This window comes from Gopherus evgoodei, chromosome 6 (genome assembly GCF_007399415.2).
Source record: "Gopherus evgoodei ecotype Sinaloan lineage chromosome 6, rGopEvg1_v1.p, whole genome shotgun sequence".
NCBI classification, from domain to species: domain Eukaryota; kingdom Metazoa; phylum Chordata; order Testudines; family Testudinidae; genus Gopherus; species Gopherus evgoodei.
This window is the reverse complement of record NC_044327.1, coordinates 57366760-57510938: the sequence shown is the minus strand read 5'-3', so window position 1 is coordinate 57510938 and position 144179 is coordinate 57366760.

The following is a 144179-nucleotide window of genomic DNA, read 5'->3' as shown; positions in this document are numbered from 1 at the left end:
AGGCCAAGGACCTGGCAAGTGGGTTGTAAAATTCATTTTGTTGCACTGTGATAGGCGCACAGCATAGTGTAGGTAACCATTTAGTAGGAAGTCCAGTTCTCTGATAAACCAGAACTGGAAGCAGATTAGGAGAGGGCATCTCCCAAAGAAGCTGGAGGCACCTAAGGGGCCTTGGGGGCACCTAAGGTCTGGTACAGTGAAGAGAAACTTCTCTTCACTGCCCCATTAGTCCTTGTATTGTAGGAAGTTTTTTTCAGGGACACTGTCTCACTGTTCAATACATAACAATATATGAAAGGAAGAACAATTTTTGAATTTTACATTTTGAAGACTATTTTGCATGTCTAGGGTGAAATATTAGCCCAATTGAAGTAAATGGGAGTTTCACTAGTGTCTTCAGAGAAGTCAGGTTTCCCCCACATTTGGTGTTTATGCTTGAAGCTTGTAGTTTCAGGCCATGATCCTACAAAAAAATTATATTGTGCTTAACTTTACGCATGTGAAAATATGCCATTTGACTTCAGTGCTTACATCTCAGCAAAAGTATATGTAGGACTGGGGTCTAAGCATGGTAAAGGTAGCTGAAAAAATATAACCTCATCATTTGTTTTTAACTATAGACATACTTAGATGACCTTTTAGGACTACCTACTAGTTCACACAAAGTGCAATCTAGTTGAAACTGAATGATTGATTCTCAGTTGAATCAGTTTACTTTAAAGCCATTTGTTCAGTTCTGGCTGACACAAGGTAACAGTCTCTCTTACTCATGTAACGTTGGAGCATCTAAGGAGAAAAAAAAAAAGAAAAAAAAGTCACAACCTCGGGAGTATTTTCAAAGTATGAACACACAGAACTATTTTCTTCAAACAGCTTGCATTTAAAATATTGGTTTGCAATCACAAAGAAAAAAAGGATCTTTGTAATCTCTGTGCTGTTTTCATGAAGATTGACTGTGACTTAAAACAGCCTGAGGTTAATACTGTAAATCTTTCTGAAAGAGATTTCAATACATGTTCTTCGTGCACTCAGAAAATCAGCATATCATAATCTCACATAAGTGACACAATTTCAAGCTCTATTGGGAAAAAAATTAAATCATTTATTTTTAACCTTGGATATAATAAAAGGCAGTTTTAAGAAAAATTGAAATGATTTTTTAATTAAAACAAATGTTATCAATTCAAGTTGGTCAGCATCAAGTCCAGCTCTCATAAACATGATAGCCTGATTTACCCATTGTAGTCAAGAAGATTGGGACATTTTTATTAATACACCAAAAAGTTGATCATTCTTGTCTGTAGAATTTTATGGATCGAGACTGATTTACACCATTTGTACAATTTAACTGAATAATTACTCTTAATCTGCTTTTCAATTTTAACTAAACCCTTGAAATTGCAAACACTTAGCCTTGATTAACTTTCCACATGTGAGTGGACCCGTTGTCAGTGTGATCATTCATGATTCTAAAATTAAGTGCATGGGTAAGTGTTGACAGGGTCAGGGCCTAACACAGTATTTCATGACTACCCTATGCCAGTATGCCAGTCAAATTAGACTAATAAAGTTCTGCATTTTTTTTATTGGCATTTAGCCTGCATTGTTCATAATGGGCTTGATGCAGATGTTATCAGGTGAGGTTCTATGGCCTCTGTTATGTAGGAGGTCAGACTAGATGACCATGATCCCTTTTGGCATTAGAATCTATGACTCTGTTAATTATGTATTATATATTTTATGTTACATTTCTGGTTCTTTGTCCACAATATTGGAGTTCCTTTGAAGAATGAAATGGCATATTCCCATTCAGTTCTTAAAAGCCAGACAACAATAGGGAAATATAAAAAAAGAAACAGGAACAATGGGCCTGATTAGCCTCTGCTTTACTTCAGTTGGTCTGATATAAAATCAGAATAAGGCAGTGATGAATTAGTTCCAATATATCAAATACAATGATTTTTAAAAAACATTTTCATGTGCTTTTGCTACAGCATAGAAGTTGTGTAACCCATATGCAAAAGGATTTGTAGTTTACAGCTCATAAATTCTTACAAACGTGTAAAAAGACTGTAACCTTTCTGAAACATTAGCTGGACCAATAAAACATTCCATTTTATTTTCTGGTTAATAATACTCAACATCTGTTTGGGGTTTATCCTTAGAGCAGACTCTGAAGGATAGCAAGCTTTCATGGTAAAATTATGTCAGTAAAAAGTTAAAATGTATACTATTTGCTACTCAAAATAGAATGGAATTTGTACCATAGAATATTTCACAATAAGGATTTAAGAATCTTTTTAAAAGAGAGTTAGCATATAAATATACATGTTTATGTATTAAAGCAAGCCACATTTCAGTAGGTTCTAGTCTAATTTTTGATACACATGGTATCTATTTTTGTGTGTATAAATGTTTCACTACATGCTTAGAATCAGAATTTCTAAAGAAAATTGATGCTGTGTGAATGTATAAGCGGGAATATGTTAATGTAAAAAAGGGGGTTGTAAAATCCCAACTGGATGAAGAGGCAATGCTTTACTACTTAGGACATAGAGCAAGGTTAGAGATAAGGACATATTTTATACACCTCCACACTTTATAATCATGGTATTTTGAAAGGTGTTACATGACTTCATGAACTGCATACTAAGGAGTCATCAGTTTTGCAAATACTACCTTATCCTTCTTCTCCATCCCCTGTAACTGTTATGGTTTCATGTCTATTAATGAATAGGCTATTCCTATATACTTATTTTCCAAACAGGAAAGCAAAAAGATTTCAGAAACAGGGCTAAGCATGTCTGAATAGCAAGTTTCATATTATACAAATAATGCTAAGATTTCAGGACCATGAAAGCCTCCTTAGTTTACTTAATTGCTTATGAATCAAATTTTGTTAGTTTCTGCATTGCTATGCTTCACTATGAAATTTAGCACCCACAAAAAACAATGAAAACAATACAAGGCAGGGGCAGGGGAAACCCATCTTGTCTCTCATTGGTTAATAGCCATAATCACTGTGAATCATCAGAGTCAATAACACTACAAAAATCAATAAGACAAAAATGTTACTCTAGGAGTCATATTACAATCACATGCGGAAAACTCTTGTCTGCATCCAATTTAAAAAGGCATCTGCTCATGTTTGCTTAAAACAAAAGGGTGGTTGACTTAATGAATTATTTACAGGCATGCAATATGGCAACAGTATCATTATGAACTCCCTTCTAAGATCTCCTCTGGCTAGTCCTGGCAGGGTGTCAATTTGCTTGTTTTTATGGTAGGTGCATGAAATTATGGAGCTATTCTCTGAAATGAGAGTCTGCTGTTCTAACTCTCTAAATGTTAGTAAATTCAGTGAACAAAACTATAGCATCACTTGATCAGTGGAAAAGGCATATTTCCTAATAGCAGCATTGTTTTCAAACACAGTTTTAATCCAAAATTACCAAATAGATTTATGCAGTCTCTATTGTAAATTGCTTCAAGTTTTGTGAAACATACTTGACAAGAACTAGGCCTGTCAGAAACATTTTAAACAATTTTTTTTAAAGGTAAGGTTATTTCTTATTTTCCATAAAACCATCTCTCTCTGAAGTAGCATATCATGCGCCAAAGCCGCAGTCAGATCCAGGTAGGCAACCCCCTAGGATCAATGGGGCTCCATTGGATCTGCCTGCACGGATCTAACTTCAGGGTAGAGGCCTTACTTAGTAGCCATGGGCACACTTTTGAACAGCATTTAAATGGTTGAAAGACTGAGACCACTAAGTCATTATGGCACTGATCCTGCAAACAAATGTATGGCAGTGCGTACCAAGGCATGGCACACTGAACTAGAACTCTGGTGACCCAGATTCTATTCCCAGCTCTGCCATTAGCTTGCTGGATGACCTTGGACAAATCACTTCTCTGTATGCCTTACTTTCCCTGTCTGTAAAATTGTGGGCTAGAAAACTACTGATGATAGAGTGTATTATCATCTGTCTTATCATGACTAGTCTCATTGAAATTAATAGAAGTACTCGCAGTCAGAGTTAAGAACAAGTGTTTGCACAATGGAGGCTGTAGGTGCTTCTGAAAATTAAACCCAATATTTCCATATGACGTAGCTATGCATGAACACAAAAAGATCATACTACAGGTATAGTTCTTAACTGCATTCCAAAACAATTCCGTTATTCTCATTCCATAGTTCTATTGTACTGAAATTGTATTATTTCAACAGTTGCCAAATCAGCAGCCATTTTTTACCATTTTGACGACAACCCATTCTAAAAACCTATGCATATTTATAACTTCCTCAAGATGTCAAAATAAACAATCTATCATGATCACACAGGGTAATGTAAACAACTTCTCTGTAGTGTATTCACCATGCATATATATGATATAAAGCAAAGAAAAAAATAACAGCCCTGACAATACCCAAAGAAACATTTGTAAAGCAAAATAAGGCTACAGCCAAACAGGGAAAGAAAACTTGCTAATCTCCTTTCATAATAAAGAAAGGAAAAAAAAGAAATTGCTTCAAGCAGTATAGATCCTGTCACATATCAACAGATAGCAAGTTGAATAAGCTCATTCCTGTTCTACTCCAGATTTTTGTGGCTTTAGTAATAGCAGAAAGATATTCAAATCAGGAAGCCATTTTAGCAATACATTCATGAATTCCAAAGCCCTGTTCACCTTTTTCCCATTCAGTGCAAAAAGGGGCAAAGTATCACCTTGCAGGTATATAGTGAGGTAAGCATTAAAATATTCATCTGAACCAGAACAGACTATGACATTTATGTGCAAAAGTGTGTCCTCAAAATGTAGGGCCCAAACCTTTAAGTTGTTTCTTTTAGCAGTTCTTATTTGCATGAATAATCCCATTAGAGGTAATATGGGACTCAGTCATTCTTTTGCAGGGGTATCATTTCTATGACTTCAGTGGAGTTGCTCCTGATTTATTCTGCTATGAAACAAGAATTAAGCTCAGTGTGTTAACTTCCACAGCTAACAGTTGCTGGACTGAGCTATTAGGTACTAAACTGAAAAGAAAGCAGAATAGAGACTTTAACATTTAGTGTTTTTGTTATTCCCTCTCTATTTCACATAACTTGATAATTAGAATTGAAGGCTTTGATTTTCACAATAGAGCATTCCTGATTATATGCTAGAGCTAGTATTTATCAGAAACAATGCATTAGTTGTCAATAAGGTACCTTGCTATGCTGATGTTGAAGCTGCTTGTGTGGAAACATCTTATACTATACTGTGGCTAGTAGATACATGGGCAACATTGCCCACACTTAGTATCTACCACAGAAAACACAAGGCAGAAACTCTTCCAAGAAGGTGTTTTAAAGCTGGGAAGCGGCTTCAACCTTGACCATAAGCCACTGGTGTTATGGGAAATGTAGTTTAGGAGACAGGTAGCCATATTGCTTTTAGATTTGTGTTTGTAATTGGTGTAATTCAGCACAGTGATTTTTAAAATTGCTTTTGCCCATTCATCTGGGTTGATGAATTACTCCGATGATCCACACTTATTTGTATCAACTGCTCTGACCCAAACAACATGCTAACATCTAAGTGGTTTAAATTCCTGCCTGTAAGATGCCCAAAGCAGGGTCAAAGGTTTTGTAGAGGAAGTTACAGTGCAGTCAACAAGTCATTTGGTGACTGTTTAACCTAGGCCAAGATTTAGTTAGACTCTGTGGGCTTGTCTACATCAGAAAGTTGCAGCGCTGGTGAGGGAGTTACAGCGCTGCAACTTTGAGAGTGTCCACATCTGCAGGGCATCACCAGCGCTGCAACTCCCTGTTTGCAGCGCTGGCCGTACTCCCGTTTTGTCTCGGGTGTAGAGGATCCAGCGCTGGTGATCCAGCGCTGGTAATGCAATGTAGACACTCACCAGCGCTTTTCTTGACCTCCGTGGAAGGAGGAAGCCTCTGGTAATCAAGCTGGTTTCCTTTCCCGGTTTGCTCTCTCGGTCCCGGAGCCAGCCAGCAAACCGCGGGGAAGGAGACCTGCTTGCTCAGGGTTCCGGGACCGAGAGAGCAAACCGGGAACGCCGCGGTTTGCTCTCTCGGTCCCGGAGCCAGCCAGCAAACCGCGGGGAAGGAGACCTGCTTGCTCGGGGTTCCGGGACCGAGAGAGCAAACCGGGAAAGGAAACCAGCTTCGCCGCGGTTTGCTCTCTCGGTCCCGGAACCCCGAGCAAGCAGGTCTCCTTCCCCGCGGTTTGCTGGCTGGCTCCGGGACCGAGAGAGCAAACCGCGGCGTTCCCGGTTTGCTCTCTCGGTCCCGGAACCCCGAGCAAGCAGGTCTCCTTCCCCGCGGTTTGCTGGCTGGCTCCGGGACCGAGAGAGCAAACCGCGGCGTTCCCGGTTTGCTCTCTCGGTCCCGGAACCCCGAGCAAGCAGGTCTCCTTCCCCGCGGTTTGCTGGCTGGCTCCGGGACCGAGAGAGCAAACCGCGGCGTTCCCGGTTTGCTCTCTCGGTCCCGGAACCCCGAGCAAGCAGGTCTCCTTCCCCGCGGTTTGCTGGCTGGCTCCGGGACCGAGAGAGCAAACCGCGGCGTTCCCGGTTTGCTCTCTCGGTCCCGGAACCCCGAGCAAGCAGGTCTCCTTCCCTGCGGTTTGCTGGCTGGCTCCGGGACCGAGAGAGCAAACCGCGGCGAAGCTGGTTTCCTTTCCCGGTTTGCTCTCTCGGTCCCGGAACCCCCCTTGAAGCCGCCCAACAGCGCTGCAGTGTGGCCACATCTAACACCACTTGCAGCGCTGGTTGCTGTAAGTGTGGCCACTCTGCAGCGCTGGCCCTATACAGCTGTACTAATACAGCTGTAACAACCAGCGCTGCAAAATTTTAGATGTAGACATGGCCTGTGTTTTATCACTGTGCAGCACAAGCTGTGTTCTAGCTTAGCTTATCCCTAGACAGATAGGGAGAGCAAGTGTTTGTGTGACTACCATCTGAATAAACAATTCCTTCTGTCTTTACTACATCTGAGTTGTGCCTCTCCTCTTATGAGGGGAATTGCAAATGTTCTTTTCCCTTGGGAAAAACCAGTAGACTTGGCAAGTTAGTTGCTCAGTTTATATCCTGTGTGAGTAAATGGGTATTTTTCCAAGTTAAGAAGAAGCTTTATCTCTTCCAGGTGGGGTCAGAGTTTAGCAGCAAGGTAGTATAAGAGCCCAGGCACCAGGAGCAAGGATGTAGAGGAGTAGGTGAGAACTTCTCTCCCAGTGAGTTCTGGGAGATAAGCTTTAACGCTCACTTGTGTTAGGAATACCCTTAAGTTGTGCTGTGAGTTTGTTGTTTGGGTTTCCCCCCCCTAAATTTCTCATTTGAGTCTTTTAAATAAGGAAAAAAATGAACATACAATTTTTGATTCACAATTAGCTATCTCTCCCCTAACCATGATGATTTTAAAGCTGTTTAATGTGCCTTTTTATGAGTCACAACTAGAGCTGGTAATGGTTTTTTCTATATTTTGTGTTTTCAATCATTTATTTAAAAAATGTGGTTTTCAGTAAACAACTACCCAAAATCTTCATTAAATGTTTGCTTTTTTCACCATATCCGGTCACAACTATAACTATGAATGTCAGGCAGAGGGTGGGTGGTGGTGGCTTAGAATATTCATGTGGATTCCTACAGGCATGATTTTGCTCTCATAGTGGCATAAATCCACTGGATCAAATTTTGCTCATATATAAACCATTTTAAATCTATAGGAACTCCAATGGCTTCAGTGGAATTTTTCTTGATTTACAACAGTGTGAATGAGAATGTGGCCCTTAAAGAAAAGATTACAGTAGCAATCAAAGTATCTGACTAGGATTCAGATACCTGTAATCCTGGGGTGCCTACCACTCTGTGTGAGATAGGATGGTTGTTAGACTTTGGCAAGGCACACCCAGTGGCATAATGATGTTTTTCCTACAAATTAAGTCCTGGAAAGTGATGCTTCAAGAATATTTTAATGTCAGAAATACTGATTGGCTAAAGGTATGATTCCCAGAAGACAGTTCTAAGAAGTGGCAGAATAAAATAATGCTGTTCCTGCAGATATTTGGTAGCACTCTCAGAAGCCACTAGTAATAGACTATGGGTATTGCAGAGCTACTCATTTCAAGTCCTAAAATGAATACAAAAAGTCTCATGGGCACTTTCTGAAAGTCTTTTATTTACCAAGGGTCAGGGTGGATTCTACATCACTGACAAAGGTATGCTCTGGGAATAATACAGGAGGTGATCAGACACGGTGATCACAGTGGTCCCTTCTGGCCTTTGAATCTTGGTATGTTTGGATCCATTTTATAGACAATGAAGTCAAATACCTAGAAACCCAATGCTTTTTGTTTGTAAAAAATATATTACCTATGTGAACACAGTATTTTAAATGTTCTTTTAGACAACACTTGGTGCGTATATTCCTCTGGAGGCTTATTTGAATGATGAACAACCAATTCAGAAGTCTGTGAATAACTAACCAGGTATTATGTGAAAAGTAGGTAAATTTTTATATCCTGTTCCTGCAGGCACATATACAGGTGAGTAACTTTACATGCAAGTATTCCTGTTATGTCCAATGGAACTCCTTACATGCATGTTTGCACTATGAGGATACAGAAGCTTTAACTGGTAGTGGACAAAGAATATGTGAGTGTTTACATATCGCAACACGTGGAAGGAAACATTTCAAAACTCTTTAAAATGTGTTTGATGGTTTCATCAGATTTGCCTAAATGACAAAACCATTGAACAATTTAGCACTGTTGGCAGAGTCATTTCAGGAGAAAGCCAGGACTGTGATAGCTGGGATATTGCAGGTCAGGTTTGAAGTTAATTAACCAGTAGAGTTGCGTATGGAACCTTAAACAGTTCCTGATGCGCTCTGCCTAGCTCCAGGCAGTGTGATCGGTTCCTCACTTTCATGAGCATTAATATTCAAATTAAAAAATAATCACTGTATTTATGAAAATCAGGAGAGAGAAAGAGACTATATAAAGAGCATTAATTAAGGTTACCAAATTAATTTTCTTTTTATACTTGTTAGTGTACAATCTTTCACTTATATCACTCCAATATCCCAATCTTAAAGACAGTCCTTGATCTATCTTCAGTGAGGAATTGTACTTCTCTAATAACTTGCTTCTCATCATCAGAAGGGTCCCAGAATGACCATCAAAATAGGCAATTTGAACATCTGGGAGTATCTGATAGTAGTAAACACAGATGTGTGTGACAAGACATTAACTGCTTAGCAGGCTGATATAACTGACTTCCCAGTGTTCAGCAAAGTTTTGTAGTCCCAGAGATGCCACTGCCTAGTTATAACGACTACTGTACTCCCCGTGCACACTTTGGCAGCCATGCTTAAGAAGTGTTTTTAGTCGATGCCACTGCTCAAAGCTAATTAGGTGGGCTTTGCTAAAATGCTTTCAGTGTGCTTGTTCATTCAAGACTATGTTGCTGGTTGATTAATATTCTTACATAGTTAATTTTGAAAAAAAGCCCCACACTGAAGAACCCATTTCTTATGCTAGATTGACTCTAATACTGATAATGGAGATCACAATCTTTGCATGTACATTTCCAATGCAACAAAGCAAGTCTGTCTTTGAGCTGACTGTTCAGCTTGGCAATCCACACTTCAAAACAAATGTTTGACCTCCTAATAAAACTAAAGAGTTGGCCTGAAGATATTATTGGGAGCAAAGATCAAAATCAGCATTTTCCAAAGTGGTGACTAATTTTGGTTGCCTCCTTTTTTGGCTGCCTATTTTCAGATGTGCACAATGGGTCTATACTGCAAGGGGATGATTAAGCCAGAGTTGGTACCATCCACATGGGGGGTTCTTTTTATGTCCTCACTCTAAATAGGCCATTGTGTTTTGAAGTTTTGGGAAATAGGCATGGGAAAGAGACATGGAATCCACAGCCATATAGAGTCCAGAAGAAGAACCAGAAGCTAAGGTGCTAACTGGGAGACCTGGGTTCAATTTCCTGCTTTGCCATATTCTTCCTGTGTGACCTTAAGCAAGTTGTTTAGTTTCTCTCTGACTCAGTTCCCTACCTCACAGGAGGGCTGTGATAATAATCCATTAAAGATTGCCAGACACTCAGATTCTATATGATAGATAGTCTATGTAAGGAGCATGGCTTAATAATGGCCTGAAACAGGGCTCATGGAGTGGCTGAACTGCAACCCTGCTTCTGACTTGCTTTGCTCCCTATAACCCAGCTCTGACCCTCAGCTCCAATTTCTGACTCTGGTTCTGACTCCAACTCGGACAGTGGGCATCTATTTCTGGCCTACTCATTCCTGCTCTAACCACTACTTATTCCAGAGTTTCTGACAGCGTGACTCTGGAATAAAACCTATAGAGAGCACTTTTGGATCTGGTATTGGCTTGAGATGCTCTGGGCTGTAAGTTAAGAACCTGTTTTTGTTTCCTCCTGCATTTGGAGAAACAGGACTTTATACATTGGTTGTAATAAAGAAGAATCCATCAAAGAAAATACTAAACTATCAGTTTCTACTTCCAAATGACACACACCCATGGCCTAAGCTTTGACCAGCCATTTGGGTCAAAAAAGGGGCAACAGTATTTATTCCCCAAATTAAAAATCTATTTCTGATTTAACCATGGAAAGCTTGTGAGTATTTGACATCAATATTTAAACACTTGAGTTGCATTGCTTTAATTATGATTCTTCAGAGAAGTCATATGGTATTGTTTCTGTTTTCTGAGTGAATGAATATGCAACCGTCTTTGGAGCAAGTTTTCAGATATGTAAACTGAATGTTCTTTTCCCATAAATATTTCCAAATTCAGATCTGAAATTTGGTTTCTACAAATATTTGTTCCAGTAAAATCTTTATTATATGAATATCTATGGAAAGTGAACACAGTTTTCTTTCATGCAGACATACTATTTACAAATAAGATCAGGACTATGTTGTGCTGATTGAAAAGCCAGATGATGTGATACTGAAAGAATAAATCAGTGTCTCAGACTTCAGAGATTTGAAATGGATCTGCAAATAATAAATCATTGGAACATCAAAGACACATAGATGCCATTAGAATGCTTTCTTTTCCATTGTTTTAATAAGAACTATTATTTTCTGTGAATTCAGGCAGTAAAAAAAGCAAAAAGGAAATGAAAGATGAGGAAAATGGATAAGGCTGTAGATTCCTTACACAATGGTAAAAAAGTTTCAGTTCAAGACTAAGGTATATGATGTCAGAGATGCTACAGTTTCTTAATTATCTTAAAATAATTTTATTTCTAAAATATCCTGTCATTACCTTCATCAAGGTGCTTCGTTCACTGATAATTGTACAAAATTAAATAGGATTAATCTCAATACAACTATTCCAATTTTCATTGTAGAAGGGGGAAAAAATCAAATAAAGAGGTTGTTTGTAATAACAACAGGTCATGTGTAATAGGTCATACACAGTAAATGCACTGCATTACAGTAATCAATTTTGTGGTTGCATGCCCTGCATGGCTGTTACAAGTTAATCAAATATCTCCTCAGTCAACTCCTTGAGTATTCTAGGATGTATTTCATCAGGCCCTCATGACTTGTCTAAGTAATTTTTAACGTGTTGTTTAGCCTTTGATCTTACCTCATTTTCACTGACATTCATTAAGTTAGATGTCCAATTGTTACTAAGCTTTTTGGTGAAAAACAAACAAAGAAACAAGTATGGCTTGATGTAAAATGAGGCCTTGCCTCTACTTCCAGGGTGAAAGGGGCATGATCAATAAACTCCATGTCAATGACGGATAGGAAACTTGAAATAAACCAGAAAATAGGATACAGGAAGTGATGTGGTGAGTCCTTTACCAGTATGAACTTCTCCTGTATTTGTGAAGAAACACTTCACTGGAAAGCAAATCCTGCCATCTCCTATATATCTGTGGGAACCCAGGCCACTGTGGAACTAACACAATTCCCCTGTGCTTGCATAGGAGTGGTCAGGATATGAGGAGCCCATTCACACTCTGTTTACAGGTAAACTCAGCTTTGGGGTGTGGGTGTGGGGTGTTCCTGTGAGTGATGATTTGCCAGTGAGGCTGGCTGATCCACAAATGTACTCTACTTTTTTAAAGAAGGGGAATGCAAATTCCAAGGACATTACTGTGGCTGTACCAAGTTGAAGGTAGCAACTGTAAGGAACTCAGCTGCTGCTCCACAACTTGGGGAAGGATTTTTATCCCAACAGCCCCATAATAAATTAAGCTGTTTAGGCCTCGCATGTAGGGGTGGTGTAAGGGTCCAGTGCTGGGGCTTGTCCCTCTCAGGCACGGCAAGGAGCCAGGGCGCCTCCCTACAGGCAGCAGTCCATGCAGGGCCCAGACCCTTCAGCAGGGCTGAGCAAACGAATAGTCTCTAAGCAATTCTGAGTCCTGGCCCTTCAGCAGGGGCTAAACTGACACAGGGTCCATAACCCCGGCCCTGGAGCAGGGGCAGGGCATGGGTTCAGGGTCCCCTGGAGCCAGACTGGGGTCAGCTTCCCCGGGCCACTTCCAGTCTCCCCCTCTCTAGGTACCTGTTCTTCACTGGTGTCATCCGGCGGGTCCCAGACCATGGGTTCCTCAGGATACCAGGCGTAGGGAAGCTCAGGCAGCTCCTCTGGATACCGGGCGTAGGGAAGCTCAGGCCGCTCCTCGGGATACTGGGCACGGGGAAGCTCAGGACAGCGTTCCTCTGGGTACCGGGCACGAGGCAGGTCAGGCCAGCTCCTCCGGGTAGTGAGCATGGGGCAGCCTGGGCCCAGTAGGAGCTCAGGCACCAGCATCTGTCCTCTCCAGCAGCCTGCGGCCAACTGAGCGCTGAGGCCGGGCTTTTATACTTCCTGTCCTGCTCCTTGACTTCCGGGGGGTGGGGACAGGCGGCGGTGGCTCCATCGGCTGAGGCACCTGTTCTGGCTCGTCCCTCTCAGGCACGGCGGGGAGCCAGGGCGCCTCCCTACGGGTGGGAAAAGCAGAAAAAATGCCCCTTAATTCCATTGGGCCAGAAATATAAATGACTGTTCCTCTGAGACCTCCAGGCCCATTTTGCAGATCTGAGAGGTTCAAATAGTTCGGATAATGCATGGCTAAGCATCTCAACTTTTGTGTGTTTTCAATGGAGAATCTGGACAGAGGTCAGTCTCATCTCACGTCTTCTCTGAATCATACTGCTGAAGGTCTTTCTTTTACCAGAGGAGTAACATTATCAGATAGTTTATAATGTGCTAAAAAATTCTACTGCAAAAATGGAAACAAAACAGCTCACTTGGGTGTTCCGTTATCACATAGCTCTAGGCCAAATACTGCTATGCCATATGGAGGGGTGTACGTGACAATTAAGAGAAGAAAATAATGCAGTAAGTGCATAAAACAGTGCACATGCAGAGAAGACGTGTTATGGAAATGCTGTCACCTCCAACAGAGCATGCAGATTGGCAAGTACAGGCCATCTATGTAATGCTACAGGAAACCAACTGTGGGCGGAACACTACTGGACAAGAAATGTGGTCTGTGTCAGCCAGACTTCTACATACCTTGTATCCATTACAACTTGTATAGCCTGTGCTACAGGGCTAATCCATCATTCCAAGCCATAAACTGATGTTAAGAACTGCAGGAATACCAGAGAGTCTGCAAAAGGGTTTGAGTGAGGTGAGAGTGGAATTTGTTAGGGAGAATGAACCATATTTCAGCACTGCCCACTACAGCTTTCATCTCCTTTTATCAGCTTTAGGATTTGATCCAAATACATTTTGTTCTTTTTCTTATTTGTGATTTTATTTTACTATTCATTTTGTGTTGAATTTGTCAAGGTACTGTGATGCTTATGAATTACTGTTAAAGAAATAAACAAATATTGCCTGCTTCAGTTTAATTTAGTTTTGTTTTAAATTTGAATTAACCTTTTTCAATTCCAAGGTGTTCATAATGCACATTGTATTTAGGGGGAAAAAAAAAACAATCATTTTATGTTTTCTGAAAGCCCTACTTACAATGAGTATTTGAAACTAAAGATATATGTTCTCTTTTTTCTTCTGGAAACTAAAAGAGATGGTTATTGTATTAATAAATGTATTTGTGCTTCAAGTTCCCTTCATGGAATATAAGAATTTCTAACAAAAAAATGCGTTGTTCCTTCAGATTAGGTCTCTGTCTTTGAAACACACAGTGTTAGAATGTTAATTGAGTTTGACATAAGCATGGATATAAAATGCATCATGCCACTCAACTTACCAGCAGTGAAACTGATTACCAATTATAATTGTTCTCTGCATGCTGACAGCATACCAAGATGGAGATGTGGAATATTTCAGTTTGCAATATTATCTGGGTTGTTTAAAGTACTGACTACGTGTCCTGAAACCAATAGAGGTAATTGGTATGCATATAAGAGCTGGCAGGCAGAGCACATCACTTATTTATAGACTCTTTTGATGTAACTCTGTGGAAAAAAAAAACGTTAATAAAATATGGTTCAAAGGAAAATTTACACTCACCATTATAATATGACATAAAGTACAAATTATTGTACCTAAATAACTGTTTTCTAGTGAACAGTGTTCCTTTATCCTTTTATTGAACTAGTCCACTGAAACCTAATGGAATGGGAGAAGGAAAATACAAAGAAAATGAATATTATTAACTTTTTTATTTTGCAATGAAACTAACTGAAAATTAAGACACGTGTGACACAGTGGAAAAACACAATTTATGACATGGCTTTCATAACCTTTTTATTTGCTCAACTAATTGGTTTATGGTCCTCTCAGGGTATGTTCATCAACAAACTTCTTGTCAACAATTGATAGGAAGCTTGAATGGGACTAGAAAACAGGATACAGGAAGTGGCACAATGACCTTAACCGAAAGCTTAGCAAGCTAGTTAAATTAGCCTTTGTGCAAATCCTTCTGCTGCAAGGAAGGACTCTGGCATTCCTGGCTTCTCTTCAAACAGGAAGACAAATGTAAAATCTGAAGATAATATTTGCAGAATTCTTTGTTTTGGTCAGAGCTGGCATTAAACCTGATGTGATCCGAGTAGAAACAAAGATTATATCAGAGAAAAGAAAAACACTGGACTGTTGTCAGCCTGATAAGATGTCTAAGCAGATATAACAGTAGCTACAGGTAGTAAAAATAACTCTCAATGGACACAGAATTTATTTCCCGTAGACTGGAAGAATATGTTTAAACAGGAGATAAAAGGAAGGGGAAGTGATGAGGCAGGTTAGGACATATACTAGGCCTAAATTTTATATCATATTGTATTTTGTGAGAAATAGCATATGATCTTGAAATTAAAGATAGTATTGTAAAGTATGTGCAGAAGGGGACAAAATTAAGTTTGAGTGAGCAACCTTAACTTTGGTATTGTCTGCCTTTTAAATACGTCACTATGCAACCTAAATGTTCTCTGAATGATTTTTTTTTTGTGTGTGGCAGAGGAGCAGGGGGGGGGGTCATAATTAAGGAATAGTTAGTCTTCTGGTAAGCTCAGTAATAAATTAGTGATGCTTTACTTTCTTTGATCTTGCTTGAGCGGACCTGTTCTACCTGGCAGTTAGAGCCTCCTCAGTGTCAATGGGGAGCACCTCAAAGGAGCCAATGAGCGCCTCACAGCTTTGGGCCTACAGAGAGATGGTAGCTTGTAAAATAATTGAGGGCTAAATTGTGAACAATTTATTCACATTGATGAGTTCACAATGAGATTCTAGTGTGAAGAACTGTTCACCTGTTTGAGTAAGGGATTCACAATCTGTCCCTCAGTTTTCATGTTGAATGGGAAGCAACCACTGGACTCTGCAAGCTGGTATATGTGGGTCACCCCCCAGCACCTGTGTGGAGTCCCATGATTTCATTTAGGCTCCATGCCATGCGGGGTTATTTACCTGAATCTGTTCGTAAGATTGATGTCTTTGTGACAAAACGGCAGAAATTTACCATTGTTTATTAAATCCCTGGAGATAATTTAACTGAAGTAACATTTAATTTATTATAAAATATTTGCATGTTCAGAATATGAAATAAGGTACCAAAATATGAGTAATGCCAAATTGTCTTGAGTTTTGCAACTAAATGCTGCTGAGACTCAGCACCTGTAAATTCAAAGAAACTGTCACTGGCATAAGAGATAATAAGGTATGAGAGAATAAGTCTACAAAACGACAACATATATGGATTTAAAGTACTTTTTCTGTCAAAGTTTTTTTTTTAATGTAAACAGAGGGAAAAGGAACAAAAATAATTGCCCCTGTGTACCCAATAATTGCCCCTGTGTACCCTAAGAGGCTTTTCAGAATTGTATTGCAGAATATGGTGGAAGTGCCTTACAACGAACATCATGTAAATGAAATGGTAGGGGTCTTTTGCTGACTGACCTGTAAACAGGTGCTGGAACTCTGCAAGGAAATGTTGATTGTAGTTTAACCTCGCCCTGCATTTAAAGGAGATGGGAGTGACTCTTTGGGCATAGGGAAGTGGAGGGTGCAGCACAGAAAGGTCTTATAGACCCATCCCTGGAAGAGAATTAGGGCCCTAACCCAAACTGTGTGTGGGCGGTATAAGGGTAAGGACTCTGTCCATTCACACACAGCTCTGAAGGGTCTTCAGCTCTAAAATAAACTATCTGCCCTAGTCTCAAAAACCCTTGTCTAGTATCCTTCTGGGCATGGTGTACCAATTTGTATGTGCTGTTGCAAAGGGTGCTGGGGGGGTGAGGGGTGGATCTGTGTGCAGGGCTGGAAGTTCTGTATTTTCTAGGGGGTTTCATTCTGTTGGCTATTGGTGGTAAAGTGCTGTTTAATTTTGGAGAAGAGACCCTTTTTATTATAGAAATCCAAATAACTAAGATAAGATAAATATATAGGTCCCTTCTCATTGAAGTCAATGGCTACCATGGGAACTGAATCAGGTGCATAGTGAAACTCTGCTTTAAGTGAAGTAAAATGAAAATCCCAGATAGTTTTAGTGCACCACAATGTAAAAAATGCAGTTGTAGTTATAGGGCAGTATCCAATTCTCATTATAATCAATGAAAAGACTGGAATGGAAAATAGGAAAAAGATGCAAAGAGTTTGTTGCTTAATGTTTAAGCCCTGATGATTATGACTATTAAAAATTCATATGCAAATTCATATTACTCGCAAAACTGTAGGTTCTAAGAGAAAAGGCCTTGATATTATCTGACTATCTTAGTCCCAATTTCTGTTTGACACTTCTTTTTAAGTGGAGATATTATGGATAAAACAGGAAATTCAGTCCATACAACCTCAAAATCAAACAAAGCCAGGCCCAGACTTTCTGCAACATCCATGTGCAGAGGGGGACCTTCTGCCACTTGAAATGGCAGCCCTTCATGGGACCTTGTAGAAGGCTTTCTCCAGGGTCCATATGTTGGGCAGGTGCATGGCAAATTCAATACTGTACAGAATTCATGCAAAATTTAGTGCAGCCCCAGGCTATGTTACCTTTTGTGTGATGCACCTCCATATAGGAGACTCCTTCCTTATAAGGTGTTCCAAAGGAAGCTGCCTGTATGGGATTACTGGGCAGCTGCCTCTGAATTCTTACATCAGAGGAAACTTCACAAGAGAAATGCTGTGATGTTTTTCCCCCAGTAGACTATCCTCAGACCCATATTTCTGTGGTAGGGGGCAATCCCCCCACTAAGATTAAATATACATTCACCATCAACACTATTAGGTTGGATACCCTTTTAGGTTTATTGTGTTTCTGGGTTGCTTCGTGTCTGTTGGCTACACATATGTACATTTGCTTGCACTGGGCAGCTTCAACATGGGGGTGTTATAACATATCAGGTCAGACCATCTGTGCCAATGAGTAAGCAACTTAACCACATATAAGAGCAGAGAAGAATGAATTCTAGTCTATCTCATTCCATAAAATGATAAAAATAATAACGAAGTGGTCACCAATAAAAAAGAAACAAATTAGAAATATTACACTATTGATTTCAAAGGGCTATCATTTAAGAGAGGTGCTTTCAATTCTGTGGTGTTATAAATCCTGAAAACCAATGGAGAACATTTCAGGATTTTAAAAACCGCACAGCCTTACTAGAACACTACCTCTCATTATCTGTAGTGTTTTGAATAAAATCTAAGGTAGCACAAATGTTTAAACAGATGGCTCAATGATATGCCTTTTTTTTTAGTAATCATAGTTATTAAAACAACCACTTTATTTTTATTGTGTTTTAAATGGGCATAGAAAATCTAGTCTGATAATGACCTTTGTACCTAATGCTGCAAATTGATTTTGATGACCTTTCACTCTCAGATAATTAGACTGGCTTCATGCACATTCATCTAGCTCCCACTTCACTGAGACTGTCTGTCCAATGTGCCCCATGTGCTACCCTCCTTCCCCTCCCCCCATCCCCATCTTGTCTCTGATTCTCTATTGCTGATTTCATGTTGTAGGGCTTGGGTTTCTACTAGAGCTGACTGAAAATAAGACATTTCTGCTCTGTGGAAAATTCTGGTACTTCAAAATTTGCTTTAGTCCTGAAATGTGATGAAAAGTCAAAATATTGAAATATTTTGCAGAAGGGAGAGTTTGGAAAAACGTCAATTTGGAAATGTCACAGCTGGTTCTTTTTATATTACAACTTATGCTTCCAAGATGTGCATGTCCAGGCACTGAGAACACAGGACATTTTCAGAGGAGGTCTCTTGACTCTGGCATTTGCTTTCCTCTTGGTCTGATGATGCCCAAGTCTGTTGACGTTAAGGACATGCTGTAATACCCATTTGGATTATGTTTGTTTGATTTTGGGGAGAGGCAGAACTTAGCGAGAGGAATATTGATTAAAATTGCTATTTTAAATTTGCTGGTTTTAAAAAATCACATAATAGACTCACGAGATGGAAAAGCCTCATTGGAATCATGCAGTCCACTTCTGCTGATTGTGAGTTCAAGCAGAGACTGTTATAATAGATGCATTTATATACACTGAAAAATAAAAAATGTACTGCGTCAGTATTATTAGATTTTTTTTTAACAGTGCAGTTTGCTGGTAGATAGATATATTGTAATAAGGTTGTTCCTTAGTTTGTGGCTGTATTAGCAGATATTGGAAACTGATAGGAAATTAATTGATCATGCCTTCCCCCCTCTTAACTTGGGACATAAGGAAGAGATAGAGATGCCACATCACACCCTTTGAAAAACACATTGTACCAGAATTTCAGCCAGTGCAAACTGGTTTAGTTCCAATGGCATCAATTTACACCTGATGAGGATCTGGCTTTCTATCCTCCTGCAGTATAACATCTGCCATAAAGCTACAAAAAGTGTGGATAAGGAAAATAATAATAATGAAAAAAAATCAACCATATTTCCCTCTCCCCCATCCCATGTTGTATTTTAATAGCTCTTAGATGTTGTGTTAATTTTGTAAGCCTTTGGGACAGGTGCTCTGCTTGTATTTGTTTTCAAGAAGGCCCTTACCACATTTTTACTAGTTTGAAAACAAATAAAATAACAGGCCAGATTCTGAGCTAGCGTATATTGGCATATCTCCGGGGAGATATGCTGATTTGTAGCAGCTGAAGATTTAGCCAATGACGTGAGTGGTATTACTTCTGGTTTATACCAGTGTAAATGAGATCAGAATAATCTCCTAATGGATTCCGGGGGAATGAAGAAGGGTGTTACTCTTACACAGGTTTATTTTTTAATCAAAACTCAAAATCAAGCTAGCTTTGCCTATTTCAGGCTTGGTTCTTAAAATTTCAGCCATCTCTAGACAAGTCTCTGCTATGCACAATCTTTAGCATTTCCCCAGCAAACACTATGATGTCCCAAGGGAGTATGACTTCTGGTAGGGAAAAAAGCATTGAAGGCAGATAAATCCTTAATAAACTAAGAATACCATTCTTATGGAAATATAATGAATGAATGAAGAAAAATACAGCAGTTGTATGAGACATAAACAGAGCTGCCTCTAATGGAATGTTTTTCCTGGAGGCATTAGCTACTCCATAAGTAAAGATCTTTTAGGGAAATATACCTATTAAATACATCAAATGAATGATTCCTCTGGAGGGAAGGAGGAAGGTAAGAGCAGTGGAAACTTATCAGAATTAGAACAAAAGAGACCAGGAGGCATGTAAGTACACATGGATAGGGGCCAGAAATGAAAAGGAAGCACGGAGGTAGGAGAAAGCAAGTTAATGAAGGGAAGGGAAAGAGCACACATAGCGCTGCTCCACTGACCTGGGCCTCATAATAAAAATAAACCAAGAGACCTAATTATGAAATTTCATGATTATCAGCAGAAAAATGGAATTATGAAGAAAGCCAGAGAGCATTCAGATCTCATGCTCAAAGGTCACAAGCTGCACATTTTCCATGACCTCTCTGGCCCAACTTTAAAAAACGAGAAGAGAGCTGGGGGAATTACAGCAGCACTCAAGAAGGCAGATATCCACTATAGATGGGGATTCCCATTTAAGCTCTCATTCAGTTTCCAAAATCAGTATTACACAATGAGACTGTAAGCAGGGAGAAAATACACTCCAGTCAGTTGGGATAAAAATCCAAATCTCAGGCATACAAGAAGACTTTTCAGAGGTAATGACTACTGATAAACTGCAGAAAAACTCTTGGCAAATGGTGAAACCCAGGAAAAACAGGAAAAGAAAAGACAAAAGACTTTAGAGACCATACTGGCAATGGCAGAAGTGAAGCTGAACAAGAGAATTCAGATGCCTGAGTAGTAGTCCAAAAACTAATCAGAAAGGACTTTTTGGAGGTCACTTGGAATGAAAAGCTGAACAGTAACTATGTTAATGTTATAAAGAAAATAGAATGAAGTTTAATTGGGTGATCAGTAATAGCTGTGTTCTGTATTTTAAAGTGCAGAGGAAATAAAGAACAATAAGAAGGGAGGGAGGGACAGGGGAATTTCAAGGTTGGAGGAGACTGGAGAAAATAGAGAGAGGACGGGAAGAACCTTTAGGCGTTCTGTGTAAATTCTCCCCATAACTCAAATGATCAGATGGCAATCTGTCCTTTAGGGTGAGGGTCAAGATCCCAGAGGTGGAGAATGTACCTCCTTTGGACTGCAAGAGAAGCAGCCCAAGTGCTTGTGAGGAGAGTACAGGGGTTAAGGTTCAATGAAGCAGAGTAGTTTGGGGACTGTTTTACAGTTGTATTGGTATTTCATTTGTGGATTTAGAGCAGTGGTTGGCATCCTTTGACACTTGGTGCATCAGAGTAATCCGCTGGTGGGCTGCGAAACATTTTGTTTACATTGACCATCCGTAGGCATGGCCTCCCAGAGCTCCCAGTGGCCACGGTTTGCCATTCCTGGCCAATGGGAGCTTTCCTGCTGCAGCCAGGACATCCCTATGGCCAGGGCTGCCCAGAGGATTCCAGGGACCTGGGGCCATCGGCAGCAGGCGGCTTTGGTGGAGCTCCCACAGGCGTGCCAGCGGAGGGTCCGCTGGTCCTGCGGCTCCGGTGGAGCATCCGCAGGCATGCCTGCGGGAGGTCCACCAGAGCCGTGGGGCCAGCAGGACCCTCTGCAGCCATGCCTGTGGGAGGGTCCACTGGAGCCGTGGGACTGGCAAGCGGCAGGGGGCCCCCCGCACAGCGATATGTCTAGAGCCGGCCCTGTTCGGCGGCAGGGGGCCCTTCCGTTCTGGGACCCGCCGCTGAAGTGCCCCGAAAACCCATGGCAGGGGCCCCCTGCCGGCGAATTACCATAGAAGCGGGACCCGCTGCCGAAGTGCAGCCCACTCTTCGGTGGTAATTCGGTGGCGGGGGGACCCCGCCGCGGGTCTTCGGGGCACTTCGGCGGCGGGTCCCTGAACGGAAGGGCCCCCCGCCGCCGAATTACCGCCGATGACCGGGTTGCACTTCGGCGGCAGGTCCCGCTTCGGCAGTAATGCGATGGTGGGGGGTCCTTCCGCCCCGGAGCGGAAGAACTCCCCCGCCAGCGAAGACCGGGAGCGGAAGAAGCTCCGGGGCCTGGCCCCGCAAGAGTTTTCTGGGGCCCCCGAGAGAGTGAAGGACCCCGCTCCAGGGGCCCCGAAAAACTCTGGTGGGGGCCCCTGCGGAGCCCGTGGCCTGGGGCAAATTGCCCCTCTTGCCCCCCCGGGCGGCCCTGCCTACGGCCCACTGTTTCCCATAGCTACCATTGGCTGGGAATGGTGAACTGTGGCCACTGGGAGCTGCGGGGGGTCATGCCTCTGGACAGTCAACGTAAACAAAATGTCTCATGGTGGATTACTGTGGGGGGCCACGTGCCAAAGGTTGCCAACACCTGATTTAGAGTAAGGGAAATGCAGAAGAAGGAGGGAAATAAAGAGGCAGGGAGAATTAATACAAGAAATAGATATGGAAGTTCACAAACAGAAACCAAGCCATTTTTAGGCACACAATAGTGAATGCAAAATAATTAGAAACAAGAGACAGTGGCAACACAATCAACACAACAAATCACACAATAAAGATTCACAACAATTTCAGGTTTTCAATAAGATGAATAGTTACTCTTAATCTCTCTTCCTTTTACAATATTTTTGAATGTCAAAGGGCTAAATACTATCAGAGTATTCTACTTCAAAATACTCATTTTCCGGAGGGGCAAATTATTGTCATGAAAAGTAACTGGTTTCAACAGACATATTTTGCTTCAGATAAAGAAAAGAAAAGAGGAGTGAGCATCACATTTGCTAAACATGTACTTTTTTAGATTAAAGATCAATGCTAGGATAAGAGGGACAATTTATATTGTTGAAGGGCACAATTGCTGGATTATTAATAACAGGGGGTTCGGCTTATGCTCCAAACCAAAAGCAAAAAAACCCTTTTTAAAGGACTTCATTAAAAAATGCCACACTTTAGGGAAGAGAAAATTATACTTGGAGGGACTTCAGTTGCACATCAAGTTCTTACTGGGACAGATCTGATAGAAAAAAGACATGGGTGATAGGGAAGCAGGTACAGCATTGACTTCTCTGTGTCAAAGATTCAATCTTTCAGATTGCTGGAGAGAATTGCACCCAGGGGAAAGAGATTACATATTTTATTCACATCCTCAGCTGTTATATACCAGGATTGATTTAATGTTAATCTCTAATAAATCCTTAATGAAGCAGACAAGATCTGCAGAAATTGGCAACATTACATGGTCAGATCATGCATCAGTGGAAGTAATATTTGATAACTGGGTTTGGTCCCAAAGATCACTTTATTGGCAAATAGCTGCTTGCTTCTCCAAGACAAAGATTGGGTTGCAGCAATTAAAGAGGACATTGTTCAATACTTGCAATTAAATGACTCAGATAATATAAATAAGGGCTTCTTTGAGAGGCAAGAAAAGCAGTATTTAGCAGGGCCGCCCGGGGGGGGGGCAAGAGGGGCAATTTGCCCCAGGCCACGGGCTCCGCAGGGGCCCCCACCAGAGTTTTTCGGGGCCTCTGGAGCGGGGTCCTTCACTCGCTCGGGGGCCCCAGAAAACTCTTGCGGGGCCAGGCCCCCCGAGCTTCTTCCGCTCCCGGTCTTCGCTGGTGGGGGAGTCATTCCGCTCCGGGGTGGAAGGACCCCCCACCATCGCATTACCGCCGAAGTGGGACCTGCCGCTGAAGTGCAACCCGGTCTTCGGCGGTAATGCGGTGGCAGGGGGCCCTTCTGTTCAGGGATCCATCGCCAAAGTGCCCCAAAGACCCACGGCGGGGGCCCCCCGCCACCGCATTACCGCCGAAGAGCGGGCTGCACTTCGGCGGTGGGTCCCGCTTCGGCAGTAATTCGCTGGCGGGGGGCCCCCGCCGCGGGTCTTCAGGGCACTTCAGCGGCTGGTCCCAGAACGGAAGGGCCCCCCGCCGCCGAACAGGGCTGGCTCTAGATATTTCGCCGCGCGGGGGGCCCTCTGCCGCTTGCTGGTCCCATGGCTCCGGTGGACCTTCCGCAGGTGTGCCCTGGTATTTAGATGTCAGTTGATTAGCAGAGTCTCTCAACTAAAAAAAAGAAAGATCTCAAGAAAAAACAGAATTAGAACTGGAGCTAAAAAGGTTACAAGACATTCATAAAAACACAGCTTCAGAAAAAACACATAAAAATTAACTAAATTAGAGGGAAGTTGAATATGTTGACAGACGACACTGAAAAAGCCCTTAGGTATACAAAGCAGATATTTTATTTAAAAAGAAATAAAAGTGATAGACTATTGGCTCAAAAGCTTAAAGAAGTTCAAGAGCAACATATTATTCCACCAATTAAGAACAATCGGCAAAAGATAGTAGCACACTCTAATGAAATATGTGCTACTTTAGATCCTCGTTATAAAAAGCTCTATGCCTAAAATACTCCAAGCTCTGAAGTTATTCAAAAATATCTGGAAGTAGCAGGCTTGCCAAAGATATATAAACTTTGTAAAAACTTTACATTAAGAAATCCTAGAGGCAATAGCAAGTATGAAAAGTATAAACTGCAGGATCTAATGCAGAAGTGGGCAAACTATGGCCTGCAGGCCACATCCTGAGCTCTTGGCCCGAGAGGCTAGCCCCGGTCCCCTTCCCCTGCAGCCTCAGCTCACTGTGCCACCGGCACAATGCTCTGGGCGGCAGGGCTGCAAAGTCTTGCCGGTTAGCACAGCTGCAGAGCCGTGGCCTGACCCAGTGCTCTGTGCTGCACGGTAACGTGGCTGGCTCCAGCTGGGCAGCACAGCTACCTGTCCTGGTGCTCTGGGCAGCGCAGCTGTAGCGCCGTCAGCCTCCAGTACTCCAGGCAGCGCGGTAAGGGGGCAGGGAGTAGGGTGGGTTGGATAGAGGGCAGGGGAGTTCAGGTGGTCAGGAGGTAGGGGTGTGGATAGAGGATGGGGCGGGTGGTCAGAGGGTGGGGAACGGGGATTGAATGGGGGCAGTCAGGAAGGGGCAGTTGGATGGGGTGGCAGGGGGCAGTCGTGGGCAGGAGTTTGGGGGCAATCAGGGAGAAGGAGTAGGTGAATAGGGCCGGGGTCCTGGGGAGGCAGTCAGAAATGAGAGGAGGGGTTGGATGGAGTGGCAGGGGCTGGGCCACACCTGGCTGTTGGGGAGGCCCTCCATAAAATTTCAGAAACCCTATGTGGCCCTTACGCCAAAAAGTTTGCCCGCCCAGATCTAATGGCTTCCATGAATTTTACAAGATAATTAAGGAAGCATTAGCCTTTCAGAGGTATCATCAATGCCATTCTGTTAGGGGAGGAACTTCCACAACCTATGAAAAACGCTACTGTGATTATTCTCCCTGAAGATGGAAGAGAATTTACCTTATGCAGTTCCTCTAGGCCCATATCTCTGTTAAGTAATGACAAAGATTTTAGCAAAAGCATTAGCTAGCCACTTGCAATCTATGCTCTCAGCTTATATAAATCCATATAATTAAGGATAGACATACCTAGTCTGTTAATTATGCACATATAGAGATTTCACACCATGAAATAAAATCAATAGAAACGACATTGGTGTTATAATGTTACTCACCTTGTTAACTGGAAAGCTCTGAGGACTATATTCCTGTATAATGTCTCTTTAAAAAAAAAAAAAAAAAGCTAACTATTGTAATGATTGTTTTGTTTCTGATATTTCCATGACAAGGATTTGTGAACTTGTTAAAACTTCCTACATAAATAGTATTAAAAAAAGAAAAGAAGAGAGTTTAAACTGTAAACCAGAAGCTTCACACCTTTGGGGTGGAGTTCTGGAAGAGGCGGTTGTTTAAGTAGTGGGGTATCTGAAGGTTCAGCACTGTGCCCAGGGAATTAGGTGGCTGGACAGCAGGTTACAACAGTCAGAGGCGGGGATGCCAGACAGAAGGTCCACACCTGAGAGTGTGCCTAGGGACCCCAAGATTGGGCCAGTGGGTGGACTCCATTCAGGCTCCAGAAACTTAATACAGGGCAGGAGATCCAGAACACAGAGGCTTAGATACCCCTCACAGACTCCTAGTGGGAGGCAGGAAGGCAAATTCACTCAGGTCTGTGACAATGTGAGTACAAGATGGGTTCTGTTAACTCCATTCTAGTGGCACAAAAGGATTGTGTATTTATCTGAGGCAGAAGGAACTAGAGCAGGGATGGAAAGTTCTGGCAGGTAAAAAAACCAGACTTAAGTGAGAACCTAGGCTTCAATATTATTATTGATGTTCTCAGTAAAGGCAAACTCAGGAGTGGAGAAAGTTTGGAACCCATCCATTGTGCATGTACTGTGAGCTGAGCAGGATGGGAATGGCACGTACTTTCAGTTTTGTATGTATCTTGCATTGTAGGGTCCCGACGGCAAGGACTGTATCCTCCTTTATGCTTTGTATAGCACTGAGCATAATGTCAGTTCTTAAGAAATAATAAATACAGTAATACATGGGGGGAAATATGAAGAGTTGGTGGCAGGGAGAAAGAATAAAATATTCATAAATGTTCCCAACAATGTCATTTTCCAAATAAGTGTCATCCTATCCTCTGTGTGGGTGACAAATGTGACAGCATTATTAGCAAAAGGGATTTTATCATATAGTAGTACATGATATAAAATTTAATGCAACTTTCCAGGGGCAGAAGTTTTCCAGAATCAACCTGCTTTTAGATACACCATTGAAATGCCAATGAACTCAGCCCACACAGAAAGGCTTTCTCTCTCCAAGCTATGTGAAACTTGTAGGAGTATGGGATAGTCCCTGGATGCTGCAGCGGGCTCTCTTTGGAGTGGTCCAAGATCTATGCCTAGGAAGGGGAGGGCTAAGGAAAGGGTGGAAGTGACATACATCTTTCCTCCCAACACCATGAGGAATCTATTCGGGAGTTAACTACAGTCTTGGTCTCCCAGACCTCCAGTGTATTGCTAATGCTCATGATTTTATTGCAAGTCTCACAATATTTGGTATTTTTCTTAAGCACAAGCTCTGGGAGGCATGTGATTATGTGAATCTCAGTTTTCCTTAAAATAAAATGTAAGTTTCTAGCCCTTGTGTTCCTGGAGAAAAGTTTGAAATCATCAGCCTTAAAAAGCTCAAAACCCAGAAATAAAATTCTTAAACTAATCTCAATTTTTGTGGGCCAGACAGCCAGCTATGCTGAAAGGGGTCCAGCAGAGAGTATGGGGGCACAGGGTCTCTGTGCAGAGCATCCTAGCAGATTTGAAGGGATCTGCTGGTTCTAGAGGCTAGGGCTTAATCTCGGTAAAAGAATATATGAAGCAATTGCTGCAAGGAGAAACTCTTGCAGTTTTCCTACCTTTGGCCCTCTCTCTCACTTTTTTCCTTGGGAGGAGAGATCTTAACTATGATATTAAACCTTCCTGACTGTAATGCTGTTCTGATCATACTGCATTTCCTCAACATTATCACTAATGCTTTGAGTCTATTCAATCAGTTAATTATATTTGATAAACAAATACATATAGCTCCAGAGTAAAGTATCAGTTTGAGAATGACTATCTTCGATAATAGTTAACAACAGATTTCTGTGTCTATGTAAAATTTCAAAGAACCGGCTTTTTTATTTTACAATTGATGCTGAAAGTGAGATTTCAGCTAACTGCAAATTAATATAAAGCAATAGGGCAGATGCAGCTAGAGAAAATATTCCACAGATCTTCTTTATTATTTACGGCTAGAGCTCTGTTCCACTAAACCTCTGAGCTCACTTTTTAGAGTACGCTGCACAACGTCATTCACTTTCATGTCAATAAGCTTCAGCTTGATAAATTAAAACAGAAAAATGCTGGGTAAAGCACCTCAGACCTGCATGATTCATTTTGCAGCAATTTTCTGGCGGCTGCCCAAGAATGACCTGCTATCTTCCTGGTCTCCTTATCATTTTCCCATCTGAAAAAGGCTGAGCCATGCTGTACACTGGGGAGTAAGTGGCCTACGCTGGCTGCATTCAAAGGCCATTAACAATCATAACTCTTCAAATCACCACCCTCCTGCAGACAAGGTTACTAGAAGTCTATAGAACAGGTAGGGAGGTCAGTAGTTACTTTTACTAAAATAAATATCAAGTGAATTGCTTGATTTCCTTTGTTACCTCTGACTGTAAAACAAGAATTGCAATTTTTAAAGACTGTTACTGTTAAAAAATAGAATTTTAAATTTCTTGGATTCAATTCCTTAAAAATCGAATGTGAGCCTCTCTTCATGTATATGTCTTCTGGACTAATTTATTCATTTTTCCACTAAAACTAAAGTACAACTATATTTTTATGGAGCCTTGGCAAGTATGATTAATTTAGCAATTATCGTGGTAATCTAACACAAGGTTTTGACGTCCAAAAAAATAGGAGACTGTTTAATTTTCAGTACAGAGAGACAGATAAATCTGAGAAAGCACTAATTGCTAACGTCAATTCTTTATCAATCAATGTAATGTTGAAAATGAAAAAAAAATCAATGCTGGAATTAAAAATAACATCAAATTTTAGAGTCGAAAATCTCTACACTTTTAGCACTAAGTAAAATTCTGAAAAGTCCTGTTGGGGCATTGTACTGTAGACATGAAGGAACAAAAGACACTGCTGTCAATGCAGAAATGTTGAAGACAACCTAGAAAAAACAATGCTAAACAGAAAACATAAAAAGAGAAATGTCAATACATGTCTAAGAGTGTATGAGAATCATCATACATAATAACATTGATGAAAATTGAGTTAATATTATTGATATAGGCACAAACGATTATCAATAATAATTATTTGCAATATTAATAAAACTGCATATTTCCACCAGCGTACCCCTTCTCCCGCCACTCACTCATGGTATTTCTATTTGAAATCAAAAGGTAACATTTTAGTTGTCTAATATTCCAGATCTGTAATGACATATATGTAGACCAAAAATATGCTTTTATTTAAAAATAAATTATTAAAAAGCTGCCTCCTATACTGAGAGTTGACGCCTAGATTGTGGGTGTTCAAAATGTTTTAAATCATTGGAATTCTTTGCTCAGGCCTGGATAGTAAATGAAGGAAAGACTCATTTTAAAAGTGATTTGCTTTAAAACACATATGTTTGTAATATCTACATTTTGAAAGGGTCAATTGTCTTATCTTCACCTATGAATCCTTCCCCCACCCTTGAAGTCAGTGGAGCTGAAAGTAGAATGTGAGCTTTGCATGAATATCTTGGAATAATATTTGGTCTAGATTCTGTAAATTATTTGGATTTGTTATCTCTTTTAAATGCTTTTTCTTTTTTTCTGAAGCCTAAATGGCTCAGTGAATTTCTAAGGGTTTATGGAGCTTTTGGCTCTGGGTCACTGGTTTGAATCAAGTGTAAGTCAGCAGTGAGCTGAGAGTCATTACCATCTGGTGGTATTTCAGTGCTTTTTGTTAAATGAGGTGGTGGTCTGAGTCAAGTTCCTATTGGGCAGGTGACGGTTACCACATTCACATGTGCAACCCCTGTGTGGCAGTCTCAGCAGAAAAGACTGAGGGCATATCTACGTAAGCATTTACTGCATGGTAGGCAGAGGAATAAATCTACAGCACTCCACCATGCCACACCCTAACTGGCCGTGTGGACCATGCTGATGTGCACTAAAAGTCTCTAGCATGCTCTGACCTACTGCTATTTCAAATTTGAATGAGCGACCTATGTTCTGACCGTGGAGGTGGCGCCTTCCGGTTAGGGTTGAGAAACATTAGAAAGGGTCAGGTTGGTAACTTTCATTGCTGCTGCCTATGCTGCTATAATTTTGATGTGGAAAAAGGGAGGAAATTGTTTTGTATGGCTGGCATCTGTCCCATCTACTACTTTCATTAAAAAGCAAACATTAAAAGAAGAATAAAAGCATTTCTGTTCACTTTTAAGACACCTATATTGAAATTTTCATTCAGAAAAATAATACATCAACTGGCCTGCTCTTTTCATGACTTTGTGGGATTAAATAAATTCTGATTAAGAAAGACGCCAAATTTGTAATAAATTTAAAAGGGGTGGACAAGATAGCAAGGAGGCTTTGGCTTTTCCATATCCTTTAAGCTGCCCACACTTAGGTGAAGAATCTTTGAGGGAGTAGCTACAGGCAGGTCCAACCAACCAGAGCCCCAATCCTTGTCCCATTGAAATCAGTGGCAAAACTCCCATTGACTTTAATAGTGCAGATCAAGGAGACTAAGCTGCTGATCCTGCAGTCACGTATACACACAAGTAACTTTACACACGTGAGTAGTCCCTTTGTGTTCAAAATAACTTCCCATCAGCAAGACTAAGCTCTGCATTGAAATGATTGTTTAGCTCCAATTTTTTAAGCTCCAATTGCTTAGCTTTGAATTTAAATAACTGTTTGGATATGATGGAGAATGCACACAGTGCTTGCTACAGAACTGAAAGCTATAAAAAACAGTACATGTTAAACACTTGCACTTCATGGTAAACAAGATATTTGACGAAACTCACTATATTTTTCTCCTTGTAAGATTTACACAATGTGTGCTTTAATTGGAGAACAGAAGGGACTGCAATAAATATATTATATATCAAATGTATTTTTAAATGATCCTTCCAGTGCATCAATCTTAGTGTACAGCTAAAGGGCTGGGGGGTCACATGTGCAGAATGAGTTCTGCCCTCTGGAGAAATCCCCTTGACTGCACACGGTTCAAAACCCATTATGGTTTCTCCACAACCAAACATTTGATGCACTGATCAATGTCGAGAGTAGAGGGAGGGGAAAGCCACAAAATTAGACTGAAAAGCCTTGATGCTGCCCGCTGCTCTTTAACCTTGACTCAGCTGCGTGAGTATTAAAAAAAAGGATGGGTGGCAGGAGAAAAGAAAGAAAAGAAACAAGAGGGACAGACCTGAAAATTTGCTCTTTCCACATAGCAGCTTTTCTCTTTCTGCTGCTGAAGTCTCATTTATTCCTTCTTAATAAATCAAAATATCAGCTCCCTAGAGAAAATTGACAGTCTTTTAATTCTTTTAGGTGATACAAACATTGCCTTATAATTATCATTGTCTGTGTGATTTTTCTATAAAGGAATATTGAAATACACAAGAAAACTCATCTCTTAATATAAACTCTCTTGGAAGATTAAATCATTCATTCATAGGAGACTTGTCACAAGAAGAGAAAGAATCATAGTTTGAAGACTTCAAATAAAATAGAAGTATTGTCGTTTATTGCTTGTGCATCAGTGAGATTCATTGTTCTTGAAGTACATAAGCAAAAATATTTGTGAAGCAGATATAGACAACTGAAAAAACCTGATGAAATGGCTAATGTTAACAGGAAAGAGAAATTTTCCACAAACACATGTTGTGGCTAATGATTTAATATACTACTTATCATTTAAGTGCAATATTTTCTAAAACCAGAGACAATTAATGGTGGCTGGTTTTTCTTCCAGAGCCTCTTGTTAAACACTTGATGTCAAAGATTATAGAAACACTACAGTGAGCTGGATAAGATATCTTACCAAAGTAGTCCTCTTGAAATTATTAATCAATGTCCATGTTGATAATGGCTAGAATTTTGATTCATACTTTAGGGAAAGATATCACTGACCACAGGAAAACCAAATGTGGGTTAATGGAAGATAAAAGTTTTTAAATATCCTTAAAAAGAGAGATAAACACACACAAAATATGACCAGATTCAAATTTGAACTGTCTTTGCAAATGCTGCACGCTAGCTTATCCTTGATTTATAAGTAGCATCCTTTGTTACGTATTTGCCTTGATATGGTGAAGTGTTGGTGTTTTACTATTTAATGAAATAAAATCCAAAGTACTTATAAATGAAAGGAATATGTCTATATATTTATGATGGATGGAGAAAACGATACAAATAAAATAAACTATTTGAACCTTTATTTAAAACTAAACCTGAACCAAAACAGAATCTTTTTAAACAATCCACAATGGTCCAGTTCATTTTCTTTTGATTTTGTTTTCATTTTTATGCACCTCTGAACTTCCTGAGTTTGGCTGGAGTGGAAATACCACAGAGGTGAGCTGTTCTCACAGTTCTCCCAGCATGATTTCTTGGCCATCGAAAGCTTAAACATTTTTGGAGGCTTATTCTGAACCAACCTTTTTGCAGTTTAACCATCTCTGATAATGACTCAAGACCAATGCAGTAGTACTTGATGTAACATTTCTGATTCAAAGTTGCCATAGGCAGATGCCAGCTTGCTAACTTGTAGAGGAAAATTATCAGACTTGTAACAATGAAGAACACAATTAAAATGTCCCTTTTACCAACATTGGACTTTGCTTCTGTTGTGCTGCCTGAGCATTACAAAAGGAGCAGAGACTGGCCACATTTCCTTAGCTGATATTCCTCCCATATGCCATATTCCCCACAGGGCATAGAACCAGCAAAGCCAACTCCTATGCCATGCCACTCCCCTCCCTCTCCAGCTGCCCCATCATAGAGAATGGGGAGATGTATGGCTGCCCAAAGGATACTGCACTCCAGCTATTCTCAGATCTCTTGGGGCCATTGCCAGCTACTGGAGTTTAGAACAGTCCTTATAACTTCTGGGGTAAACCCTAGTAACAAATCTTTTGTTTAAGTGTTACTCCCAGTTTGACAATTTATTTGATTCCATGTCTGGCCTTTAAGTCAGTCATCTTCCAGATAGGAGTATCTGGGCTGCTAGGTGCTGCCATGGCACCATGGAATTCATGTTCTGTGGATTGCTTTTCACAATGTTGTAGCCTCTCATCTTAAACTGACATTACATACCACTCATCACTATCTGTCAGAAGTTACATTGGCTTCTGTAGCAGCTGCTGCATATTCTGGATGAAAAGTTTCAATGTTTACCTTTAAAATGTCAATCCTTAAGCATGCTCAATATTCACAGACTTACTCATTAGTTCTCAGCTGCCCTGAAAATGTGTTCAGATTACATGATATAAGGAGGACAGCTTGAATACAGGACAGTAGCTGCAGTCAAAATAGTCTATAGTTTTCACTTCACAAATCAGTTCTCAGTGGAATTGTTCCCACACTAGTAGTGCTTCATTGTGATTTACCATTTATGCTTGTGTAGAAGAGACTGGTGGTATTATGATAATGGACTTTTTCAGCTGCAGTTTCAAGATGACAGCATGTTTCCACTGCTAGACTTAGGTGAAAGAAGAGATTTAGGAGCTGGAGACCGATGGGTTTGTTTATCATAATCAACAGCTGAACTTTATTCATGCATCAAAATGCAGGAACATTGGCACAACCAGGAGATTACCCTTACTTTCAAGGCAGCCCATTACCACCTCTGGCAGCAGAACTCTTTTGGGGGAATGTATGGTTAGCCCATTGGCTGCAAATGCTTGGGTGATCATTGGACAACACATTCCCTTTGTGCTATGTCCTGCTATGTTTTTCTTTCAAATTAATTTTCTGGTATATCTGCCTCAGAGTACATTGCATGCTCCTGAAATTTGCAGGTTCCAGAAGCACACAGAGATCTTTGTGGCCCAGATTTTAGGGCACCACTGGATGGCTTTAAACCAAAAGCCACAAAATGTAGTCTGTTAAAGTCATCAGTAATAGAAAACTCAGGAGCTTTCTGATATATCACTAGATGAGCTGCAACATTCACATACTCAAGTGTTTTGCCATTTGACACTATATTGGTTAGAGTGAATATAACTAATACTCTGAGCTGGATGCTTGACCCTCCATAAGTTCCCAGTGACTGAAAGGTGGTGGGCGGGCCAGGGGCATGAGAGTGTAGAATCAAAGCCTGAGGCATATTGGTGATACATACCCCTCTTCTCTAAGTGAGCCATTGTTTTAGTGCAGCTAATAAACTGGCTATCAATCTTGATGCAGTATTGTATGGATGTAGTGTTACAGGGACTAGAATATATGATTGAGCTGGTCTGTTAAACCCAGTGTCACAATGGCTGTGATTTGATCACCCAAGGATCTGTCAGGTAATCACAACAATAATTAGTTTTAGTGCCTCAAGTACTAATAATTTAGGGAACCAGCATCATTGTTCTAGTAAGACACAAGCCAAGCATTTTGGAATGAGAACTCTCTGTAACAACTCAGAGCACTGGCCTAACCCATCTCCAGTTGTGGCCAGTCCCAGAGGCTTCAGAGGAAGAGAATCCCTTCTTCCCAAACAAACAAAACAGAATACATCTGACTAATTGTGACTCAGGGGAAAAAATCCTTCCTGGACGCTGCTGGCGACTGACTGAAGCCCTGAAACATGAGATCTGATTATAGTAATTGTCCTAAAAAGAGATGCTCATGTTATCAACATATTGAGGGCAATTCAGAGCTTCCTGTTCTCCCTGTGGGTCATTAAAGAAGAGAATGAACAGCAGCACACATAGACTCACAGATGCCAGAAGGCATCATGATGACCATCCAGCCTAACCTCCACTGCACACAAGCTGTAGAATTTCTCCCAGAAGTTGGATTAAAGCATATATATATTCTCATTTTAGAGACTCAAAGCAATGATGAGTCCACCACCTCCCCTGGCAATCACACCTCCCCTGGCAATCACAGCTAGGATATGTGACCACACAGGTCAGGACTGAGGCATACTGGCAAAGGAAACGTGCACTTCTACTTTCTCTTTTGTACCCTTCCTGTAGATAGAGGAATTCAGTCTCTAGGACTGTCAATCTAGCACCTATCACAAGCACTACATACACTTAAAAATGAAAAAGAAAGTACTTCTTTGATGTGCAATCCTTGCTCTGCCCTTCCTCCTCTCTGTCCCTGATGAGCAAGCCTCTGTTCATACATATGCACCACATAAAAGAACCACATCTAGAACAAGATCCCTTCTGTTGTGCACATGTGTGAGCACAAACTTGATCATCAGAGAAAGTGAGGGGGTGGGACACAGCAAGGATCTCATTCATTAAAATCATACAGTTTTAGCAGCTCCATTGATCCACACACTTGGAACATTTTTGAAATCCCCAGTGATTTTGTAGCACCCTTACTGGAAGATTTTAAGGCTGTCTCTTCATTAAGAGCCTAACAGGTAAAGAGACTGATCTGACCCCAAGCCTGATCATGAAATGATGACAAACTTGCAAGTTTTCTGGGCTCTTCCAGCAGAGATTGAATCATTAGGGGAACATTGCTCATTGTAAATATTTTCATCGGTTATACCTGTGGCTGTATCATTCATCCTGAACCATGGATTTAGGATAAAGTATTATAATACAAATGGCAACTGAAATTCGATTGTATTGTTGCAAAAAGAGGGGGAAATAGAGTTTCTAGGGCAGGCTGTTAATTAAACTCAGGAGCACTGACAGGACAGCAGAATGCAATGAATAAGTAGTTGCAATCCTGCAATTATATATATCCAGATATTAGAGATTTCAGAAATGGTTCAATATTCTACCAGTGAAGCTATCTAGATCACTACATTAAAAAAAAATCTAATTTCATTACGCATCTTGGGGGCTATTGCGCGATGTCTGCTCTTTGGCTCAGTGTTAACAGACTACCTCATTTTACTCACTCTCCCCCTCTAAAATGAGGTGTGGTGTCAAAGAAGCTGCTTTTTAACGTTGTCCATATGCACACATCACTTCACAAGATATGCTTCAAAGCCTGTGATGTGCATGTTAGCTTGGGTGGTGCCCTGTATACAATGTCACTTATAAATTACTTTAAAAAAAACAAACAATACATTATTTAAAATTAGAACAGTTCTAGTGTTCTAGATTAATAGGTGAACTATATTCATTTATTTATATTTCAATGATGGAAAGATATTAGTAAGTGAGCGTGTTGACTTAATTAACAATGCCAGCCTCCAAGAATAAGAGAAATATCTTCACAAGACGCTGAGATATTCTTTTAAAAACCACTCATACACGCATGTATGTCTCTTTCTATATGGAGAGAGAGAGAGCTGTAGCTATGTAGGTGTAGATGTGTATGTATTTTGTACATCAGTCTCTCACACACACACACACACACACACACACACACACACACACACACACACACACACACACACACACACACACACCATCTGATTTTGTTTCATACTAGTTAATGTCTGTGAACCGGTAACCTGATAACTGATGAAAAATCTCAGTGTAGCCATGCAAAAAGCAAAGGTTTTTTTGTTTTTAAACAATTCAGGGATAGAGAGAAAAAACAGTCTTATTTTTATAATTCTTGACACTTTAGCAGGCAAGAACTGAGAGTCTTTTGTAGTAAATTCCTAATTTGTTCGGTTTACACAGTCTGAGTAACTAGATCAAAAAACAGTGTCAAATGCCCAAAGCAGTGTTTGTCAGCAGTTCTTTTTTATTTCAAAGCATCTGAATAGAGAAAGGCTAGTACTGTATTTCCAAACAGGCATAGGCAGGCTCTTGTTGGCAGACCCTTGCTGCAGAATGAATACATGCTATGAGTACAGACCATTTGTCTGCTGATTAGGGCAGACCCCAGGGAGCTGATGCTGGCTTTCATTTTCACCTCTTTCTCTCACAGCATCTCCTTGCTGTGACAGTCCCTCCCCCATCCCTCACAGCTTTGAGTAGATCTGACTTGCCTGTGGTATATTTGTCTGTTTTCCAAATTAAAATAAGACTAGAATGTTTGAAATGTGTTGACTTGTCTTGAAGGTTAACATGTGGGGGGGGGCAAAGGGGGAAGCTATTCTCATTTGGAATTCAGCACTGATCATAATGAATGTATTTGGTATTCATGTGAATCTCGCCTGTATTTCCATAAGAGTGCTACTGTAATTTAACATTGGTACTAAAAACACTGAGGGGAGAGGGATACTTAAAATAAAATGTCACTATATTAAAAAGGATAGACAGTGTGTCTTGGCAGCAATGATAGTTTGCCTGTTGTTTTAGTACTTGATTTATAAGATTTTTCTCCCTCCCCCCACCCATTTCTGAAGATTTTCTCCAGTGAGAAGATGAGGAATATTCTTTTACTGTGCTAAATATATAGCTTTATGATTCAATACTCCCAGGGCAGCAGTGATGTATGTGCTATCAAATTACATGGGTTTTACACACCTATTTTCTCTGATACCAATAAGAGATGTGTACTTACCGCTGTAACCTTGCATTACTCATACTACACTTTGGAGACACAGAACACTTTGCACCATGCACAATCACCAGTAATGGTGTCTCATTTTTTTGTTACATTACACAGTGTTTTACAGGGGTAAGTGCATTCTGCCTAGCAAATCACTTCATAATGTTTCTTATCCTGTTTTTTAAAAAGAATTTGAGTCAGATTCTTAGCTGGTATAAATCAGACTAGCTTGCAACTGGCTTCAAAGCCATGAAGCTTTACACTAGCTGTGGATCTGGTCCTTCTTCCGTAAATCTATTCATTCCTTCATCCCTTTTTTCTTTTTCACAGATCATGATTGCATTTGGCAGTTTTCTTCTTTCTCATTATGATGTTGTTGCTGGAGCAACGCAACAAAACAAAGGGTTCTAAAGTTTAATTGAATGAGGATCTATGTAAATTCCTGCTGTTGAGCTTATGATCAGCCTTTCTAGCAGTAAAAGGGTGTTTCTCCATATCCTCTTGTGTTTTATATTTATTACTTTGTTCACCTAAACCCTGTCCATATGTTAGCACCATATTTCCCATAATATGAGATGCTCTTGTATTTCAGGGTGTACAGAACAAGCCACAGAAATGAGGGGAACATAGACAGGTCTCTCAATTGTTATACAGAGGTTCAGCTTTCATTTAAAAAGAATTTTTCTAGCTGTTATGATTGCAAAGAAAAATATTGAGTATGTGGCTCTAATGAAGTAGCAATGTCTGTGGAAAGCCTGAAACAACAGCTCTGAGTTGTGAACCACCCCATTCAGTTCAAAGGGTGCACACTTAGCAACCAATGATAATACTTTAATGCCAGCATTATTAATTATTTCACTGATCACCAAAGCATGTAAAACAGCAGAGCACATACCATATTATAAGAACTTCACAGTCTACTCTCAGGCCCTGTCTACACTGGCCAGTTTCTGTGCAATAAAGCAGATTTCTACGCTGTAACTCCCAAGGTGTACACACTGCCAAGCCACTTAGTGCACAGAAACTGCACAGTTGTAGTGCTTTAAAAAAACCACCCCAACAAGAGGCATACAGCTTTCTATGCTGGGGCTACAGCCAGGGCCAGTGCAAGGATGTTTCCACCTTGCGCCTTACCCCCCACACCCCCTCCCTGAGGCGCCCCCCTTGCGGCAGCTCCCCAGCTTATTCCAGCTCATCCCAGCTCCGTGCATGAGCACAAGCACTCTGAGCACGCCGTCACTGCTTCACTTCTCCCGCCCCCCAGGCTTGCTGCGCCAATCAACTTAGGTGCCACAAGCCTGGGAGGCGGGAGAAGTGAAGCAGCCATGGCGTGCTCGGGGAGGAGGTGGGGCAGGAGTGAGCTGGGGCGGGAGTTCCCTGCGTGCCGCGTCCCTCAACTTGCTGCAGGTAGCCCTCCCCACGCTCCCCTGCCCCAGCTCCCTCTGCCTAAATGCCGGCAGTGACTGGGGCGGCCGAAGATCCGGCTTCCGCGGTCGCTGCCAAAGAAAATGGCACCCCCCCAAATCCTAGTGCCCTAGGCAACCGTCTAGGTCGCCTAAATGGTTGCACCGGCTCTAGCTACAGCACTGTGGTGTCAGTGTAGACACCGGGGTCGATTACAGTGCTGCGATTGACCTCCGGGAGGTGTCCCATAATGCCTGTTCTCACCTCTCTTGTCACTGGTTTGAACTCTGCTGTCCTGCCCTCAGGTGACCAATTGTCACCCCCACCCTGTAAATTCCTTTGGAATTTTGAAAGTCCTCTTCCTGTTTGCTCGGTGATGCATGCAGTGGTCTCAGCACATCTTTCCAGGTGGCCTTGCCTGTTTCACACACCAGGCAATCTCGTTTGGAGTAATGCTTAAGCTGCCTCATCAGCATTTGGGAAGAGGAAGCTGTCCAGTCCCATATGCATTACAGCCATAGGAATTATGATACCTACAGACAGATCTCATGATGCATGACAGAAAGGTGCCATGAACGGGACAGATTGCAGTGCAGGGTCAAAGTGAAGGAGCTGTGGAACGCCTACCACAAGGTGTGGGAGGCAAACCGCCACTCCAGTGCTGCGCCCACAAGCTTCCGGTTCTACAAAGAGCTGGACTGAGCCAGGAGGAGGAAATCTTGGACAAGGATGTGGAGGGGGAGGGGGACCCAGAGGCAGAGGATGACTTGGAGGTCAGAGATGCATGCAGCCAGGAGCTCTTCTCTACCACAGAGGAGGCTAGCCAGTCACAGCTGTTGGATGTTGACAAAGTGCAAACAGGAGAAGAGGCCTCTGGTAAGTGGATTTGATTTTGGGAATCGCTGAAGTGAATTGTTGGAGGTAGGAGGGCAGGAGGGTTGCAGAAAGCAGACTTGTCTCCCACCACATGCCTAGTCTGAGCAGCGGAACAGGCTGTTGATTGACTCCCTCACTTCACAGGAATCTCCCTCAGAGATCCCCAGGAAACGCTCATGGAGATACGGGGCAATCTGCTGCTGCAGGTTCCTTGGCAGAGCTGCTTTGTTTCTTGCCCCATTAACGGTAACTTTCCCGTGCCACTATGCCGTCATGGGGGGTGGGATGGGGATCATTGCTGCACACCAGCATGCTGCATAGGGGCCAAGGCAGAAGCCACAGGCTTGGAGAAGACCATCCCTTGATTCCCTGCTCATCCTCAGCAGCGAGATATCTTCCATAAGGATCGCATCCTGTGGAAAGTATGGGGACAGGAATGATTATCAGGTCCCCCCTACAGTGCTGGCTCCCCCAAAGAGCCACATGCCCAGTGCATAGCAGGGTCCGGGAAGACTGATTTCCCTTGCCCCTGCATCTCCTCACCATTTTCGGGGTCTTGTGGCTCATGTGCTTGCCTGAGTTTAGCCAGTTAGTGACAGGTGTGTGAGTACTGGCTGTGTTTTAAATCACTGAATCAGTGTTCTCTGTGTTGCAAACAATACTGCTTCTGTAAAACATTGCATTTAAACTTCACAGAGATGACTTTGGGAGCCCAGCCTCCCTCTTTGTTATCGGTGGCTGAACAGCTGCGCAGAATTAGAAAGCGGCCAAGAAGAACTAAGGAGAACTTTCTGCGTGATGTTATGAGGCACTCTGCTGCCAAGAAACAGGAATTGAAGGAGTGGCGGAACTGCAAGAAGAGGGACCAAAAGGAGAATGCAGCATGCCAAAATGAAACCACGGAATGTCTCTTAAAGGTTATGGAGCACCAAGCTGGCATGCTCCACGCGATACTAGCACTGCAAAGCAAGCAGCTCTGCACCTGCCCTCCCTGCAGCCATTGTCGCAAAATTCTTTCCCATGCTCCCCCCCAGACACCGCCAACACAGTTATCAACCTCCTGGCTCCAGTCTATACCCGCGGCATTCCACTCCTCTCCCCACACAGTCCAGCACTGCAGACTCCCACTACCCACTGCACTCAACACCCATCCCTCTGCAGTTTGGCCCTGCCAAAATACAGTACCCACTGCACTGTACTCCAAAGGAGAAGGTTGAGCATGATTCCTGGACATACACAAATCTTTAGCTGTCCCAGGACTTCTCCCGAGACCTTCTCTTCTCCCATCCTCCTCACTGCTGATGTGGTTTTTTTGTTTGACTCTCTCCTCCAGTTGTTGTCTTTTAATAAAAGAATTGTGTTGATTTGAAAGCAATCTTTATTATATTAATTGAAAGCAAAATGAGCCCTGCAAAGCAACATACAATTATATTAAACCCACATATAGCATCATGTGCACCAATCACCTCCTAGCATTACAAGCACTGCAATCCCAAGCATAGCAACAAATATTACTGGCTTTCAGCTTCAAACTGCTGGCTCAAGGCATCCCTGATCCTTATGACCCTGTGCTGTGCTCCTCTAACTCAGCCTCCAGGAACTGAACCCTCTGCAGTCCAGCCCTGAGTGAAGCTTTCACCCTTCCCTTCACAAACATTATGGAGCATACAGCATGCAGCTATAAGCATAGGAATATTGTCATCGGACAGGTCCAGCTTCCCATATAGGCAGCATCAGCGTGATATTAAATGGCCAAAAGCACACTCAACAGTCATTCTGCACTTGCTCAGCCTGTTATTGAACCGCTCCTTGCTGCTGTCAAGTTGTCCCATATATGACTTCATAAACCATGGCATTAAGGGGTAGGCGGGGTCTCCCAGGATCACAATGGGCATTTCAACTTCCCCTATGGTGATATGGTCTGGGAAAAAAGTCCCTGCTTGCAGCTTCCTGAACAGGCCAGTGTTCTGAAAGATGCATGCATCATGCTCCTTTCCAGACCAGCCTGCATTAATGTCCGTGAAACACCCACTGTGATGCACAAGCTCCTGGAGAACCATTGAGAAATACCTCTTGTGATTAATGTACTCCATGGCTAGGTGGCCTGGTGCCAGAATTGGAATATGCGTACCATCTATCAACCCACAGTTAGGGAAGCCCATTTGTGAAAAGCCATCTACAATGTCACACACATTACCCAGAGCCACAGTCTTTTGGAGCAAGATACAATTAATGGCCCTGCAGACTTCCGTCAAAATGAGTCCAACAGTTGACTTTCCCATTCTAAACTGATTAGTGACTGATCAGTAGCAGTCTGGAGTAGCCAACTTCCACAGTGCAATTGCCACGCTCTTCTCCAATGGCAGGGCAGCTCTCATTCTCATGTCCTTGCACCGCAGGGCTGGGGCAAGCTCATCACACAGTCCCATGAATGTGGCTTTCCTCATTCGAAAGTTCTGCAGCCACTGCTCATCATTCCAGACATTCATAATGATGTGATCCCACCACTCAGTGCTTGTTTCCTGAGCCCAAATGTGGCGTTCCACTGTGGTCAGCACCTCCATGAATGGCACAAGCAATTTTGTGTCACAGCTACTATGTGAGGCAAGATCAATGTTGCACTCCTCCTGCCTTTGTAGTTTAAGGAATAAATTCACTGCCACTCATGATGTGTTGGTCAGAGTGAGCAGCATACTGGTCAGCAGTTTGGGATCCATTCCTGCAGCCCAAAGAGGCAGGGCGCGCAGTACACAAACCATTCAAAGATGGCGTCAAATACGGACAAAAGCACAAGGATTGCTGGGATGCGAAGCAATGCATCATGGTGCATTGGGACAGGACCTAGAATGCCCCGTGACCTCCTCTGCCTTCCCTCAACTCTTAGCGGCAGAAGAGGAAGAGATGCTCTGTGGGATGTCTGCCCAGAGTTCACCACTCCGAATACCGCTGCAGGTATGAACACGCTATTATGCAGGCAACTGACAGTGTGAACACACAACAGCGGTTTCCCTTCAGTGCTCTCTGAGTGGTGCTATAACTGCTGGCACTGTAACTCTGCCAGTTTAAACATACCTTAAGTAGTCTCTCATTCTGGATACGCTTTTACACTGGAGGGGTAAACTGGAGGGGGGGACTGACAGGTTTTCCTCCTCGTCCACCTGAAAGCACACTATGATTGACCGATCACTACAACTCTGTCACTCTTAGGATTTAGATCGTAACTTATTTGTGTGTGTAAGTTTGCTTGCCATAAATAACTCTCACTATTTCTTTTTTCTAGTTAATAAACCATTAGACTAGTTTATTGTGGGATTGGCTATAGGTATTGTCTTTAGTGTAAGTTGTAGGGGTACCAACTGATCTGGGTAAGTGACTGGTCTCTTGGGATTGGAAGCAACCTGAATGAGGTGTTGATTTTTGGTGTAAGTGGCCGTTTATCAGTAAGTCCAGTTTGTCTGGGTGGCAAGATAGACCCGGAGGGCCTAAGGGCACTGTCTGTGACTCCATGACTGTTATAGTGATCCAGAAATTCACATTTATTACTGGCTTGGTGAAATTTAATTATAGAACACACCACCAATTTGGTGTTTCTGACAGTCTGCCCTGAGGCAGACTGAGCTGCTCCAGACAGCATGACAGACTGAAAGGAAAGTTGCTCTTGGTTTATTTCACGAAACTGTAATATTAATTGCAACATATTCATCGACAGTATGTCTGCAAAGATTTTTTGGGACAGGTGTTTATTTGGGGGTAATTCTTAGGTGTCCCATATTTTGTCAACATGGCCTTTAATTCCAAACAAAAACAACCATTTTCATTTCACTGGCCACTGGAGTTAATTAATGGCAGTTTTATTTATTTCTTCCAGTTGGCCACTAAGAAAATGGGTAGAGGGGAAGGTGAATCATTTAAAATGAAATCAACCACTTCACCCTGAAAGCTGTGCTTAACTCTGTGTCAATAGCTGCAATTTCCTTTGGTTACAGGCATATAAAATGACCTGATTTATTATGGAGAGAGCATCACAAAAAGATTCTGTTCCAGCCCTATTCTTATCAGCAAACATGACAAAAATATATATGCAAAACACAACACTCATAGTGCAGAAGTAGCTGTCTGAAACCAAACTCATGCAAATACAAATGACCTGAATACATATTTTGTCATAGTTACAATCAACTCTTTCCATATACCTTCCTAACATGCTGAAATATATTTCTGTGACTATTAAATTAGAATAGTTCCTTACAAATTATTCTTGGACCACTACTCTCAAATTATATATCACTAAGAGCTTTTTAACTGGACCTTAAAATTTGCAATAGATATGGTCATATGCTAACTAATGTTTACCTAGGGCCTACTTCTGCCACCCTTACCAACACTGAATAGTATATTATTCCACCTTGCTGCTTTTTGGGCAGACTGGAAAGCCCACTGTACTGTAGGAAGACTTAAAGAGTTGGGTCCATGCACTTATCCAGAATTAGTTAATTTTTAATAATAAACATGAAAGTGATAACAGATTAAGCTAAAAAGTAGGTTTTTCACAATTAGTTTAAAATTTCATATTGCTTAATAAAACTGAAAAAAAAAATACATCCTGATCCTTATTTCAGTTTTAAATGGGACCACTTGGCTGAGTGTGGCTTTGTGGAGTCTTTCTCTCTGTTGTACCTACTGAACAGACATTCTTACCAGAGGCTGATGATGAGAAACCTGTGTAAATTCTTTGGGGGTGAGGACTGCTTCTCACTTTCTGGTTATACAGTGCCTCATTCAATGGGGCCCAAATCTCATTGGAGGCCTCTAGCTTCAACCAAAATATAAATAAATAAATGAGAATCATACTTTTTAGTTTAATCTGTTACCACTTCTACTATATTAAATTGGTCTTATTCTAAAGTCATGGAGATTGTCCTTTCTGTGTCCTTGTACTGGAATTAATAATATTAGTCTACCTAAAAGGAACAGTCTGAAACAGAAAAATGTCCTTGGTGAATTGAATTTCCAGTCCAATAAATTTGGATTTGCAAAGAAACTCAGCTCTGAGTCGTTCCCACCTGCAAATAGCTTTGACATGGCTTTCGAATTTCTGGGAAAGAAGTCTGTAAGAGTGGGTCTTGAAAATGTGTAACATTTACTATCTAGTTTAATGATCCAAAAGTCTATGCTGAATCAGAGGTAGAAATGTTAAAGTAATTACCCTGGAAAGTCAATTTAATGAATGCCCAATATATGAAAGCATTATTTCTGTAATCTTTTCTATTGCCCAATTTATCATTTTTATTGTTCATTTACTTACGCTATATACTTCTGGTATGAATTATATTCTCTAATATTCTTTTTTCTTCAAATATGACTTGTTAGATAGCTAGGGGAAAGATTATCTTTAAATAGGACCTTTGGATTTGGGGAAACTGAAATATATTTAAACATGAATCCATTTACCTCCTTTTTTAAATAATTCCTCCATGTTCCTTTTTGTTAGTTATCAGATATACTTGTTTAAACAAGGTCTTTTATCTTCATTATTTATTTTCTCCTTCTACTTGGTTCAGTAATGTGGTCATAATACTGAATTTGTGGCTTTTGATGTCAATTTTTGGGTGGGCCTTGATCCTACAAACATTTTTGCACGTGTATAACTTTACCCGCATGAGTGATTCCACTGACATCAATGGGATTACTCACATGAGTCCAGTCAAATGGGGACATAAATATTGGTGAAATCAGGGCTTAAGGCAACAGATTTGGATGTAATCCATTTAAAATTCTGACATAAATACAATTTTCTCTTTCAACCCATTTTATACCCATTCATTTAAGTAATAGTATAGCAGGGAAAGAAATCATAGGAAAAATCATTTATCAACATTCCAAGTTCTATTTATATCAATTATAAGTCAAACTTTGCTTTGATTGTTTGCCACACCTTTTCAATGAATGGTCTTGCAAGTGACTTTATTCTCATGAATGTTTAGGAAGGATCATACATTTACATTCACTTTGTGTGACAATGTTCTCATTATTAAATATTTGTAATATAGGCCACCCAGAAGTCCCAAGCAAGATTGGTGCACCAGTGTTCTAGGTACCATCCTCATTCAGACAGTGACGTGTTTCATTCACATTGCAAGTGTTTGCCCAGCTGGCCTTTACTTAGTGTCTTTGGGAAGAGGATGGTAAGAAGCAAGGAGAGAGTGACAGACAGCAAATTATTTGAAAAACAAAGTAAATAAATAAAATTGAGCATTATGAGCACTGGTGAAAAGGAGAGGGGAAGAGAAGGGGCTAGGAAGATGGGAGCTCCACAAATAGAAAGGTCTCTTTGCTGGAGATACTTTGCTCATGTTCCATTTCCACATCACATAACAAGGTGTCTGGAGAGTGGCCAGATATTGGGGAGGGAGGAGTGGCTAGGATGTGGTACAGGGACAAATATGAGGCAACATTATCTCCCACTATGTAACACTAAGGACTGGGAAGACCATCAGCATCTGTGAGAAGAGGAGGAGGGGCAAGCAATGTTAGGGAGTAAAGTGGGCTGCTGCAGTAGCATGGAGGCGGTGAAGTCACTACTGTTGCTGCAGTTAAGCAACAGATGATGCAAACAAAGGATTTGGCTCATTGTTGAGCAATCTCTCTCACTGAGTAGAAGTGCAATCCAGGACGGAGGGAGAAGGAACTTGGAGAACAAGGCAAATTGCTTCTTAAGAAAGAACAGGAGTACTTGTGGCACCTTAAAGACTAACAAATTTATTTGAGCATAAGCTTCCATGGGCTACAACCCACTTCATAGGATGCATGCAGTGGAAAATACAGTAGGAAGATATATATATACATGAGAACATGAAACAATGAGTGTTCCCATATACACTATAAGAAGAGTGATCAGTTAAGGTGAGCTATCATCAGCAAGAGAGAAAAAGAACTGTTTGATGTGGTAATGAAAATGGCCCATTTCCAGCAATTGACAAGAAGATGTGATGAGCTGTGTGTGTGTGTTGGAGGGGTGGGGAATAAGCATGGGGAAACAGTTTTACTTTGTGTAATGGCCCATCCACTCCCAGTCTTTATTCAAGCCTAATTTAATGGTGTCCAATTTGCAAATTAATTCCAATTCAGCGGTCTCTCATTGGAGTCTGTTTTTGAAGTTTTTTTGTTGTAATATTGTGACTTTTAGGTCTGTAATCGAGTGGCCAGGAAGACTGAGGTGTTCTCCAACTGGTTATTGAATGTTATAATTCTTCATGTCTGATTTGTGTCCATTTATTCTTTTATGCAGAGACTGTCCAGTTTGGCCAATGTACATGGCAGAGGGGCATTGGTGGCACATGATGTCATATATCACGGCAGATGTGCAGGTGAACGAGCCCCTGATGGTGTGGCTGATGTGATTAGGTCCTATGATGGTATCCCCTGAATAGATATGTGGACAGAGTTGGCAACGGGCTTTGTTAGTGTTTTTGTTGTGTGGTGTGTGGTTGCTGGTGAGTATTTGCTTCAGGTTTGGGGGCTATCTGTAAGCAAGGACTGGCCTGTCTCCCAAGATCTGTGAGAGTGATGGATCATCCTTCAGGATAGGTTGTAGATCTTTGATGATGCGCTGGAGAGGTTTTAGTTGGGGGCTGAAGGTGATAACTATTGGCGTTCTGTTACTTTCTTTGTTGGGCCTGTCCTGTAGCTCTGAAGAGTCACCTGAATGTATTGATGGAGCAGCATCAGCAAGTAAGGTAAGGTCAAGAACTGCTGCAGATGGGCCCAATGGTAAATGCATAATCTGCAGGATGAGGCTCACAGATCTCCTGATTCAGATCTATAGGAAGGGGCTCCTGGTGTTCCACTGCTGATTGAAGCTTGGCAACTGAGAAATCATTGTCTGAGCATACTGTTTAGCAGAAAGGAATTGAGGGACTTTCTCTCAGCACATGCAGCCCTGAAGCTTGAGTCCAGGCCTTATAAATTAAACCAGGACAGACCCAGCCAGAAACTGGGGCTGGGGCATACCACAAAAGAAGGAAATTAACATCTTCCCAGGGCTTACAAGCTCACCCACATATGCTCATAGGAGAATCTGGGTATTCATTGCATCCCTAGTTAGGAAAGAAGTTAGGAATTCCTATGCTTTTCCTTGCTCATAGTAGTAAACACTGACCCCCCCACACACACTTTTTTTTTCTTTTAAGAAATGTAGGTTCACGTCCACATAAGCTGTTTGCAGATTCTGATGAGACTCCACTGTAAAGGATCTGGCATACCATTATGACACACTACAAGCTATTTGAAGGCAAAGGGTATAATATTTTACACATTAACTTCTGAATTAGTCATTTTTGGCAGGATGAATTTTGAACCAAAACTCCATCCATTTTTAGTGATTACTAAAGGCTATGCCTAGTAACCACTGAATGAGACACAGTCAGCTTTAAGAACCATCAGCATGGATTCTCCTCTGTTATGGTAGCTATGGTATATCTCAGCCCATACCTGCTTCTAGTCTATCTAACCCTATAAACCCAATCTTTTTGCCACTCAAACAAACAAACAAAACAAAACAAAATGAAAAACATTGATCCTGCCAATAAATATTCCACTGGGGATTCAAAGTCACAATCCACATACGAGCAGGGTTCATTCATACATACATGGGATGAATAACAGCTTAGCGGGAATTGGTTTATAATCCCTGTGGACTCCTGTAGAGCTAATAAGTCTAGAAATACCACTTGAATCGAATCATATGATAATCATATGACTATATTTTTGATACATTGCATAGTGCCTAAGTATAAAAATAAAAAATGCACCAGAGTTTAGGCTTTCCTTTATTGTATCAAATTAAATCGGATTTAATGCCTACTTGTGTGTCATGCAGATCAGATCCATTTGTACAAGGCTGTACAGTGCGGAGCTGGTTCAAATGAATGAATAGCTTTCTCATTACTTCACCCTCTTCTGCTGTCTCTTTTCCTGTCCTTTGTAATGTAATGGAGGACAGCTGTGGCAGTGAAGTGAATATTAACTAACCCCAGCGCCTCAGCAGATTGTGACTTTAATCCCTGCAAATACCACTAAAATCAAAATTTAATTACACTCAGTGTAGCTCTGTTAATGCCTGAAAAATATTTAACAATTAGCAGTTGGTTTAATTAAGCAAACTGCCTTTCACAAAGCAACCTGAAAAGTTTTCCCTCCTATTTTATCCCTCAGACTAATTAGTCTGATGTAAGCTTATTGCTCTTCATTTACTGTTACTGAGTCTGCTGCTTAGTTGATCCAGTTTCTGGGGCTAACAGAATGTAATGGAAGGGGAAGTTGAAAGGGAAAAAAATGTTCACTAAATGCTGTTGCTACTTTAAAAAAACACACACTTTTAGTAAACCACTAAGCATCATTAGCCATTTCTTCATATATAGTTATGTAGTTATGCAGTTCAAGTATCTTTCATGAAATATTGTTTATATGGGTTTAATGTGTGGTGAATAATGAGTAAATTAAAGTACAGCCACTTCTATCAAAGCACAATGCCCTGTGTGTCCAGAATATAAAGCAGTGTTTACATCTAAATTAGCCAGGAAGGGGAAGCCCTGAAATAATCTAAATTAGGTAATTGTTTTGAAAATGTCAAAGAAAGAAAACTATATGGTGAAAGGTGTTTCAAGGGTGACTTCTGCTTTTATTTCTTGTTATTTCAATTAAAATGATGTTACTTTGACCTTGTTAATTTGTGCTATTATGGTGCACCATGTGCTGCTGTTGTTTCTGTGAATTTCAGCGTAAGACTATAACTACAGATGTGCTCTTGTTTGCTTTCTTCGAAAAAACTAAGGTTATGAGTGTTCTTAAAAATTACTGTAAACTGTGGTTTGGATCATAAAATTACCATCAAGTAGGCTAAAAAAAATTATTATTTATTATTGAACAGTTGAAAGATCAATTTACATCATTCCATGTACAAGAATATTAATTTCATGGCACAATTTTTTAAGTGATAACAGCTATTGTAGATTCATTTAATTGTAGTGGCAGGTATTTGCCTGGAATTATTTAATTATACAGATGGTCTTTTCCCAACTTTCAGGATAAACATGATATGGGGAGTGTCTGTTGAGGAAATTAACGTCTTGTTACCATCTTGATGTAGACTCAAATATTGTAAAGTAGTCTAATGATCTAATAGGCTTAAAAAGAAGGTTTAAATCCCAGGATAAGGACCATAGTCTACACGGAAGGCAAGTCATTAAATTATCTTTTTTGCCCTTGAACAGTTGCATTTAGCACCACTCAGGTCACTACCTGTAAATCCACAATATTCACCTATGAAAGGATCTACTGGAAAGCCTTTTATATACGTTTATATCCGTCTATCTCTCTGCATCTATATATATGAAAACTTCACATTCAAATTATATGAGAAAGTAGAGAATGTAGGTTTACTGCTGAACAAACAAGGTCGTACTATAATGTGTTTGAGAAATAAGATTGCCTTAATCCAAATATACAGGGTTCAGCAAGATACCAGATTGATTAAGACTAATTCAAATTGAAATGGACTGTTCCTTTCACCAGCCTATCTTCCAATGAGAAGCAGACACATAAATTGATTGGGTCTACTCTGCATAGGGTGTGCATTATACTGTACAGTTGTGTTGCTTGTTTTTATCTGATGTTTATGTTTATATCATACACATTCTTTGAAGCCTCTTTCCCTGACCTTTTCCCATTTCAAAATGTTTTGTTTTAGGTAAAATCATTTCTTGCTCCAAAGGCAAAGGGACTAAGTCAAAGTCAATGAAAATTGGTACACTGACGCAAAAATTACATACAGGTTGGTACAATTCAATCTAATTGGGAGCCTTTTCTTCAAGGTGCATGGTTGACTGAGGATGGATATTAAATTACCATTCATAATACTAAAGAAATGGTCCATTCAAGTCAGGGTTGAAATATTGTATGTTGACTGAAAAATGTGGAGAAGCACCTGGCAGGTGCATTTATACTCAGCTTAACTTGTCACAAAGGAAGAAATGAAATATTACAAAATTGAAATAGGTGTAAAGTTTCTTTCAGATCATCCGCAGAAAAATAGTTGAATTTTTATGGTCTATGACACATTTGAATCAACTTTAAACACTTTTATCTATTTAGTCATATACAAATAACTATCTCCCCACAAATGTATGCCTGCATTACTGTTAAGCAAATGTTCTTTCACCATCAAATTCCACTTCTCCAGTATGTTTTCTCATAGAAAAAACACAAATTCTCTTTAATAATACAAATAATTCACCTATCTTAGTCTATTATATATCTATTCCATTCTCGAAAAGCATTACTGCTTTTGGTTTTTTAGTTAAATGCTAAAGATTTTCAGAATGTCATAATATAAATAAATGGTCTTTGAACGTCATTGCAAAAGAACAGCATGTCTTAAAAACCAAACAGAGATGATCAAAGTCAGTTCACCTCAATTGAGCTGTCACGACTGAAAAAATGAACTGGAACTCTCTTCTGCTGCTTCTAGGAAGAGATCATAGTATGAGTTCAAAGTTCTGTCTTTAACCATGACATACATTTACAAAAACTAAAACAAGAATTTATAATACCATTTGCAAGGGGTCGTCTCACGTTTTTTAAAAATCTTGAGTGGTAATTACAGTAACACTGTTGAAATTTAGAATACGGGTTTAAGATTACAAATTATTTTGTGTATTGGAGTCTAAGGGTCATATTCCGTCCTTAGCTGCACATATGCCACTCCTGTTGAATTTAATGGGAGCTGCCTGCATACATCTGGGGCAGAATGCTCACCCTCAGTACATACTTATATAAACCTTGTGGCCCAGATTCACAACTGATGTAAATTGTCATAGCTCAATTGAAGTCAAAGAGTTAAATGGTTAAAAGTCAATGGGACAATTTACACCAGCTAAGGATCCAGAGTGAGGCTGACTTCCGAGGGCCCCTTCATAAGCCCATGGTAGAGGCACACTGGGAGCAAGGCTGAGGGTGGGTCAGGTGTGTGCAAGTGCCTTAGCATGTAGTGCTGAGGAGATTCTGAGCAGTGTTGCAGCCTATAGGAAAGCTGCTGTAGGACAGGTCTCCAAAGATCAGGACAAGGTTTATATTCTGTATTTTAACTGTTATTTTCTTTTTTTGTCCATGGTCCTAACCCTCTTTCTCCCTTGTATATACTCCTTGTAGGAGTAATCTGTGTGAGCAGATATACAGAGTTCCATAGCTGGTCAGAATAATGAAGTTTAATCTTTAGCTGCTTTTGCAGCATTATATTGGTTTTGGGGGGTTGAAAGGGAAAGTGAGAGAGGAAGACTACTAAAAAGACAGAATTTAGTTTTGAATGTTAAAATAACCTCAACAATCTGTTTCTCCCTCCCTTCTCAGCCAGATACTCCAGTAGTGTAAAGTGGCAGGTGTAGGTCCATTGAAGCCATTATGCCAGTTTACACCAGCCAAAAGGTTCTCTCCTTTTTCTGACTTATAGTCAGCCATTCCCATACTCCCTACCAAAAAGTATTAACGTTTTCCATAATGGTCCAAAAAGAAGATATTAAAATATTAAAATTAAGAGGAGCATAAGATAAAAGAATCCCAATTAGTATAAGTTAAAAAAAAATCCTTTATCGCCCATCTGTGATTAAGTTTTGTTACAGTTTAACAAGCAGATCACTTGATTAATTCAATCTCCTATATGAATATGATATTCCTATTAGTTTAGTTTCCTTAGAACACACCAGTTGGCCCAATTAATTTTTGGCTCGTGCATACCTATGACAAGACAGGCACTATACAAGAAAGAAAAGATAAGATATTTGCATGATTTTAGAGACTGAATAATAATGAAAAGTTCTCAAGTTTCAATAAAAACAGATGGAAGCATCAAGGATAGATGCCTTAAAAAAATAAAAATCAAAATCCTGGCATTACAAAAAGCAGCAAAGAAAGCCAAGAAATGTTGTAAAACTTAAAAACAAATGTTGGTTGGCATCTTTGCATAATCTTATAGAAAGGTAGATTGCTTACTGATAAAAGAGGCGCAGACTAAATTAATGTGCATTTGTGTAGTCTCTTTGTATCTTAAAATTAAATCTATCCAGTCATGCGCTCGACAGATGTAATAGCAGATTTTGATGACTTTTGCAAAACATTAAGATGTAATTAGGAAAGCATCCAAACCTAGTCAGCAAATTAATAGGTCCAGAAAGTTCATTTTGGATTTGCTTCATATTTGCTAGCTATGATCATTTTCTGTGTATTGGCCAGGCTCTTACAAGTGTTACAAATCAGTTTAATATATAGGAAAATAGATTTAGTACTACAACACACAGAGTGTACAAATCAAATCCATTAGAGTTGCCCGTATTTAATAGAAAACAGTATTTGCCATCTCTCTCTTGAAATTTTTGATCATTCAGTTAACATCATTATTTTCCAACAGACTGGCATGTTTGAAAATGTCATTAGTTCAGGAATGTTTCCCTTGTTTCTAGGTAATACTGTTACTAACTGATATTAAAACATCTCTCCAGTGCTACATGGCTGTGGGGGTCAAGCATTGTTTTTTCCACCTTTAGTCATCAGACAAGGTGGGATATAAAAAATGGTATATCAATAAAATACCAACTTTAGCTGATATCAAGTTTCTGACCTCAATGACAAAAAATCCTTTCATCCATTATCAAGACAATTATGAGAATGACTGAGCAGACATTTTGTGATACATAATTTGTACTTACGGCACTCAGAGTGACTTTAAATAATGCAGCCTATATATTATAATGATATGTAACAAAAAATATCACTTTCTTTGCAAAGATTCTACTTAAGAAATTTGATTGCGAACACTTGAAAGCAAAATAATAATAAAGCAATTCTTGATCACGACACTAGAGTTAAAGTTGTGTTAAGATCTGCCATTATAAACTCAATTTTTCGGGAGGTTGTAATTTGGGGGCCATGAACATTTGTTTTAATGCAAAACTTTGGTTCTATAAGGATAGGCCAAAATTACAGGCCCTGAACTTAGCACAGTTTTTTGGAGTAATATTAAGGAGGACAAACCAACGTAACAAGGAAAATTAAAGTTAAGGTTAAAACTCTTACCTGAGCTCCCCCTATTGCACTTATAATACAGTCCTTAAATATATGGATGATGCTATGAATAAGGATGGACTAATAGTTTTACTTAATAAGACTCAGTCTGAATTTTTGCTTGAAACCAAAACTGAACCTTGCTTAATGTTTTAAATTATTACAGTTGGTAGATTTTTTTAAAAAGCAAACTTTTATATGCCTTTGCCCTTCCTTCGTGGACCAGAAACAGATGTATTGAAATGCAAGTAGGGTTATTCTAGCAGCATTTTGGGTCCACCTGAGTGCCAGAAAAATCTCGTAAGTGTCTCTATTTATGAAATTTCCAACTTCCAAGTAACTTCCAGACAAAAAAAAATTGTGCATAAATTTGGAAGAGCGCTTGAACTTCTGAATTTCCTTCTTTTGGTAGGTTTACCATATTTAAGGTTATTGAAATGCATTTATTTCAGACTCAAAGAAATAAAACATTATATCATCAAGTTTTCCTCTGTTGTCAGATGATCATATGTAGAAATAACGTAAATCTATTTGTATCTAGTAATATTGTTTCTCCATAATTAAGTCATCCTATGTTCATCCTTTCAACTTTGAAAGGAGAGCGTAAACCGTACAACCAAAGACCAAACTGAATTAATTTTAGACTCAGACTTGTGGCAGTCATTAGGGAGGGAAGTGAATCCAGGATATAACACTTTTGAGATCAGTTATGGAACCCATATGCTTTCTGTGCATGCCTGGTAAAAATGTGCAACTTCATTACATATTAGAGAGGCTACACATTTTAATTCTGGTACACTAATAGATCTGAGGCAAGTGAAACTGGCCTGGGAAGAGATCCAGTTTTCTTTACAAGGATGGCCAAGGCCTATGTCTCTGGGTGAGATCCACCAATTTGCATAGAGTCTGCACAAGACTCCTGGGCCATGGAATCCCATGGTGACTATGCACATGGGAAGTAGCCATGTAGGTAGTCTTTGCACTTCCATGTGCTTGGGAGGCACGCACTCTTCTGTTTTCAAATATGTCTACAAAGTTAAGGAGGAGGCAGGGAAAAGGGGCCACAGCCACTATTACAGCCCATAGGCTGAGGGCCACTGGTGGACATGTTACAAAGCTCTCCTGCCATCCCTCTATCTCCACAAATTTCCCAGAACAAAACTCAGGTTTTGGTGTTTTATTTTCATCCTTTGTGAAGAACTTCTCTAGCATATAACAGTGTATTGATATATGACAGAACCTAACTAATGAAAACATTAGATGAGATCAACAAACTGGCAGTAGTAATGGGATTCTACATGATCCCAAGAGACAAATTTACAGGCATCTGCTGGTAGTATCAAAGAAGATGAGCTAATGCCTTTATATTAATGCTGGAAAGATTAATTCAGGAGGTGGGCATCTCTACTCTACATATGCCAAGATCTACCACATAACTGGGATGCATAGATGAAGAGGAAGAAATTATTATAATTATAATTGCAGTGTCCAGCAAAAGACAGTAAAACAGCAGCAGCAATATAGGCAAGTGACTGCGAGTACTAAAGAATACAAATCATGTCTTAAATACACATCCATTTGTTATGTGAGACTTACTATAGAAAAAAGAGTTTACTTAAGATATTATTTTGTCAGCTTTGCATGATTCTTCTGCATTATGGCACAATCAACAGCAGGACATAGACATTTTGTGATAAAAATCCAACTCATGAGATTTCTACCACTGTTCTCCAGATTCACAAAGTGCAAATTATTCAGAGATCACTATCTGGAATTCTGGAAGCTTATCTAAATTGAACTTCCAAACCCAAGGCCTCATCTTGCAAACACTTACTCCAAGTATAATGCTTGCATGGACATCAGTGGGACTACTCAGGGGTGTAAGCACAAGATTTTGCAGGGCAAAGCCTCAGTTGAGGATCACACATCTTAACAACAATAACATATTCCTGTGATTTTGTGGTTATCACATCTAGCAGATTCTAGAATTTGAAAACGAGATTGATCTTTATTTAGTAGATCATTTCTTTTTAACTACCTTCTGTTTATATTGTAAATATATTTCCAAAACACCCTGTTTTACCAAGGCATGCCTATAGCTAGCGCCCATTACCATTAATGTAGGGCACATGTACCACGGGCACAACTGCAGCCCCCAAATTGCATGTTAAATAGTTAATATGAAAAGAGTACTTGAATTATATTTGTGCCTTGTAACTTAAAGTGGTATCACATTTTAGAATTAGATATAAAAATGTAAGTCTGCCAGCAGGAAAGAACTCATATTATAGATCACAAATAAAGACCTACGAGTAGTGGAAATGTTTTAAGCACATACAGTACAGCCTTTATTCACTACATTAGTTTTAATAAACACTTGTAACAAGAAATTACTGCACTAGGAAAAGAATCATAATTCACATTCTAGTTAAACACAAGCCTAACCATATTTTTAGCCCATCTGGACTTTAGACAGATCTCCTCCCACCAGACCCACAAAATGCAGTGTTTTAGAAACATAAATATTAGAAAATCCACCCAGAAACAGCTTCCATTTAATTTTCTCAAGCAGTGCAGTATACATATGGAAATGAAGTATATATAACAACTATTTTCTGCCATGACATTGAAAATGAGGATAGGGCATTTAATGAGCCCCCCAAAAAAGCTGGTAATGATGTCTATAGTTAAGGTTTCTTAACCCTTTGCATTATAAATCCAATTTTCAGTTGTTTATAACTTTAACTGATCAGATTGAAACTTTCCATGCTCCCTCTCTGCATCAGGCCAAACCGTTTTGTTTTGTTTTTTTTGTACCATAGGAGATGATCAAATAACATTCACACATTATACAAAGAAGTTAAATGAGATGTTGCTTTGTTTCTGGCAAAGCTGGGTTTAAAACCCAGGCCTCAGGAATGATAAGACTTATCCACTTAGCCACATTATCTTTCGGAAAATGTACCAAAACTATGTGCATAGCTGTGCCCTTCTCCTCAACTACTACACCATACGTCCTTCAAGTCAGAAACAGAGCCCCAAATTCTTGCTTCCCAGTATTCATTCTGTTGTTTAGGAAATAGTTATGTAAGCCACAGGCAACCTGTGTGTCTCATCCACCATTAATGACTAGTCTACAGAGAAGATAAAGCCTACTGCTACCAGTTACTTCAGGGTTCCAATCTGATGACCCATGTGAGACTGCATTATAATGGAGTTACTGTTTTTTTCAGTTTGCTTTTCAAAAAAAAAAACTCCACAAAAACAAAAAAGCTCTAGGAAATTACATACAAAAAATGCATTAAAAGAACATTAAGGTTGCAATGTCAAGCACTCAGAAGTTAGGAAATGCCAGGAATAAGGTTGTCTGTGTTGATATACTATTAACCCTTACAAGTTTAAATGATAATGGTTCCAGTTTTACCAGTAAGAGAGATCCAGAGGGGTTCCTCGGTTAATTATAATGAAAATATACTAGTTCACTCCAGCTGAATGTCTGGCCCATAAATTCAGAAAACAAGAGAAAAAATATAGAAATGATGCAGCTGATCTTTTTTAAAGATTCAGGAGTCCAGGGTTATATACAAAAACTGCGTGAGAAAAAATACATCTAATCTATGTGCAAAATTATTGAGATTGTGCATGAGCACTCGATAACTGTCGTGTGGAAATTTTTATGAGGGCTCATAATAGTCACATTTGCAAATTAGGCATATGATTGTGTATCCTTGTACTTCCATAGGTATTGAGAATCAGATTCTGAATGTTAGCTGTGTTTTCTTCAGCAAGAAGTTATGTATCTGATATTTACAAATTAATAAATTGAATTTATTTGTGGTTCTATTCCCTGGAGATCATAACTCTCCCCTGCAAGAGGGTTCAAAGAGGAAAATGTTACTTGATCCTTTCCTGATCTCTGGCACTCATGTGCACAGCCAGCCAAAATCTAAGGAATAACCCTGCACTGCCTAGGAGATGAATTATATGACTTTATAAATCTCTTTCATCCCTAGTTTTGAAGGCACAGATTGTCTCCTCCTGTTCCAGTTGAACTAATATCATTATCTCTAGCCTGCTTCTTGCTTGCATATATGTACCTGCCCCTGGAAATTTCCACTACGTGCATCTGATGAAGTGGGTATCCACCCACGAAAGCTCATGCTTCAATACGTCTGTTAGTCTATAAGGTGCCATAGGACTCTGCTACCTTACCTTTAGTTCATTTAAAAGTCAGACTCACTGTTTTATTACATAATGAAGCTACTCTTTGTGATGAAGAATCTAAGTGCATGTAAACTTCTCAATTATCCTTAGAAAGCATTTATGAAATCCTCTGTAGTAGATAATCAGCATCTGACCTATCAAAGAGGAAGAAGGAGAAGCTGTTCCATAAGACATCAGTTCAGAGGAGCCTAGCACAAACTGTGAAAGTCACTGTCACCACTTTCCCCTCAGACATTGTCAAACTTCAGGTAGGTAAACAAGAACAAAGAACTTTCAAAGGCTAAGAAACATTAACCTCACAGAACATTAAAAATGCCATGAACAGCATGGAGCAAACAATGTTTGCTCACAGCAATTAGTGAGATCAGGGATGATAAAATCCCAGTAGCACATTAACTTCAGAGTGATTGTAAAGTTTAAAGGGCTCAAAACAATGGGATGCAGCAGTGAAATTCTCAATTCAGGAAAGAAGGCTGGGGTTTCAGAAAGTTCAGATGATTTAAATAAACTCCAAAATGTTTTGATGCTATGCACATTGAAACTGAACTCTGAACCTTTTGGGGTTTTCCCATCACTACCCTTAGCCACCATGGAGGCCCAAAGGACACGTGATAAATATGCTTTAACACAGTATGAATAGTTTTACTAATATACCAGCTAGCATTGCAGACATTGTGACGTGTTCAACACCGACAAATGGAAGATGTTGACTGACTTATTTCTTCTGCTTGGACACCTGAGGTTCTCCTCTTCCCCCTTTGAAAAATCTAACTCCTTGCCACTCCCCTTTTTTGTTGCTGTTTTGAGAAAGATATCAGGTTTGTGATTCTAGATAATTGATTAGAATTCCCAAGATCTGCCTGATTTGGGGTTTTGTTATGAAAGTTTTGCATTGCAGTAGTTTCTGAACAATGATTTCAAACCTTAGTTGATGTTTCATTTCTTGAGGAGTGATTTCCCTGAAATATATGGACTGTCTTTCTTGGTGATTTGGGAATAATATATTTATATTCTATAATGAATGTACGTATAGCAGCAGGGAAAACAGACCTAAGAATTGTATACTATGGGTGCAGGTGTACCCTCAGTGATAGACTACAGACAAATCCATTTGAAACTATAATCCTTTTGATCATACACCTGATATAAAAGCCAAATGCTCTGATAAGCAATATATACCTTACTGATAAAAGATAACTAACATAAATGCATTCTTTAAAAACTGCCACAAAGCCAAGTAATGGTCAGATTATTCAGATGTCCCTGCGCCACTCCCTATTTGGAAACATTTTAGTATGGGAATCATTGTTCCTTATTTCTGACTGGGCCCCATTACCTCCATTCCTCATTCACTTCCTCTGAGGTCAGAATTTAGGTTTCTTCTCTACAAGACTCTCCAGCAGTGAGTATTTCAATTTAATATTCTTCATTTCCAGTTCAGACTGCCCTATATAAAAACAGAAGATACAGAGAAAATCATATAATAAAATGCAGGAAAATTAACAATACTAACTTACAGTGACACTAAAGAAAGTCCCACTAAGCCAACCTAAAGTTAGCTACAGGCTTTGAATTAAGCAAGATGATCCCCTTTCATACTAGTCCTTTGCGTCTCTAGCAAACAGTTTGTCACGTTTCCCCCAAATTTCAAACTCCAAGATATATCTTTGCCGGGGTGGGCCATTTTTAACTTGATAGGAAAGTTGATTTTTGTTCTCATTTTCTAAAACCAAATTGGATCAAAGTGAGCCTTCATCCCAATTTTTGTTTCAGTTTTGAGTGGAGAGAGAAGTAGAACAGAGTGCAGGGAGTGTCTGATTAACTCCCCATCCCTACTAATGGCGTCGTTGACCTGCTGTGAGATCTAAATAAAACAGTTCCAGCCTGGCAGAGTCCAGCATCCAGATAGCAAAGATCTTACCTAGTGCTGCCTACGGACCAGGAAGTCCACTCAGAGGCAAAGACTTTTTTAAAGTCAGCCAGTGTTCACAATACTGAATTCTAGACTTATTCCCAGCACACAGGAGCAGCGCCAGGGTTTTTGGCATCCTAGGCGGGGGTCCTTCTGCGCTCCCGGTCGTTGGTGGCAATTCTGCAGCGGGGGGGCAGTTCTTTCGTGCTCCCAGTCTTCGGGGCACTTAGGCGGCGGGTCCCGGAACGAGTCAAGGACCCGCCGCAGAATTGCCGATGACGACCCAGAGCACAGAAGGACCCCCCGCCGCCGAATTGCTGCCAAGGGCGGCAAAATGCCACCCTCTCAAATCCTGGCACCCTAGGCGACTGCCTAGGTCGCCTAAATGGAAGCGCCGGCCCTGCCAGCACACCATCTGCCTGTAGAAGGTGCCAGGGAGGGAACTGGGGGTAAGGAAGACTTGTGAGTGTTGTGAAGTGGTAAATTTGTTGATGTGTTCACACTCATTAGTTAACCTTAAACCCTATCTTTCCCCAGATCCTATTTTCCTGCTCCCTATAAAGTCCTGCTTTTGTTATATTGTTACGTTTGGGTGTGTCATGTCTTTGCTGGGGTTTGTGTTCAAGTACTTTACTGTTGCTTGTCTAGTGGGTTTTATACTCCTTGCCAACAGTGGTAGTGTTATTCATTTTCCCAAGGGACAGCACCCTCTGTATCTCAGGAACAATGAGGAGTCACTTTGGGTGGAGGCACCAGGCATCAAAAAAATAACAGGATCCAATCCATGAGGGGACAGGGGAAAAGCCACTGCATGTAGCAAATGCTAGAGCAAAGGTCTGAGCCACATCGCTAGGAAAGGGCTACATCAGATATTCAAAGACAGCTAGCTATTGCAGAAATACATTTTTTCTACAGAGTAACAACTTGGATGTAAAGCAGTCTTTCTAAAGATTCGAAAATGGCTGAGTAAATACTGCTAAAAATTATTCACATTCATTGGAACTTTACGATGAATTTCCTTTGCTTGTCTTTAAGGTCCTTCTGTATTCACTAAAACACAGTTGAATGTACAAAACCAGGTATTGCACAATATTCATGAAAAGTGGTTTTCAAATGTCCAATTGTAAGAACTGCACCTCTCCTGTATTTTAAGAATTATGCTTATTTAGTGAAAGATCATAGCATACAACCTATGAATTCAAGCAACGCAATTCAGATTTTTAATTTTGAATACCTAACACACAAAGCAATATTTTTCAGTGGCAAGTCTGTGAGCAAATCATAAGCTGATCCATGGTCAACACCTAGAGCCCCAACAGGTCCCCCCCCAGGGCCCTAAAGGAATGTTGTGGTGTCCAGAGCACTCATTGGTCCTACCCAAGTTATGCTTCCTTCCAGGCTGTAGCTCCTCCAGTTGAGGCATGGTCACAATCTTAGCAGTATCAGCCTACTCTGCCAGATCCCCTCATTCGGGACCTCTCTTGGGTTCCCAACTCCAAATAAGAGGGGGAGGAAGGGATCACCACTTCCAAACTGGACTTTTCAATGCTGTAGTCACTCTTCCCACAGCGCCAGGCATCAACCTCACTTCCTGGTGCAGCCTGTAATTCCTTCCCCTCTGCCCTACTGGTGCTTTTTTAAACTGTGCTGTCCACATGAGGATTGCCTGGCAGCTTCTGAGGGGTGAGGTCTCCCTGGCCCAGTAATGCCCCTCCTTAGTTGCATGTTTCAAAACCAACATGAATGTTTTGAAGCTTGTTTTGAATGTTAAAAGAAAATTCTCCAAGTTGTCAACAATAAAGTTCTCATTTTTAAGTTCATGTTTATAATATAAATCAATGATTGAGTTTTCAAAGTGCTAAATCAATGGAATTTAGGTAGCTAGGTGATTTTGAAACTTCCAGTAGGCACATGTTTACATCTTCAGGTGCCCCAAATCTGGCCCTTTGAAAGTCAATGGGATTTTGGTTCCTAAATACTAAAGTGAATTGAAAATGAACTTAGGTTCACTAGTCACTTTTGAAAATTTTAAAGCAACTCTTCTAGTAGTTTTATCTCTGTCAATCAGATAAGAACCAGCTGTTTATTATGTGTGTAAGTGTATTCCTTAAGCCATTGACTAGTTCAGATAATTTTTATCTGATTGTTAAAGGAAGATCTCTCAATCGTTAACTCTTAAACAAATTATTCCAAGAGATTTATCTGACTAAAGAAACCCTATTCTTGTCTGAAACTAGTGCAGAATTATTAAGATAACACTTTTTTACCTTACAATCTTAAGTAAAACCTAGCCTGGAATTTATCCACTTGTCCTCCACTCCCCTGCAATGAATCCTCTGCTTACCATAGACCTAATTGAAAGCCCACTGAAGTCAAACAAAGGACTCCTATTGAATTCAATAGCTATCTGCCTGGGGAAGAAGAGTGGTGCTCATGTTCTGTTCTGTGGGAGAGGAAGGAGTAATGACACAGTATTGGTCAGCATGATAGGCAGTGGTCTCAGCGCACCAGCAGCCTTGCTATTGTCATTTTTTGTAGGCATCGCATCAAAGGAAAGTTTTCAGGAGGGATAACGTAGATGTGGATAATGAGGTAGCTTTGCCGATGTTTTGGAGGAGCTTTTCCCAAGTGTGAGGGAGCAGCTTGGAAGAAAGCATGAAGGTGCTTGTTTCAAAATTTAACAAGTGGGCAATGGAGACTGGCATCAGGAGTCCACATCTCGATAGAAAATGAGAGATAAAAGGTTGAATGGAGATAGAACGAATGGCCTTGAAAGTGAAGATAGGCAGCTTACATCTGATGGAACACAGAAGGGGTAGAGAGTGGAGGGATGCAGAAGGGGAAATATGGTCAAAGCCATAGGTTTGGAAAACGCTCTTTTCAGCAGCATTCTGAATGGCTATGAGCAGACCAAGATTGTATTTGTCAAGATCAGAGAAAAAGATGCTGCAGCAATTGAGACAGAAGATGATAAGAGTTTGAATGAGAACTCTAGCTGTGGGTGGATAAAAAAAGGCTGTATCTTAGAGATGTTATGCAGAAAGAACTATGAGAACTATGCACATTCATACAGGGACATAATCTCTGTTCTTTCTGGAGGAATACAAAGATGCACAAATATGTACAGATTCTCCCTCCCAGTGCCTATATAAAGTCTTCCCTGCTAAAATTTTTATTGCCATGGAAGTCAAAGTTATCAAATTGTGAAATGTATGAACTAAGAGATACTTATCCAGAACAATTGTGCTCATTTAAACTAGTGACCAAAATCACTCTGATGTATGTGTTTTAGCAAAATGTCATGCCATGGAAGGTTGGAAATCAGGGGTAGCCAGAGCTGAGCATTCTTGCTCATACATCTACCATAAACCACCAGAGCTTCTTTTAAATTACTGTGCCCATTTTGCAGTAAAATAATAGGGGTAAAACCATTATGATGTTCCACAGAATGCTATACAACACTTCAAACTATAAGTTAACTTCATTTCCATTTCACATAGTTTTATTTTTCTCCATTGGCTTCAAAGTAAATGTGGTTGTCACCACCTTTCACAAGCCACAAGTGCCTGATCTTCCATTATTCCTAAATAGGGAGTCTTTTTATTTTCACGCCTGCACATACCTTCCATTAATGTTAATGAGAATTCTGCATGTGCACTGATGTAAGAAAAGACCCCTAAGGTATTATGTAAATAGCTTTACAGTAGATTGGCTATTGCTGACTAACTTAGCAAAGGGATATTCTTGTGCACTAGTCACTAGATGCTGCTGTTATACAGTTAGGTATTACTTTGGTGGTCCTGAAGGTCAACATAAGGGAGAATAAAATATCTTGTTTAAATATATAGGGTGAAATTTACCTCTGTGCAGGTGGTGCACACAAAGTCTAATGAACCATTAAGCTCCTTTTCAGCTATTAAAGTTTTTTTTTTTAAATAGGAAATTCATTGAAACCAACTCTTTGGCTTAGTTCTGACAAATTGGCGATTTCCAACAAAAAAAGATTTAATTCAAAAATTCCCAACCAGCTTTACTGAGTAGTTCCATTGGCCTCAATAGCAGTACTTACAGTATTTACATGTTTGTAAGCTTTTGTAGTAGCAGGGCCATAGTAAGTATCTACACAGGTTTTCATCAGAGATGGTTTGCTCTCTATATTTGCTCCAGGAATGAATCTGACCCAATGAATTTAAAAATCATATGAGAAATATTGATTCACTTCCGTGTGCAAAGACCTGCTGATCCATAAATATTGTATATATCCGAATAAATAAAACAACTAAATAGTTTAGGATCTGCCTATTTGAGAGACTACCTTTCTTCCCACGTGATGCTATTGCAGTTGTGATCAACCAGTGCATTCAAACTGCAGTCCCCTCCCCAGCTGGTGGGGCTTTCTCTATCACTGGCCCACTACTTACTCTCCATTTCCATGATACAAAATAGCTTGAATCTATTGACTGTCAAAGTACACAACATAAGCTATGCTCTTTCTCAAGCTTTCAGGAAGGTGAGAACTGCATGAAGGCTACAAATTCTGGAGAAAGAGTAGGATATTATGTTATGTAAGATTACAAATGTGTTTTGTTTGGGTTTTTTTGTTTGTTTTTTCTATGAGGTTAAGTTATGCTGATTAAGTTGATTGTATATTTCAAGTTTTGTTAAAGAAGCTTAGATCCAGGAATAGGATCTTTTGAATAATAAATCTAAAGGAGTGACAATAATTATTATCTTTTATCCAAATTAAATTATCTGAATACATGAAAATTGCATTTCTGATTAAACAGATAATTTCTAAAGCTGAAAACGTTAGTAACAAAACTGATCATTAAGAGAGGAACTATATCAACTAAATTGGAAATAATGAAATTAAAAAACTACTGCTGTTCTAAGTCAGTTGGTTTACGTAATACCAGTATAATAATTTATGGCTACAGTGTCAGAAATGAATTATTACTATAGTAACAGTCTACATTTCTCTGCATTTGCCCTGCACAATTATAAAAATAATACATTTTCTTTTCGCATTAAGTGTGAAAAAGTCCCAGTAAAATATAGCTGTTAAGTTACTACTGTGTTCTATTAGCATTATTATTTTAGTGTTCTGTAGATCCAGAGAACAGCAGCAAATTGAGCATCAGAGTTGTGTGAACCCTGGTAAACAACCCCCCACCCCTCTAAGCCTGTGATCTTACTGCCTTATAAGCTTGCTCATTGCAAGCTTGAATGCACATATTAGGCTTGCAGTGAAATGTAGTCCTATAAAATAAAGAGAGAGAGACAAAACTTGTATAACCTAGGAAGCAGAAAATACAGTCTGGCCTATATACAGCTTCCAAAATTAGAAAGAGACCCAGAAAAACCTCTCTTTGACTGAACCAACTACTGGAACTGAGTTTTTGAGCCTTGATTTGTATTCTGAAAGAAACCACAAAAAATCCAACGAACCAACCAACCAAAGGGAAAAAAACAGACACGGCAGGTGGGAGGATGGGAAAAGGGTTGAGCAATAACATTTTCTGAAAACAAATTGCACACAAATAATTGGATGCATGATATATAACTGAATTCCATTTTTATTATAACATGATATACTGCATTGTTTGGTATAGCTATTTTTGTGGTGTATATTTGTTTAATTCTCACAGCTTTCTCCCAAATTGTAAGTTAAAAAGAGAAATATCCATTTTAGATCATATTATGATGACATAGATTATATTTTAACAAATTCAAATTTTGAGATTCTCAGAATAAACTGGGCAATCCAAAACACGTTAAAGTCCGTGGAAAGAGTTCCCTTCATTTTACTGGAGTTGATTTGGACTAATGCTTTAAATACAGCGGACCTAAAACAATACTTAGATTCCTTTAAACTCCAAATACTCAGATCTTGCAAAAATTGGCTTCAGAGTTGAACTCTGCAGTATAGGCCATCTCTGGCTTTAAGTGTCTCTCTTTTTCTCTTCAGACTTTAATTTATCTCCTTCAGCCTTAAAGCTTATGCAGTGGGTGACACATATCCAAGTTCACTGTGGTTTTATTTTTTAGTATGTTTCACTGGGGTTCTCTCTCTGTGTATGTCACACACATAAGCATGCATGCATACGTACACAAAACCCAATGAACTTACTCACCCGGTGGTTTTTCCTTGACTCCGCAGCAACAGCTATAGAGCCTTATTTGGTATGGGTTTTCTAAAACACTGGTCTTGTTACCAGTCATCAAACACAGGAAAAATAAAACAGCACATTTAACTTCTCTTCCAGTATGAAGGATTTGTGCAAATGATCGGCACATTTCTAATTGGCTAGTAACAGGCATGGTGAAAAAACAAATGGCCATATTTACAACGCTGGGCAAGACTTAAGAAGGTATTACAGTTTAAAATATATTCATTTACCATGTCAACCAAGCCTTTTGGTGCATAACTGTTGACAAAAAAATGAAGAGAGCTTGTGCTAAACAACCGGGATCATTTTACAACGTGTCAACCAAATAATGCATCTTTACAAAAGATTTAGAGTTTGTTTTTGGAGAAAAAGAATCACATTCCCCTGCCAACAAAAGCAGAGTGGTATGTACAGTTAGTAAAGCTTTTCTTAGCTGCAAAACTAGTGTCAAATCGCTAAAGCCCATAAAGTACGTCAGCATAAGTCACTCTCATTAATTTGATGGGTGACGGTAGAATTCACAAACAGCAGGTTCCTCATTCTGGTTTTTATTTTAATCAGCTAAATAATGAGCTGGGGGTAGAGTTGCTTAACCAGGCCAAGGGAAGAAGAAAGCAGAATCATCTTAAAACACCAATCCTGGATTTAATAGCCTACAACAAAACACTAAGCAGGTCAGCTTCATGGTTCAGCAATTCCTAAAAGCCCTGTCTACTTCTCAAGAGCTTATCGGCAGCCAGTGTATAAGAGCTCCCAATGAGATCTGATTTACAGCACTGAAAGGTTTTGCAGCGAAAATGGAGGGCAAAGAAGGTAGAGTGCTTTCTGTCTTTTTTTTTTTTTTTTTTTTTAAGATCTCAGAAACTGATTCAGACCTCATGATAGGGACCTCTTACACTTTGCTTTGACATAAACAGGTCACAATGCCTGGAAACGCTTATGAGAACTCAGCAGCAATCAGGTTTGTTTTTTCTGGGTCAAAGTCAGTTTATCTTGTTAAGCTATCTAATTGAACACAATCCATGTAATACAACAGAACTAAGTGCATTAAATGAGGAGGAGACAGGAGGGAAGTGGGTTTACCTTTGTGGGGCATTGGGGGGAGGGCGAGAGGGGCTGTCCTTTCCTGGAAATACCTAAATTACCTTTTAAATGAACCCAAATTCTGCTCTTTCTCTCCTCAAGTTCTCTGTGTGTGTATATCTGTCTACATATGCGTACACATGAATCTGATTGGTCTCTTGTGATTGTGGGCTGGTATTCTGGCTCAATAGAAAGGGACAGATTCTGATCTCAATTCTAATTCCAAAGTAAATCCAAAGTAACTCCACTATAGTCAGTGGAAGTACTTCAGACATACACTGGGGTAACCACAATCAAAATCTTACCCAAAATGTCCATTAAGTTAAAGACACTGGCAACGTGAAAAACCACTGTTGCACAGACCAGGGCCCTGTGCAGAACTCAGTAAAGTGAATTATATAAAACACTTACCATTTCCTAGTACTATTCGATTTGCCTTTTTACATAAATGCTTAAGTTATGATAAAAACCAGAGCTGTGTCAGTTCTTTTCAGTCTCAGCACATTTGCTATTAGCATAAGAAATGCTGCTTATGGCAGAGCCAGCCGTGCTTGAAATTTCTGAATTAATGGATTTGATTTCCTCTTGAGACAAACCATCAGCCTTGCAGTAATGGAAATAGATATAGTTGGTAAAACAAATAAAAAGCTGGCATGCAGATAAAATAGGTTTCAGTTTAAAATAGTAATGTTGTAATTGAAGTGAACAATTACAGGGTAGCTCCTAGGCACAAAAGAAATACCATAAAAATGAAGTAATGTTTTTGTTAAGTATAGTCATTTCATGAAAATGTAGAGCTGCAGATGTCATTGTCTGGAAAAAGGAAAACAGGAAAACTGTACTTATTCTTTACTGAAATCATTCAATAAAACATTTTCCTAATTTTAATAATCACTAATATTAATCCTAAATTTCACCTTGGGAAAAAAGATAGGGCAAGAGAAAGCTTATCAGCTGGTAGCATCCCAGAAACATGCTTTCCTTTTCGAGGATCAAAAACATAAGAATTTTTATGGGAGAATGAGTTTCTTTTAGCAGAAGAAAGCTTTTTTGATTTCTATTCTCTGCCAGGGCTGCAATATGAACTAAGCCGGGAGAAAGGAATGGTTGTAATGTGAAGTAACGACAAACTGAGGAAAAAACCACAAGATATGGTGACAGGGTAGGAACAGGCTCAGCATCAAATTTATGTAGTAAAGGGTTTTTTTTTGTTTGTTTTTTTCCTAAGTGGGTCGAGTTTCTGATTAGCTTTCAGACATACACACCACTGTGGAGAAACACAGACTTTCAGAATATGAAAGCCTTTCATGTTAATGTACAAAAGTAAAAGCAATAGAGCCCACCAAATGTCACCAATGTAAGTGTCGCATCAAATCTGAAAGCGCATTCATTAACTCCACTTCAGCAAAATGCTCTGCTATGTCCTATATTTTCCCTTGCTTTGTATGCATGACAGGAAATATACTATCACATTTCTTTCTAGTGATTTATTAATTAAGGAATTACAGTAACTGAACTAAAGTTTACAGGGCTGCAGCTTTAATAGTGACTGTCGTAAATTTAAAAAAAAAGAACACCCAAGAGTTATTTGGCACAATAACAATGTGCAGACATTCCAATTCCATTCACTAATAATTTAAATTTATATTATTCTTCACATTATGTGTCATGATGCAAGAGATTACAAAATGCTCCAAAATATTTATGCATCTGCCACTTATTTAGCAATGCATGTGTTTTGAAGAAATGGCATAACATAGGCTGTATTTTGTGTGGCTCCAGACACAAAATGAGTCTTGAAGGCTAGATCATTGCCGAAGTAAAAAATCCCACTCAGCCCAGTTGATATTCACTGATGATTTTCAGGTGACAACTGCTAGCTAAAAAAAGTTTCACTTTCTGGTTCTGTTAATTCAGTTAGAATAACCGAATAAGGGCTGGAAATCTGCTGGTTAGAGTACACGACTTTTACTCAGGGCACCTGGCTTCCAGACTCTCCTTAGCCACTTGTTCACTGTCTTACAGTCTTGGGTAGCACTGAGCACCTTGTGAAGCACTGAGATCCTTTCAATGAAAGGTGCTGAACAATATGTTTACATTTATATTTTATTTATGGTAATTATTTCCACCTACGTCGGCGAAAGACTGGCATTTTATACAAAGAGATAAAACTCTTGAAGATAGATGAATTTACTACAGTTATTAGGTATGTCTGTACGGTAGGGTATAAAAGAGCCTATTTACATATGTCATTTTAAAGTGCTCACACTGAGATTTTACTGCTTTCTTCACACTCTCACACTTATATAAATGCACCCACACAGTACAGGCAGATTTCTGAATCTCTAAGTGTTTCTCTTCCATTAGGAGACATTTTTTTAAACAAATTAGCACCAAAAATGTCCTGGACTATAATGTGTTTATTGCTTTATTTGCTGTTCTAAAAGCTCTTCATAAATGCTTTAAACAAGATGATGTGTTCCCGTGGAATTAAGTACACACTTAATCTGTGGAGGAAAATAAATGTCTGACAAAGATTTAAATCTTTATTTTCCTCTCTTGACATGGTGGCTGGTGACACATCAATGTACCTTTTTCCCCCTTTTGACAGAGTAATAAAAATCTCATTATCTCTGAATAGGCAGCAATTTCGTTATCTAATCTTTTTACCAAAAGGTTAGTTAATTAATCAGAAACAAATCCTGATTATTATTTCAATAGAATTAGAAAGACTAATCACCAGAGTCCAACTAAATAAGGCAGGCCTGTGGTTTAACCCGCTTCATTTACATACAAGTACAATGATTGTCAGGAGCTCTTAGTGAGCAAACAGCCCCGAGAACATAAGCCAGCAGATGGTTTTCTCTCATAGCTAGCCTTTCCTCTTCTCTAATGCCTGTGATCCCATTACCTCACTGAATCCGTTACCAGGGTAACTGTTAAATTGCTGTGAAAGGCATGGTAATAAAGTAACCTGTCACACTGGCAATAAAAGCAGCAGAATTTTCCTGTTCACTGAACTTTTCAGCTCATCAATACTCACTTTATGAAGAAATTCACCACTACACACAGGTCAGCCGCAGGAATTGTTCCATGAGGCTTTTGAAAAGCAAACTAAAGTTCATGTAAACATGGGAAAGATATAATTAAAGGCTGGATCATAAGGTGCACACAAAGCTAATGCTTTGCTATTTACTGTAGAAGGTTAGGAGGAGATCTGAGATATTCAGGTTACTCCCTTTTTTAAGCATACTATATAAATAACCTTTACTGTGGAATGGAGAGTGATTAATCCAAAATCATTTTGATATTGTTTAAAACCACAACCTCTGTGCATGTAAGCTGCATCCCTTTAACAGATTTATTCTAGTCTACTGGCTATTTGCTGAAGAGGTTTTGGACTCACAGAAGAGTTTGATACCAGAAGGATTCACTTGAAAGTATTTGCCAGCATTCTGCAATATTACTCCACAAACTACTGTTTTACATACTTTTGAAGTGAGTTTTATTCCTTTAACAGTTAAATGGAATCAGCTATATAACTGTGACAGTAAAAGCATATGAAATCATCCTATGAAAAAGGCACAAATGTTATTGTATCTATCATTCCATTTGGAAATGTCCTTCCACTGTTTCTACATAATGCATCTATCCTACTGAAATCATGATCTAGAAGAAGATGATGAGGATTTTTCTTCCAGAAAAATTAGGTAAGAGGTTTGTTTTGTTTTGTTTTTTTCACAGGAGACAATCAACAAATGTCAATGATCAGTACTGAATTTGAGAACATCATGTGGAAAAACCCTACTGACTTCAGTTAGGTTCACAAGAAACCATAAGAACATGGATGAAGACAGAAGTGCATATATCTAATCCCAGTTATTAGCTATTTGCAGACTCTATACTTTCAGCTCCATTTGGTAATGCCATTAATAATACAGCAGTAACCTTGGAATGTATTGGAGCTTGCCTGTTGAGATAACCTCTCTCTCTCATTTTTTTTTTTGACTTGCAGAGGCTTACATCTTGTTATGAAAATTTGACCAGCAGCAGGCATGAACCACAGCTGCAAGCCATGAAAGACATGTCTCTAAATAGGAGATGTCCGCACTACATAGTCCTCAGAGTGTGGATTCAAAGTAGTACTTGTTCTACTTAAACTACAGAGTGCACTTTCTTCAATATTTAGCCATCTCTGTTCCATCTAATGCTAATCTGTTTGTCAGAATACTATCAGAGCCAAATCCTACAGTCTTTACTAAGGAACCAAGCCTGCATTCTTTGCACACCTCAAACTCCCACTGACTTCAGTAGTAGTTTTAAGTACAGAAGGACTGCAGGATCAAGTTTAAGGGTGTAATCCAAAGCCCACTCTGTCAGTGGGAGTCTCTCCAGTGACTTCAATTACTTTTGATCAGACTCTATGGGCCAGATTCAGAAGGTGAGGAGTTAGATTCCTAAAGAGACACTTAGGTGCCTAAGCCATCATTGAGGGAGCACTGGAATTCACAAAAGCACCACTCAGCTGCCTAGCCTTTTAGGTACCTAAGTTTCCACCAGTGAAGTCCTTAGTGGCCTCAGTTTCTGTGACAGGCACAACCAGGGCCGTCCTTAGGATATATGGGCCCTACGCAGTATTATTAAACTGGTGTCCCTATGCCGGATGACAGCCCAAGCTCACAGCTTGGTGGGGGAGTGGGAGGGGGAGGAGGGACTTGACAGCAAAGGATAATGAGATGCCCAGCCTGCCTCATGGTGGCGGAGAGTCACAGTTCCCCGCAGAGACTTCCATGCCCTCTCCCTCATGGAGAATGGACATGAAGAAAGTACCTAATTAAAAGCACTAAAATTTGGAAATAAAAAATGTCAATCACAGGTTTTTTGATATGCCCTTGTCATAAACAGATAGCTAAGGGTTAATGTCTCTTTCACCTGGAAAGGAGTGTCAAAAGGCCTTTACCCAACTTAAGGCAATGCTCATATCTGACCCTGTGCTCAGGGCCCCAGACTTTGACAAGCCATTCCTAGTAGCCACGGATGCATCTGAGCGTGGTATAGGAGCAGTTCTCATGCAGGAAGCAACGGATCACAACTTCCATCCTGTCGTGTTTCTCAGCAAAAAACTGTCTGAGAGGGAAGGTCACTGGTCAGTCAGTGAAAAGGAATGCTATGCCATTGTGTACGCCCTGGAAAAGCTAGGCCCATATGTTTGGGGACGGCGGTTCCAGCTACAAACTGACCATGCTGCGCTAAAGTGGCTTCATACTGCCAAGGGGAACAACAAAAAACTTCTTCGTTGGAGTTTAGCTCTCTAAAATTTTGATTTTGAAATGCAGCACATTTCAGAAGCTTCTAACAAAGTAGCTGATGCTCTTTCCCGTGAGAGTTTCCCAGAATCCAGTAGTTAAAAAGTGTTCTTAAAATGAAAGAGTCTGTTAGTTATATACTTAGTGGTATATCTAAAGGTGCATGTGTTGTATTAATCTGTTTATTTTAAAGTTCTAGGAGGAAATCGCCGCCAGTGAGGTTCCCCACTGTCTGCAATTTGGGGGGCGTGTCATAAACAGATAGCTAAAAGTTAATGTCTCTTTCACCTGGAAAGGAGTAACCAGAAACACCTGACCAGAGGACCAATCAGGAAACAAGACTTTTTCAAATCTGGGTGGAGGGAAGCTTTGGGTGTGAGTTCTTTGTCCTTTGTCTTGCGTCTGACCATCTCGGCTATGAGAGTGATTTTTCTATCTCCAGCTTTCTAATCTTCTGTTTCCAAGTTGTAAGTACAAAGATAGGAAGACCATAGGTTTATATGGTTTTCTTTTGTATTTACCTGTGTATAGTTGCTGGAATGTGTTAAATTGTATTCATTTTGGATAAGGCTGTTTATTCATTTTTTTCTTTTAAGCAAATGACTCTGTATTTGTCACCTTAATACAGAGAGACCATTTTTATGTATTTTTCTTTCTTCTTATAAAGCTTTCTTTGTTAGACCTGTTGGAGTTTTTCTTTAGTGGGAATTCCAGGGAATTAAGTCTGCAACTCACCAGGGAATTGGTGGGAGGAAGAAGTCAGGGGGAAAATCCCTTTGTGTTAGATTTACTAAGCCTGACTTTGCATACCCTCTGGGTGAAGAGGGAAGTACTTGTATTTCCACAACTGGAAACGGGGAGGGTGGAGTCCCTCTGTTTAGATTCACGGAGCTTGCTTCTGTGTATCTCTCCGGGAACCCAGGGAGGGAACACCTGGAAGGGAGAAGGGGAGGGAAATGGTTTATTCCCCTTTGTTGTAAGACTCAAGGAATTTGGGTCTTTGGGGTCCCCAGGGAAGGTTTTTGGGGGGACCAGAGTGCCCCAAAACACTCTAATTTTTTGGGTGGTGGCAGCTTTACCAGGTCCAAGCTGGTAACTAAGCTTGGAGGTTTTCATGCTAACACCCATATTTTGGACGCTAAGGTCCAAATCTGGGAAATATGTTATGACAGCCCTGAAGTTTCTCAGAGATTTATTGGCAAAAACTTCATAGTAAGGGGGAGTCAGCTGTCCTGCTGAATACAACATTACATACAATGGAATACATGATGCAGCTCTCCTCTGTTTTACATTTTCTTCATCAGTATTTCTAAGTTGAATTTATATTTTAAATGTACTCAAATCTTAAGTCAGCATTCCAGATTACTACATATTTAACTCACTGAAACAAAGACATTATTTTAAATTAATCTGAGAGGTTTGGTGTGTTCATAACAATGTTCATTGCTTTTAGAAAAAGGGAACAGTAATTTACTTTGTGTGATCTCCATAACAAGAGACATGGTTATGAAATTTCACCAACTTTAAAAAAAAAATGTTTCCAAAGATTTTAGGTATAACAAGGATTTTGTCTTACTGAGGTACTGATTTTGCTAGAGGGTTCTTTTAAAACTAGTTTGTTGGATAGTCAGAAGTAAAGAAAGGGAACTCTTTGTCCAGCTATCTGGAAGGGAAGGACTGTTGTCCCTTTAAGGGCTCTCTTCAGTGGGGAGTGGGGGGAGAGGTGGTGAAGGGATGGATAGAAAGGACAGGAAGACTTGGAAGCAATTTTTTTTTAACTATGGTAATTAAAATGTGTATTTTAGATAAGGGAGGTCTTTTGAAGGATTTATTTAAAAAACTATGTCTGAAGATCCACACATTTAAGGCTAAAGATGATTGTGCATCTAAAACTCTATGCAAGCATTTTTTAGAAATGTGATTTTATAATCTTCACCAGCTCACTAATGAAATATTTTTAAAGCAAATGTTAAACTAAGGTCCTGTAGACCGACATATTCTGTGTAAATATTACATTAATGCACAACTGTTCTTGTCAGTAAAGTCAGAAACTGACAGTATAAAAATTTATTTGGGCATAAGTTTTCGTGGACATCTGATGAAATGGGTTCTAGTCCACAAAAGCATATGCCCAAATAATTTGTTAGTCTTTGAGGTGACACAAGGACTCGTCCTTGTTTTTGCTGATACAGACTAACAGGACTACCACTCTGAAACCTGTCAGTATATACCTTGGGGTTGGCAAATGCCTGTTAAATGGCTTTATTACCCCTTGAATGTCTCTTTAACAGTTTCAATGTTGTGCTAATAGGTCTGGCAGGCTGGAGGTTTTTTCACTTTTAACTACTAGATTCCCTCCCAAGGAAGACTCACCAGGCTAGAGCAGCCATATGTGGGAGCCTGCAGGAGGGGTCAGAACAGGGATAGGAAAAGAAGTGGGTGGACACTAAGACCCAGTGGTGCCCCAAATTTTCAGGTGCCCTACACAGCTGCCTATGTTGCCTATGCCTAAGGACGGCCCTGGGCACAACCACCTAAATCCTGACACCACAGAGCAGATCAGTACCTAACTCACAGTGGGATTCAAAAACTAGGCATTCTCTCCTGTGAGGCCCAATCCTGTAGGTTTGCTCATGGCACACCTACCCCCGCACAAAAGACAGCCAGAGGAGAAGCAACAGTAGTCTCCTTTTAGAATCATAGAATAGAATCATAGAATATTAGGGTTGGAAGAGACCTCAGGTGGTCATCTAGTCCAATCCCCTGCTCAAAGCAGAGCCAACACCAACTAAATCATCCCAGCCAAGGCTTTGTCAAGCTGGACCTTAAAAACCTCTAAAGATGGAGATTCCACCACCACTCTAGGTAACCCATTCCAGTGCTTCATCACCCTCCTAGTGAAACAGTGTTTCCTAATAGCCAACCTAGACCTCCCCCACTGTAACTTGAGACCATTGCTTCTTGTTCTGTCATCTGCCACCACTGAGAACAGACTAGCTCCATCCTCTTTGGAACTCCCCTTCAGGTAGTTGAAGGCTGCTATCAAATCCCCCCTCACTCTTCTGTTCTGCAGACTAAATAACCCCAGTTCCCTTAGCCTTAATAGCATAGTGGTTAGAGTACCCCTCTGATGTGGAAGATGCAGATTTGAATCTCTTCTTTTTCTGATGTGGGGCAGGGATTTGAACCTAGGTCTATCCCACATGACTTCCCAAACCATTGGGCTACAGGCTATTCTAGAGTAAAGCTTTCCCAATTTCTCCAGCTGGAAATGTTTCACTTTGTGTAAATGAAATAAAGATGCATCTAAAGATGTGGGTTTTTTACCCACAAAAGCTTATGCCCAAATAAATCTGTTAGTCTTTAAGGTGCCACTGGACTCCTCATTGGTTTTGTGTAAATAGTTGACTATTAATTGAAGCAGGGACTGAAACCTGGGTCTCCTCATTTCAGATGAGTGTGCTACCCAGCAAACTATGTAGAGTCAGTCATTCTCATTCTCTTTCTGGCCCAATAAAAATTAAATTGGATCTTTTCTTTAGGTGCAGAATAGTTCATATAACACTTCCTCTTCATATTGCTCCACGGTTTTGCTTCACGTCCTCCTCCCCCCATGAGGCTATGCTTCCTCATTATAGCTGGTATGGGACACAATTTCAAATAAACCAACATTCTTGCTTCCTACAAGAAGGAAGTAATAAAAATCTCATGGTAAAACCTGCTCCCATGAGATTTCCACCAATTCCGCAAACGTAAGACATTCAGATAAGATGCCCTGTAAGTGTATGCAGTCTTTGCTGAGAAAAGTGTGTTTATACCCTTTTCTGCTTCATTCAATTACATCAGTGTCAGGAATGTAGTGTGGGGCTTTGGGAATCCTGGCACCCTACTGTACCCTGTAGCTTTCCATTGCATATAAAACATATCGTATCTAGTATGAAAACTGGAGTATGGGGCTTAACATTTTCCTTCTGAGAATAATTAAGAAAGTAAATCTTAAATGCTCAACTTCTGGGAGAATGCAAACACAAAAGGGATGTGAGCATGGATAAATTCCTTCCTTTTAAAATTTGAATGAATATTCATTGAAAACATTTTTTGTGGTATTTGCCCAACTCTTGTTAGTATTCACAGAACAGGAATTTTTGCTGAATAGAATTTTGCTGAAAGTAATTACTAATGACAATTCTCAGCTGGTGTAAATTGGCTTTGAGTTCAGTGGAGCTAACCTGCTTCACATTCTATATTCCTTTCTGCTTTCATTCTTCTCGTAGCTGTGATTACAAATATAACATACTAAGTCTGATACTCCACTCATGTATTCTGGAATAATTTGGAGTTACTTCACTGATGCCATGGAAGTATAGCAACGTAAACTGCTGTCAAAGGAAATTAGACCTCTGTCTCTGAACGAGAAAGAAATAGGAATACTTGTCTCCTCCCATTTCCCTGCCCCCATGTTTTGTCCTTTGTTATTGTTCTCCTCAACAGAATATTGTGACCAGAGTGGCTATGCTCTCTCTCTCTCTCTCTGTGGGTATGGCTACATTTGGAATTTCAAAGCGCTGCCCCGGCAGCGCTGCGGGAGCACTGCCGGGGCAGCGCTTTGAAGTATGAGTGTAGTCAGAGCGGCAGCGCTGCATGTAAAGCACATCCTTTACGGGTGTAGCGTGCAGCGCTGGGAGCCGCGCTCCCAGTGCTGCTGCCCTGATTACATTGACGCTTTACAGCGCTGTATCTTGCAGCGCTTGGGGGGTGTTTTTTCACACCCCAGTTGCAGCGCTGTAAAGTGTGAGTGTAGCCAAGGCCTGTATTTTCTCTTTGGGTTAAATTAATTCCTTTGCAGTGGACAAGCACTAGGCCTATATATCACCCAGCTATCACTGAAGTCCTATTTTGAGGACTTAAATGGTATATAGAAGGTATATAGCCCTTCTACCAGCTCCACACAGGATGGATTTCACCCTTCAGCTTTCATTTGAAAACAAATGATGTGAAAGTACACAGGTTCATGTTTACCAGGCAATACGGGATTTCAATTTTAAGTCCGAATTTTTCAAACCTGAAGTTAGTCTCCAAAGTAATCTTTAGACTCCTGGGTTTCACAAATAGCTGTGAATACAAGTACTCCTGTTCTTTTTGTGGATACAGACTAACACGGCTGCTACTCTGAAACAAATAGCTGAGTAATCTCTGCTTCTGTTGAGGCCAGAGGAAGCTTCAAATGCAAAACACCTTTGAAAATCACACTGCTCCTGTGTGCCCAAGTATGGCTTTAGGAGGCTAACTTTGGGTGTGTGGGTTTGAAAATGTGGATTATGTGATTTTAGTAAGGTTGCCTGAACTGTGCTTATAGAAAAGATTAGAAAACTATGGCTGTGATTCCGGGCTGGGGGAGTAACCTGAGCTCAGCATTGCCCCACCTTTGCACCCCTGAGAATCTGGAGAAACAGGACAGTCTCTGGCGTAAGCTAAAACAGCACCAGGGGCTGTTTTGACTGATGTTGTCCTGTAACAACTCTTCTATGTTATCTGGCAGCTCATCTAGCTGCAGTGCCATATGCTCCAGCTAAGCCTCCTCCTTCACCTGACCCTGTCTATATCCCATTAGGGAATGCAAGGAGGCTGACATGCTGGCTCCGTGCTGGACAGAAAGCCTATCTGACCACCAGAACAGGGTCAATTTTGTCCAGAGCAGTGTAAAGAGGCTTCAGGGCAGGGCAAAACCTGGCCCCTTGTAAATAGGTCTCACTCATTTTCTTCTTTGTTGGTCAACTAGTTAATTGTTCTCTATAGCTTGTCTATCTTCCTCAGAACATATTGATTCAGTTTCACTAAACATCCAGACATTGCCATTGAATATTTTTGTCTGCCTCTGTCAGAACAATCCTCCAAGTTCTGACTCCTTGTCTGAGCTTTTTTCGTTCTTTGTTCCTATTGTGGATCATGTACTGAAACAACATATATATATATAGCGTAGCTGACTTCAATGGAGCTCACTGACTTGCATCACACAAGGATCTGGCCCTTGAGTCTCTAAGTTCCCTGGTCTACGCTATGAGTTTAGGTTGAATTTAGCAGCATTAGATTGATTTAACCCTGCACCCATCCACATGAAGAAGCCATTTTTTTCGACTTAAAGGGCTCTTAAAATCGATTTTTGTACTCCTCCCTGATCCCTGCTGGGTCAAATTTGGGGTAATGTGGATGCAATTTGACGGTATTGGCCTCCGGGAGCTATCCCAGAGTGCTCCATTGTGACCTCTCTGGACAGCACTCTCAACTCAGATGCACTGGCCAGGTAGACAGGAAAAGCCTAGCGAACTTTTGAATTTCATTTCCTGTTTGGCCAGAGTAGCGAGCTGATCAGCACAGGTGACCATGCAGAGCTCATCAGCACAGGTGACCATGGAGTTTCAGAATTGCAAAAGAGCTCCAACATGGACCGCACACGTGGTACTGGATCTGATCGCTGTATGTGGAGACGAATCCATGCTCTCCAACTCCATTCCAAAAGACGAAATGCTGGAATATTTGGAAAAAATCTCCAAGGGCATGAAAGATAGAGGTTATAACAGGGACCCACAGCAGTGCCGCATGAACCAGAGAGGCAAATGGCCGCTCTGGGTCAAAGCCCCAGAATGCCGCTTCTCTTATGAGCTGCATGCCATTCTAGGGGGTGCCTCTACAACTACCCCACCCCTGTGCTTCCCTCCTCCCCATTCCTTCCCAGACTACCTTGGCATTTATTCCCCCATTTGTGTGATGAATTAATAAAGAATGTATGAATTTGAAACAACAATGACTTTATTGCCTCTGCAAGCAGAGATCAGACAGGGGAGGGGAGGGCGGTTGGCTTTCAGAGAAGTAGAGTGAACTAAGGGAGCGGATTTTCATCAAGGAGAAACAAACAGAAATTTCACACTGTAGCCTGATCAGTCATGAAACTGGTTTTCAAAGCTTCTCTGATGCGCAGCGTGCCCTGCTGTGCTCTTCTAACTGCCCTGGTGTCTGGCTGCACATAATCAGTGGCCGGGCGATTTGCCTCAACCTCCCATCCTGCCATAAACATCTCCCCCTTACTCTCACAAATATTGTGGAGCACACAGCAAGCAGTAAAAATGATGGAAATATTGGTTTTGCTGAGGTCTAACTGAGTCAGTAAACTGCACCAGTGAGCTTGTAAACATCCAAAGGCACATTCTACCACCATTCTGCACCTGCTCAGCGTATAGTTGAACTGCTCCTTGCTACTGTCCAGGCTTCATGAGCCATGGGAGCAAGGGTTAGGCTAGGGTAGGTGCGACTGTGCGGTGCTGCCGACTGGGAGAGCAACCTGAGGCAGAAGCTTCCAGCTGGCATGGTATTCCAGGCAGGACTGAATTTCCATTAGACAAAACTTAAAAAAAAGAATGACCTGGAGTCATTCCATTTTTGTCCAGGCACCCCCAACCAACCTCACCGAGGCTGGCCAGGAGCACCCATGTCTGCCCAGGCACCCCCGACCAACCTAACCGAGGTCATATTGTACTGTCTGTTGTCTGCAAGACAAGGCAAAGGGATGTGTGTAGCACTGCAGTACTGCCAGCAGCACCCAGGAGACATACGGTGACAGTAAGCTGAGCAGGCTCCATGCTTGCCGTGGTATGTCCTCTGCATATGTAAACCAGGATTTTTTTCTGTTGCTTTCATGGAGGGAGGGAGGGAAAAAGGGGGGCCTGATGACATGTACCCAGAACCACCCTTGACAATGTTTTTGCCCCATCAAGCATTGGGAGCTCAACCCAGAATTCCAATGGGCGGCGGAGACTGCGGAACTGTGGGATAGCTACCATAGTGCAACTCTCCGAAAGTCGACGCTAGCCTCAGCACTGTGGACGCACACTGCCGACTTAATGCACTTAATGGGGACATACACAACACACTGTATCAAATCGATTTCTAAAAAATCGACTTTTATTAAATCAACCTAATTTCGTAGTGTAGACATACCCTTAGTCTTGGTGGCACTTAGTGCCGAAATGTGGGACGAGAGAAGGAAATGACCAGTACAATTTCTATTGAGCTTATTGTAACATACAAACATACACAATTGCTTTTGTTAGCTTATACTTCATTCACTCCTCTTTGCCATGCACATAGAATGATGAAAATAGCATAGCTTGCTGGTGGATTCTCTGCAGCTTGAGGTCTTCAGACCAATTTTGAGGATTTCAATAACTCAGTCCTGGGTTAGGGGTTGTTATAAAAGTGGATGGGTAGGGTTCTGTGGCCTGCCTTGTGCAGGAGGTCAGACTAGATGATCATATTGGTCCCTTCTGACCTATGAGTCTATGAGCATCTTGCTCTATAGTCATATTTTGTAATGTATTATTTATACAATCTATTGTTTTCCACAAATTAAAATGTATAGATCCTATATCTAGTATAGACAATAATGTAGAAACTTCAATCCAAACCCTTATTCTGCAATGATTTTTCTATGACACAGGAGATCTTTGATAGTTTTTAATATTGTTTGAGAAGAGGGTGGGGAGGGGAGCCTGCTTTTTGTTGTTGTTGTCGCTGCTGTTTTATAATAGGAATTCAAGCTACCTAAAGAAACAAGACATGTCAAACGGTGCCTAAAATATATCCTCCTAAAAATACTGGGAATGATTATTTCAGCAAGTTTTAGTTTTCAGCAGCAACATATGTAGTGGCAGCTGTGCATGAGTGTTTTGAGACCAGGGGTACTTTGGAATCCAGTAAGAAAATTGGGACTTGCATGTGAAATGTAGGAGAAAAGAAAATTTCCTCATTCAAAATTGGTGCTGAAATTTAAAAAGATAAAAGGCAATTTACCACATCAAGTTAGAGCAGGAGATCTCGATTTCAAATATTCTTAGCAAATTAGTAATGAATAATATATGAAAAATATTCCCAATGCTATCCCACATGCAAATTTTGAGTGATCTGTCTGCTCCTGACTCTCTCATAGAAATAGTGTAATGTACAATTTACTGAGCCATAACTAAACCATTTCCTTCTCCAGATTTTCTGTTTATAATTAGCTTTATATTTATTAGTTTGGTGTCTATATATTATCAACTGAAATGCATGATCACCACCTGAAAATCAAATATGAAATTTAATCTTCAGGTTCTGATGCTGGTGCTCATAAACCACTCAAGCGTCACTCCAACACTCTGTGGCAGCAGCAGAACCCTTGATTCAATGATGGGCTACAGTCAATGGGGATCATGTTTTAATCTGTGTACAAACAAAAGGAGAAAACTGAAACATCTCTTTTATCCATTCTTAGGATGCTGCTTTATTACAATCTGATAATAAATACAGGAAGTATTACAAAAATGGCCTGCTTTTCAGAAAATGGGTGAAATGAAAGCATGCCTGCTGTGTTCCTATTACATACAAATAGGCACATATATTTCTCTGCCTGTATTTCACTTACACACACCTCAGCTATTTATGCCCATAAGGGTCTGATCCTGTGAGGTACTGAATGATCACCAGCAAATCACACTGACTTCACTGAGAGTGGAGGATGCTCAGCAACACATGGGATTAGGCTTTTAGTCCTAAATATGGCCTGATCATCCAAATATTGCAAGAGTAAAAATCATGTGATTATTTCCATTAATGTTACACAGAATAAGCTCTATGTCTGTCAGAGTGTCTCCAAGGTTCAGAGTAAGGTCTTTTTCTATTACAGATCAATTTTTTCCCAGCTTTTTCTTTTTTGGGGCAAGTGTTACCTTTTGCTCTCCCTCTTGTAGAGTATTTACCTCCTATCTCTGGATCATTGGGCCTAATTTTACTTTAATTGTTTAGAACATTTAATTCATTTGTACATCACTAAGAAACATGGTGATTGAAGATATATAAACAACAAAATAAAATAAAAACAGGACTTCTCAAGTGTTTACAAGCCTAAGCAAAAAGAGCATGTTGGGGAACATGCTGAGAAAATGGATTTATTTTTTTTTTTTGTTAAACTATCCTGCAATACAAGGTCAAGCAAATTGAAATTTAAATTGTTTGTTGTGTGGTAAAACCCAGGGAAGTGAGACAGAAGGCCTAGAACACTATTTGGGGTTATCCCTCACAGAATTTTCTTGGGCTGCTCCCCCCAGAGGGAGATAGAAGAGGGATAGGAGAGGTAGCCACCAATCTCTGGAGATTCACAATTAAAGAAAGAGGTATCATCATGAATAGGTAGCCCCCCCTATGGCAATGACTGCCTCCACCATCAGCAGCAAGACTGCCTTAGGAGTTGCGCTGCCATTGGCTCTGCCTCTTTACTAGCACAAACTTCCCCTCCTTAAGGCTCTGATTCAGGAAAACAAACCCATGCTTGACTTTAAGGCTGGGTTTAGGTGCTTTCCTGAACTGGAGCCTAAGAGAGGTACAGGTGAGTCTCATTTTATGCGGGTGTTCCGTTCCACGGTTAGCGCGTAAAGCGAAAACCACGTATACTCAAAATTACATTGAGTTGAATGACAGGCGGAATCACCCGCACTACAGGTAAAGTATTAAAATTGTTATTTTTCTTTTTTTGTTATGTTTTGTTTTGCCGATCACGTAAAGCTGAAATCGCGCATGTTAAATGCACGTAAGATGCAACAGACCTGAACTGGTACTAATGTTTCTAGGAGTAATAAAAATTCCTGCTCAGATAACTGCTGTGATTTTGCCCTGCCTTCAGCTCCCCATCCCAAACTGCAAAGCTCCAAACTCACAGCCTCACAAAAAAAGGGTATTCCACAGTTCTCAGGGGGTAGGGGGAGCATGAGGTGGAGTCATTGCTCCCCTCACTTCTATGCCCTCCAACCTATTTCAGCAAGCTTCTGCTTCTGTCCACTTGAGTTAGTGGAGGGCAGCACATTGACATATAATGCTGGCCTTTTTCTATCAAAAGAATTTGGCTCATTTCATTGCACCGGAGAAAAGTACATTTTTATAGCTGAGTCTCATTTTTTAATATGTAGGTTCATTGTGTCAAATGATGCAACATAATTTGGCATAACTGTAGCATAATGAAAATTAAAACTATCTCTTTTGGGAAGGAGGGCAAGGTGGCTTGGCAGTGAGTAGGAGCAAATAGAAGCTTGTTCAATACCTGTATAATCTATAAACCACTGGTAACCCATTTGTCAACCATTGGAATCATTTTAGCACACCTCACTAAAAACTGTATTACTTCGATATCTAATGTGATTAAGGTTCTATGCTTGTGCTTTATTAAATCTCTGTGACTCCTTGTCATTTCCTTTGAATAGCAGTTATATAAAAAAGTAAAGTTAAATAGAGTAATTTAAAATATACTGGAATTAATTTTCCTAGAAGAAATAGAGTATGTCTCATGAATAACAATATTTCATTTGAGAGCATGACCTACACAAGTGTCATTGGCACTGCAGCACTTATGGTTCTCTCAAGTCATATATTTTCATATGCCAGCAGAGAAACCATCTATGTGAACTGAATGTATAGGTATGTGAGAAAAGAAAGGATTGTTTCCCACTGAGTTCTTTAAAATCCTTTTGGGGGTGTGGGTAGCATGGTTGCAACGAAAAGTCAGCATTTGTCAACAGGCATCACACTGTTACCACAGTTATTTCCTATAAAGCTATGGTATGTCAGATGCCACTCTGTGATAATTGTTGGCAAATGCTAACTTTGAAGTGGCAACCAATGTAATTTTGGCATTAATGAACGTGAGAGATGAATAGTATCAACTGAAAGCAAGCCAGGTATCATATAGTGTGGGCAAGCTCCATGCGAGCTTTCTCACACAGCTCGGCCAATACAGCTCAGTCCTGGCCAGCAGGAGATCTGCTGTTCATGCCTCTCATGAGGAGAGGCTGTCAATTTTGTCAAACCGTGCAGAGAATTTTATGAGATGGCTCTCAGAGGCCAAGGATGAGAAGTCACCAAGTATGTTTCCATGCTTAACATAAAGGAGAAATTCATCTAATGTTCATTGGCTGCTCTGAACAGGATTCTCTCCGGTCTGATAGGGATCAACAAATTAGGAGATTAAAAAAGATGTCATGCAGCTAGTTAGATACTGATCAGTCCATATATTGCAGAAATGTACTGTGTTACGGCAACAGGTTCCATTAATTAATTTACTTACTCTCTAAATTATCAGGCAGTGACTCACGTTATTTTAAAAATAAACACATTGAAAAGATTATTATATAGGTTACAAAGTCAAGCACTTGCAAGTTAGGAAATGCCAGATTTAGGGTCTGCATCTTGGTGTATCCATTGTGTGCACTGAAAGACTCACTGGTTGTCCTGTGGAAAAAAATGGTATGTGCCTCATGTAATTAAAAACTGTATCATAATACATTGGTACAGGGGAAACAGGAGTAGAGGGGATAGGAGCCGGGGAGGGAGACAGAAGGTCTGTAATGACTAGACCACGCTCCCCTTCAGAACCTGGAATTGAACCCCAGATTCCTGACCCTCAACATTCTTCAGTTCTCTAACAAATAACTGTGAAATCGGCAAAATATATGTCCCCTTCCCCTCTCATGGCTTGTCCAAATAGAGATAACAATCCATTACTGCTACTCCATCACTCAAGTGCAGAGGACCTAGAGGTCACAACCATGCTGACAAACCATGTGGGGGGCAACAGATTGGAATTTCTGGTGGGTTTTTTTTTCAGTTTACTTTTTAAAAAGCAGAGGAAAGTACATACAAAAATCCTATGTTAAAAGAATATGAAGGTTGCAAAGTCAAATACTCAAAAGATAATTGCCAGAATTAAGTCTGCCTCATTTATTGAAGGATTTGGAAATGTGTACCTATTGCAGATGTAGGGGTAGGCAGGCCTAGGCCTGCCCAAAACTAAAGGTACATCCCTCACAACTGAGGGGGAGGGATCACAGAGCCCAGATAGCAAATGATTACAGAGGACAAAAAATAAAAAATACAGGGATGGGAGTGAGGTCACAGAGCCTAAATGAAGGACCCAGAGGGAGACACTAAGCAGAGAACTCTAGACAGCACTTCTCCTGAGAGGAAGGAATTCTATCCAGAGACATGAGACAATGAGGGACAAGCAATAGGATCCACAGTCATAGAGCAACCCCACCATTGAGCTTTCTCCTCTTGATCTAGTGGGTGGTCATTTTGGTCAGTGTCAAGAGGAGGTCTCCTAACTTTGTGCATGTGCAAATGACAGATGACAGCAGATCCCACCACTTGGCATCTGGGTGGGACATGAGGGTGAGGAAGTGGATGTTGTAGAGCACAAACACATAGAGATGTTTGCATGGTGCAGGTTGGAGGCAGACCAGCTGGATGACATTCAGCCTACTCTGGTGGTGCATCAGAGGCAGCCAGGGATTAAACGGTAAATTCTTAAGGGTGAGGGGTGGGCGGTAAGCACCCTCCTACAGGATGCAGTTGAGATATACAAAAGAAGCATAGGGAAAGGCTGTCCTCACTTCCTAGAGCATGGCCAGTCAAGTGCTGGGGCAAGTGCCACTCAATTCCTCCGACTGTAATCTGACTGATTCTGGTAACACCAGCCATGACCAACCTCCAGTACATGAAGAAGAACTCTAGCACTTGCACACAAATGTGTGGGTTATGCATAAGGATCTGAGAAAATCATGTTTTGTTTTGTTTTTTAATCCATGGAAGTATCATGGGTAAGCATTTGAATTGCACAGGACACACAAAACTGCTGACCCCTTTGCTCACCAAATTGCTCCAGTTTTTCCAACTGTGGTAAGATGAAAGTGGGCATCCCCACTTCCACTTTCCTGCTGAGGCTGTGTCTGCTTTGGGGGAGGGGGAAGGGAGGGGAGGTCCCATTCTGGAGGACTGTGGGGAAAGAGGGGGGCCGGGTGGTGGCGGGCTAGTCCTATCGTGGAGCACAGGGAGCAGGCAGGACGACTGGGGTATGTCTCACCACATGTTGGCAGGTGTCCAGCTGAGCCCAGCCCAAGAAGAGATTGTGGCTGCCATTGGTGCTTCCTGTTCAACTGGAGGGGAGAGGAGGATGGTGCTGACAATGTCTGGCCTGGCCCACCACACAGAGGCACCTGGTAAGCCCAGGGAAGACATTACAGCTGTGGCTGGAAAGTAGCTGAGATGGTTCTTCCATTTGGAGCATGAGCAGGTGTGTCAGGGAGGGAGGTGGATGGAGGGAGGGCCTGTATAGAGGGAACTGGATGTGAGGAAGCCTGCTCCATCAGGGAGATTGGGAGAGACCAGGATCCATCCCACAACCCAATCCTCCCCTCAGGGCAGGGCCTCCTCAGACATGCAGTTCATGCTGCAAGCTGCGGAACTTCTCAACTCCTCGACAGCTGGCACTAATGTTTCACCTAGGTCTGCCAGGGGCTGCTGTGGGGCAGGCCTGGGCTCTTAATTTCTGCATTTGTCAGCCTCCTTTCCCTCTCCCCACTGGCGTGTGCAGATATAAACATCCTGCTTCTGCCTCCCTGCTGTTGGAAAAATCATGTTTTCTGTGCAGTCCATGAAAACCATGATTTATACAGGGCTTTAGTTATGCATCGGGTTCAGCAAGAAGATCTTCCCTCTTGGTGGCCACTGTGGACCTGGTCACTGAAAATATCTTCCAAGTCCTGAGGAGATACTGGTAAAAGATCAGCACTCAGAGAAGTCTTGTAGGAGACCTCTCAGGTGGAGTTAAAAGAGCTGCCAGTCATTTCAGAGCCCTCGGAAGTGGCAGAGGAAGGCATTCACCAGCATGCTCCATTCTAGATTACCTGCATTGTGAAGGAGTCTCTGTAGGGCCTGACAGTGGAAGGCATGGACTTGGCTGTTGGATGCAGACCAGGTCCTATCCACCCTCCTCCAGAGAGAGGGGCTCAGAACACCTGCAGAGATCCACTGCAGCCCCAGTCAGAAAAACTCCAGGATCTTTTTCTGGAGACTGGCCAGTGTTGCTGGGGGCAGGCTCAGGGTGTTGAACTGGTACCAGAGCATAGACAGAACCAGCTGGTTGTGCATCAACACCCTCCCCAGAAGGGAAAGGCACCAGGGCAGCCCCATCCGCCTCTGCAACTGGTCAGAGACCCTGGCCTCTAGATTGCTCCACTTCTCCAGCCCAGAGGGATCAGCAACAGAAAGGTAAATGCCCAGATAAAGCAGTGGATTTGTGCCCCATCAGATGGCATGGAATGCAGGTGTGAGGAAGCCCACCTATCACCCATCCCTGACCATCAGGCCAGAACTCTTGACTCAGTTGACCTTGGCATAGAACATCACCAAATAGATAACTTAGCAAGCCTCTACCTTGGAAAGTGTGTAAGGAATGAGGCATGGGCTTGCAGGAAGAGAAATAATGGTCTTGTGGTTAAGGCAATTGAATTCAAGCTTAGAAAATTGGATCCAATCCATGCCTCTGCCACAGAATTCTTGCATGATGCTAGTCAACTCACTTAAACCAAACCTTTCAGAGATGGTCACTAAATGCGTGGTCTTCATTTTCTGGGTGACCTACTGGAGACACCTGAATTGTAGGAGTGCTGAGCACTCATAACTGCAACTGACCCCAATGGGAGGTGTGCTTTGTACATAAGCTATGCTACAGATGTGCACTAGAAGTGCTAACTACTCTGAAAAATAAGGCCTGAGGTGACTTAACGTTGGTCCCCCAAAATTAGCTGATACTTTTGACAATTTTGGCTTTAATTTCTTTGTCCCTCATTTCCCTATTTGCAAAACAAGAATAATAATTCCACCTTGCCTTCTAAGGATTTTGTGAAGATAAATTCACTGCTGTTTGTGAATCACACTGATACTTAACATAATGAGCACAACAGAAACACCCATGAGGAAATTAATAATTCTGGGTTCACCACAGGATTTGGATGGTGTCCCATAAATAAAGTTTGGGGCCACATATTGAATGATGAGTATAACAAGAAATATTGAGTCCCTCTTCAGCAATGAATCAAACAGGAGTTCTTAGGAAAAAATAGTATGTGATCATGTAATTAAAGACTGTGTAATAGTGCATGTGCAAAAGGGAACTCATTTGAGGTTATCCAAGCAACCTTAATTCTGGCATTTCTGATCTTTGAGTGATTGACTTTAAAACCTTAATGTTCTTTTAACATACTTTTTGTATGTAATTTACATATTATAGCATTTAATGTCAGACATGCAAACCCCTACTTATATGACTAATGCTTATCAATCTGGATAGTCTCACTGAAATCAATGCAACTAACTCATATGAGTAAAGGTTTACAAGACTGGTCTCTATGTTTAAAGTCATATGGAATCTGCGACTTTCTTGTGCACTGCCAGTTAATTTTTTGTACTAGTCTGGTGGCAGCATACTTTTATTGAGGCATATCCAAAATAAAAAAGTCAGGAACTTTTCTTATTTTGAGGAATTCCAAACACTCTCACGTACATGCAAATAGTGAAAGTTTGCTGAACCAAAGGCAATTGCAGGAGACGCAAACTCATTGTTTCATCCATAAGTCATGGTTTCTGTGGCAGCAGACAAAATTAAAACTAAAATATTTATATCCAGTAACACTGTACATTGCAATGTACCCTGACTTGACTCACTGTATGTCATATGTACTAAGGCAATTCTATAAAATAAATAGTCATTTTTGTAAAGTAGTTGGTGGTCTGATAGAAGGTCATGGGACTAACTTGTATTTTTTTCCTTCAATACAGCTTTGTGTATTTCATATGTCTGATAATTTGTAAATTACCTTTCTTATCACATTGGATAAAAAACAAAACAAAAAACCCTACCACAGTGTTAGTAGTAAATTGGATTTGAGATTCTACCACCACAGTTTAGGTTTCATTTGTACACCATTGATAAACAACAACAGTACCTAGCTCTTATGTAGTGCTTTTTCATCCTCAGATCCCGAAGTGCTTTACAAAGGAGGTTAATATAGTTATCCCTTTTTACAGATGGATAAACTGAGGTATGGAAAGGGAAATGACTTGCCCAGGGTCAACCAGAAAAGCACTGAAAGAGCTGGGAACTCAACCCAGGTCTCCTGAGGTCCAGTCCAAGACCTTTTTGCTAACACATAAAAAGTAAAGAAGGAGTAAAAAAACCCAAACATTTAAAGCTTTAAAAAACTAAACTTTTTTCTTTCTCTGTATAAAGTCTTCCAAAGGGGAAAAATACTCTTGCTTGAAAGTCTTGGCACCAAGAGCGTGATTCACTGTTGCACTATGGCCCCTTATTTGAACTCTCCCTGTGCAAAAGGACCACAAAACTAGCAAATCGAGCCAATGCGGAATTCCACTAGCATAAGGGAAGTCCCCATGTCATGAAGAGCCAGCATAATAACTATGCCATTCCCCTCCCAGCCCCATAATATGGGAGGCAGAAACAGAGCAAAAAGTCACCACACAACACAATTAGCCACTCCTGGACCTCCGCTTTGATTCCTGTCTTTAAAATAAATATTTGGTTGAATTGCTCTTATTTTCCTTTGGCCAGTGTGGGGGAGGGAAAACTTTCCCTATAGATCGTGTTGTTCTGCATCATTTTTAGTCTGCCAGACTGGTCACAGCAAAGTGTTGCAAGGTGAATTTTGTCCTAAATTTGTCTAATCTATTTGTCCTGACTGAGTAATCTGGACTCTTATTAGAAGACAAAGAGAAAGATAGAGAAGTGTTAGGAGGAAAAAAGTAGGGCTGGAATTTGACACTGTAGGATAGTAACCTTAGAAACTTTATTTTCACGTCTCAGAAGTTGCTGCAAACATAACCAAGTAGGTGTGATGTCTGATTCCCTCTACAGGAGAGCATGTGAGAGGAAAGACAAAGTAACACCCGATTGCTTCAGGCAATCTACTCCATCCTTCATAGGGCTGTTTATTCTTGTTCTGCATTTTATATGTTGGTATTTAACAAAAAATTTGGATCAAGGGTTTATCACCCTTTCCTTTTTAGAAAGTGGGATGTGGTGTTACGTTGTCAACGTTTAGAGCCACTATTGGGTCCCCACTAGGGGATATATATAGTAAGGAGGTAAGAGTGTGGGTAAATGGGAAATAAAATCTTGCATTCACTCTGACCACAGTGTTCTGGGTCTCCATGGCCTAACTATACACAATTATTTTGTATTGGCTACGTTACACTTTCAGTGCCGTAATGGTCTTTTAACTTCATGATATATTAATAGATAACAATTATGTACTGTTATTTTATGTTGACCAAAATATGCAATGAATTGCTTTTGTTTATAATATTATTATTAAAGTTAAAATGAGTGTAAAAATACCTTTAAAACAGCAATTTAAAACATTCTGCAACCAATCACTGCAGCATTTTGCTAGGACATGAGACCAAAATGTGGCTAGAAAACAGACTGAACTAGAACTAACTAGTCTAAATTCATTGTGCAAGCTGAGGGAAAAGCAAAATGTAAACAAACAGCAGAAACAGTGTAAAATAAACTGGATTTTAAATGTTCTTTCAGTCTAAGGTGCTGTCTATAATATAGTAAGGAACTTTGCTTTTTAATCATCCATGATGGTTAAGCCAGATAGTATCTCTTAGAAAGATGGCATACCCATAGTAATGCAAGTTTCTGCTATTTTATTGACAAAAATCTGAAGGTAAATCCCATGATATCTTAATTAGATTTCTGTGGAAAATCCTGAGAAAAGATTCTCTTCAGCAGGCTGGTGTTTCCCCCCATTTTGCTGCCTGAAAAAAAGACCCTAGTAATAGCAATAAGGCAATCATGCTGGGTCATGAAACTAATTATGTTTTGAGATGGTGAAAATTCTCAATTTCTGAACATAGGGCACTGCTGCATGATAGATGAATGTTGGAAAGGCAGTACATTGTGCTCTTTCATCTCTGTCACTGCATATTTATTCTGACTCTGCTTCTAAATTATTCATTTTCTTTAAGCAATCAATATTAATAATCTGATTTGCTCTGTGGCATTTTTAGTCACACTTCTGTTTAACTGACTGTAAATAAAGGTCACTTGGAGGCTTCCTGCTGCTGTTCTGAAGGTCCTTGCCTAATTAATTCTCAACACTTTTTTCTCTATGACTCTGATTAGCAGTTGCAATCAAGTTCAGCAATTAGCTACCTCCTCGCAGAGTGATTTGCTCATTCCACCTCCATGCATGAAGCTACATTTGATTAGTACTCTGTAGAGGCATAAGGCAAGATTTAAAATCCATTTGTTTTGTGTTCCCTGACCGTGCAACAGATCAGATTTGTCACTGGTTGCACATAACCTTTGCCTGTTTACATCATACCAACTAATCATCCCCATTCCCCCACAGACGCCATAAATAGAATGAATGACCTAGCCAATAACCTACTCATGATATGCCTAATCTCTGTCTAATGTATACAGTATTCAACAAATAACAACAACAGCTCATCAGATCATTCTAAGGCATTTAGAGCTCCTACAGTCTAGTTACATCAGAATACTTTCAGAAGGGACCAACTAGTCACTAAATGGATTTATTTTGGCCAGCAATGGAACACAGTAGAAGTCTGAATCTAGTTCACAGTCTGAACTACCTTCTCTCTCTATTTACTTCTGGTCTTATTATTAGTTGTGAATAATGAATTTAGCCCTTTTTCCTATTTACAAACTATCTGCAAACAAGTTGTAGTTTTTAGTATTTGTAGCACTCACAGGGCCCAATCTAAATAGAGGCCTGCTTTGTACTATACATGATATACACTCACATGTAGGTAGAGAAGGTCCAAACCCTCAAGATTTAGCATATGAAGGGTAGGAACAGGGAAACGATCAAATCTATTCCATGTCATATACATTTGACAGACATATTTCTTTTTATGCAACACCCAGGTTAGCCTTTTAATTATATACATATATAAATGTCAACTTCCTCCAGCTGCTCCACAGCTTAGCTATTGTATGTTGGCTGACTTTCAGGCAATATAGTTAGATGAATATTTTTAGCCTATTTTGTTCATGAATTGATTGCTATGAGTATTTTCCATTTAATATTCAATTCTAATGCCATCTGGCTGGCCATCTAATACACATGTTATAGTTTCTGTTTTCTGATTGGACAACTAAGTTTTATGGGTACGGCCCCATTTCCTCCTTAAAAAACTATTTCCATGCCTTCATAAATGTTCAGTGAATCTACAGTGTGAATTTTAAAAGAGCTTTTTAAATAGCACTAGTATTCTCAATGCTTTTGCTTTCCACAAATATTGTTGTCAATAAAACTCACTCACCCAAATGTTGATAAATAAGTGAATGAAAGTGTTCGTGAATACCAGAAAAGTGAATCAGCGGGTTTTATTTGAAAGAATATTTCTAAATTCTTTATTTGCCAACTAATTTCTTAAAGGAACAAAGAAAATGCCAAATCTGAACCACCACATATTTTGGAGAAGTTTGGGCCAGGATTTAAGCTGTGCTGTCAAGTTTTGATTGCTCTCTAAAAAAGTGTCCTTCACAATATTTTAATTCCACATTTTTCACTGGAAACTTACATTCTGTAAGTGTCCTGCAAAAAGAAAGAGGCCAGTATTCTACCTGGCTTTAAGTATAGTCTATAGTTTTACTCAATATAAAAAATAAATAATAATGGAAAATAAAATATTGAAGATCTCTAAATCTAAGCCCATCTTTACTCCTGACACCTAACCTACCCCTTATTCTGACAGCCGCAAGCTAAAAGCATGAGTGCTCTGAACAAGCAGATTTTCCTTTTCCTTTCTGTTCTGGCAAGTGCGTTCATTTAATCTCACAGGGGATCTGACAGCTTTCCCCAGCTCCTAAAGCAATTCTTTAGCACTCATTGAAAAGTGCTGTAAGCAAAAGGAAAGAATGCAGACTGGTGCTCACGTGCTGAGACCTGCTATGGGCTACATGAGCTCTGAGCAAAATCAGTCTGTTTCCCAAGTGTCTAATGCTCAGAATCAGGACTTTGGGACAGCTCAGCTAATGGATGTAAATATACAACATAGATAATTTACTGGGCAAGTGATAACATACCTTTGTAAAATATTATATAAAAATGTGAAGTACCTTATAATATATACATACATATATAGTAAAACCACTTAGTATACTAATTACCAGTAGTGACAATAAAAGTTAAAGTTGTGAAAACTTGCTTTCTCACACTCACTTTGGGGGCTGAAATTCCTCTCCCCAAATCCAAACATTTAAAAAAAAAAAGTTTAAGCAAAATCCTTTCAGCCATTTTCGATTTATGCAAATAAACTACATTTTTCTGTGTGCAGGGAAAATGATTGTTTTCCTAGAGCAATAACTCAAAAATAATGGAACCTTTAAACTTTAAATTTTATGTATACATATTTCCAAATGAATAGTACATGCCTGGGGAAGGTTGGGGAAAAAATCCCATGGTTGTAAAATCAGACAGTAATAAATGTATAAACATCCGCTGCATCACATGCTCAGTAAAATATGGTGTTAAGTTTTTAACTTCAGTTAAACATGGGCGTGATGTACAGTGCCTTCTTCCACCAACTACTGGCTTTGTCTTGTAATTGTTCTACACTTGGCACAGCATGGTATTTGTGACTAGAACATGGTAGCCAGCTTTTGCTTATTATAGTAGGCACCTGGTACTGGGGAGTCACATATTATCCTCTGCTTTACAGTAGTAAGTGATTTTTCCAGTTCACATGGAACATATGTTGCAGAGCTGGAAACACAATTTATGTCTGTGGTGTGGAAGACCCATGCACTAGAATGCTCAGGCAAATTGCTGGGCTTCATTCATTATGTACTCTGTAAACTAGGGATAGTGATGATTACTTTGAGAATGACAGATATAAAAATTGCCAGTGAGTGCACTGTGGACAGCACTATAATGGGTAAGACCTCAGCCTCACGGGGCTATTTCTGGAAGCTAGAATAGTTAGAGAGCAAACGTGCTCTGGCCATGCCCTCTTTCCCTCAAGAATATCTCAGGCACCAGGAACAGGATGGGTTGAGTATGCAAGAGGGATCAACAAAATAGCTTTTTTACTATTCTGCACACCTGAAGCAGCCATGGTGGGGACATTAATCTAGCTCCCGGGGTCAGACACATTTTCTGTGTAACCTTGGGCAAGTCATTTATCTTCTCTCTATCTATGAAATGGTAATCCTATCTACTCACATAGAGTGGCATAGTCTCAGGATGGAAGTGATGGGACTGTGAAGGAATATCCATTCTAGGATATACATTTTCTTTAGAGTAGCAGTGGAACAGTCATGCTCTGCTGGAGGGGATGACTTAGTGAAATCATACTTGAAATCTTTACTCCCTCTCTGGAGCCGCCAAGCCTAATGCAGGCTGAGGCGACTCAGACCTTCATTCTCAAAATGTGATGAACTTAGCTCTATTCAGTTCATTATCTGGACAATGCAGGGCAGCAGAAAATGTGAAAGCACAAGCCAAAGAGCTGAATTCACCAGAAGAGGTTATCATTGTACTAAGTACAAAAGGATATAGCCAGAAAAGGTCAAATGGTACCACTCGCTCTGGAAACCGCTGCTAGAGGGAACACTGGATACACAGTCATGCGGAAGGTGTGGATCACAGCATGGTCCCAAACAGTGTCATAAATGTGGGGGAAATAATCATTTTGCAAAATGCTGCAGATCCCAAATGCAGAAAAGTCAAGTGCATTCAGTTAAAGACAATCTGGTTGAGAAGTTTTTCATAGATGTACTGGGATCTAGCAAGTCTGATGAGAGGAACTGGATACTGCTTATGACAGTGAATGGAACAGTGATTCCACTGAAACTGGACACAGCGGCACAGGTTAATATTCTGTCTGAACAAGATTATGAGAGTCTGAAAATAAGGCCAAAACTGGAACCAACAAAAATAAAAACTTGTTATTCTGGAACAAATATATCAGTGAAGGGGAGGTGCACTGCTAGCATCAACCATAAAAACCAACAAGTACAGGTTCCCTTTGACTTCAGTGCCAAAGGCGATGAGACCAATTTTAGGCCTGGATGCATGTAAGAAACTCAGTCTTGTAAAATGGATGCACTCACCACAAGATCACACTGAACCTGGCTATGAAGCACATGGTCCTGCTAGTGAAGGCAGGGGGCTGGACTCGATGACCTTTCAAGGTCCCTTCCAGTTCTAGGAGACTGGTATATCTCCAATTTTTTTTTTTAATTTGGGAATATCATGATCTGTTTCAAGAGTTAGGTTGCTTGCAAGAGTAACATAATCTGGATAAACAAACAGATCCCTCTAGTTATCCATCCATGTAGAGAGCTGCTATCTGGCCAAGGCCATCAAGATGTTGGCAGAATTGAATGAATCAAGTGATGAAGCATCCATGTTGCAGACAGACAAGATAGAGCTGCAAAACACGCTGCACACCCTGTCCAGCAAAGTGGAAGATCTGCACACATGCAATAACCTGATTGGAAAGCACGGCACAGCATTGCAGCGTTCCCTCACCGAGATGGAGACCCTCAAGCTGCCCTCCCAGAGTAAAGAGAAGATCAAGCTTGTCAAATGCCATGATCAACGCCTGCTGAGACTTGCTAATCTGCCTGAAAAAGGGATATTTGAGGAAAGTGAGCGATAAAGACTCACTCCAGAGTGATGTGTTGTTAATCTCTATTCTCTAGATAGTTGACACATTGGGTTTATGGAAATGTACTACATAGGTTAAGAATTTAATGTATCTGTTATTAGAGAGTTGTTAGCTGTTTATATATATGTATATAAGAGTTACTTTGTGGGAGGGGGTTAAGAGGGAAGATGTAGAGATAAATTCATAGAAGATTATAATTTAGAGATGTTTTCTCATAAGGGACAGTATTATGAAAATAGGAATTTGGAGATGTGCTCTGGAGATGGAGGGCACATAGCTCCGTGCTGCTGTTCACCAGACAAGTTCTCCAGTTTGTTTTATTAAAAAAAGTTTTATTCCTTTTTCATTCATGTGGTTTATTGTTTAATGAACCCCAAAATCATTACAAAGTTGGTCAAGAGTAGGTAGATTCACATATCCAGCTACATCATTCCAGATAATTGTAATTACAGCATGTAAATTTCATTATTTGCAAACTAGCAAAGCTTTAAAGACATTGAGTTCGAAATGAATTCTGATTTCTTTTTCTCTCCTGCATCCTCCACTGTTTCTTTTATAAACCCTTAGGAAATTAAGTACAAAAAGAAACTATGTTCATGCCACATTAAGTTTACATGGATAAGCACTCAAATGTCATGAAATGCCAAAGTTAGGGATGAATGCACAACTTTAACTCTGTCCTCTTGTGTGTATAGATTACAATAGCCTTGAGTTACATGATCACAGAGGACTTTGTACTGTACTTTTCTGTATATACCAGGCAAACAGTCCATGAAAGTCATTTATATGAATGCATCGCATTCCCCCTCCACACACACAGCAGGGATGGGGAAGGGAATGAGGAATACAAGATCAGACCAGCACTGGAAAGAAACTCTGAGATCCTGAGAGGAAGTGGGGAGGGATAAGCAAACTCTGTTGCTCTGAGGCCTCTCCACTACCACCACTACCACAGCTGGAGATCACACCTGGGTGGGGAAGGAGAGATTTCTCTGTCTCTCCCTGTTGCCATTGGCTAGATTGGGGAGGGAGAGAGAGAGGGTTGATTGTCTCCTGCACCCTTCCTCTCCCTGTATGAGAAGCAGCTACTGCCTGCCCTATTGTGAAGATATATTTTGAACTGGATTTCTGATCAGTCACCAATTTTTGGGATTAGGAAGGAATTTTGCTCTCCAGGCAAGATTGACAAAGTGTCTGGTGATGCTTTTCACCTTTCCTGAAGTATCCTGCAGGCTCTGTTTTAGGTTAATGAGGAGTAAGGACAGGATTTATAAGTTGTACATTTATAAATAAAGCGGTAATTTCATTGTGACTTGCACCCACTTTCTAATGCAGATAAAAGGCTGAAAGGGGTCAGCTCCTAGAGGTAAACATGAGTGAGAGCTCCAGGAGATAACTATTAGGCCTATTAGCCTGGATGAAGATAGCAAGACCTTGAGTCTTCACAGCCTGAGTTACCCTTCGCATGCACTCTCATTTACCCTATATCTTTCAGTGACCACATCGCAACCATGGTGATTCATTATTTCATCTTAATATCATAAAATAATGTGAACCTAGAAATACATTTGTACTTGTCTAATTCAAAATACTGATAACTTTCAAAAGAGTAAAAATTCTTTACACAAACTCTCACTCATTTAAGTGTGGCACTGTCAAGCCCCGCTGTCAATACCTCACTATCAATAATTCCCATCAATTGCTTCCCCAGGACAGCAGCGGGGGATAAGAGGCCAGCTCTGAAGCTGCAGAGCACTGGAATTCACTTGAAGCATCCTGCAGCTATTAAAGGCAGGACTAAGCACCTACGCCCTAAAATACTGCATACATGAAACCGGGTTAGGGATAGTCACTCCTAAAGAAAGACAACTGTAGGAAGGCCCTTTAAGTGCTAATAATCCCTTTTAGGGATGGGTGAACAGGAAATGCATGGCTAAAGAAGGACTGCCAACTCAATGATCTTCCTCATTCCCACCATCTCACTGCAGTTAGTTCCTAGCTTCTCCTTGCTGATGCGTTAGAACAGGCAGTAGGTAGAGGGATGAGCTGTGGGTTGTGTTGAGTCAGTTTCCAGTCTTTTCGAGAGTAGTGGTGGGATGCATAAGAGGCTCAGGCATTGAATGTCACAGCACCTATCTTTTAGGCATCTTGAAAATTACAAGAACACCACTGCAATCTACAATGTCAAGTTAGGTGTCTTGGCTCTATATGCATTCATTGTCTTAGAATGTGATTCACAAAAGTTGGCACTCTAGGTGAGGAGCCGCCTAACCAAGCCAATGGGAAATGCCAAAAAGAAAGGTGTGTGCTAAGCCATGCTGCTCTGTTGGACATAGGTGCCTAAGTCTGGGCTGCAGGAGGTACTCTCTTTTCTCAGTGATCCATGAACAGGAGCCCTTCTCTTGGAGTCTGGCAGCTAAGATGCTTAAAACATTTCTTGCGGGCATCAGGCACCTGCCTCGTGTCACACAAAATGGCTGAAGGAGGTGCCCACCTTATAACTTTTAGACCAATGGTTAGAGGACTTACCTGGGATGTGGGAAACCCAGATTCAATACCTCCTCCATTTGCCAGAAGTCGAGAAAGGATTTGAGCAAGGGTCACCCACCTCTTAGGAGAGTGCGCAACCACTGGGCTATAGGATATCATGATGTGTGGTTTGCTCAGTCTTTCCTGATGAAACTGTTTCACTGTGGCTCAATAATCAAAGAGTGATTGGACTAGGGGGACTGAACCCTGGGTCTCCCACCTCCCCAGTGGGTGCTCTAACCACAGGACAATAGCCCAATGCCTATTCCACAGTGGAACAGTCATTGGGCAGGGGCTGGGGCTGGGGGTGTGACATTATCTGATTACAATATGACCATATGGATCATTGTTGCAACCACTGTTATATATTGCGAAAGTAGAATGAATTATATTGTAAAAATAAGAATGGATTAAAGAAATATTGTGTGTACCCTTAAGCAGAAATAAGAAATGTTGGAATACAAGTGCCAGGAAAAGAAACATTAGGCATAAACAAGGGTGCTAATGGTGAAAGATTAACAGAAGATCGGTAATAGTTAGTAAGGAAATAAGATATGCATGCCTAGCCCAAGTAAGCATCAGATTCTGCTTCCTTTTTTATCTTGTTAAGTGCTCGCCCTTTTATTTGTATAAATAAGATAGTTTGTGTCTTGCATGGTGCTCACATTATCTGGGTGTTATTAGCAGAGCGCTGTGCTAATAAAACAGAGTGGTCTGACAAACTGTGAGTCTTGAGTCTAACTTTGACAATTTGGAGTTCCCACCGAGATGGCAACTGTCTTCACTGGGGCTGTGTGATTCCTGACCATTTTTGTAGGACGACCGTCGCAGCTGGCACCTGGGCCTTTGGCCCGAGTGGTCCTCCACCAGAACAGAAAGGCGCACAACCACAGTGAAGTCTACGCCATTGAATCTGTTGGTTCCCACTCTGTTCTGGTAGGGATCCCGGATCTGACATCAGGAATCTGGTCAGGTAATTATTTCTGTGTTTTGTCTGGACTGAGGACTGTCCTGTCTCTGTGTCTATCCGCCCTTCTGTGGAGTGTTTGAGTCTGGGTGCCGTCTCTGTCTGGGGATCGGCCGACCAAGGGGTTCCTGTCCCTGCGGTCTGAGTGAGTGGAATCTGCACAATCGCAGCCACACTGCACTTTGGGTAAAATCCTTGGTGTGAAAGCAAGGGCAATTGAGGCAGTAGCCTGTGGGCTCCTTTTGTGTGTTGCACCGGGCATTGCTCTGACGAACCCGAATTTCCTTCTTGTGCAATTGGTGTATGAAGTCCTCCTGTATAGGCAATCAGATGTCTAAGTCGGGACAGTTCCCTAAACGAACACCGGGTCATTTTATGTATTTTAGGATGGGTCCAGACTCCTGTAAAAAGGGTCTGGACTCCTGTAAATTTCTGGAAAAATGGTCTAGGCTAACTCAGGGGGATCCCAAAATTCAGTGGCTACTGTTAAAATCTTTTAACAAAGACCGAGTGGATGTCTTAAAGGACAAACTCGGCCAACCTAAAACTAAATTGGCTAAAGGAGAGGTTAATTCATGCAGTGGTGGGAAGAGGCAAATCGTAGGTGGACAAAATCAAAACTCACCTCTCTCAATTATTCAAATAATAAGTTAAAAGCTTTATTAAAAGCCTCCTCTCCCACCACCAGACTGAGCGCTCCCCTCTACCCCATTCTCAAAAAAAAACCCCACCCCGGATCGATTCAACTGCCTTCATACTCCCATCTCATTGTAAAAAGGACAAGCCCCTTGTTCTGTTCCCCTTTGTTGTCTGCCTCAGAAACTGATTCTTTAGTGTTTCACTACCAATTCAGCAAGGGGGGGGGGCTCCTCAACTAGCCCCCACCCTTCCTGGTCCCTTTCCTTGAACATTTCTTTCAAAATTGTGAAGTGACCACAATAGCACTCACAAACGGTTCATTGGAAAAAAGCAGGATTGGGCCCAAACAAGCAGGCAAGCAACAGATTTAGGCCTTGGCTACACTGGCGCTTTACAGCGCTGCAACTTTCTCGCTCAGGGGTGTGAAAAAAAACATCCTCCTGAGTGCTGCAAGATACAGCGCTGTAAAGCGCCAGTGTAAACAGTGCCGCAGCACTGGAAGCACGGCTCCCAGCGCTGCAAGCTAAACCCCATAAGGATTTGGAGTACGTGCAGCGCTGGGAGCGCTGCGACCACACTCGCACTTCAAAGCGCTGCCATGGCAGCGCTTTGAAGTTTCAAGTGTAGCCATACCCAAAGAAATTGAAAAACAGGTTGAAAGCCCTAAGGGAATAGTGTCAGGAGTAAGAAAAGCAGTAAGTGCAGGCATGAACCCCTGGAACAATACTTAAAATGGTGAAATCTGAGGTGATAAAGGTGTCATTTTGGGACATAAACAAGTGATTTAAGGAAAGAGAGTGAAAAGTTAACTCTACAGAGATTGGAGAGAATTAAGCAGTTAAACTTTGTGAAAATGTTAAAAAGGACCATGTTAAAGAGAGAGAATTCTTGGTTTCTTTGCAGCCATTCTGAAGGGAAAATGGGCCCTTTTCCAGAAGAATGCCTGTAAATAATCCAAATATATATACAGCTATGTAAAAACAAAGCAGTGTAAAGGAATGTTAAGGAAACGAAAATGTGTATGTATCTATTTGTCTGTAAAAATATGTAAAGTTCTAAGAATCTATACCAACACATCTGGTTTGTAAAACTCCTGTTTTCTAGGTGTGAGATACATTGGTTTTGTTTTTGTTTTTAATGCCACTAAAAATTCATTTGATTCTTTAATTCAAAGCTGCAAAACTGACTGACCTTTTTGCAAGACACAGGTAATTAGTGTTGTTTGGCTTTGGGATTTAGCATTTAACCCTTAAGGGGTAACTTGATTCTTTACAAAATTTAAAATGTTTTTAAATGAAGACCAAGTCATGTCTGCAATAGGGCAGTCAAAATCAGGAGAACAGGGAGAGATTCTGAAGTCTTTTTGTTTGGTTGATTGTTTTTTTTGTAACAATAGCAGATAAGAGCTGTAGTGAAAGAATAAGAAATTAACAGAGATCCTCTGAAGCAACAGCAGAGATGAGGTGCACAAAACAAAAAGAAGCAATGTTAAAAACACTGAGCCTTAAAATGGCTCTGTGTAATCAGACTGTCACTTTGATAAGGGTACATGAAAACTCTGTGAGAACAAAAGAAACAGTTACACCTTATGTAAAAATTCATATGGCTATTGTTCAAAAACAAAGTTGTAGTATAGAAGGAATGTACATTTTCCCTAGGACATGTGCAGTGTATATTGTAGAAGGGGGTAATAGAAATGCAAATGAAACGTGCTACTGAATTAAAATCCTATTAGGGCTCCAAAAAGAGCCGCAGTAGACTGTGTTTTCTTTTTCAGATCTCTGTGTTTTGTAAGCAGGAGTTGAAAGTGGAAAGAAATCCAAACTCTGATGGAAGTTGATTGTGTCCCTTTTAAGACAGAGTCTCTGAGCTCTGCTGGTGGCTTTGAATCCAAAAGCCAAGCCTGTGTTGATGCAAATTACCTAACTGATAAAGGAAGGTGAGAACTGCCAGCACAAAAGAAATTGCCTAAATAAAAGATATGGTATAACAAGATCCCTTTAAGAGATTTGATGCTAAATGTTATTGTTAATATTAAACATTGAAATAAATGTAATGTTAGTAAGTACCCCTGTAACAATGTATAGTGTGTATGATTTTTGGAAAAATCCTTGAAGGTAATATGGTAATGATGCTTCTCAACTATTACCTGTGAATAAACTTAAAGCTTAACACAGCAGGAAAAACATTACAAACTTGATCTGCTATATAAGAAGAAAAACTTGAGGTACACCACCTCATGAATTTAATAACTAAACAGTGGAATAATTTCCCCATAACCCTTAAAAAGTAGAACAAATTAAAACCTGGCCTGCCTATAGAACAAAAAAACCCAGGAAAATATGGGGGTAATTCCTCTGTTTTGCCTGCAATCAGCAAGGGTATTTGTAAAAGAAAGGAATCTTTTAAGTGATAATCAATGCCACCCTGAAAAGGGTAGAAAAATGTTATTTTTGTCTTTCAAAAAATCAGAAAAAGCTAATACCAGCTACAGAACAACCTATAACAAAAACAAATGAAAGTAAAAAAACATACTGCAATAGCTATGGAATGTACTGAAATGTGGATATTTAGAACATAAGATATTTTGGGTAATATCAGAAAATATTAAGGTTTTGATGCATCTGTTAAAGCAAAGGAAAAATCATTGTTTGATACCTATCAATATAAATAAATGCAGTATGTCTCCAGTACGGTGAGACAAAATTTGTTAAGTGAAGAAATTATTGTTAAAATCGCACACCAACAGGCTCTGGAAGCAAAGATATGGAAGGTTAGCCCACTCCCCAGATTGCACCTGGGATCTTTCTGGCTGTCCTGGACCTCAAGCCAGTGGGCTGTGGAGAAAGGGAAACTATTGGACACCAAAGGTTGTACCAAGTGGACTCCTCAAAAGTGGATATGCTTATCCATGCCTGTTGCTCCAAAGCCCTGTAGTAAAGACATCTCACTAGAATCCTGTATGTGAAATAAAATTAATAATGAGACCAAAGTACTGTATAATGGGCTATGTGTATGTGTTAATTCTTGGGGAAAATTGTTTAAAAAGTGTTAGTAACCCACCAGAAGACAAATGTAAATGTAATATAAGTACTGTGTTTACCAATAATCACATTTACTATTTGCCACAACAACAACAACAACAAAAGAAAGTCTCAGCTTACTGTAAACATTGATTTAGCTGAGTTCTCTATCAATCTTGGCATTGAATGGCAAACAGTTACCAATCATCTGTTAAAAGGTAAAAAGGTAACATAGTTCCTAGGAAAAAAAAAATGTGGAAAACGGGACCATTCATATTATACACACAAATGGGTACATGTTAAGAATTGCCATTGCAGAAAAACATAACAGCTTACCATTGGTATAACATATTTTCTGGATGGTCTCCCACAACTACTGGCATACTAATGTTACTACCCCTAATTGTTTTTGGTTTTAAATTGCATGTGTTTAATTGAAATGTTTAAAATGTGCTGGTGGATAAAACAAATGTATGCAAAGCTAAAGCCACAGGCCCAAATCATCTCCCAGTATTTTCTATTATGTGAACTAAATAAGAAGTGACACTGGCGATTAATAATCTTAGTGTCAAAAGGGGGATATGTAGGCGCAGGATTTTATAATGTCCCATAAGAATTAAAGTATAATTTGATTTCATCCTGCTAGCCACCCTTTTTAAATAGCAGAAAGAAATGACCCTCTGGGACTATAAGATTCTGTTTTCCCATATGCATTACAAATTGGGCCCTCTCTAACTCTTTGTTTTAAGATTTAGGTAGTAAGAGACAGGATTCTCTATTGTGTTTATGTTAAGTAAATTAGAGAAACATTGAAGGCCTGGGTCTCAATGTAAATTGTCTTGGTAATTAATTGTAAAACTTAGCAAGGTTTAATTTGCAATGCTTTTTTGCTCGATATAAAATACTACTGTTTGTATTCTCAGTCTGTCTGTGTGAATGAGGAATGTATGCATCAGGAAAAGATAAGGTGTGAAGGCCATTGTTATAGCCAGAGTCAAGGAAGTAGTAGTAAAGAGACTTAAAGAACATCAAAGAATTGTCAGGCACTGCTTACTACCCAGATGGCATCTCAGAGTGGATACATGCTTCACAGTGTAAGAATGCACCACCCCCAGCAAACCAATCATCACCTCAGGACCACACAGAATCACTTGTGACTCCAGAAGAAGATGTAGACAAACAGCCTGCAATACCTTACAATGTACGTTCTCATAAGGGTTGCCAGAAGCAGATGACAACCTAAAGCAAGGCCCAAGAAGAAGCAGTAGCGAGCCTGCTGCCTGGTGGACATAAAACCATGACTGCGGTTTCCTCAGTTGAGGTTGTCAGAACCAGAAGGGCCCTGCCTCCAACATGCGCCTCTAGTGGCGCCTGTTCCTCGGCTGCTGGTGTCCTAAGGTCTGGGGAGTCCACAATGACAATTCTTTTATCCATCAGCAAGTGTGGATAGCTCAGACCCTTATTATTTCTAAATGCTGGGTCTGCAGCCACATCCCAGCCCACTCTCAAACTAGTGTTCCTGTCCTGGCTAACCCACTCAATTCCCCAGACCTCACTGGAGGACCTTGTCCGTTTAACACAATATGGAACAGTAATGACACCTGGGAAGAGGCTATTGGCAGTTCCTTTATCCCACTTGGGGGAGTAATACACCAGGCAAAAGGGCTCCTGAGGTTACAAGCAGTAGTTAAAATAATGGCAAATAAAACTGGAGAACGTTTAAGAGCCCTGGCCAAAGAAACAGGGCAATCCGACAGGTGGCCCTCCAAAACCGTCAGGCATTGGACATAGTGCTGGCGGCCAAAGGAGGGACCTGTGCTCTCATTGGAAAACAATGTTGTGTGTTTATCCCTGACGATACCAATGAGGTAACAGATCGCTGTAGCCCCTAAAACAAATCTCATATCTTCCCCATGAAGAGCCGAGTTCTTTATGGATGTGGCTAAGTAACCTGTTCAATTTCTCTGGCATAGGAAACTGGTTGTTTCAGGGAGCCCTGACTATCCTGTTTGGAATCTTGATAATTTTTGTATGTTTTCAGTTAGTCTCCTGTTGTATCCAAAATCGTGTAAGGCATGCCACCCAGGTTACTGCCCCAAAGCAGAGTGCTAATATGATGATTTTGAATATTGCTGATGAACAAAGAGGTAAAGAACGGTTAATATGTGGAACCCAGTAAAATGTTGGCCATGGCGTGAGCTTGACCAAAAGGAGGGATTGTAAAAGTAGAATGAATTATATTGTAAAAATAAGAATGGATTAAAGAAATGTATATGTACCTTTAAGCAGAAATAAGAAATGTTGAAATACAGGTGCCAGGAAAAGAAACATTAGGCATAAACAAGGGTGCTAATGGCGAAAGATTAATAGAAGATCGGTAATAGTTAGTAAGGAAATAAGATATGCATGCCTAGCCCAGGTAAATTTATCAGACTCTGCTTCCTTTGTTATCTTGTTAAGTGCTTGCCCCTTTATTTGTATAAATAAGATAGTTTGTGTCTTGCATGGTGCTCACATTATCTGGGTGTTATTAGCAGAGCGCTATGCTAATAAAACAGAGTGGTCTAACAAGCTGTGAGTCCTGAGTCTAACTTTGACAATATTTGCAGCAAATCTTGTACAAACGTTGTTGCGTGAGGTGTCTATGAAAAGGTTATGATTTGCTGGTTATGATTATGCTATCTGTATGCATGTATCATTTTTGTATGTAAAGTTATAAGTATTGGAATATCCACCAGCTTTATGGGGATTGTCTGCCCCATTCTTTACAATTCACCCTAACTGAGTGACCATAGCTATTCCCCACTGGGACACCAGTCACAGCCAGATATGCCTGATACCTGCAAAAATGTTATAATTTGCCAGATATGATAATCTTGTTTATATGTTTGTATCACCTTTGAATTATGAGTTATAGATATGTATGCATGTCTGTATTTCAAACTTGTGCTATGCTTCTGGGTGACACCCCCAGACAGTTTAGCATCAGCACTGCCTAGCCTGCTTGATGGCCCATTAAGGACCATCAGCTATACAACTGACCCATTGAGAGAAGAGAGAAACTCCTTACGGCTCAGTGAGGCATGCAGGGACATGCCTATGGAGAGAACTCTAAGGCTTCCAAGCCATGTGCTGGGCAACTTGTGTTTAAAACAAAGGAAGCATAGGCCGCATGACAAGAGACTATAAAAAGGCAGCTAGAAGAACAGGAGTACTTGTGCCACCTTAGAGACTAAGGGTATGGCTACATTTGCAAGTGTACAGCGCTGCCGCGGGAGTGCTCCCGTGGCAGCGCTTTGAAGTGCGAGTATGGTTGCAGCGCCAGTGCTGGAAGAGAGCTCTCCCAGCGCTGCACGTACTCCACCCCCCCGTGGGGATTCATTTACAGGGCTGGGGCACTGTTTACACTGGCGCTTTACAGCGCTGTAACTTGCTGCGCTCAGGGGGGTGTTTTTTCACATCCCTGAGCGAGAAAGTTGCAGCGCTGTAAAGCGCCAGTGTAGCCAAGGCCTAACAAATTCATTTCAGCACAAGCTTTCGTGGGCTACAGCTCACTTCTTCGGATATGTTGCATCCGATGAAGTGGGCTGTAGCCCATGAAAGCTTTCGCTGAAATAAATTTGTTAGTCTCTAAGGTGCCACAAGTACTCCTGTTCTTTTTGCTGATACAGGCTAACATGGCTGCTACTCTGAAACCTGTTAAAAGGCAGCTGTATTTTCTCCTTTTTGTCTTCAGTCCTGCTTCTTACCTCTGGAGGTACCTTGCTACAAACTGAAGCTCTGAACAAAGGACTGAATGACCCATCCAAGCTGTGGATGTACTCCAGAGACTTGTCTTAAGTCAGCAGTTTATTCCATCACTGCTACAAGCCTGAACCAAGAACTTTGCCATTACTGTATGTAACTGATTCCTTTAACCAATTTTAACTCTCACCTTTCTTTTTTTCTTTTTATAAATAAACCTTTAGATTTTGGATACTAAAAGATTGGCATCAGCGTGATTTTGGGGTAAGATCCAAGTTATATATTGACCTGGGTATGTGGCTGGTCCTTTGAGAGTGGGAGAATCTATTATTTGATGAGACTGGTTGTAAACAACCACTCATCTCTGAATCCAGTGTTTTTGGTGGTGATATAAGAACTGGAATGCCTCAGAAACTGCCTTTATGTTTTCTTGTTAGACAGTGTGGTGAAACAGAAGTTTACTTTTGTGGCTGGTTTGGTAAATAAAAGAATAACCACCAGTTTTGGGTTGTGTTTGCTCTATTTCTGCAGCAGTTCATCCTGAATTTGACATCCTCAGCTGTGACCCACTAAGACATGGTTACAGGGGGTGAGTGGAGAGGGAGACTCTCTAGTTCAGTTGTTATGGCATCCACCTAATAGGTGAGAGACCCAAGGTTTAGCCCTTTCAGGATAGCCAGGGCCAGCTGAGGCTTTAGCAGGAGCAGGAACAGGCCCAGAGAATGGGGAATTAAACCTGATTCTCCTCCCAGATGAATGTTCCAACCACTGGGCTAAAAATTATACAGTGGTTCCAGCATCACCACCACCTCCTTCCCTGGCAGGTAGAATTTGAATGGGACCCAGTCTGGTAGGTAGCCACTGATCATGCCTACCAGATCAGGACTGAAGTCATCAAACACCTATCATTCCCTGGTTTGTGAATCTCTCTGGAGCTTAGATGGGGTTGGATGCCTGAAAGGAGACAGCAGTGAACATGCCCAGAGCAGAGACATATTTGCCGAGGGAACTTTTACCCTGAAAACATAGGCACCAATGGAGTTTAGGAGCCTACAGGATTTGACAGGAGTTTTGTGGCCCACAGTAGAGTCAAAACTCAAGATGCCTATGGAGTTTTGTAGATCTGGGCCATGGAGCCTTGTGTACTCCAGCACTTGAAGCCTTAGTATTATGCCTTGGGGTGAGAAAACAAGGAATATTTAGTGAAACCATGCATTAGGGTTGTGTGATGTACTGTGAACAAAAAGCAAGAAGGAGAAATTTTCTGACCTTAATTAAATGCCTAAAAGGAAACAACATCTAATCCTTCAGATGTTTATCAACAAACCAAAAAAGCAATTCAATAATCATCATTCGGCTTGGAAGAAAAAGTTTCTTTTGAGTGAATGTCCTAAGAAATGTGAAACAAAATTAAACTATGTTATCAAAATGTTTAAGTGTACCAGAGAAAAAGCACAGAGACAATTCTGAAGTCAAGATACATCTCCATACAAAAAGCTTCTTTAACCTGGAATTAAGATTGCCAGACTATCTATCTCACCAATGCAAACTTATACAGACTAAATAAAATATACAATTAAGCTGCTGAATATCTCATCTATACCCACACTCATCAGTCCCTTTTCTCAGCTTCCTCTACCTTATTCTATCACCAAAGCCTGCATAACTCCGCCTCCACCAGCACCAGGTTGGAGATCAGACACTCAGGTGATAAGTGTGAATGAACAAAAAGCTAGATAGAAGTTATAGAAGTGGATGGGTAGGGTTCTGTGGCCTGCTTTGTGCAGGAGGTCAGACTAGATGATCACATTGGTCCCTTCTGACCCTAAAGTCTATGAGTCTATAAATACCCAGGCTACTGCAGGGTAAATTGTTACTCAAAATTACATCCCAGTTTAGTCAGACTTCAGAGTCCATCAGATAAGACCCACAGAGACCTGAAAATGTTTGGATTCCAAGGCTCCTACAGTGTAATTCAACCGTAAGCTTGAGGGCTGATATCATTCTACAATGGGGGTGGAAGAACTCAGAATGGAGTTGTTGTAGGCAAGAAGTAAGCATTCATTCTACAACATCCTCATTAGTAGGATACATGTTTCTCCTGACATTTTATTTGCATGTTCATTTTAAATAGCTTGGTGGCAATGTGAATCTACATGGCAGCAAAACTCAGGTCTTTACTTTTTTTTTTTTTAATCAGCTTTGAGTTCCAAATAAATAAAGATTGGCCTACTTTTCACAAGCACACCACATGGCATATATATATCCACATCTCACAAGCTTTAGGACTGCCTCTGAAATGTTTGTGTGAGGGGTGAGCACTCATTGTTTTCACACAAGCCCACATTTAAATTTTATTCCATATATGCTCACAATTTTGCACTTGTTCTTTAGTTCACTAATATTTTCTCTCCTTTATTTTTGTCATGTGAAATGGAAACAAAGGGTTAAGTGGAGAAAAATATTGGGCTGTGGCTAGCAGTTATTTAAGGAGGGTATGACATCTATGCAGGGGAAGATGGGCATTTCCCCCATTACTGAGTGAATGTGTTGCTTTTGTATGTAGATCAAAGCCTATTATATCTCACTCATTCAGGGCCAATTCATATTTTGATTAAAATAAACAGCAAAACTTTTGACTTCCATCAGAGCAGATTTGGTCCTCAACAAGCAGCTTCATTGTCTTTTGTTTTATTTTTCTAAAATGCCTGTAAATGATGAATGCTGAATTTTGACACAATCAGTGATTATGAATCAAGCATTTATTACTTTCATGTATTTGCAAAAAAGGATTTCATGTTTGTTTCAAGGTGCTTTGAAACCTGTTTTTGAAATTTGACATATCTGATATAGGTACCAAAAGTACCTTCCAGTAAACAGAAAGGTATCCAGGATACTGGCAATTGTTGCCCACTAAAGCTGCCTTTGTGCTTAATGCACCTTATCATGAATTTTAATATGGTTGTTTTGCTTTGTGATGGAGATAGCTGGGCTCTTTAGCATGTGGGCTTATGAGAGATAAATGGCAAAGTAGGTTTTTTTAAATCCTGCAAAGGAAACAACATTTTAAAATTAGATGAAGTGTGAGGTACTATTCCACTATTCCCTATCCATTCCTTGCATAGGCAATTTTTATTGCGTGAAGATATATAAACCCTATTGTGGCAAGTGATAGCTACCATAAGTGCTTTTTAACTTAAATATTTAAAGGAAACCATCTGAAATAAGATAAAGGCAGTCAGTATGGAAGGTAAAAAGCCTGAAAAAGTTAAAGCATCAAAGTTTACAGAAAATGGAAAGGGGGATAAAAAACCCTGATAAGAAAACTTAAAATCTCCTATGTTATAGAAAATAATAATACATTGCAGAGCAGGTCAACAATTGCTCTCTCTCTCTCTCTCTTTCTCGCTCTGGTTTGAGTTATTGCACTAAAGACGTGAATCTTCACAGTGCAACTTTAAAAAAAAATAAATTCCTGCACTACAGGATGCAAAGTGTCTTTATTTTGGAAAACTATTTTTACATCAATTTTCCTTTGAAATTCACACCACTGATTCTTCTCTCCTCTCCCATTTTCCCACACTACTGTCTAATGCCTTCCTTCTCCCCTATAACTCTTAAATTTCCCCTTCTTCTCTCAGTACCCTCCTTTCTCATCCTTGCAGACTTCAGCTTCCATGATGATCAGTCAATTGCCTTGCTTTCTGTCCTGCATCTTCTCTTTGACATATGATCATGGGCAGTCCTCTGGATCAGATCTTTATTGGAACAGCTGTCCCCCGACCTTTCATATGGGCACATTGGAGCAGATCCAAAGACTGCTAAAGTCAAGGGAAAAACTCCTATTGACTTCAGTGGGCTTTGATCAGGCTTGTACAACTACTACCAGTGTTCCAATAACTTTGATTTCTTTCTCCAGTTGAGACCCTCCATTGAGGGTCATTGATTCCTTCTCTTACATTTCTTCCAGGATGTCCAAAAGTGAACTCATATTTTCTTTTTCTGTTCCGCTATCACAGATGGCAGTTCCACCATCTTCCTTGTTCCCCTGGTCTCACAGCAAGTTTAATTTTGGACTTTTCTCTCTTCTGCTGACATTGATGCAATCACTAAATCCTGCCATTTCTGCTCACAATCTCCAAATTCCATCCTCTTCTCTCTATCCATGTGTTCAGCAATCACTTCGGGCCCTTGGTGCTTGAAAGAGATCCTCCTTATTTGGTGATGCAGTTTTCAACTGCCTATGCATAACACAACCTGGGCTTCTGCAGCACCCTTCCCCAGACTTTCTGTCTGAGAAACTAAATCACTTAAAGACACAGTTCTCAATACCACAATCCCCATCATCAAAATTCTTGTACAGGCCCTGATTATCTCTCCTCTGTACTTCTGCAAACTTCTCCTCCTCCTTTGGGCCTTTTGTGTACCCCTTTTGCCCCTCTCAACTGGTCTAAACCACTTGCATTAAGATCATCTACTCATCATGTCCAGCCCCTCTTCAAATCCCTTCACTAATTGTCCTTCATCCTTTATGTCCAATTTATCATTCTCACCTTCGCTTTTGAGGCCCAACACACTGTCCCTCTGGCACCCACCCACCTTGCTGCCCGTATCTTCTCTCAGTTCCCTTGTTCTTCCCTCATACTGCATAGCTACAACCCTCTCCCTGCCCCATTTGGCACACCTCCACTGTTTCCATACTGAAATCCTTCACCAATATACACTTCTTCAAGAAGGCTCTTAAATCCTCGGCCTCCACAGTTTTTTTGTTGTTGTTTTTGTTTTTTTAAATAAAGTGAATACGTTAATTAAAAATCAGGTACAGGTCATGGAACTACAAGACACCTGGCTTATTTCATTGCTCATCTGTTTTCCTGTCATACTTCCCTTTTGTTTGTACAGGTTCCTCTTTGTTTGTATTAGTGTTCAGGGGTTTGGATGATTATCCAAATGATTCAGATACTTTTCCAAATATAATTAAAAGTAAATGACACTTGTCAAAAGAATACATTTTCTGATTAATTCCTTTGCTCTTCCATTACATTTTATTGTGTTTGTTCATTTAGGCCACGATTTTGGAAAGTGTTTATGCACATACATAACTTTAAGCACAAGAGACGTTTTATTGACCTCAGTAGGACTATTGATGTGCTTCAAGTTACATGTTTGTTAAATGTTTTGCTGGACACTTGCTGCCACAATGTAAGTTCTCTGGGGGACAGGGAAGTGGCCTTTTTGTATGGTTCTAAAGCACACAGAATATTGTGGGTGCTACACAAATAACAAACAAGAAAGGGAGGTGGTGTGGAATGGCTTCACATCCTACTGTATCAATGGGAGTTGAGGATGCTCAGTACCTCAAAGATGCAGGGTTCCAATGAGACTGCTCAACATAAAACAACAAAAATAGACTTGTTTTTGGGGATGGTTTTAAGGCCAATATCCAGCAAAGCATTTAACAAACATGTAACTTGAAGCACATCAATAGTCCTACTGAGGTCAATAAAACGTCTCTTGTGCTTAAAGTTATGTATGTGCATAAACACTTTCCAAAATCGTGGCCTAAATGAACAAACACAATAAAATGTAATGGAAGAGCAAAGGAATTAATCAGAAAATGTATTCTTTTGACAAATGTCATTTACTTTTAATTATATTTGGAAAAGTATCTGAATCATTTGGATAATCATCCAAACCCCTGAACACTAATCTGAACTAAATCTATAGATTAACTTTGATGTTCATCCATTGCATATGTCTATATTCTTGGCAGGAGATGAAATGACTGCAGTGCAGGCTAGCTCTGCGCTTCACATTAGTACATCCTACACTTCAACATCACAGAACATTCCTAGAGTGGGAGTTTGGAAAGAGACACTTTGTGCTGGTTCCCAGATGGGATCAGAGAATAACAAATTCGAAAATAAATATATAAATAAACAACACATGACAAAACGGACTTTGGTTTTTTTTGTAAATTGAGCTGGTTATCAACTTAGAGAACTCACCTCACATGAGGACAGAGAGAAAAGCAGAATAGATAAGGGCATCTCTGTGGAAATCTACTATATTTGTATAAAAATATGTAAGTCTTCACTGACCTCCATGCATGGACAGAGAGAGGCAATATCCATAGGACTGAACACAATGGAAAAGAGGTGTGATTGAACTGAACAAGCTGCAAACTAAATGGAAACGAGAGGTTAATACCTAACAATGGAAATTGTTTGGCAAAATAATATTTGAGTATTTTTTTTTTTGGTGGGGCAGCATGGTGGATGGAATCATTCAAAATCTAAATCTGTTGTCAAGAGGCCTAGATTGCGACCCTTCCTGCATGCCTGTGCAAGGAGTATATAAAAGTGAGGTGCTCGCCTGTGCTCATATCTCATGTCACTGATAGCAGCATGTATGGGACTGTAGCCTCTATGAGTCTGCTTTTCTTCATGTGCATGTAGGGTGACCAGCTATTAAGTGTGAAAAATCAGGATGTGTGTGTGGGGGGGGAGGTAATAGGAGCCCATATAAAAAAAAGCCCCAAATAACAGGGCTATCCCTATAAAATTGGGACATCTGGTCACCCTATGTGCATGTGGACTAGGAATGGGTGGAGCCATAGAAACCACCATTCCTAACATGCCAACAAGTGTAACTAAATTGGCATGCCAGGGAAAGTAACATGCCCAAGTATAGGGTTGGGGTAGCTTATCTCCCCTACAGTGCAAAGGAATACCAGGAACCAGACTCTGCCACATGTCCTGAGCTGGTGGTCACAATTTAGACTACAATGTACAAAAATTAAGTATATTGCTAGGAAAGAAGCCTTAGTATTCATGAACAACTACAGAAATAATTCAATAAGCCAAGAAACCTAGATTTATCTGTCCTATTGTTACATTGCAGTCCTGATACTGACTTGCCAGTGCTGTTTCTTGAGCAAATATTTAACTTTTCTGACTTCAGTTTCCTCATCTGTAAAATATGGAATGTTAGTAATGGTATTTACCAGCTAAATATGTGCAAAGTGCTATGCACAATAGCTACAAAACATTATAAAAGTCAGATGGAGCAGAGGGAAGACTAGAACTCAACCACTCCTTTTTTAGTTCATTAGACAATATGGGTTTGGGGAGTAACTTTCACCTTTGGCAGATTTTTCACAAACAAAAGTGTGGATTGATGGTTTTGTGTGTGAATATTATCATCAATTATTTGCCTAATCTCAATGTGCTAGACTGTGAATTATTTAATTGTGAAAATGGAATTCTAATGGGGGGTGATGTCACAAGAAACAAACTCAAAACATTTATTTTAAGAGTGGTTCATAGTAAAAACCATCAGCTGATTTCTGCCTGGCAGTAATATGTGCAGCCTTTTGTTTATACCTATCTTCTGGAAGTCATTATGCTGTTTATACATATTCTGAGAATAATGATGTCCTCTATAGTACAATGATTATATAATCTATTTACAGTGTGTGTACTGAATATGTTGTATATATAGAGATGCTGCATCTTTCACATATTTACATTTTGAAGAGACAAAATTAGATTATGTTTTTTTCTCATTTGAAATAACATCTTTTACAAGAACAACTGTCTCATTTCAGAATGCAATAATAAGCTAATGCACTGAGTGATCAATGTTGCGTGCTATGTAACACTAAAAATTGTACCATAAAATGTGGGAGACCAATTTAACCTTCTTTTAATGAATGCAGTACTTTAAAAAAATTATATACAGAAAATATGCACCCTTTCATTTTTTTCACGCTTCAGTACAAATTTTAGATGCAATAAAAACCCTGCCTTATCGAATTGATGCATTTGAGAAGACTGTCAGTGATAACTGTGCAGAGATATATCCCTTCAAAAGCATGCAATTCTCCCAAGTTTGCTCTCATAAAAGATTTATTTCTATCATAAACCATCACCTGTCTCTTGGTCCTCTGGCATTACAATGCAGTCACACTCAGCACAGTGGGGTGGCTGGTGTTTTTTATTTTTTGCAAATATGAAGATTGACAGGCAGTTGACAGAGTTAAAGAAAAAGGTATGACCAAATATATAACATTTGTATCAGTTGAATAGCTACAGACAACACAGCAATAAAAACCTTTTTTTTATTTTCTTATAAAAACACATACACAATGACCCAAATAAATTGTGAGTATGTAACATGAATTTGTCTCAGCTGGTAGCCAAGCATTCTACCATAAAAGAGACATTACCAAATATTATTTTATATTATTATATGTGTGACTTGCTTCTTTGCTTCTACTATTTGTTGCATGTTGACAGCCATATTATGATGTTGTGCATGTATATGCAATGTATACACAATAGGGCAGATGTTTGTGCACGCTGTATATATATTGCATACACACATCTTGACACTGAATTTATTATACACACACAAATGAACAGCATAATATGGATATCACCATGCAGCTATATCTATCTATCTATCTATCTATCTATCTATCTATCTATCTATCTATCTATCAATAGATAGATAGATAGATAGATAGATATAGCTGCATGGTGATATCCATATTATTTAAGATTATATTGTTAAAAATGTTGTTAAAGATCATTATTAAAGAAATTATTATTAAATACATATTAAAGGTCAATGTCATTATTAAATAAATATTTTACTTATTGGACCTGTATTAATTGTGGAGTAAAATATTAATGATAAGCTGTTTACACAGATGTCTGAGTATTGTGTCCTTTTATTTTCTTAACAATCCTTTCAACCTACTCTCCAGAGGTTTGCATAACCTAGTAAGAACAAATGGATTTCCTTTACAGCTAAGAGTCAAAGGTTAAGGAGCATGTTCTCAGCTGTGTCACTACATGAATTAAAATGTAGTAATGAATTTGTGGTGTTCTCTGTGACTTTACGTTAGACCTTGACCTTAATATCACATTTAACTGAGCACAATCATAGGTCACAAATTAGAAGGATTTAAGCATCTTCTGCTCTATCATCGGAGCCCACTTTAATCAGATCTGATTTAATATGCTGTTCAGAATTTAGGGAGCACTAGGCCAATACTACTAAGAAAGAAACTGTCACCATAGTTACAGCCATGCTGCAAAAACACAGAAGCTTTGAGGTGCAATTTCCAGCATTTTTGAAAGATCCTTTAGTAAAACATTAACGTTTTTGTTAGAAGACGCTCTCAAACCATTCTAATGCCAATTGTTTACAATACAGCAATTACAAAAAATTAAATCAATTCACAAAGATTTTATCACTCACCAAGGGAAAAGCCATTGAGATGCAAGATCTCATTTTCAAAGGAGACACAAAGCTAAGATGCTATGAGGTTAACATATCATACACAGCCAGCAGTTTAAAAGCCCTGATCCTCCATCATGCCTTCCCTGGCATAGAAGGGGTTGCAGAGAGATTGTGTGTAGCCTAGCCAGTGTGAATGGAAGCACTACAGGGCAGGATTTGCACCAGTGGAAGTTTCTGCACAGTGTGATTATTCCTTTCTAGTCCTGCAGGCCCCAGTCTTGTGCTCTCATATGCAAGAGGGAAAAGAGGGTGTGGGCAGAGGATATTGGTGAGCTGATTTATGTTGAATCCTAGCTCCCCTTCTCAGGCACCATGTGGCATCTGAATAGCAGGAGTATCCATAATTTCTCAACCAAGACAACAAGTGAGTAATGATTTCAGCTGGTCAGGTGACTCATTTCTCATCTTACACCCAAGTTGGAGGCCTTCGTTTCTGCAAATGCAGGATTTCACACATAATATAAACACCTAATAAATTAAGAAGTAGATTTTTAACATAATGCACTGGGGTTTAGGATCCAATCCAAAGGAGCTTTGGATCATGCCTTAAGTGCTTAGGATATACTTCATGTTAATGGAATTCACATGAAACTAATCCACTGTGCTGAATATTTACCCTTAAATACGGTTTAGCAGATGCTATGCAGCACAGATAAATAACCAAATACTCCACTATATTTTCAAAAGTTGAGAATATCTGATAAATCAGTCACACCAGCTATGTTAGCTGGTACAGTAAATTAAAAGACTGCTTAGCCCTCCCCTAATTTCTGCCTTAGAATGTAATAATTCTCTATTCTACTTACATGAAAGAGTTATTATAGTAGACAAAAGTGTAAAATTTAGTATTCAAATTCAGAAATCCAGCCGATTTATTTGATTCTGCATAGCACAGCAATGTGTTACAAGGGGGATATCTAATCTAAACAAATAATGATGATCAAAGAATAATATCGCTTACATTCTGATTTAGGAACCTGTTGACAGATACAATAAAGTCATTATAATGTATAAACATGGTATAAATTGCTGGCCAACACAAGTTTGACCTTGCATAAGCTGTTTAATTATTGTATAGCAGCACTCTAACCAAATTTTATTTCAACTTTTTTATTTAAAACTTCAGAATATTTACAATATCAAATTCCCAGTCCAAACGAAGGCTTAAATATGTGAAGTTGCCAGTGATTATCATCTAGCACTGTAATCCTGAATCCAGTAACTCCAATTTTAACCTTATTCCCAGGAAACAATGTCTGTTTTCTCTTTGTTTTAAACAAACTGATTAATAATGAATCATTCCTGGCTTGATAAGAGTGAGATTGTAATGATGCAATTAATTCTGCAATCACTGTTGTCCACTTCAAAAAGAAACAACCATAAATATGATCTTAAATTCACACTAAAGATAGAAAATATAGTGCCTAGTCCTGCAGTCCTGATGCTGGCAAATTTCGCACTGAAGCCAATATATCTATTGGAGTCAGAGTTCTGTTGTGTAAAGATTGTCCAAAGTTAGCAAAGAAGGTTTTAACAAAGCAGAGCTTTTCAGGAGTAATCTGTACAAATTAAAAATACATGTAGTGGTTAGAGTTTTCAGAACTACCTAGAAGAGTCATTTGTGCAGAGGTTCATTAATGATGATGCACATATATGGTATGAGGTAAATCAGAAACTGGAGTAAAAATAACAAAGGCCACCAAATAGTCTGGTGACACATATGTGTTAGAAAATATCTAGCTTGTTACACTCCATAATAAACCAACCTCTACTTATCATCAAAATAAAATGTCATATAGTATAGATGAGAGTTGGAAAAGCAAAGTGAGTATTTTGCAAATAAAATACTATGGTTCACAAGATCAAACCCTTGGATAAACCATGTGCTCCGCAACATATGACCCTTGGATTCATAGCACATAGAAGCTATTTGTCACTTTTAATTCTAATGCTGTAATGGTTGAATGAGGAAAACAGAAACCCATTTTCTCTAATGGTAATAAACGGATATGTCAACAAATAATACACTATGTGATTTATAAAGGAGATATTCTAACAATTTTACTAGCGTTGATACAATTGAAATAGACCTGTAATTAGTTGGAATTTGAGGGCAGTCTCTTAAAGGAAAGCAAATGCTGCCTCTCCCTCAGTGTATTTGTTAATTTATCAATTTCAGTTTTTTAAAAATGCACCTGTCCATTAGGCATCTGTACGCTGAAGAACAGTGACAAAACATCAGTAAAAGTGTAAACCAAGTAGATTTTCTTACCCAGGAAACCTACCTTGTACAGAAATGTAGGGTTGCCTGGGTGGAATGGGCACATAATTTGCTGAAGGCAGACTATGTTTGCATCACCTTTCAAATTAGGTGCCAAATAGCTACAGTCCATGCTTCTAGACTTTTTCTCAGATTAATTTTGACAAATGAGTTACATTAGTGAAACCTGATATAGGTAAAAAGAAAATCCAAATTTCAGATCTGCATTGTGTGTCACTGTACTTGCTTGTAACTTATTTGTTTCCTATTTACAGTATATCATTTACCTGACAATTCACGTAAAACATACTTTTACTTCCATACACTATTTACGTTTGTGTTGGCAGATCTTCAAAAAAGGGAGAGTGTTTGAGGGGACAGAAATGTGAAAAGTTAAAAATGTGTCCCCACATTTTTAAATTGGCTTTTGACTTGATTTTGGATACTTGAATTACTGCTGATTTTGAAAGGAATAATTTAAAGACAAACATCTGAGTGCTGGCTGATTTCATTTCAATGCTTCCCTTTCTAGCTATATACTATATCTGCTGTCAATTTCATTCGGTCACATAAAAAAAAAGTAGATTTTCTTTGTATGTGATTTCACTAAGTAAATCACACGGGGAGTTAGAAACTTATTAATGCCTATTGATGTCTTGCCATTTGATTACGGAAATACGAGCTGAGCTTTCTGAACCAGCTGAGGTTTCCCAGTTGCCTTAAAATATACCCCACAGTGATCACATTACAGTAAACTAATCTTCCAGGTACAAAGACATGGATCATTTTGATGAACTCTATATCCAGAAGAAGAGGATGTAATGTTCTGAAAAAGCTTAATGATAGATAGCCCCCTTAGCTACTTCTGCTACTAGCCATCTAGAAACAGCTGAAAATCAAACAGAACTGCCAGATTGTGAACCTTAACATCAACACTTGGCCAAGCTTTTTCATTTGAAGGACTTGATCTCATCAGCACCAAACTGGTTCTCCCAGCCTATCAGCGTAACATTGTATTGATGTTATGAGGCCACTGTGTTCTCATCCAAGCCATATTTCTGGCAAGACACTCAGTAACCAGTCAACCTCATTGGCCAGGTGCAATGGAAATGTAAAACCAAATATCACCTTCATATTGGCGATACCACAGTCCATAGTCTGTTATCTCCCCTAGATGCCTCACAGGAAGGATAAGAGCATTGATACTTGAGAGTGCATGGGGGTCAAGGAACAATTATTTTGCACCATGCTTTAGGTCCTCTCAACAAAAAAAGAAACAATTCTATCCATCCCTACTATCTACCACAAGCAATAGCTTGAGGTCAACAACATCTAAGCAGCAGTAAGACCTAATGGCCTTGGTTATTGTCTGCAGAAGGGACTGTGCTAATTGCGCAAGCTAGCTATCATATCCAAAGGACCCTAGCGGGAGTGTAGTGCACTGTGACCACTCCTTCTCCCCATATTATCCCACTGTGATATTGTCCCTCCTTACTTCATGCTAGGGGGCTGGGAGGAAAAAGATCTAGGAGCCAACTCTGATAAGTCTATGCCCACTGTGGACTCCACCACACTGGAAGAATCCCCGAAAGGAACTTTTCAGCAGTTTGTTCTTCCTTTGTACCATCTGAACAGTACAAAGGGAGTAGAACAGGGCAGAGAATCTATTTTTACAGATCTGATTTTTTTTTAAATAAAAAAATCCATTACTCTCCAAATGGTGTTATATCAAGATGTAGCCAGTCACCATCCCGATATCTTTACTCTGTGTTGTAATACTTTCTCCTACGTTGTTTGTCTTTTTCTTTTTGATGTATGTTTAAGATTACTGTGCCATCCTCCTTTATGTTTGCACACCATTTGGCCCTACAATTAATAATAAATTATACCATCTATTTTCCGGTTTAAAATCAGGTAACCAAGGTGAAGGAATCTGAAGATTCCAGACATTGGCAGAAGTGTTTCACCTGCACTCTATAACAGGGTGTAAACATGTGATGACTCAGGGAATTAGCTCTTTTCTAGCCTGGGCACCCTCTGCAGGCCAGTGTGCCGCTTGTAGCTGGCCCCATGTCCCTCCCAGACCCTGGTGCCTCTTTACTCTGGGGCTACCTCCTGGCAATACCCCCATCATTCTCTATGGGTCTCCCCTCTCTGGGAAACACCCAACCCTCTAATCCCCACCTTGCCTTAGTCTGGGTTACTGCCAGTCCTCACCAAGTCCCTGCTCCCTGGGGCAGACTGCAGTGTAAAGTCACTCATCATAGGCAAGGGGGTGTGGACCTGCTGCCTTCCTCTGCCTCCCAGTATGTCTATGGGCCCTGGACCAGGCTCTGCAGCCTGGGGAGTTGCCAGCCTGCTCCTCTGGCTCTTTCCAGCCCTGCTTCACTTCCAGTAGCCTTTCTGCTGGCAGCCAGGCCCTGCTCTCTCCCAGCCTGGAGAGAGACTTTTTCTGGGCCTCTGGCTCCCAGCCTTTTTATACAGGCCAGCTGTGACCTGATTGGGCTTAGCCCAGCTGTGCTTCCCCAAGTAGCCCAGTTTACCAGCTCTCAGCCACAACCTTCTCCCTGGGATGACTTTAACCCTTTTTCTGCTGGAGTGGAGGAGCTGCATGCATGCCTATGGAATGCATGCCAAAGGCAGCATGTGAGCTGATTTTCAGTTGCACTCACACTGGTCCTGGCCTTCTGTCTGGAGGGCTCTTCATTTAATTTTAAATGAAGCTTTTAAAAACCTTATTTACTTCAGGTACAACAATTGTTTAGTTATGTATGTTATAGATTTATAGAAAGAGACTGTCTAAAAACGTTAAAATGTATTACTGGCACATGAAACCTTAAATTAGAGTGAATAAATGAAGACTCGGCACACCACTTCTGAAAGGTGCCAACACCTCCTCTCTAACCTCCCCCACTAAGTCTTCAGATATCAGTATCGAGAGATGAGTTCTTGAGCAAGCGTTGAACAAACTCTCCTCTGTAAGATGGCACTTGGCCTTTCCAAAAGGCAGGATTTAATTGATACACTGTCTCTCTGTTACATTGCATCAACCAGCAGGGTGTAATTTGCAGCCACTATGTGACAAATAATCTAGACTCAACTGATTTTCAAGGGCCCCCAACAGCTAATCCTAAAGTACATTACTCTTTAGAAATGTACATGATACCAAAAGTGTGCATTTTTTAGCTATTGTACACAGTTCTGTCTTGAATAAATATCATTTTACTTTTCATCTACCGCTGCTAATTGATAATTCATTAGTTAATGTTATTAAAATGTAGTAAAATATTGGTAAAGGAAAGACCACTAAGTATTTATTTTGAAGAAAACAGAATGAAACACACTAAGCTAATGAATGCTAAAGCAAAGAATCACGTTATGCCAAAAGTACAGAAAAAAACACAATATCTATATTTGATCTGTGTCACAAAAGATGCAGGGAGAAAATTTATCAATACCCTAAGGGCCTGAATCTGAAGTCACTAACACCAGGGGAAATCAGAGGCACCTCCATAGAAATCAATGGTGTTACACCACAGTATAACCAGTGCATGCATATCAGATTCAGACTCTGACTCTGTGTATCTGGTAAGAAAAGCAAGGGCAGCATACCAATCATGGCAAGTTGTCCTTGAGCCACACAGACATCCTCCAAAGCTCACAGTAAGGCATGCACATCTACAAAAGGACAGATTTCAGCTCCACGTTAACAATCACCACCGCAAGACACCACAGTTATCAAAGTGCAAGCATTTTCTTTTTAATCTGAAGTTAACATCAGTTCCCTTTCAGAGAAATAATACAAGTGGTCTCAGTCATGTGACAGTGATAAGCATATTAAAAATATTTGAAGTATCCTTCTTGCCCTCAGTGACCTTGTCAGCAAGTATGCTTGACACAATGAATATACTAAAATTTATTAAGGTTCAGAATATTTCACTCCAATGTTTCCATGGTTGAGATTATTTTTCTATTAAGTGATCTCTATAATACTTTACTAGCACTTTGAGCTAAACAAATACATTGATTTCTCAAGCAGCAGCACAATTCCTGTACACTTCGCAGCTCAGAGATTTTGCATTTCATCCATGCTGTGTTACACTGTCAACATCCCACTTAATTCAGGGGTGGTCCAGGGAACCTGATGTCACATTTATTGGTGTTTGTTTTAACTCCCCACAATGGGAAACTGGTGCATCACAGGTGGTATATTGGCTCAAAAGAGTTAGAAGTGGCGTTTTGGCTTTTTTTTTTTTTTAATGTGTTTGGTGAGAACCGTGGGCAGGTACATTTAAAAAAATGTCACGTATACACATAAATGTGATTAAAAACCTAATAATAATACATATACTTCCCAAATTCTAGACAGTGTTGTTTTAAAATAAATCCTAGATATTGTCATGAATCAATAGAATACATTTGGAGAAATCTTACAAGTTGTCAGCCCAGAGGTTCATGTAAACTTTGGAGTGAATTATTTGGCCACTGAAACACCTGGTTTCAAGTTTAGTGCAAATGTTTTGCACAGTATCACTTAAAAATGGCAAACCACAAAAACTCACAAGTAATATGCAGAATGCAAGAGTATAAGCAGCACAGTAAATCAAATCCAGATGTAATACAATAAATCAAAACTGCCAAAAAATTACTAATAGTGGATTCAGTTAAAACCACTGTAAAGTCTGAAATAATCCAAATATAGAGAACAATTTAAACCTCAGTCAAAAGGAAAACCCCCACAACAACAAAGCCCACCTTTGATGCTATAGATATGCTAAACCTTAAAAAGGAGGGCTGTCAAATATTGCAAAATCAATTTTTCATCCCTAAAATATTCTGAAAGGAAGAGATTCAATCAGTTAATCAGCAAAATATATTATGTGGAGGATTGTTTTTAAAAGAAACTATAGCTATAATGAATAATCCAGTGCGTAAAGCTATCCAATGTGATACACAGAAGGTCAGCAATTTTTACAGACCTTATTGTCACCACACACACTGGCTAGCATATACCAAAGCATAGAATACTGTCAATAAAAGCCTCCTTCCCCCACCACAATTTTTTTTATGGTCTAGTCCTTGTGCATACCATGTTTGGAAATGTCTTTATTATGGATGCCTGGATCTGACAACAAACCTAAGCTTCCAGGGCTTCTTGGAAAAGATGATGGAAAACAAGTTAGTTAATTTAAAAAAAGAAATCGCTCAATTTACTGACTAACAAAAGGACATCACAGTAGTAAACTACTGCAGGTAACTTGTACTAAAAGAATCATTTAAAAATACATAAAACAAAAACACAATTTTTGAATCTGGCCAGCAATATTCCACCTAACTGTGACCACTGTGTAAACTTGTGTCATCTTCATAAAATTTAGTCGTCTTGTGTTTTGACATTTTTGCCTTGATTTATTGACATGTTTTAAATTATTCTGTTTTATGACCATTCTTAATAGAACAAAAATCTGTTACTAAAAGTCTTTATTAACGGACTGCCTCAGGTGTTAAGCAGAGATTCATGATTTAACTGCTTCTCCAAACAGACAGGCATATAGCTTGTTAATAGGCTTTTCAACCCAATGCCATCTGTGAGATATAAGTGGATTATGGAGGTTTGTTTATCTGGCAATCTTTTTACACAACTCTCTGAATAATTTTCATACATGTCCCCACTTGCTTAAACCAGTTAATGAAATGTAGTAAATACCTTTTATTGATTAAATGTTCATTTAGGAAACACTCAGTCATGTCCCCTCCAATTCTATATTATAGTTTTGCCTCTGATTTTACAAAGTGAGCTGAGATATATTAAAAATGAAGAAACTCATTTAAGACACACCAAGAGAATTTTTTTTTCTGGTAATAGTTTTCCTTTCTGTCATGCCTTTTTTTGTTTTTTTTTTTTGCAAAGACAAGTATAACAGGAAACACATGGATTTATCAATGCTGAAAATTAACCCCGCAAGAGACAAATCAGTTTTTACCTTCTTTAAAGAGATATTTTTACAGACAAATTAAGATCTGGCAGTTTTAATAGGCCTGTCCTGCAATCCTTCAGAGTGTGAACTGGATCCTGCACTACTGAAGTCAATAGCAGTTTTGCAGAAGCAGGCCCCAGTAAAGATAGAAGGGTTGCAGGATCAGACTCTATTTTTTTCCTTGTGCAAAGCTAAGACAAACACCACAGCTTTTAAGTGGTAGAAATGTTTTCACTTATAATGAAGGATAGTTAAAAACCAAGTAATGCTTTCCACATTTTCTGTTACTGGAAATGTAAAAACATGGTAACTCTCATGAATCTAATGAAAAGCTAAACTGTACTGTGAAAAGTTATTAAACTATCAAATATTTATACATTTAAGACTTTATCTACTTGACATTCCATGAACAATTTTAGCGTGAATTTTTATTAATATTTTTATGCCATGACAATACTCGTGATCTAATTTAAATATTCAACATAAATAAAAACTTATTTACATCAGATGATCAATGTCAGCCTTTCCTGAATCACCACAGCACAGAAACTATACCTGCAAATATGGGTAAGTGCAAGTTGCAGTCTAGAATCTGAAATGGGGTTGCAGTGTCCTTGGGCACTGCTGTATCAGAGATGCCTGATAAAAATGCTACCTGTACTAGAGTTGAAAACAAGACGAAGCATTTGTTGTGGCACAATGGCTGGAAAGATGCATGTGCAGCATGACACAGTGTTGCAGCTTCAGCAGTGTTAGTGGTGCAAGGGAATGGAAATGCCAAATAAGCTGGACAAAACCAAATAATAAAATTAAAAAACCTCTTGTACAAAGTCAGGCATAATTCACATTAACCAAAGAGAGTTGAGTTAGAACACATAGTCAAGGAAATTTGGTTAAAAGAGTATACCTGCCTTAGAAGAAGACATTTCCTCACAATTTGCACTAATGCTGTTCATACCTGGATTATTGCAAAATATAATAGAGTGTGTACACTTGTTGACATCTGCTTAAACACCAAAGCCATGCAATTATTTCATTATTTGTGAAATGTTCACTGTGTGCAGTCAATGGCCTCATGATAAAAAAGTTCCAACAATGAGGCCCTGTCAGATTTTTGGCAGAAACTCATCCAAACACATAAAAACAAGTTTAAACACTATCATTTATGCATAAGCCTTTCTTGGCATCTTTCCTCAGTTGCCACAATTTGCAGCCAGAAAACACTTATTTCTACTTTTCTTACTCTAGAAATAATCTAGCCATAAGTGGATCTAATTCCTCCCCAGAAGAGAAACAGCCTTGTCAGGGCTTGGTTGTGTGTATATTTGAGACATCAAGGTTTCCATTTACTGCACAGCTGCATTGACTCGAAAAGCTGGTGCCGAGCCAGAGTTCTGTACCCACTGAGAGCTGTCTGGAATGATAAACACACAGCTGCCTGTGGAAAGGGCCACAAGCATAATGGATGGCTGTGTCTCAACTAGACCTGGGATAGGCCTACACAAACCATTAATTCACTGCTTGTGTATTAAATATTGCAAAACATGTGCAAAATGGTGAGCCTCACAATGGCTAGAGAATGGGGGGAGGGATAATGAAGAGCTGTAAATACTTTCCAAAGGTATGTTCTAGTGCTGATTTATGACTGGTAAGCTGTCTTGCTGCAAATAGTTCATAAAGCCTATGACCTAAGTACTTGCCCACAGGGCCACAATAACATTTATGTAGCATAAATTAATGTGTTTCAGCTGCTAATTCAATTTGGCTAGCTAATTCTTCTGGTTTTGGCAGAGCTTGACCTCTGCAACAAAGTACAGTGCTTGCAGCGATGACTCACAATTCTGGCTGTGTTTTGTTTTAGAGTCACACACCACTACAAACAAAGAGAGCTATTAGTCAAGGAACCATAAAAATATATCTCCAGAATACGTTTGGATCAGTGCTAACTGAAACTTCCTTTTTATAGGAGCCTGATCAAAACCAGCTGTGGAAGTCAAGCAGGAACAGATTTATATTTATTACATTAGAAATCTGACAAATTCAGAGACAAGCAGCTGAAGCACTGGCCAGTACAATCTGAATAAACACCTCTAATCGGACACACACACTCACAAACACACTCTCCAAAGGATAATTTTAGACTTCCCCAGAGAAAAACCCTCCACTCCACAAGCAGTTTTCTTTTCTGATTCCTTCATCTGAAGGTTGTATTAAGTCTGTGCAATGGTTTGAATGAAGAGAGATTTTAGGAATATCTGTAATGATGTTGTACTCAGAAAGTGCATAACAGAGGCAAATCTTCAAAGACAATACCCAGTTCTACATTTCCTTTCCATGAAACGTATTCAGCACCATCTCCAACCTTTCTCCACATCTAGTCAAAAGAACATCTGTATCAAGAGCAGCTGGCTAAACATGAATTCAGTGATCCTAGTAGAAAGAGTAAAGTGCTTAGAAGAAGTCACCTTAGCCATACCATCCTCTGCTATGAAGTACACCTGCTCTTAGATAGTTAAGTCTCTTTGGACTCTTTAATGCTATTGGATGTCCAGATACACATGGTGTTGGGAAAATAATTCTCTTCTACGTGCAGCTGGCCAGGCAATTGCATTCTATCTTATTGGACTCAGATGTGGAGAGAGTGATCCACACATTCATAATCTTTGGAGCTGATTACTGCATTATATCCATGAATGAATCTATACACTCTGAAAAACTCCAGGTGGTCCAAAACACAGCAGCCTGCCTGTTTAGCAACACAGATGACTGAACACATCATGCGAGTGCTCCTCTACCTATGAGCTGGCTCTCCATTAAAAACAAAGTCCAGTTTAAGATTCTTATCATGACATTCAAAGCCATCCATGGGATGGGTCCTTGCTCCCTTAAATATTGCCTCTTTCTCTGTGACCATAACTCCCTGAAACAGCTATGTTCCATTGGAGCAATGAAACTTTCAACCAATGTCAAAAGCTCACAAGTGCCAGAGACAGAATAAATGGACTGGACCTAGGCTATGGAGCTCACTCTTGCAAGAGAAAAGCATAACCCATGAACTAGCCTAATTTCATAAATAAATGCAAAATTGATTTCTCCACATTAGCTTTAGCTCAATAATCTCTTAACATGGCAGCTCACTCTTATATGCAAATACGAACAAACATTTAACCTATAAAACTAATCAAGCCATCCTTACCACAGGCTGGGAGAGAAGAAGAAAGAGCTAGAGAGAAATATTTCATTCAATATGCAGAGTTTATAATAGTTATTCCTGAAAAGATTTGGATTTTATCAGTATGATCAAAGAGAAGAAGCTATATACTATGTTCACAGATACTTTGATGATGATTAGTTTTGTTTATCCATTTTGGCCAAATGCATGGACATATCTATTTGTATATGCAAAACTCCATGGCTAAACTTATTTTGGTTATACTTGTGGGGTACAGGGAAGGATCTTGAGGGTATAGTATGCCCCCATTAATGAGGTCACTTTGCCACTCTGCCAAAGAGGTTTGAATTTTTAGGGTGTTATTCGGATGCTCAACAGTCTCTGTAATTCTAGGCAGCAGTGTTTGCAAAGATCTTTTCTCATCTGCTTCTGCTTAGGCAACTGGGCTTTTTATCAAACCTGGATCTCACCACAGTAATCCATGCTTTTGTGACTTCTAAATTTCCTTTTTGCAACGGTCTCTACATGAAGATACACTTGAGGACAACTTGAAAGTTATAGATGGGGCAGAATGATGTTGCTCACTTAGTAAGTGGTGTTAGTTGGTTGGAATACATTATGCAAACTCTTCAACAAGTGCTCTTGTGACAGCTATTGCTAAGTTTATTCTGTTCTACCTTTTGGGCAAGATTCTGATCCCCTTACTCACACCAAGCAGCATCTTTCTCTATGAAAAATCCCATTGAAATGAATGGGACTATTCATGGAGTAAGGGACAATACAACCTGGGCAAGAGGATCAGAATCTGGCCCTATGTGTTTTGGGTCCTGACTCTTGGCCAGTGATCTGTCATGATAGTGGAGATCAGCAGGGACACTCAATCTAGCAGTCCTTAGATTTTATATGCAAGGGTCGGGTGGGTTAGCAATCTCAAGAATGAGAATCCTTGAGTCTGAAATTTGTACCCCAGATAATCAGACAGAGCCAGAATTCGCAGGCCTTTAGACTACAGTCTGAGGACCATCTGTTTTCTCAGGCAATTTCTCACACCGAGTAAGGCAGTGTGTTTCTGTGTGTGCAAAAAGGTGGGTGGAATTAGTTTTTTGTTTCTTTTTTTTAAACTGATGACACAGGTGAATGTACATGTATTTGAATGTTTTATTATATTATCACCCTTGGCTTTATTTAGGGATTTTTTTTAAAGTAAATAATTATTTGACTATGCAAATAGGAATTTCTACAAACAAACCTGGTAATTGCATGATTTGCACATGTAATTGTGGCACCATTATGAAGGCTACAAATTTCACCATATTCATATATACTTCCATATAAATAAATATATACTGTAGTAATTTGATTGCAAGGTTTCATGGCTATACTGACCATATTTCTAACAAGAAGCAAAGCATGTAATGAACGAAACAGTTATTGTAATGGATTCAAGTAAGCTGTAGTCTACATCCCTTAAATATATGGATTTTAATACACATGACTGGAGTGTCCTGAATTTTTAAAAGCCGTTTTTTCCTTAAAACACCATTAAGAAGTGCATAAATTAAGATGGTTGGTGGGGCCTTTAAAAATCTTTACACATCAATTTAATGTTGTGTCAGGCTTGAAAGGGAAGAATGTCAGATTGGTTTGATAAGAAGGATATTGAAGTGCATTTATAGAGAGATATAGAATAGACTTCTATGTCATGGGAGGCAGAGGGAACTTACATGCAGAGTGTATATTACATTGATTACATGATATAGTGCACTGATACTCCACTCATATAAAATATACCTATGCTGAAGATGAGGATATTGTGCACTTCATATGCTCAGTTGTTACCCTTTCTAATTCCAGTCTAGAACTATTCTGTCCTAATGCTTTTTCTAGTTTCACTACTGTAACATAGTAATAGCCTTAATCTCCAAAATGAAAACACAAAAGGAAGAGTTAAAATGCAGTCCTTAAAGGTATAGTGAAACAACTGGAAGAAAACCCATTATAAGAGGTCACAACATCGCACATGGTACAGAGAGCTGTAGATCCTGAGAATAACAGATTTTAAAGAGGCCCCTTTTTTTTCTCAAAAAGCAAGATGACTGCCAAACTGAAGACAAAAATTGCTAAAATATCGGACTCAAAAATCTTTGCTAAAATAGAATGAAGACTGGGCATCTATTGCCTTTTATGTCAACAGAGTATTATAATTAAACAAACAAGAAAGGTGAAAATGTATAGCTCAGGATAAAGCGCCAACATTAATTCTGCTCTGACCCTAACCCGGGGACTGGCAGACAAAGTGAATTTCAAAGCTAAGGACATATCACTGAGAATGCCCTGCCACCAGTTCTCTCCTATTTAAACCTTCGCCCCAGCCAACAGAGATGCCTTTCAGAGCTATTCCCACAACATCAGCCTGTGCCTTTATTACACAATTTGGCCTTACATAGATTATCTTTGAATTAATAATACCTGGCACCAAAGTACTATTAGTAATTCTGCAGACTGAACATGGAGGGGCAAACTAAATTCTACTGTTACCCTTTGGTATTTCATTGAGGCATACTTGAATGGAGGTGTGGGCACCTCATCAAATCACTCTGATACCAGTACCCAGCACTAGTACTGTGGCAGGTGTGTTCAAACACATGCAGTCAGTGTTCCCTTCGAAGGCTCATCTCTGGTCTCACTGCGAGTACTGTGAAGACAGAAGCATCCTTTTTCACTTTTCCAATTATTCCTGGATCATAGGAATATTTCCTCCATTACGTTTTCCCTCAATAGCAGCTAGTAAATTTCCTAAGTGAACAAATGAACATGAAATCCACTCATTCAGATGTTCTGTAGTAGTTTACCAGATTATATGTTAAATGTGCCTGAAGGTGAGACCAATGCTTTACAAAAAAAAAAAAGGCTTGAAAAACAACTCAACCAGGCCGACAAGGGCTGAGGATGAATGACTGTTGCATTTTAAACCTGTCAGTAAAATTGCATTTGAAGTACTACCTTTCACAGAGCATACAAGCGCCTGACTTTTTGATAACACTGCAATTTTGCCTGTTAGCTCCCCCGACCCGTTTCACTGAAAGCAGATCTAAAGGTAGATTCACAAAGGTTGATGGCACTTGAAAGCAAATCTGCAAGGATGAAGAGCCAGGCTGGACAAACAAGCCATGACCAAGACATCATAAGTCAACCATGTCAAATAAACAAGTGGAACTACCACTATACACTGTGTCAGGGCAGTGCAGCGGCAGCAGAATGTCTCACTTTTTCCCCCCTCTCTCTTCTTATGTTTGGATGAGGAAAAGACAGAGTAGGGAAATTTAGGAAACATTTGGCAGACAAACAGCCCCAGGAGACTCTTTAACTGCAAGCAGCAGCAGCTCTCTTTCCTTTGTGTCCTACACTGCATATTTCATCTCCTCCTCCACCCCCGCCATCCAACCAGACAGTCTGGTATAATGCTGAAGAAATCATTACTTTAATACTAATAGTCAGGAAAATGGATGTTTAGTAACATAAAAGCCACTCAAGCTAGGATGGTAGAAGCTTACCGATATTCCCTCTCATGCTATGCTCAGCAAACTCGCTACTCTCATGTGGTGCAGAAAGCTGTGATCTCCATCCTGAGAACAACAGATTTTTAAAGGGGCCTCTTTTCTACTCAGACATAAACATTCCTCTATTCATTCTTTTTTTGTAAATCCTGCAGCCCTATCTCCTCCCACATTATTCTTTCCTATCACTGAAAGCCAGGCCATGATCTTATCATTTATCAGATTCTAGGAAGGCAATACAGCCATGACCAGTAAGGATTGTCATAGGTTCTACTGGGTCCAGAGATAAACGTGTGCATTTGGAAGTGTGGTCTAATAGTTTGCCCACTAGGTTAACACCTCTCACTTATGCTCCTGGCTCTTCTGCTGACTTCATGTGTATCCCTAGTCAAGTCACTTACTCTGAAGCAAAATTGGGTAAATAAATTAATAATAAATAATTTGACAAATTTCACCTCTATTTCTGGTAGAAATCTTGGTGAGCAGATTACGATTTTCCTGAATTTATTTGTTCAAAATTATTTGCCTAATTCTTGCAAATAACTCTCAGTCTATAGATTGTTCAGGGGCAGTGCACTGTAAGGATTCAAAATTCAATTTGCATGGGCTGCTGTTACTAGGATTAGAAGACTAAAGGTTTGCCTACACAGGGACATACAAGAAAGTTAATCAGAATGAATTAAAGGTGTGAATTTAAAGTGGATTAGTTAAAATGCATAAAATACCTCTGTGGATGCTTTTATTCAAAATTCAAATGGCCTTAATTCAGTTCAGTTTAATTCACTTCCAATTCATCAACTAGTGCAAGTAAATGTACATGAGATAGGAATCGCCCCATAGCTCGTAGTGAAGACATAGCCACAGAAGTGAAATTACTTGCTCAAGGCCTCCCAAGTCCTAGTCCAATGCTCTATGATCCCTGAACGGATGAGCAAAAACGCTTAGGAGGTAATTTTCAGTCCAAATTCTACATATACAAATATAACATTCACTTTCTGCAACTATTTTCCAATATTTCTTTAATATTCACTGTTTCCGCAAATATTCGTGCCCACATAGCCTCATTCACCAAAATAACCCAGGAAAGCCAACACAGAAGGGGATGCAACACATACTCAAAGGCAAATCATTAAAAATGTGAACGAATATTCATAGTATTCTTTGCACTATTTGGCCAGCTCTTATCAGAAGCTTAGGGCCCTACACAAAAATGTGTCACAGCTGCACACACCAAGTTTATATGCGCAACTAATGCAAATGTACTTTCAAAGGGCTAGTTAAAAGTTTAACTGGCCCTTTGAGTGTACAGATAACTTTTTGGTGGGTATAGTTATACTAACTCTGAATAAACATTAAGCCAAAAATTGCATGCTGCCCTGGCCTTAATCTTTCTAAAACTCAGTTTAACCATTTCTAAAACGGTCATAAAATTTATCAAGCTGACATTACAATCCATTGGAGTTTCCTTTAAAATCTAAGAATGTAATATTGAATGCCATTGCTTCGTGACTGCTCTTCACACCTCTCATTATATGTAGGTAAAGATGATGGTGAAGTTTGTGGTGTAGTTCTTTGTAGCAGTGAGCTGAATCAAGACAGAAAGTCCTGAATTAGCAATGGTTAATAATACACTAATTAAAATTAGAAAGCAAAACATTTTTTCAGCAACAGTAATAAAGAACTTACTTTATTGTTAGATGTGTACAATATACAAAGAAATTTCATTTTTTAAAATGATTTTTTTTTTTTAGGTTTAGAATAAAAATCTGTTAAGATAAACGTGCCTTACTCCTAGACTTCCTCATTATCAAAATCAGGCAAAGTTAATTCTTTCTGTTCAAAAAGGTTTCTTTTGGGAGCAAGATTGTTACTATTTTGGTGACATAATTTATGACTCAGAAATTCCTTTCCTACTGTTTCCCAAATCTGTTTGAAGCTTAGACATCTCCAGACAGATGAAGTCATTGGCATCTATTAAAAAAGGGGAGGGGGGAATCCTTTGAAATATAATCAATAGTTTCTGCATGATTCAACAAGGGAGAGTCTACAGAGCACACACAATTCCTCTGCAAAAAAGGAATGTTCTTAACATGGGTCAATCAACATGGCTTACATAACTCAGGTTAAAATAGCAGTGAAGACAAACCAACTTAGCTTTTAACTCAGGTTAAAGCCTATAAAGGATCCTGGGATTGAATTCAAGCTGCTAACCCAAATTAAAAGCCAAGTCACTGTGTCTTCATTGCTATTTTACCCTGAGTTAGCTAATGCTGGTTAGCTAATCTGAGCTTTCTTCTGCAGTGTAGACCTATGTAGAGACTACACTGGGAGCAGGGCTGGGCCCCTAACAAGCACAAAGAAACTTATAATAAAAAGCCAAATTCAGTGCTGACATGAACATGAGGTCAGTGCAGAATTTGGCCTACTGCGTTTAAATAACTACATCATCAAACTGACAAGACAGACTTCACAAATATCTTTTCTAAGCAATCAGCTGAGCTTCTTTCGAACTTTATGCTGCTGGCCCTATGCACTATGCAGAAGGGTGCCAAGTTAACCTCTTCCTCACACAGGCTCCTCACACTGGCTCTACTGAAGTCAATGGCAAAACTCCCTTTCATTTCAATAGAGCCAGCATTGAATTTCTGATATTTCTTTTCTGGTTTCAGCCTCCTCTCTTTATTTGCCAAAAATCAGATACTGCTCAGCTTCCAACCACTATTCCTAGATCAGCACACTTATTTTCATCCCATGCTATGACTCCTGACCTGCCTCACCACTGGGAGATTACTGTATTCTTCCTTTCCAATTTCAGCTTCTGTACCTGCTCTCCTCCTCAGTCTAAGAGTACATTTTGGTCACTTTTTCTTCTGATGTATACTTGAAACTCCTGGGGTACAATATAGTGTTGGTTGTTGAGGACATCATTTTCAAAGTGGCCTCTGAAACTGAATTGCCAAGATTTATGCCCACTCTTATTTGTATACATAAAACCACTATTAATGATTGCAAGCAATTATTTGCCAACACAACTGCACGTCTAGATACCCATTTTAACACACAATTACCTAATCTGTGTATGAAAACAGGTGTCTTACACTGGCAAAGTTTCAGGTCACTTGAAAACTTGTTTAAAGCCATTTTCTGATCAGAGCAGGAGTTTGTTCTAGTGGATTCAGCACTGTGCTGAAAGTGAGGCATTCATGAGCCTCAGGTCTATGAACTCATCAGGTGACCTTTCCATAATCATTAAACCTCTCTTCATCTTCATTTCCCCTTTGGTCAAAATGTGGTTAATGGGTCTGATTCTGGTCGTTTTCACATCAGTTTTACACAGCTGTTTCTCTGCTTACTTTAATGGCACTGCTCCCTTTTTGTCCCATGCTCTGTGCCATCTGAACTGGGCCCATAACACTTACTTACCTACCTGATGGGGGTAAATGCAGTGATGTTTGTATAGACCTTTGAGAATGGAAGAGCGATATGTGCTAAGTATTATTACTATTTATTTTTATTATTATTAATTGGATGTTTGGCTCTTTTTGATTATTCTACGCTCATCTTTAAATACCTTACAAAGTGTATATGCCCTCATCAGCCTTATAACTACCTCATTTACAGAATAGGTATCATCATAACGCCCTCAAGGTGCCTATTACTGGACCACTAAAATATGCTCTGTCAAACCTTAATGCTATGGTAATATTGATGGGAGTCATGTGCAAGAATCAGTGGCAGGAGAGACCTTCTGGGATATTTTCAATTCATATACTATGCTGAGTGAAATCAGGAAGGGGGATTCTCCATACAATTCTTTTTCCCAAAGTATCCAGCAATTCTAGTTATTCCACACTATTTTTGGTGGAAAGGAGAACAGTGAGCCAAAAGTAATGCTTTAAAAAACATGCAAATATCTTATTTATTAGCTTAAAGCTATTATAATAGGACTGCAAGCCAGCTAGAATTAGAAAGGCAACTGTGTGACATTGTAAATGCAACTGCATGCTTTCTGTAGATTTGATTTCTATTCTTCCTGCTTACCAGTCACACAGGAATAATATCTGTATGGAATAAAAACAAACTTGTTTATCATCTGTAGTCCTGACATGAATGTCATTAGGGCTAAATGCTATAGCACAATAACAGAGATCTGCTCAAGAAATTATTTACGTTTAAGTGTTTGAACATTTATTTGAAGCCTTTATAACATTTTTCTCTTATCTAAAGGGAAGGAGATGTGAGGTACTGTATACATCTCCTGCTGTATTTTTCTTAATATAATGTTGGTAATTATCATTAGTGAGCTATTGTTTGGTGCATAACAATGTAATGCACCATTTCAAATGAGAGTTGTTCAAATCAAATGCACTATATAACAAGGCTGAATTCTGGCATTTAACCTGATACATAAGCATATTCACCTCTCATCATCATTATCATCATCAGAGTATGGAAATGTTTTTGTTGTACACAAAATGGACTTTTATTTTACTTTTTAGAAATGGGATGAAGGGGCCTTCCAGAGAAGCTGAGAAACTGGTGCTTTTCCAGGTGCTTGTAAATGGGGCAGTTGTCATAGTGTGATAGAAATGCAAATCTTTTGAAATCTGGGATAGATCTAAAGTGAAGATGACGGGATCTGAAACAATATTAACAGTACCTGGATTTGGGTATAGTTGTGTTTGCAGATGTGAAAAAAAGTTCTTAAAAAGTTCTCTAAAGTTCACAAACCTAGACATGCTTTCAGATGAACCTTGGATGATTTTAAGATTTTGTATCAAAATTCTTCTTAATAGTTTTAAGGCAAAACAGGCAACCCTTGCTGTTGCTTTGAATTCATTGAAACTAGATAAATAATTTTTAGTGAAAAGTTTGAAAAACATCGCCTCTTTTTCTGTTCATAGATTTCCATGAACAGATTACAGTTCCCTTGAATGCTGAATGTTCCCTTACATTATTCACGGCATAATTACTGAAAATAATTATTAGTTTGTAGATGGCACATGAACTATTAATTGTATTTGATATTTAAATTCCGAGCTGTACTGATCATTTATAATTGGACATTCACTCTGCATAGAATATTTATTTTCCCTGACTGGAAGAGTATAATTCTTAGAATCATGTTTGTGGTGTGCATTCTCCACAACTCACAATTTCTTAAACATTGTTGCGAGTAAACTGGTTCACTAGAAAAGATGGTCCAGGCATTAGCTGAAGACTCAAAAGACCTGTATTAGAGTCCCTGCTCTGCCACAGACCTCTTGTGTGAGCTTGGGGAAGTCACCTTGGGGAAGTGGCTCAGTACCCCATCTATAAAATGGGAATAGCAGCACTTCCCTACCCCACAAGGATGTTTTAAGGATAAATACATTAAAGATTGTTTGAGATCTACTGATGAAAAGCATTATCTAAGATCTAGTTATTATTCTTAAACAGGAAGGAGCACAAACATATTATTTCAGAAGAACACAGTTGTGATAAACTTCCCAAATGTGACTCAGAAGTTGTGCTATAAACAAATCTATACGAAGGAAAGCCCAATAAAATATTTGGAAGAGCGCCTATACACAAAAGTCACTTAAATTTGACAGCTCTATATACAAGTGATAGACAAAGTTCAAAATGGTTCAAAGGTTGCTTCAGATGTCAACCCAACTAGATGTTAGTATTTCCTTGGTCTAGAAATCAGGCAAAAAAAACCCTCAAGTTTAGGCTTTCTTGGAATTTTTCCTGGTTCATCTAAAATACTTTTCCTTGTAGTAATTTGATACCACCACTTTGTGAATCACATTAACCTGGAAAAAACAAGAGGCATGCAAACAATTGTATACAATCAGCTGAACAAGCTTAAAAGGCACTGAAGCCAAATAAATTACAGCAGGAGAGTTCTTCTGATAGTTTCTTTATGTGAGCGACAGGTAAATAGTGATGAAATAGAAGATAAATTATCTTATAAGCAAGGGGGGGTGGATGTGAAATTAGAATCCAGGAAGAAGACTGAGGTAGTGGAGTTTAGTTTAGGATTGCTGATCCTCCTCCTTAAAACACATGTTGGTTTTAGATATGCTTAATTAAAGGCAAGTTATTGCAGTTCAAAAAGATAATGAGGTTACAGCAGGCAAAAAGTGAGGCATGTGGCAATGGTGAAGAAACACAGTGAAAGTTTATGTGTTCTAATACTAAACAAGAAATTTTATTAGAATAATGCTTCATTGTAAACCTTCTGCCTAGAAGCTCTTTCTGCTCCTGTCTGGCTTTGACTACATGTAAGTGTTAAGGAAAGTATACAAAACAACAGTATGGAGGGAGTAAATTAGGATATCAACTGCACATTTATTTATGTAATATTTATTAGCAAAGGAGCTGAACTGCCAAATTTAGCTCTGGATCCAACTTCCTCAAAGGTCAGAATTTTGTTTAAGCCCATTTGAAAATTACCGGTCTGCCTTCAAGTTCAGATTGCAAGAAGATCTTCTCCAAAGCCTGGGGATATTCACAGCCGAGGTTTCTGTTTCAGTTCATTTCTAGTATGTATGTAGAATACATTCTACACATACTGAAGTCTTAGTAACAGGATGTTCTTCACTCCACTATGTTATTAAATTGTACTGAGAAGTGAATTGAGAGACAGCCAAGTTCTTTGTAAGAATTATCTGGTTTGTTGATTAGTGAAGTGAGAACGAGCAAGGATCTATGGTATTTTTAATTGCTAAGAAATCGTTAAACAAGAACCACTCTGCTATAGACGATAATTTATAAAGCCCAAATTTATCAGTAATTTTAATCATCACAGACCAGGACATACTTTCTAAATATGGCTAAATACTGTTCTTTTTCTAAATCATTTTAAAAAAATGCATATGAAATGTAACAAGTGTATATATTTTTTTCTCTACAAAACATTGACATATGAGGTGGTTTTGGTTGAATGAAGTAATGGATTAAATGACCTCTTCTTGGACTAGATGACCTCTTGAGGTCTCTTGCAACCCTGATATTCTATGATCAGTTTTGCTAAGATTTGGTTCAGACAAATTGAACACGCTCAAGTTTTAATCTTACCATTTCTATTTATCCTTACATTATGAGAGGGAGTTAAGTAAATAAAAAAGTGTACTATATAACGATAAGTCAGATATGGTCAGGTCAATGAGCAACCATCCAAAAGATATTTTAATATTTCGTAACTGAATGTCACTCACAGTCAGATCTAGAGGGACAAGGTAGGTGAAGTAATATCTTTTATTGGACCAACCCACCTTGTCTTTCTGTAGCCTTTTTAATTTGAACTGAATTTTGTAATTTTGTATTAAACTACCATGGGTTCAACTACTGTTGCTACAGCATCAAGTTCAACAAAGTGAAAATCTCCTCTGTTACTTTTCTCAAGTTTGGAAACTCTAGGAACACACAAAGTACAAGGAGAATGACCACAGACACAATCACAAGTACAGAAGGCTTCTCTGTACTACAAGTTTTATTAAAGCAATAAGTTACAATTACCTGTATATACAGAAATCCTACAAAAACCCCATGCAATTGTAATGCCAACAGGCCCCAGTCATTGGCTAGCAGAATTGAACCTGGGACCTCTGGAGCTTAGTGCATGAGCTCAAAGCCAACTCGCTCTTAGCTAAGGCTGTCGAGCAGACTCATTTTATCTCTCTCTCTCTCTCTCTCTCTCAGTGGTCTCGGTGCCACTAGATAGGACAGAACGCCACACCCAGGAGGTGTGTGGGTTAGACAATGACTAAGACTGCAGTCATACTCACATTCTCAAAGGTGTCTAGGGTCTGCTGGATCTCTCAACAGACGATCATGAATAGAGTGTCCTGGCAATGGATTGATGTCTATAACAGGTACATGAGCTACATCTGCAGATACTTAACCACAAGAGGGCCATGGTAATAAATTGACATATATGATAATATGTTAAGATCACTGGTATACTAACCTATAGGGGAAAGACACTCCAACATTAGTAAGGTGAGGAAATAGAAATAAGGAAAAGATGAAAATCCCCTATTGAATAGGCAAATATAGCATAACCTATTATAAACATTGCATCTCAGCCTATGGGCAGTAGGAGAAGGAGGTGTAGCCCTTGGAAGGTACCAGAATGATGGCCACTGGTGATGAGGGGGAAGGTGATGGTGATGAAGGAGATGATGGCTAACATTTCAGGCTGTTCTACAAAGGATGGTGAGAGTATATGGCTGTGCAATAGTATCTCTATCTGCCTTACTGAGTTGAGGTGTTTGTGACTGTGCTAAATGTATTAATAAACTATCTGTAAATATAGAAGAACTCTATATTTCTATAGTTCCTATAGTGTGAATGCTGCAACTGTGCACATCGGGCTTCCCACTTATATAATAATTTGAATAGTACTGGGCCTGATCTTGGGACAAGAACCTATCAACCCTCAGTGATAACTGGGGCTTCTTAAGTAATTGAGATAATTAGTATATAATCTGTAGATTGGGCTACAGTTTCAACCCTCTTTTCCTTATCTATACTTCCATTACCCCATGAATATTGGGGAGCCCTATTTGTCATAGGTTGTTTCTTCCTGTTTGTCTCATTAGCATTTATGCCCCATATATACCTTGCAGTCAGGACAAGACATTCCATTTTACAGTCAGGTGTCTTGTGATCTTATTGCAGTTTATTGTAATCTAGTTTTCTGTAACATTATCTATTGGCACATCTTTTATAGTAATCTTGTAACCTTATTGGCATAGGGTTATTCCTAGGTCACCCATTCATGTCAAGCGTTCTTAAGCCTCTGGTCTACTCAGGCTAATCTAAAATTTTACAGGTCTTTGCCTGTAGGCCTTGTATTCCAGCCATGACTATATAACTAATATATACTCATCATTCCTAAATACTTGTCAATCTTATACTTCTATAATCCTACAATTTAAATCTATCTAGCATACATTGATTATATATGAAATAGCAAATGAATTGACCATAACTCCACATAACACAATGATAAATGTATGATAAAATGAACTAATTGGCTATATCGCTAATATCCTAGGACCAAAACAGCTACAACACTCAATACAAATTCTGAGATCTAAGCAGTTTTACAGTGACAACACTGCAAACTTGTGGAGAGAAGACACTATTCAACTGAACAATGTACTCAGCAGGAAAATTCACTTAATGATATGTAATGGACATTTCATTGTCAGTAAATGTAAATTTTTGTCTGTTCAAAAGCTTTACATATGCAGACAAATCTAAGGACATACGGGCATGATTTGCAAATCTCACTTTCTAGCTTCATTTTCTTTTTTTCTTTTTTTTAATCTATTCAGGAAAACTCTGTACTGAATGTCTACACATGGTACAGTTCATGGTGTATGACTTGTAAATATATTTGTTTATAGAGATAAGAAAGATGGGAAGATTATTTACACTACATGCAGTGTATCTATATAGAGAGCAATCTAGCAGAAGGTCAAAAAACTATGGAATGGTGTCTGAAAAGGAAAAGCGTCCCTGGTGAGTCACCAATGTAAGAAGGAAGCCAACATACACTGGTATGCTTTTATGCTGGAGTTTTCCTACAGTGAAGTAGGATATAGATGAAATCTGAGAAATAGCTACATGTTTCAAAATATTGGCATGTTAGGTTTCATGCTGTCAGGGCAGTGTCTCCGGAAGTATATGTAACATGTGATGCTGCTACAAGAGGCTGGGAGAGGTAGAATTCAGGGTGCTGAGATGATAACCTGGAGGAGACTGGGGAATCAGAGTCTTTGGAGACAATGTATATGGAAAGTAAAATGTCCTTGACTTGAACCCTATGAATCATTCTGGAGACTTTCAAAAGGTATACAGGACTGATTAATATTCATTCATTGGGAATCTATTTCTCTAATACACAGAGATTATAGAGTAAGGAGGATAGGAACACCATCACTAAGAATAATTGGTTATTCAGTGAAACAAATCCACAGAAGCAGATTATTGCTCTTGTTTTGTTTTCTTTTTTTAAGAAAGAGATAAATGAAGAGTTAAGTTGATTGGAGTCTTATAACCACTGTGCAAGACTTGGGTCTTGAGCAAGTATTTAAAAGAAGGAAGGTAGTGAGTTTGTGGACCAGCTCAGAATCAGGCATTTATATGTAAAGTGTGGCATGTGAAAATGTTGTAGTAGATGAAGGCAAATTGATATAAAGGCTGGCATTATTGAGAGAGCTGACTGAGGTGTACAGCAATGCAAAAAGAAAAGAAAGGGCAGCCTTAGTTAAGACTTGGTGGCTGATGTTAATCTGGAATTTGATGCCATGGAAAAAGGAAGAAATTCAGGGGTGAGGGTGATAAGGGCAGATCAATAGCCAAGGAAGATTTTCTTAGGATTTGGGGTTTTTATGGGAGGCATACAGTATATTTTTGAAGGGGAGCTGACTTTTCAGAAAGCCCTGAGCACTTGCCTTGTGAAAATTAAGGTCCTTTTAAGAGGTCACAAATGGACACACAAGACTCCAGCCACTTTTGAAAATCTTGGGCTAAACCTTTTACTGTTTTTTCTATGGTGATGACTTCAAAAGATTCATTATGCAATTTCAAGGTACTGAAGAAAGAATAAGAGCTTTAGATGTTTTATACATGCAGTTTTACAAAATGGGATGTAGCATGACATATAGAATTATCTGATGAAGTTCAATTATACCCACAAGCACATCCCAGCAGACACGCTTACATTTTCTATTTTTCAACTCAGCACTGACTTCCTCATTTAAGGTTCTCTGAACTACATTACAGTCAGTCTTTATTATTTCTAACTAGAGCTGACAACTGTAGCACTAAAGATATCCAAAGACTTTAGTCACAGGGCTTTTTTGTGTGTGACGACAATTTTCAAGCAATCAAAAGTTTAAGAGAACAGATGCCTGAATTTGTGCAGTATATTGAAGATTATATTCAGTAAAGAGATACAATTCATATTTCCCCTTTTGCCATGAATTCTTTAATGTAAATTCCTTATAAATTGCTCTAGCCAGTTCTCTCTCACACATATACACTCACACACATGCACATCATTGTACGAACACAGCTTTTCTTTTTCTTTTTTACTACGTTATTTTGTAAAATAACAAACTGAGATGAGAAAACAAAATGAGATTTAGTTTCTGAAAACTAAAGGAGCAGACTAAGCACCTGATACTGCTTCTACTGAATTCAATCGGGGCATAGACTCATAGACTTTAAGGTCAGAAGGGACCATTATGATCATCTAGTCTGACCTCCTGCACAATGCAGGCCGGAGAATCTCACCCATCCACTTCTATAACAAACCTCTAACCTATGTCTGGGTTACTGAAGTCCTCAAATTGTGGCTTGAAGACCTCAAGCTGCAGTGAATCCTCCAGCAAGTGACCCCTGCCCCATGCTGCGGAGGAAGGCGAAAAACCTCCAGGGCCTCTGCCAATCTGCCCTGGAGGAAAATTCCTTCCTGACCCCAAATATGGCAATCAGTTAAACCTTGAGCATGTGGGCAAGACTCACCAGCCAGCACCCAGGAAAGAATTCTCTGTAGTAACTCAGATCCCATCCCATCTAACATCCCATCACTGGGCATACTTACCCATGATGGGCAGGATTAGGCCCTAAAGCGCTTGTCTCTACTATGGAATTTTGAACATATAGGCACTTTGATTCTACATGATGCATGTGGATGGGCTCCTAAGCCAGCACGGAAGCCCACTGATTCCAGTGGGAATTTGTGTTTGCACAGGGTCCACCTAGATATATCACCTTGTAAGTTTTAGAACTTTGCTCAAAAGAGCTAAAATAATCTTTGAACTCAAGTCCAATTGGTTATAAATTCTAGTTGTTAGTTTTCAGATGGCAGCTTTCCCAATCAGTAAGACAATATTTAAACAAATTTCTTACACATTTGATTTATTTAACTTGATTTATAAGATCAGTACCAGAAAAAGGCACCTTTCTTAGGTTCTACACACATTTATTTAAAAACAAATCTCAAAAGGTAACCAAAAGTAGCTGCAAACTTCACCATGTCAGCTGCTGATTTTAAGCTTGAAAGAATCTCAGAAATTTACCAGCAGTAGCCAGCTCAAACACTCCATCAAAAAAATAATAACTATTTTTTTCCTCATAAACCACATATCTAAAGATTTCCTAATTCTAAAACAAACAACTGTGATTTTGAATTTGGTTAGCTACAAAAAATAAAACAACAACAAAAAAAGTTAACTCATGAGATTTACGTAGAAGTTCACAAATCATGAAAAAGATAAAAAACCTCAGACCCTCAATTATGAATTGCAAATTTCATAATTCATTGTTCAATTTGCAATAAATATTTCTAATGATTACGATATAATGACTTATACTAGCTAATGGCTACTACCAGGTGAAGAAGTTCATTGAAGATATGAATACATTAAGAAAATCAGTACAAGCTGTGATACCTAATTGAGTATCAAAGTATTATTTCCCCAGAAACTTGATATTATTAGGACAAAATTACATCTTAAATAGTTAGCTTTTGTCAGTTATTTTGCTTTTTGTGTGGCTTTTTGGTCTAAGCTCAGTGACTACATTCTTTTGAACTTCTAGTGAGGTTATAATAAAATGTTGTGCCTGATCTTTATCTATTAATATCAGAGCTAATTCTTCTTTGCAATATATAACAAATGTATTAAATGTAAAATACAATAGGTACTAATTTCTACTTTCCACTGGAAAATATATGTACATTGATGCTGGGCAGTCAGCTTTAGGTGGCGGAGGGAAGGGGAATTTTACTAAATGATGAGAAAACACCTAGGTCTTGGTCCTGCACAGACAGCACATACATAACTTTAAATGGACTATTCACTGTGTAAAGTTAAGCACATGCATAGCTATTGGCAGAATAAGGGCCTTAGCATCTCCCTCATTCAATTCATTACAGCAGCAGCTTGAGAATAGCTTCCGTTAAATTAGGCTGGGAAAACCATCACTATGTTGTTCTGTAGGCTTCAAAAGTACTTCTATATATTGTAATTTTATTATTAACCAATCCTATTTTTTCAAATGTGTTTGTAGAAGTTCTGTGAAGTGAGCACTAAGGGACAAATTTCATGCCCACTGATATCAAGATGAATTTTTCCCATTGACACTAGTGAGTTTTGGCCTAATTATATGCTAAATTGTAGTTTCACAGTGCAGTCATTTGAGTTTCTGTGTGTAAATAAACATGATCATTTTTTTTTAGGGAGAAAAACCTGCATGTTTTCAGTCTAACCACACAGAA